The sequence below is a fragment of the Syngnathoides biaculeatus genome, chromosome 7 (assembly GCF_019802595.1).
Source record: "Syngnathoides biaculeatus isolate LvHL_M chromosome 7, ASM1980259v1, whole genome shotgun sequence".
NCBI lineage: Eukaryota > Metazoa > Chordata > Actinopteri > Syngnathiformes > Syngnathidae > Syngnathoides > Syngnathoides biaculeatus.
The window spans coordinates 16,311,395-16,429,303 of record NC_084646.1 but is presented as its reverse complement, the minus strand read 5'-3'; the positions used below and the strand labels follow the sequence as shown (position 1 = coordinate 16,429,303).

General features: G+C 42.7%; 5 protein-coding genes, 2 long non-coding RNA genes and 1 pseudogene across 14 annotated transcripts; 6 read left to right on the top strand and 2 right to left on the bottom strand.

The window, feature by feature from the left end:
• The first annotated feature begins 5,987 nt into the window (after positions 1–5,987).
• ptprc (protein tyrosine phosphatase receptor type C) lies at positions 5,988–31,504 on the top strand. Of its 2 annotated transcripts, none has more exons than XM_061825751.1 (31): positions 5,988–6,114; positions 6,216–6,423; positions 6,530–6,623; positions 12,935–13,051; positions 13,276–13,293; positions 13,376–13,645; positions 13,741–13,962; positions 14,038–14,163; positions 16,156–16,281; positions 16,372–16,530; positions 16,780–16,914; positions 17,793–17,998; positions 18,106–18,166; positions 18,252–18,360; positions 18,549–18,586; positions 20,541–20,632; positions 20,716–20,806; positions 20,895–20,971; positions 21,092–21,128; positions 21,206–21,303; positions 22,530–22,655; positions 22,743–22,897; positions 24,950–25,085; positions 25,872–26,018; positions 26,108–26,195; positions 26,692–26,831; positions 28,149–28,283; positions 28,354–28,464; positions 29,635–29,795; positions 29,919–30,054; positions 30,701–31,504. In XM_061825751.1, exons 3-31 carry the CDS (start codon positions 6,560–6,562, stop codon positions 31,001–31,003), a joined length of 3,684 nt encoding a protein of 1,227 aa, XP_061681735.1. In that variant the 5' UTR covers positions 5,988–6,114; positions 6,216–6,423; positions 6,530–6,559; the 3' UTR covers positions 31,004–31,504. The 2 variants fall into 2 exon arrangements, with proteins under 2 accessions (XP_061681735.1, XP_061681734.1); XM_061825750.1 differs by having other exon boundaries at positions 13,273–13,293.
• Positions 31,505–31,734: 230 nt separating this feature from the next.
• On the bottom strand, positions 31,735–40,755 carry abhd8b (abhydrolase domain containing 8b). 3 transcript variants are annotated; one of them, XM_061825752.1, is made up of 5 exons: positions 40,435–40,755; positions 35,936–36,728; positions 34,958–35,128; positions 33,710–33,926; positions 31,735–33,517 (listed from the first exon to the last, which is right to left on the bottom strand). In XM_061825752.1, the coding sequence occupies exons 2-5, from the start codon at positions 36,724–36,726 to the stop codon at positions 33,239–33,241; spliced, it is 1,458 nt and encodes a 485-aa protein (XP_061681736.1). In that variant the 5' UTR covers positions 36,727–36,728; positions 40,435–40,755; the 3' UTR covers positions 31,735–33,238. The 3 variants fall into 3 exon arrangements, with proteins under 3 accessions (XP_061681736.1, XP_061681738.1, XP_061681737.1); XM_061825754.1 differs by having other exon boundaries at positions 40,703–40,753; XM_061825753.1 differs by lacking the exon at positions 40,435–40,755 and adding an exon at positions 40,262–40,338.
• Positions 37,449–37,567, top strand: LOC133504172 (5S ribosomal RNA; annotated as a pseudogene).
• Positions 40,756–41,277: 522 nt separating the features above from the next.
• dda1 (DET1 and DDB1 associated 1) lies at positions 41,278–47,002 on the top strand. The gene is made up of 5 exons (XM_061826029.1): positions 41,278–41,694; positions 42,026–42,106; positions 42,200–42,251; positions 45,368–45,429; positions 45,515–47,002. The coding sequence occupies exons 1-5, from the start codon at positions 41,686–41,688 to the stop codon at positions 45,617–45,619; spliced, it is 309 nt and encodes a 102-aa protein (XP_061682013.1). The 5' UTR covers positions 41,278–41,685; the 3' UTR covers positions 45,620–47,002.
• Positions 47,003–47,880: 878 nt separating this feature from the next.
• On the bottom strand, positions 47,881–90,710 carry ano8b (anoctamin 8b). Its single transcript, XM_061826110.1, has 20 exons — positions 90,650–90,710; positions 83,851–84,274; positions 67,141–67,251; positions 65,719–65,851; positions 59,619–59,757; positions 59,464–59,560; positions 59,260–59,376; positions 59,060–59,187; positions 58,752–58,913; positions 58,508–58,660; positions 56,819–56,945; positions 56,610–56,665; positions 56,435–56,509; positions 56,062–56,309; positions 55,450–55,609; positions 54,751–55,140; positions 53,715–53,906; positions 53,507–53,638; positions 52,803–52,913; positions 47,881–51,351 (listed from the first exon to the last, which is right to left on the bottom strand). The coding sequence occupies exons 2-20, from the start codon at positions 84,053–84,055 to the stop codon at positions 50,635–50,637; spliced, it is 3,453 nt and encodes a 1,150-aa protein (XP_061682094.1). The 5' UTR covers positions 84,056–84,274; positions 90,650–90,710; the 3' UTR covers positions 47,881–50,634.
• Positions 59,923–83,982, top strand: LOC133504006 (uncharacterized). The gene is made up of 3 exons (XR_009795879.1): positions 59,923–60,039; positions 60,120–60,184; positions 83,703–83,982. It is a non-coding gene; the product is annotated as an uncharacterized LOC133504006 (long non-coding RNA).
• Positions 66,615–67,236, top strand: LOC133504007 (uncharacterized). The gene is made up of 3 exons (XR_009795880.1): positions 66,615–66,719; positions 66,816–66,901; positions 67,131–67,236. It is a non-coding gene; the product is annotated as an uncharacterized LOC133504007 (long non-coding RNA).
• Positions 90,711–90,750: 40 nt separating the features above from the next.
• gtpbp3 (GTP binding protein 3, mitochondrial) lies at positions 90,751–109,918 on the top strand. Of its 5 annotated transcripts, none has more exons than XM_061826078.1 (11): positions 90,751–90,883; positions 91,398–91,666; positions 92,523–92,609; positions 94,622–94,704; positions 96,460–96,579; positions 101,911–101,983; positions 102,839–102,982; positions 104,988–105,153; positions 106,724–106,854; positions 106,937–107,123; positions 108,623–109,918. In XM_061826078.1, the coding sequence occupies exons 2-11, from the start codon at positions 91,555–91,557 to the stop codon at positions 108,852–108,854; spliced, it is 1,335 nt and encodes a 444-aa protein (XP_061682062.1). In that variant the 5' UTR covers positions 90,751–90,883; positions 91,398–91,554; the 3' UTR covers positions 108,855–109,918. The 5 variants fall into 5 exon arrangements, with proteins under 5 accessions (XP_061682062.1, XP_061682063.1, XP_061682060.1 ...); XM_061826079.1 differs by having other exon boundaries at positions 90,822–90,883; positions 91,395–91,666; XM_061826076.1 differs by having other exon boundaries at positions 90,872–91,076.
• Positions 109,919–117,909: the final 7,991 nt, after the last annotated feature.

The window sequence follows — 117,909 nt, the reverse complement described above, 5'->3', positions numbered from 1 at the left end:
GAAACACAGCGAAAAGATAGCAGTGTTGTGTGGTCAACGGATGAGAAGCACTCCTCCGAGGCCTTGTTAGTGCTGGGTCACTCAACTGCCGTCCAGATTTCTAAATGGCCAATCAAATCCCAAAGTCTTGTCTGACTGTATAGTGTGTGCGTGTGTGTGTGAGTGGAAATGTCGGGTTGCGGATGTACACCGACCGGCCCGATGGGCTTCGTTGCACTGTATATGATAAAACATATCACGGTTATATCAGAGACGATCAAGTAGGCTCAAATGGCCGTGCACTTACACTTCCTTGACCCCGACACAGGCACCTGTGCTAGAATGTGCTCCGAGATTGACTGTCAGATTATCTGGCCTCCTGGCCTGTGTTTGTGTGTGCAGCATGGCCTCCTGGGAAGGTAGGAAGGAAGGAAAGAAGGAAGGAAGTGAGAAAACACACACAGGGAAGACAGTGCGGTGTCATGTTAAAAAAAAAAAAAAAAAAAAAAGGTCCACCTTCTCTTATATTCAATACCGGTCGGCTTGTCGCATAAAAAACTCATGCGGTTTATTTGAGCGTGCAGGGTTGAATCCGGGGTTGAGTTTGAATCCGACATTTGTCTTCATGTTGCTGTGCGAGTATATATTTTTTTGATATTATACATCAACATTTAATAGCAGCAAGAGGGCGGGAGCCGTCTCCTTTTTTTTTTCCCCACCTCCGTGTGAATGCACCAGATCTGTCACCAAGCAGGGGGTAGCGGGAATGTCATGGAGGAGGTATGTCTTTCTTCATCGTATCCATCCACATAGTATTTTAATTGGCTTTTCTCTCAGCGGAAGAAGAGAAGGAACAAAGGTGAGCGGAGGGATGAATCACGGAGGGATGGAGGGAACGCGCTGCCCCGGGTTGCTGTTTTTCGCCGGCCAGCTATGCGGCCTGGTCTATCGCGACGGTTGTAATAAGAGCACGCCGGCACATCACCTATCTTTGAGGTCTCTCCGTCGCCTAATGTTTGCACCCGAAGTGGACGATGACATTCTATGTTGTATCAGACGGCGTCATGGAAACCAACTCCCAGTGAGCGCCTATCATTGGACAAAATCTAACAGCCGTGAGTGACGAGATGTGTGTGAAATATGTGTATGTGCGTTGTATATTGATGGTTGATGTATAGGCCTGGAGGGCAAACGCTCCAGGCTGCTCTCGTTAAGATCCTGTCAGTCACTGGCAGAGAAGAACCGCAAGCGGTCTAAATTGCAGCATTGAGGGTGTGGGAATGTAAGTGCACATGTGTTTGTGTGTGCAAAAAAAAAAAAAAATACACACACACACACACACTCCTGGCTATTCCCCATTTAAAAAAAAAAAAAAAAAAAGGTGAAGGAAATGTAAGCAGCTGTGCAGGAACTGCTGTGGTTCAACATGATACCACACTGCCCTCCAGTGGTTTGAAAGTGTTTTGTCTCTCACACTCACACCCACACACACATACACTTAAGTTGAAGTTAACTTTTTGTTTGTCACCTAATCAAAAACACGTCTCTGCAAGAGGAAGTGAAAGGACGTGTAATTTTACCAGAAAGCAAGTGTCTGCTTTGGTGTAAATTGCTGCCTGCAGGTGATTTTAAGAATGTACAGATGAGACAAAAAGAAAAAGAGAGAATTAACGGGCTCCCTACCCCTTTATCAATACCCCTATGACACGTCTAAAAATCAAATGTATGTTTTGTTACGTACCCTGGCAATTTATTTATGTTTGCGTCCCCCACCCCCAATAACATGACTTGTTGCATTCATGCTAAGAGATAAATAATAATAATTGCTCCTCAAATTAAGAAATTATGAGAAAACCTGCTCGTCAAAGAATTTTTGCTTTAATTTTGAGCTGTGTTATGGAAATATTGCACCAAAATGTGTATTTGTATTCTATTGTCATTCATCATTTTGTAAATGCTTGATTGCCATCTTGATATAGGTTTTCTTCCAATATATTGCATAGTTGCTGTGTCATGATAATCATTGTTATTTATGTCATGGTGAAATTTTGTTTATTGCCATAATAAGAGGGTGAAAGAAAGTTCGTGCAGTTATTTGACTATATTTAATAATATTTGATAGACATGTTTAGTCAGAGGAAAACTCCATCATAAATGCCACACAATAGCAAATCAATTATTTATAAATTGTTTGATCCATTTTCACTCCAGCAACGCTCTTTACTCCCCACCTTATCCTCAAAAATATATTCGTTATTGAAAGGCACTGTAACAATAATAATCACAGTTTAAATATTAACACTGTTTAGATACAGGAAAATACATTTCTGTCCTAAAATAATGATTCAATTAAATTATCGCATCTAAAAGTTCATTCAAAATGCCCATCTCAGTGTTTCAAAACAAAGTTTTTAAAAAGTTAATCCAAATGTGCAGCACTTAAATGTAATACAACTGCACAGTACTTATAAATTGTACTGTACTTTAAAAGTAAAAAAAAAAAAAAATACTTTGAAAATTAATCATTACTGGATTTTGTCCGATTAGCTTCCTCATATATATATTTTTTGTTTGTTTGTTTTGTTTAGGTTTTAAACATAAATTGGGAGACGGATTAGCACATCTGCCTCACAGTTCTGAAGTCATGGGTTCAAATCCTGACACGTTCTCCTCGTGCCCGCTTGAGTTTTCTCCAGGTACATTTGTGTACGTATGTATACATGCCTCATAGAATAACGTGTGCAGAGTATGCAGATAAGAACAATGAGGAGTGCGGAACTTGTGACACAGTTTGTCAATCTTACAACACCGCTTTGACTTTAGCCCTGCAGAAATGTGAGGAGCTGCCAAAAGAATCCAGAAACACTCCCAGAGTATGTTTATTGTAACTTTAATAGCAGAAATCAATATAAACTCACCGGGCGCCGGTGACTTTTAAGAGATGCTTTTTAATGATTTACACTTCTGAAAGGGCGTATCCCACATATGTAAGTGTCCCAACACTCCCACCTTTCCTGCTGTTATCGATATGGCTTCCCCCAATGCAAAGCTGAACCCCCGCACCCCCCGGCCTTGAGCGTGACAGTGCAACCCGTCCCTCGTTCCTGACACCTTTGCCAGATTGCTCCGCCTCTTCCCCCGAGACACTAAAAAGGGACCGCCACCTTCCTACTTTCCCCACCTATTGCACACATTTGGTCCTCCAGAACAACCTGGTCCCTTTAGTACTTTAATGGACTTCATTTATGCAATTGCTTGCAAATGAGCACTTTTATTGTTAGATTTTGATCTTTGGTTGACGAGCTGTTTCAACAAGGGGAAGCTCTAACACAGGAAGTCCATATATATGCTCAATATGGAGAACTATTCATAAGAACCACAAAGTTTCTCATCTCTTTGGGCCTGAAATCCCCCAAATGGAAGCTAAAAAGACAAAAAGGTGGGGCCATGTTGTCAGTCCGCCGGCGCCTTCACCTCGCACCAAGATGTAACACCATGGCACTAAAAATACTGGCGCTATAAAAGAAGTCCAAAAAGCAACTGCGGTCACTTGTGGGAAACTTTCTTGAGCTGTATGTTGGATATATTTTAAAAACTGCTGAGATGAGCATACATAGTGCTTTAAAAGAGAGAGAGAGAGAGAGAGAGAGAGAAAACATCCTCTCCCATCTGGTTTCAGTAAATTAAACTAGACGCACAATAAAAGTCATTTGTGCAGGAAGAGAAAAGAACCTTCTCCAGACTGTCACTGTGGGCCCCCACCACTTTGATGCTCCACAATGAAAATACAGTAAATGAGGACTTTCGCAGGCCCCTGTCAGCCATGGGCACACTTTCCTTCATCACATCATTTTTCTCCCTCTGTCGGAGTGTCTTGGGGTTTTGGTCCAACTCCTGATTAATTAATTGTTTACTGAGCCTGTCTGAATATTCTGTGTCACTGTGTCTCACCGCGACTTTGAAACACCTCCCTCATAAAGTATAAAAATAAGTGTAAAAATGAGGATAATTTGTGGCCCCAGAGCTCCCACTACTGCTGGTAATTCTAATTGAATCCCACTTGTCAGCAATAAGTCGAATCTGGTACGCCCATAAGCTTGAACATCTGTCTAAATCTTTGTTAATGTTGATATTCCATACCACTTATGTCCTAAAATATATATGTAAAACACGATTTCAAATTTTTTTAACTTTTTTTTATGAAACACGCTAAAATCAATAAATTGAGCAATTATATTTAGTTTGGATACTATGATCGTTTTGAAAAACTTCCATGTTGCAGCTTTCTCTTCAAGGTGATAAGGTAAATAGTTTGGGATTTTTCAGGATTTTTTGGGGGGGTGGCTGGTGGCCCTTTACAGGAATAGAGCCCCCAATTGACAATCTGAGGAAGTGTTTACTTCATTAGTTAAAAGGGAATTCTGGTGGTTTGCGTTAACAATGTATCCAATAGGTCATGTAATCCGTACTCTATCTTGACAATGTGATGTTAAATCCTCTCTCATTTGGAGAAGATTTTTATCGACAATTACGAATTTTCAGGGGCGCTGCCATTTTCGCAAGTCACATGACCTACGTGTGCGGACGTGACGTGTTACGTGCCGTTCCAAATGCTCGATTACATGGGACACCATTACGCCCAGCGTTGATTTCTTGAATATATCCTCATCTGATGAAGAAATAGCAATATTGGTTGATTGGGAAGACGGACGAATATTTCCATACAGATTTGAACCCGTGGCTGTAAATAATGCCGCCGAGTGGCAGAGCTGTGAGCTGAGCTCCGCCGCTCGGCTGTAAATAATGTTGAATATTCGGATGATTCTTCGGGGGGAATGACGCGGAGCCTGACGAGCTCCCCAGCCGAGCTCCGGGGCTCGCCAGGGAGCGCGGGGAACGCTATTTTCCTCCCGTCTTCCCGTTCCACCGATACTGCTATTTCTTCATCAGATGAGGATAAATCCGAGAAATCAGCGCTGAGCATAACGGTGTCTCATGTAATTGAGCGTTTGGAACGGTACGTATCACGTCACATCCGCCCACGTAGGTCATGTGACTTGCAAAAATGGCAGCGCCCCTGAAAATTCTTAATTGTCGATAAAAATCTTCTCCAAAAAACACGATTAAATGAGAGAGGATTTAACATCACATTGTCAAGATACATTGTTCATGCAAACCACCGGAATTCCTCTTTAAGTTATTAGTTAAATATCTTTAATCATCAAACCTTTATCACTAGAAATTTCACTTAAGTTGTTAATAGTTTCCTCGAGTATCTACAAATGCTCTTTTAAAAACGTAATTCTTAGTAGTCGTTGTAGAAGTTGTCACGGACGTTGCCCTGACGTGAAAGTCTATAAAAAAATTACAGTTTCAATTTCAGTTTCAGAGAAACGGCGTCCTTGTATCAGGTTTTGAGTTTCCAGATGCAACAAACTTTTCTGTATTAATTTCTTGAACCACAAAAACATGGTGTGATTGTCAAAAATAAGATGATCGTCCCAAAGAGAGGAAACGTGTGTCGATGAGGAGAGAATAGATTTTGTGAGGCTGTTGGGAATGATTGATGTCCTTGTCACTGACTAGACCGTGCATTTCGGTGGCGGAGAGTGTCCATGGTCCACTGGCATCGTTCACGGCCGAATAAAAAAATTTTAGCCGCTGGTGGTCAAAAATCGGACGCTCATGAAAGCAAGTTGCCAAACTGCACACTGTAAGACACATTCGGTGCGTGGCAAGCCTAAGAAGTACAATGCTTGTCCATGGGCCGTTTTAAATATTGTTACTATATGCCGCCGGCTGCTAAAAAAAAAAAATGGATGGCGGGCTGCAACTGGCCCCTGCACCGTTGTTTGGTCAGCATTTGTCTTGATACCTGGAGAGCGTCTCTTTTACTTCTGTGACTTAAAGTGATTGTCTTGACTTGGGTGTCTAGAATGTAAAATAAAGTGTTTCCTTGATGCTACGTTGCGCTGGATTAGCGTACAGAAGTCCAGCCCGTCAGATATTGTCAGCCCGCGGACTGCGAAAGAGGGCGTCGGCGCCAAGAAGAGGACCTTGAAGATGTTTCACTTCTCTTTCATGTCTCTTTTGGAAAGCGCTACGCTAAAAGCTTTGATTTCCACCGTGCCACACGTGAGTGAACTTTTCCATCCCTGTGCAACTTTTGTGTCTCCAGCATAGAAAGAGTCCTTTTTGTTTCATAAAAATAAATGATCCCCTCCACCCCCCACCAGCACAGTCAGGTGGCTTTCATACATGGTACATGAGACGACTTCCTGTTCTTGGTGTCGCCGCTGAAATCAAGCTTCCTGTCACCCAACGTTAAGGTAAAGTCAGCCTCGTTCGGCGTGACATCACTCTCACTTGACTCGGGCAGAGGCGAGGTTTTTCGGCTTTGGGGAACAAATCCAGGAAGCTGCGTCAACAGATAAGACACCAAACGTAAGTGGCCTGAAGAATGTCTTCTTTCGCTCTTGATCTTGTTGAGAATTGTTTGCTGAGCACCTGAACGTGGATTATGAACATCTCCCTCGTGGGCTCCCACTAGGTGACTTGTGTATGGTGTTGGGTGGCACACATGGAGGGTCTGTGTGGTCTCTGGACCCTGCTGCTGTGGGCTACTATCAGGTCTTCGGCCTCCTGTGAGTAACAATCGTTTTGGCATCTCAAGAAGAGTGGAAGGATCGGTGGAGTTTGTATTTGTGACAAATGTCAACTTGTCGGGTTTTTTGTGCTCTTCGTCTGAAAAATGGAAAATGTTGTGAGAGCAGAGATGACGAGCTGTTCAGGATCCAGCAACGTGACAGGATTTTTACTTTTTTTTTTTTCGGTATGGCCCTGAAGCTATCAAACTTGTTCCATCAAAATCTACGAGTGAGAAAGAGAAACATTTAACACAATGTTTTTTCTGTTCTGCTTTATATGAAGTTGTGTGTGTGCGCATGTCTGTCTGTCCGTACATTGGCTGGATACAGTACGTCAGTGTTTCCCAAACTTTACACTGAAACTCAGGGCAAAATGTGGATACAAAGGTTAATTATGTATTTTCTCCCATGTGGGGTAGTCCACTTAGTTGTTCTGTTTGTCACTCGGTGTCATTAGAATAGATAAATGAACAAATATACTTTTTTTCTCAAAGTTGGTTTCGCTTGAAAACGCTAATCAAGATTAGATTACATACTTTTCATCAAGTATTTACTAATTGAGTTAATAAAGTAGATATGTGTATTATTTTACCTTTTAGACATTTTTAAATCATTAGAGCTCCATTGGGTCAAACTGATGCAGTGTTCCGGAGGGTGAAAAAAATAAAACGTTAATAGTGTTTTATATGATACAGACTTTTTTTTTTTTTTTTAATCTGGCCATCCTGTCCTGAGCAAACATGTCCTGCACTACCTTCATCCATTCAAATCCATCATGCATTCCACTTCCGGCTCTGTAGTTGTCGTCAGGGTTCTTGCCTTCAGCATCATCGGAAACTTTCTATGGTAGCATCACATAAAGATTTATTATTTTTATAAATTACAGTTAATACTTGAGATGTTTAATGAGTTGAAGTCTCAGGGGAGTGAAATCTTACAATGAAGTCTTGGGTGAGGATTTTTGTAAGACTTAAGAACCGTCAAACAAGAAGTTCCACAATATACTGTGTGTGTGTACATATACACACATATATATCCCTATCCTCTCTCCATCCATCCATTTTCTTAATTGCTTATCCTCACAAGTGTCATGGGAGTGCTTTAACCTATCCCAGCTATCTTTGGGCCGGAGGCGGGGTACACCCTTAATTGGTTGCCAGCCAATCGCAGGGCACATGGAGACAGACAACAGTCGCACTCACAATCACACCTAGGGGCAATTTAAAGTGTCCAATCAATGCATGTTTTGGGGATGTGGGAGGAATTTAGGCTTTACAAGATCAGGATTTTTGGGGCCAATCACCGAGTTTGGAAAAACAATCCGATCACAAGATGGAGGAATGACTTTACTTAAATGACCATTTAAATATTCATTCACTGTATATACTTGTGTACTTAATTTTCAAAAAATATATATTTACAATAATCTCTGTTCCTCTATTTATGACAGTGAGGCATAGTGACAGAACAACTGAATGGTCTTCTATTAGGTGCCAGTATGTACAGTTAATACAGCAATAATCTATGTACTTTTTGGACATTTTTGCTTGTTGGTGTGGTGTGAAATTTTTCAGTCGTAAAGTACCAACCGGTATGTGCCTTGCTCCAAAAAGGTTTGAATTCGCCGCTTTGGTTAGATCATGCGTTCAACAGAATGGCAGCATGTTTACACACATCCACGAGTGCTAGCACCAGCTTCCTAGGCTTTTGTTGCCAGCTTGCAAGCCATTTCGTATGAAAAGTACATGAGTATACCTCAAGTAAGCCTTACATGAAGTTTTCTCCTGCCCCGAGCAATACATTCGGCACAATCCCCTCGGGTTGTCATCCCCACGGTAACGAGTGTTTTCTGTCGCATTTGAGTTAAATAGATGAAGCCTGATGATCGTAAAAAAAAAAAACAGGACGTGGTGGTATCGGAATACAAGCTTTTTTTTTTTTGCAGTAATCTGACATATTGCAATCGTGAAAGCAAATTTGTCTTCCAGACTAATCTGCAGATTATGTGTCATTTTGTCTCAGGCATCTTCTCTCCAAGGGCGCCGACATACATGTTTTTTTTTTTTTAATAACTTGACTGGCTGTCAGATATTTACAGTAGTATGTCAAAAGACATGAAAAACTCTCTAACTACTACTACATACATACTACAATAAACTAGCTTTTGAACTTAGATATACTATGCATGACGGTGATGGGGAATAAATGTCTTTCTTGGCCATTAATCGGATTGGCAAATTATGACATCGAAACCGATTGTTCGATTAGTAAAAAAAAATGCCAATTATCAGCCAATCAAATCAGTGTAAAGTCTAGTGTACTGTATATATGTTTACACACACACATACAGTATATATATATATATATATATATGAACGTTTTTTTTTATACTCTACTTTTACTTCTTCACGTTTCATATTTTTCCATTATATCTTTGATGTATCATCAGGCAGTTTGTAAAACACCAGTAAATGATTTTAGGAGGTGGGTTATAATAATGCATATAATCAGAGTAATGCATCCAGTAAATGAATTTATACAGTGATTCCATGCCTGCTGTTGATAAATGTCTGTCACCCCCCGGACCTCACGTATCAATTTGATCACTTCACTTTCTTCAGATATTACAAGCATTTTTTTTTTTCACCAAATCAGTTTTGAATTGGATCATAATATTTAAATTCGGTTTTCAATATTTTTTGTTAAAAAAATAATCAAATGGAAGGGCTCTTAGGTATACCTAAAAATATAACAAGATGCTGATTATACTTTTAATATTTAGTGTACATACATTGTGATATTCACATAATGTCATGTATCCGAATAGCTGTCTGAGGTAAACCATAACTACAATGTGCCCCACGATGAAAATGGGTTGGACAGCCTTCGTAATCTAGCCTATCTAACTTTATTATATATAAAGTATACCTTTATTATGGGTCATTTGTAGCTAGAACATGTTGGCTGTATAAATAATAATAGTATTCATAATATTACGATGCAAAGTTGCACTTCAAGTTGCAGTGAAGTGAAATGCTACACCTTATCATTTTCATAGTATCGTTACTTAAGATGTTGTTGGGCTCTTAAATATTTTCCACGTCAGTAAGTGAACAGATGAAATTGAGGCTCTTAATAATTAAAGGTTTAATTCGTATCGAAATTATTTCTGCCTCCAAGTAATCCAAATACATAAAATGAAACACTCATGCCGTCATCATCCCACTTAAAAAATACTTTCAAAAAAAGTATGGCTATTTTTATCAAATAAAGGAATAAAAGGTAATCATGGGTTAATGTTTAAAAATATGAGTCAGTTGGAGTACACACGCAAATAAAGAAATTGAAGAACCCATGTTGATATAATTGGAAGCGATGTGACGGCGCATGTATAAACAAGTGGCCCGAACGGCATCGTGGCTTGAGGCGGTGAAAGCTCACATGGATGCAGAAACTGCATGGCAGATAATCGTTGATGTTTCGTCAACAAAACAAGATGAGGGATTCACAACCCATTAAGTTTGCGCTCCAGGAAATTGAGATCCGTAATGACGCATTTGAGCCGCAGACCTGGCATTCAATTTGTGGGAAGTAAAATGTTTAGAAAATATAATCATTTCATTTTCATTTTCCGGGTCGCTTATCCTCACAACAGTCGCGGGAGTGCTGGAGCCTATCCCAGCTGTCAATAGTTAGGAGGCGGGGTACACCCTGAACTAGTTGTCACCCAGTCAGAGTCCACATGGAGACAGACAACAGTCACACTCACAATCACACCTAGGGGCAATTTAGAGTGTCCAATTAATGTTTCATGTTTTTGGGATATGGGAGGAAACTGGAGTGCCCTGAGAAAACCTACGCAGGCACGGAAAAAACATGCAAACTCCATACATGGGGAGGCCGGGATTTGAACACCGGTCCTCACAACTGTGAGCCCAATGTTCTACACCTGAACCACCGTGCTGCCACAAAAATAAAAATTATTTAAAAAAAAAAAACGTGAATAAAGTTACTTAACTCCCCTAATAAGTCAGTATAGTCACATAAATAATCTAGTTTTTTTATTTAATGCGCGTTATACCGTACTGTAATGGCCATTGTTGTCGCATCTCAATGTTCATGTGAGTGCACAGTACAAAGTTGACCACTTCCGTGTTGCATTGTGAGTTGTCTCCATTTCCTGGCTGAGCAGAGCAACGTAGGCCAAAGACAAAAAGGAAAATCTTGAGAAAAGGGAAGCGCAAAATGAAGAAGCTTGGTCAGAAATGTCAGGCCTGCGGTACAATTTACGCAGTTTGGGAGACGTGTGCTGCAGTCAAGTCGACACGTTCGATGTGGAAAGCAAAAGTTTGATGGAGATAAGCCGGATGAAGTGGATTACTGTAGCTAGACAGTACATTTTGCTTGTGATCATTCAAAAAATGTTTTTCTAACATATTCTTGTTGTCCTGCAATACCATAAGCACCCTACGCTCTCTCACCATTGAATTGAATCTCCGAAACGTTCCACAGACACCGCCCACTTAACCATAAGACTCGGCTGTGTGTGCATGTGCGTTGTGTGAAATGTCAGCGCAGATAGCATGCATCACCCCCAACCCTCCAACTCCCCCACCCTACCCCGAGAAGCTAAACCACATCCTGCCTCGAAGCTCGTCAAATTGCTTTCATTCTGTTGTGCACTCAAAAAGCAGCAAATGGATTAGCCATGCAGCATAATAACCTTTGGTCATGGTGAATGACTCGGTTTGGACTTCATTGTCAAAAGCATTTTTGCAGCATGAAGAGATAAAAAAACATTTCAGTTCAGTCAAATTGAAAATTTTTTTTTTTTTTTTTTTTACAGCACATATTGCTCATTGTAATTCTTGTAACTAATTTATCGCAATCATTTATAAAAAAATTAGATTTCCCCCATTAATTGATCAACTGATTCTTTGTGAAGAATACTTCTTTCCAAAGCGAAACTAAATGTGGGAGTTGTGGCTTCTGTCAGTGCAGAGCAGGAAATGATGTTTTGCTTTCTGAGATGGTGATTTTATTGTCGGAGCAACACGTTTATGCTGAGCTTCTGGACAAAATCATAAAGTCACATTATTCTCTGTACTATTTAAACAAGCTCCTTAAAGGTCAAGTGTCATCCCTATAAACATTCTAAAATAGATGTTGAAATGAAAAATACATATAACATTATTCACTTCAGTGTCCATACGAAAAAATAAATATGAGCGAAGAGCGCATCATCCATATGCAAACTTGCGGAAGTGTCATTTGACATCCATGTGGTCGCCATATTGGCTGCATCTACTGTCCGTAACGTCACCCCGGTCATTCGCCATTGAAAACACGCTGTAGCCCCTACTATGGGACACGCCCCTTCAGACGAAGAAGAGAACATCTCACAATCGAGTGAAGTGTCCGGGGCAATGTTACCCTCTTGTTTCAAGCCATATTTAGATATGTGGATCCCTTCTCACTAACAACAGACTCCCTGACAGTATGAGTGAGCCAGGCCAGCCGAAGCCGTGCTCGTCCACGAGGCATGACGCGGAAGCCTTCGCCGGCGGGCTCAACGCTGAAGCTGTCCGACACGCACATTGACACATTTAGCACCCCTCTCATACGTACGCGGATCTTTTGTTACAATATGAGAGACGGATTACGTGGTCCCCCCCAAACTATTATTTTTTTCATTAGTAGCGGTATACACACCTACCTGTCATTTGGAACCCACGAAGCAAGCTCTCGTCTTTTGGACCCGTGCAATCCATTTTTCACGATGAACCGGGTCTCTTGGAAACTTCTGAAGGGTAAATCCATCCTCCCAAGTGTTCGAGCGATATCCATCTCTGGCTAACACGAAGGAACAACGAGCGATCTTCCCACAGGTAAAACTAATGGGAACAAAAGAGTCCGCTTGAGCAGGCACCTGCCTTCAAAGTCACTTCCTGCTCATTGTCGAAAACAAATCCCTCGAGAGGATTTTCATGGCGGGAGTTACAAAAAGCCATATATTTGTTTTGTGGTGAAAAAACGGACGGGTCCATGCCGGTTGCTGTTTTTTCATTAATAGCACACTAAAAAAATCATCCATTTCATGACACTTGACCTTTAATAACTTCTCGGGTTCTATTGATTTTTTTTTTTTTTTTTTTTGAGTTGTTAGCTGTGGTTGTGTGTCTATGCATATTACAGCCTAGTTATACAATTAAAAGAAAATGAGTCCAGTGTCACATATTCTGAATACAAACTTTCAATGTGTGCATTAAAAGGTATTAAATGACAACAGTGTGTTCTCTGTTCTCCAGTTACTACTCCCGTTCCTTCAAAGGAGGCCTCACGCACAACCTTTTCAAACAGCAACCCATTCATTTGGCCATCCCCAAACACCCTTCAGATCTCAAATGAAGTGCCAAATACGACTGGTGAGATATTTCTGAACGTTTGAATAATATTAAGAATGGATAAAACGCTGTAGGCTCTAGTAATTGCAAGAAATCCATTTTTTATGTACTTTACATGATCATTAATTTATATGCAGCCAACGATGTTATGGCATTACATGTATTTTACTAAGTTTGTGTCCTGGTGAAAAATAAATGAATTGATATTTTCCTTGTCCTTTTCCAAACACATTATTATCCAGCAGCCTCTCCACCAACCCAGTGTAAGTACCAATTTACGAATGAATCTAACATTTGAAGAAGACTTATCCTAGTCATTCAACATTCTTTGTTTGTGTTACGCAGGCTCCTACAATGTTACAAACATCAAGTATGGCTTCAGGTTTGACATTGCCAGCTCTCTCCCTGGCTCATACACAATCGTTTTGACTGAAAATGCCATGCCGGTGACCAGCTCGCTGGTGAATGCCTCCACCGAGACATCAGTCGAAATCCCAAATCTAAAGCCGTGCACTGCATATGAGCATGGAGTTGAATATCTTGCAGATGATGGCAAGAGAGAATCTTGTATCTTAAGCAACGGTGTTCCGAATCCATCCTTGACAGACCCAATAAGTAAGTAAAAAAGGACTTTTTTTCTCAGACTTTGTATTGAATTTAACTTCCAACACTTTTGTGAGACACTTATATGCAGTGCATCTAAATTTTAGGCGAAGAGGAAATCACTGTTTGCAATGTCTGTCATCCGGCCACTAATCAATGGGATCTCAGCACATCGCAATTACTTCCAAAAAATGCTCGTTTAGAGCCATGTGACGGGAAAGTGTGCATCAGACCGCCCTACAATGACATTTGCTCTCATCTCACAATGAAGTTCATTTGTGGAAGTGGACAACAAAATGTCCACAACCTAACGAGGTTCATCCATGCAGGTGTGTTGAACAGGGCTGGTTTTCTTCAAGGATCTTACTGCACCCTTTATTAATGGTTTTCATTTTCTTTTACAGGTGCCCTTTCTAGATTTGCAGAGGAAAATTCAATACCGCAGTATACTCCCTCTACACTTCCTGCAAACATCACAGCTGATTTACCTCCCAAATGCACCAATCTCTCTGTTGTTTACTCCTGTCAAGGTAAGTGGATCATTTCGGAGGACGAGCTCCAACATTATCGATGCATTTTAAGTTGTGAGTCGTTAATCGAGGAACGGCTCCAACGCCTATATTGGTTTTTACGTATCTTCGATTCCACTAAAAGTCCACCAAAGCAATATTTGCGTTTACAAAATCATGTACTGATGATTGTCTGATGTTATTGTGCTGCAGATTCTGGAAAAAAATCACTTCTTGCTGTGCTAGCTGATGACGGCTATCGCAATGCAAGATGTCATTTACTTCCTTGCTTTGTCGTGATTGGTCATGTGTTGATGTCAATCTAAAAATCTCCACTTTGATTGGCTGAATTTTTTATAGGGGGCGTAATTTCCTAAACTACTTAACACAGTGAAGAGTTGGCATGCTTGTGGTTATGGTCAACATGTTAAAACTGTAGAGGAAATGGTAGCTGATACACTAAAGTATACGTTGTACACATTTATGCCTACGGACGATTTAATCGTCAGTGAACCTACCATGCATGTTTTTGGAATGTGGGAGGAAGCCGGAGTACGGTGGAAGCCCGGGTTCAAACCCCAACCCCAACCTCAAACCTGTAAGGAATTCGTGCCAATCGCCCAACAACAGTGCCAGGCGTCATCGTTCTAGTGAATTTGGCTTTTGTTCGGTGTCAAATATCAATTGGAGCAATTTGGTTTCATAGAGTAAATAATTGGTACATCAAATTCTATTTCTCAGTCTCAGAATTCCTATCACTTCCTGTCTAAAATGGCCGTGACACGCATTTTTATTCTATTGCTGCCAACACATATTGTGAGCTAATGCTACATTAGCTGTTGACGTCTGCTGACTGAGGTGCAACGGATAGTTTACCTTGCAATTGCTCTGTTAACTTTGGGAAGTACCAAAATATGTGGCTTTAATTTGACATTGGACATCTTAGATGTTAACAGAAGCTCACATTTGGGGATGCACAGTTAACACCAGACGTTATCTGTTCTTGTTTTGGAAAGACATCAGCATGAGAATAAATACACTATGGGATGCCATACGGAAGAGATTCTACATTTAAGTTATAGAACTGCTGGGGAAACTTACCGTAGCTTCTGTGGACATATCTGTTGTCTAATCACTCACAAGCTGTTTGATATATTTAAAAAAAAATGACGTAACGACTCCAATACTGAGAAATGTACTGACTTTAAACTGGTAACGACGCTACTTGTAAAGCTGCCACCACTGACTGTACACTAGCAGTCATAAATCTAAACACACTTTCTCATGATATTCGGCACAGTGAAGAAATGAAAGATATATTTACTATATTTGTTAGCAGAGAGGTTAAGAGTGTTTTTACCAATGAAAGTTTCAACAGAGGATAATGAAATTGTCGTGGTGAACAGAAAATGGAGCAGCGGCGGGCATATTTCCTTTTCAACTAAATGATATTGGTCAGATATAGCTACCTTTTACTACTATTATATATTTTATTACACGGCGGCATGGTGGATCAGCTGGTAAGCGTTGGCCTTCTTGGTTGGGTTTTCTCCAGGCACTCCGATTTCCTCCCACATCCCAAAAACATGCAACATTAATTGGACACTCAGTGTGATTGTGAGTGCGACTGTTGTCTGTCTCTATGTGCCCTGCGATTGGCTGGCAACCAGTTCAGGGTGTACCCTGCCTCCTGCCCGTTGACAGCTGGGATAGGCTCCAGCACTCCCGCGACCCTCGTCAGCATAAGCGGCTAAGAAACTTGATGGATGGATTTTATTACACCACATATTGTGTTTGTTTCATTCATCCATTTAACTTTTTGACCACTAATAGAAGCAAATAATAAACAATAAAACAGTGCGACCCGAGTGAGGAAGGAAGGAAGGAACGAACGAACGAATTAATGAACACCAAAATGTCTTCGGGCTGTCTATCTTGGGACCCTGATGTGAAGAAGTGTTGTAAAAAAAAATGGATGATTGTTGTGAGAGGTTGACCACTGTATCTCCTCAGCTGGTGGAAAACTCAGGAATGTTTCGGATCTGGAACCCTTCACAAACTACAACTGCACCGGTCGGATCAATGAGGGTGATGTCATCAGAGTAACCCTGTCACCGATCTCTTTCGAGATTAATTGTGGTATGTTGAAATAGGTCACAGTGAATTCGTTCAATTTATTCCAAGCACATACACTGATCAGTGTTAACGCTGGCTTCTGTGTATCCACAGATCTTAAAATCACAACGATGACAAACACGACTAATACCACCATTTCACTGAAATGGACAACAGCAAGTGAGAAATGCAGTGATGTCATACCTCACCTCGATCGGCTCTCATATAAATGTATCTGTCAATCTCGAAAAGGAGGACCGATGCAAAGAATGGGTAAATAAGCAAGAAGCATTTCTGGTCTTTAGGCGAGGAACACACAGAGCGCTTGATGACAAACTCATCACTCATGCGCTTAGTCGTGACCATGTCATCAGAGATATGGAAAAAAATTATGTGGCCATAAGCTCCAAAGAATAGAGAACACAATGTTTCTCCTGCGTTGAAGTGTCTTATAGTGCCACAGTTAATGATGGATGATGATGTTGTTCTGTTGTGATGAAATCAGTTGTTTTGTTTTTGGAGTTTTTTCAGGTGTTTTTGGCTGTAAATTTGACGGCTTAGCTCCGTTTACTGATTATATCTGTGAAATCCAACCCATGTACGGGGATAAGACTGTTGGTCAAGCAAGTAAAAATGCCTTGACTACTGACGTTGGAGGTAAGTATGGATTGCTCTTTGTAGGGCAACAGCTAACAATTATTTTCATAATTTATTAGTCAATTTTTTGAGATACATGAATCACATAAGAAAACAAAATGTTTTTTTAATTTCCATTCCTTTTTTTTTTTTCAAACCTAGATCAATAGAGCAGAAAATGCACGAACATGAATTGATTATGATTCCATTATTTTTGGGGGGTAACTCTCAGAAAATAGAAAAATGTTGATCGTTGTTTTCCAAAATATTCTTTCTTTTTCCCCATTTTTTTTACTTCTTTTGCTTCCTTTCTGAACAAAAAAAGGAATCACATGGTTACCTCAATAAAAATTGTTGGTTTGAGATAAAAAGGCTATTTTAAGTAAAAGTCTTGCTTTTGATTCCATTGGATAGGAGTGATGTTTGAAACCACCATTTTCAAACTGAACAAGTCAAAACAGTCATTTCACTTTTTTCAGCGTACAATGTGTTCAGTATAATAGTGACGAGTATCCCGAGTTTCTGTACCTTCATTTAAAAAAAAAAAAAGCCAATGAAAAAAGTTTACCCCCAGAGTGAGATTCATGTTACGCACACATTATGACACCACTGCTTTTCCACGTCCTCCTCCTGCACACTCCTCCGAAAATTGTCCGTTTATGAGTCACCAATCTGATCATAATGTGAAGTGCTGTTACCCTAACCCTACACCCAGTAAACATCACCTTCATTAACTCCTACGAGTATCATGCCCACGGACTGCTTGCATGTGTTGTGTTAATGTCCACATTAATAAAAGCTGATCTCTAACTGGCATAACAATGCGTAATGCAAAGTATGTAAATGTCACAAATTATGCGAAGTGATCATACAGCACATATTTCTTTTTCCCCCACCAGTGCCAGAAGGCATCACTGCTCTCCAAGCAGTTGTTGTAGACAATAATAATATTCAAGTGACCTGTGGCCATTCAAATCGTTTTAATGGACGGATGAAGAAATTCAAAGCAAGACTTCATCAGGGGAGTACACCCGTGGAACAGACAAATACGGAATGTAAATTCTTTTTCAGAGACCTGAGCTATTCTACGACCTATATAGCAGAGGTGTGTGCATCCAATTTTCTTTAAAAAAAAAAATATCAAAAAGTATTCCTCGTACTTTCATTCATGACACACAGTAGTTGCTGTTAATTGATAATCTTCTCTTTCAGATATTTGTATCCAACGAGCTCTTCGACAGTAAAAGCTGGGAACAAAGTGTAGGAACTTCTTGTAGGTGCATTTTCTTCAACACAGAATGTCATTTTGACATTTGTGTATCTTCCGATATCTGAAATACTCGTCCTTTGTTTGGCAGACAATGACAGAGCCCTTACAGGGTTTCTTATCTTCCTCATCATTTTCACATCTGTGGCACTACTTGTGGTCGTCTACAGGATTTATGTTGTGAAATGCCGAAGGTTCCGGTAAGCACATTTTATGACTTTGTTGCATTCTCATCCTATTGTCATTGTGTTTGTTTCTTTTTTTTGGGAAAACACGACATTTCCAGGGACAGTATAGACAAGTGTGCATTTGAGTTGCAGTTGAAAGAAAAAGTGTGCAACTGCGGTCATGTGATCTTAAAGCGTCACAACTTTGTGTTTGTTTGCAGAGACATGAGTGAAGACATTCCTCTAATCGCCAGTGCAAGTGAGTCCACACAATATGAAAGAAATTTATTTTAGTGTCATGCAGCAGGTGCACTGCTCACATCAGCTGAGGACACTATAAATTAGTTTTATGGACATTATACAGTGGTGCCTTAAGATACAAGTTGAGCTTTTGCCACCTCCTCTGTCTCCTCTCAATGCCAAGGAGCAGCGGCTCAACTCTGAGCTTCTCACCCTATCTCTGGAGGGAGAGCCCGGACACCCTGCGGAGGAATATTGAATAATTAGTCCATCCAACCATCTATTTTCTTAGCCGCTTGTCCTCAAAAGGGTCACGGGAGTGCTGGAGCCTATCCCAGGTATCATCGGGCAGGAGGCGGGGTACACCCTTAACTGATTGCCAGGGCACAAACACCAGCTCTCAAAATCACACCTAGGGGCAATTTAGTCAGCTGTGATAGGCTCCCACATACCTGCAACCATAGTCAGCATAAGAGGTATGGAAAATGGATGGATGGATTAAAAAAAAAGAAAAAGTATGTATGCGCTTGTTTTATAAAAATCTTAAATACAGTGTATGATTTTTTTTAACAATTTATTTGTGTAATACAGCTGCAAATAACTATTTTAACACCTGTCTATCAGCTAGAATTCTGACCCTCAAAGACCTGTTAGTCCGCCTTTAAAAGTCCACCTCCACTCCATGTAATATCCTGAATCAGATGCACCTGTGCGAGGTCGTTACCTGCATAAAGACACCTGTCCACCCCGTACAATCAGTAAGACTCAAACTTATAACATGGCCAAGACCAAAGAGCTGTCCAAAGACACCAGGGAACAAAATTGTACAACTCCACACGGCTGGAAAGGGGTATGGAGAAATTGCCAAGCAGCTTGGTGAAAAAAGGAGCAATCATTAGAAAATGGAAGAAACTAAACATGACGGTCATTCTCATTCGGAGTGGAGCCCCATGCAAGATATCACCTCGTGGGGTCTCAATGATCCTTAGAAAGGTGAGGAAACAGCCCAAGGCTACACGACAGGACTTGGTCAATGACCTGAAAAGAACTGGGACCACCGTTTCCAAGGTGACTGGTGGTCATACACTAAGACGTCACGGTTTGAAATCACCCATGGCACGGAAGGTTCCCCTGCTAAAACCAGCACAAGGCAAGGCCTGTCTTGAATTTGCCAATGACCATTTGGATGATACAGAGGAGTCATGGGAGAAAGTTTTGTGGTCAGATGAGACCAAAATTGAACTTTTTGGTCATAATTCCACTAACCGTGTTTAGAGGAAGACGAATGATGAGTTCCATCCCAAGAACACCATCCCTACTGTGAAGCATGGGGGTGGTAGCATCATGCTTCGGGTGTGTTTTTCTGCACATGGGACAGGACGACTGCACTTTATTAAGGAGAGGATGACCGCGGCCATGTATTGTGAGTGACAGCCCAGAAACCTGTCCGATCTAGAGAAGTTCTGTGTGGATGAGTGGGCCAAATTCCCTCCTGCAGTGTGTGCGAACCTGGTGAACAACTACAGGAAATGCTTGACCTCTGTAATTGCAAACAAAGGCTACTGTACCAAATATTAACATTGGTTTTCTCAGGTGTTCAAATACTTATTTGCAGCAGTATCACACAAATAAATCGTTTAAAAAATGGATTTTAATTTTTTGATTATCTCTCACAGTGGACATGCACCTACGATGAAAATTTCAGACCCCTCCCTCCATGATTTTTAAGTGGGAGAACTTGCAATATAGCAGGATGTTCAAATACTTATTTTCTTCACTGTATCTATTTTGAAAAAGTAATTCTTCAAGTAACAGGAAAACAGAAATTGTACTATTTACAGTGCACCACCCTAACGCTCATCTACTTTTTATACTGGATGACTTCTAAATGTAAATTAAGAAAGTACAGACTTCCTGTTTTAAAGTGTTTCTCGTTTTCGCAACCCCATTTATTTATTTATTTTCGTTTGCAGCTTCTGTGGAGCCAATCGAAGCCAACATCTTGCTAGAAGCATACAAAAGGAAACTCGCTGATGAGGGACGCCTTTTTCTGGCTGAGTTTCAGGTGGTTTGCTTTTTGGGGGCGGGGTCATCCTTTGGTTTGTATGAGGTGATGCGTACAATGAAAAACAAACATTTTGTTTGCAGAGTATCCCCAAAATTTTTACCCGGTACACAGTGAGAGAGGCCAAGAAAAACTGCAACATCCTCAAGAACCGTTATGCGGACATCCTGCCATGTATGTAGCTGGTTGTTGCTGTACAGCCAAAAAAAAAAAAAAAAAGAAACTATATTATATAACATTTTCCTTTTTTTTTTTTTTGCAGACGACTACAGCCGAGTCCACCTGAGCACAGGAAACGGAGAGGCCGGATGCGACTACATCAACGCCAGCTTCATTGATGTACGTATGGGAAATAAGTCTCATACCGCACTACATAGCAAAGTGTTTTGGAGATGCTGACGCACGTTATGGGGAAAAAATAGTTGTAGCACATCTTATTGAATGTTTCGTCCTGTGCAGGGCTACAAGGAATCCAAGAAGTACATAGCAGCTCAAGGTACCACTGCGTTCCCTACCTTGCACTTGCCTTCTGATACCTGCCTGCGCATTTATGTGTGTGTTTGTGTTTTTCAGGCCCAAAGGAGGAGACTGTCTGTGACTTCTGGAGGATGATCTGGGAGCAGCAGTCTTCTGTCATCGTCATGGTGACGCGCTGTGAAGAGGGAAACAAGGCAAGAGCCCTAAAAGTTGAGCTTCATCCCTTTGGAGATGCTGGTCGACCTCACATTTATCTGGAGTTGAGCACATGCGTTCCCGTAGAAAGTTTTGCAAATGGTGACCTAGTGGTTAGCACAGGCCGGACAAATGAGGAAGAGAAGTGTAAAAAGAGCTCATGTGACGTACTGTATAGCGTGTGTCATAAACCGAGGGGTTGGGCTGCTGAATTCTGCAACCTTGGTTTGGTGTTTGTATTTCCGTTTGGACACAGACATAAAATATAAAGCAGTCCTGCACGGTCAGGGTCAGCAAGGTCTTCCCTGTTGTTACACACACACAAAAAAATACATTTCAGGATTTTATGCTTGCGAGATCCACCTGGGTCCCGAGCTGCCACCAATCCATACAGAGTATATACAGTACATTATGCATATATTGGGTTTTATAGCAATACAGTTCTGTACTTAACAGTATACACACAGTACAGTATATGTAGAATTTCATGTGTACCTGCGGATGAAATAACAAAGAATTATTCTGTTGCCCAAAAGCACTTGAGCGATTGATAGCTCCAGGCACCATGAATGTTCTCATTCTCTCTCTTACTCTTTCCTATTTCCTCAATTTTTAGCAACCTGTGTCCTCCTTGACCATCACTCTATGGTTGCATGTCAATAAAAGTGGTACAGTACAATATACTCACTCACTGTATGGGTGTGAGTTCCAATTCGTGCTATTTTTTTCAATGTGCTATTCTAGATGGGTTTGGTCACACATCTGCAGCGGGCCTTTGCCTTTTTTTCTGCTCCATGTCAATCCTATCCAACCGGGGCCTTCAGAATCATTAATGCTGGTACATGTAATTTCAATTAGCGTATATTAGCAAAGCTCGCTTGGTCCTGATTGGCTGGGCAAAGCGGAACTTGTTACATTCAGCTTCAACAAGCAAAACATGTCTGTGGCGATTCATTTACATGAATGCATTTATTAATCATTTTCTCGGGTGAGTCTGATGAATTTTATTTTAATGCTATGGTTACGTCTGGTTCAATTTAGCTCAGAACTACTCCAGATGAAGTACACTACGTGACACTCTTCTGTACTGTTGCATTTTTGTAACAATGTCTCTAATGACGATGTGATAGTGGCGTTATTAGTGGAGGAATGCACGTCCCGTTGCCAAAGTAATTATGAAGATGTTTTTCCAGTTGTTTTGATCAGCTGTCGTGTTGCATTGCAGAACAAGTGTGTGCAGTACTGGCCTTCTTTTGACCGCGAGACGGAGATATTTGAGGAGTTTGTTGTCAAGCTCAATTCGGAGGATCACTTCCCTGATTATTCTATCCGCCGTCTTAACCTAACTAATGTAAGTCTCCCGTGATAATATCTACAGTACTACTGCTGCGGTGAGTTCCCAGTTTGTTGTGTACTGCAAGTTGTTACGTGTGTCCAGAGGAAAGACAACTCCGAGCGAGAGGTGACCCACATCCAGTTCCTCAGTTGGCCCGACCACGGCGTACCGGAGGAGCCCTACCTCCTCCTGAAGCTCAGACGCCGCGTTAACGCCTTTAAAAATGTTTTCAGCGGGCCCATTGTCATCCACTGCAGGTAAACCCGTTTCTGTGGAGCTTTTCGATCGCTTAAACATCTTGATTATCATAAATTGCATTGATTGCCATTTAGGAATCTACAGTAAGAGGCAATAGATAAATCTGTAAATGCAACAATGTTGTTCACATTTTGGCATTAATACCTTACACATTTTACTGCTTTTTAGTGACCACAATGTAAACAGACAAATGATCCATACAATTGGTGTGACATATCAAGATGCAGATGTTGCACACATGTTGCAAACCACCATAAAAAAATATGTAAATGAATAGTCATGTTCAAGTAATCACAGCTATTTTCAACCACAATCATATATCAAAATTAAAACAATAAATCATTGGTATTACTGGTGTCATATCTTCACTATTGTAAATATATTAATAATGTTTACAAATAAGTCTTTAAAACGTATCGTGTTTATTAATTTGACAATCATCAGGAATGGCCAATAACAATCAGGATAAGATGCACATGCCAGCAGAATTTGTGACGATAACACAGGTTAATCAGAGACTTTGACACATTTGGGAACCACAATTAAGAGAACTGGCAGCACGGCGGGCTGCTGGTTAGCATATCCGCCTAACATTTCCGAGGACCAGGGGATCAAATCTCGGCCCTGCCTGTGTGGAGTTAGCATGTTTTCCCTGTACCTGTGTGGGTTTTCTCTGGGTACTTCAGTTTTCTCCCACGTCCCCCAAAACATAGGCTCCAGCCATCAATAAATGAGATCTGTAAGCAACATTTCATATTGAGTTTGCCATTTTGACCGCATTACTCACATCTTCGTGATGAGAAGCATCCATTCTGTCTCTGTACACTTCATCTCTTCTGCTCTCCTCCTCAGCTGAAACTAATTGCAGTGCTATTGCTGTCTTCAAAGAGACCATGTAGTCAAAATATGGGTTTGCAACAACTGAAAATAAATTAAGAAGGAAGAAGACACAGTGGTGCAGCTGTAAAGCGCTGGCCTCACACCTCTGAGGTCCAGGATTCAAATCTTTTACCCCCACCTGTGTGGAGTTTGCATGTTCTCCCCGTGCCTGTGTGGGTTTTCTCCAGGCACTCTGGTTTCTTCCCACATCCCAAAAACATGCAACATTCATTGGACACTCTAAATTGCCCCGAGGTCTGATTGTGAGTGCGGCTGTTTGTCTCCATGTGCCCTGCGATTGGCTGGCAACCAGTTGTGGGTGTACCCCGCCTCCTGCGCGTTGACAGCTGGGATAGGCTCCAGCACGTGGCCCTCGTGAGGATAAGCGGACAAGAAAATGGATGTATTAAAAAGGAGGCTTAACTTCATGGAATGTATTTCTTAACATCCTTACCCATTTTGATCTCTTAAAAAGAAATCTAAGATAACAAATTGGTCAACTAAAAATTGGTTGTTAGCGCTACACTGTTCCCTTGTTTACTTTTTACAAGTTTTGCTGGAGGTAAGTTGCTAGTTTGTTACTTTGGAAGTAGGCCTAATCAAGATACAGCTTTGTAGCAAGAGGTGCTGTGTGTCTGCGCACCCATATTGAGGTTCGTGGTTGCTTTGTTGTTTTTACCATCAGAAAAAGGTGGCTTGTCAGAAGAAAGAAAAAAAAAAAAAGAAGCAGTAAAGTACGGTTGCTTGTTTTAATCTTAAGGCTACTTTAAGGTTAGCATCAGCTTGATAAACGAAATTTGTAGTACTTATTATTGTTCATCCAGTATTGTGCATATTATATTATTGTATAAATCACTCTTTTTTCCCTTTTGGCATCAATGGTGCACATCTCTTGTGGCCAAAGAGAGCCCAAAAAAAAAAAAAATAAAAAAAAAATAAGCAAAGTAAATGTACACATCAAATTATTTCAAAGTTCATCTCATAAAACTTGATGAAGTCTGGCAAAATATTAAACATGATTTTTTGCAACTTTTGATAAATGTTTTTCTCGAAAATATAGAAATTCTTGTTGTATTCATAGTCAAGCTTCTCCTCCAGCCTTTTCCTCCCTCTGATTGTCTCTCTGAAGTAAGTGATTTTACTTCAAGCTCAACTGGTTTTCTCCTGTGTAGCGCCGGTGTGGGCAGGACGGGCACCTACATCTGCATTGACGCCATGATAGAGTGTTTGGAGGCTGAGAGAAAAGTGGACATCTACGGATACGTTTTCAATCTCCGCAAACACAGATGTCTCATGGTTCAAGTGGAGGTAATTAAAAGCGAGGAAAATTCCTGCAGATATTCGAATTGGCTCCGGTACCTGTTGCTAACCAGCGATCCAGCATTTGTGACCAATTACGGGCTTTAACACTGACCCCTCACAAATTGAACATTCTAACCGGATCCTGCATTTTACTAGCTAGTACACAAACATCCAGCAGGCCGACAAGCTGCTAATTCTGGTGCATTTTTTTACTTTTAGGCACAGGTGCTCCCGGGCCAACCAAGATAGGTCGAATTCTAACATGCTGATGTATGCTACCTTAGCAACAGTTAAGATTTTAGATTTTACAGTTGCCCTGGTTTTCATTGTACAAAAGACTCCATGCAACGCTTACTCACAACTACAATTTGAGTGCAGACTTGATTCTAAAACTCGATTTTAGATTATGTCCTGTAGTCTGGTATTATTTAAAATTAGAATTCATAAAACATGCTAACAGTTAATAAGCTAACATAGGAAGAGGGAAGCTCAATAAGGTCTTATCATGCCTTTGGGTCGGGTACTTCTTCAAAAGGCTAAAGACTGAGTAAAATTGGGATAGTTACAACAACGTCAATGGAGAAACTGAACTGTCAGGCACTGTTTCAAATGAGAATTATTTATATGCGAAAAGTTAATATACTCACAGAGTTAGAAACCTGACTACATAAACAGCTGAGGCAAATGCAGAAGTTTTGTTTTCACTCTCCTCTATCAAAAAGCTTTTTGGTGACATATTGAGGCTCAAGCGTACGTTTGCGTAACCTCAAGTCTATGTTTGTGTAATCACAGGCCCAGTACATCCTGATTCACCAGGCCTTGTTGGAGCACAACCAGTTTGGAGAGACTGAAATCTCACTGTCAGAACTCCACAGTGCAATCACCATACTTAAAGAGAGCTCTGCCGATGAACCAACATTACTGGAAGATGAGTTCCAAGTATGGATTTTAGTGTGTTACATTCAAATGAATTGGCCTGAATTTTTGTCCCCGCCGCCCCAAATAATTTGCGCTGCATTTCCAAAAAGAGACTTCCCATCTACAAGTGGAAGACATTCAACACCGGGATCACAGAGGAGAACAAAAACAAGAATCGCTGTTCATCGATCATCCCATGTAAACGTGACTTTAACACACAGCATGAACCAAAGTATTGGGACACGTTGAAAAGATTGTCGTTCCTTTTGTAGTTATATCAACTTCCGCTCTTCTATAAAAACATTTCTAAAAGATGTTGCTTGTTAGAGGTCGCTGATATCGGACCTGAGAGACGACCTCCTTACTCATCTTCTTCATCCCAAACATGTTTCTTGGGGTCCAGGTCAGGACTCTTGAGTGTCTCCACATCAGAGTCGTCTGGGCACCTCGTTTTGTTTACTAGATCCCGGTCATACTCGAGCAAAAAGAAAGATCTTCTCCAAATATTGTGGTTCCCCAAAATTTGGTGAAATGTGCTGCGTCCATCACATAAGTGATTTCATGCACACGTTCAGTGTCTCACTGCTTTTGTCCATGGAATGTACATTTGAATTGTCACAATCAAAGCAAAACAAAGAAGGTGTTGAAATCATTCATGTCTTGTGTGTCAACTTGGTCAACCTGCCATCCTCAGATGATTACAACAGAGTGTTGCTGAGGCTGGATGAAAAGCAGAATCAGGATAGCAGCCATGGTGAATGTCACGAGGAAGAGTCATCTGATAGCGAAGACGATGAGGAGTCCACAATATACATCAACGCCTCCAATATTCACGTGTGTATTTTTATCTGTCAAAAGTTGCAGCATTGACCGTTCCTGCCATCGCTGTGATGTTGTGAATGAATTCCTGTTTGACAGTCTAATATAGTACACTAAAACTAGCAGGCTATGGTTAAAACTTAGATACCTTCAAAAGACTAACTTGTGATTTAAAAAAAGAAAAACAAAGGACAATTTTGGGGTGTTCTTTATAACACAGTAGTAGTTTTTGGGCCAATGGTCCAATGCTACCTTTAATGCACACGTTTGAGTCAAGGCCAGTGCTTCAGCCCCCTGCCGCTGAATCTATCCGGTGCCGGTTCCAACCACGCTTAAATGGAAGTGTCACAAAGAGCATCCGGTGTCAAAGCTGCCAAACAAATCGTGTTAGTGAGTTGTTATGGTGAGCCCTGAGCAGTGCCCAAAATGCTTGTGTACAGGAAATATGCAGACTGATTGTTGACTCATCCAATCACCCAATTTACCCAGAGAAACTGGCGGCACCGTGGAAACTGCTTAAAGCGTCGGCCTCACAGTTCTGAGGGCCGGGATTCAAATCACGGCTCTGCCTGTGTGGAGTTTGCATTTTCTCCCCATGCCTGCTTGGGTTTTCTCCAGGAACTTTCATGTTTCCTCCCACATCCCCAAAACATGCATGGTAGGTTAATTGAAGATTCTAAATAGGTCTCAAAATGCAGCAACTCAAAATGTCCATTCATTCATTTTGTGTCCTGAAGGTTCCGGGAGAGTTAGAACCTAACCCAGGGTTTTGGGGGGAAAGGCACCTTGGAGTGGTGACCAACCAATTGCAGCGCTCATATCAACAAATATCCGTTCTCATTTATGCCGAGGGAAAATTTAGAGTATTCAGTTAATCTAATACCTCTTTTTGGAATGTGGGTAGAAGCTGGAGTACCTGGAGAACCCACAGAAAACCCACACAAGCATTGGGAGGCTACGTCACACAAGCCGAGATTCAAACGCCGCACCACATAATGTGAGGCAGATGTGTTAATCACTGCCTCACCATGCTACCCAACTCTAAAACTTTCTTATTTTTGTTTCTTTAATATTAACATGTTTTTTTTAAGACACTTAAGGACATTTAGGCTTACTAGAATTCATATTTAAATACAATTTAAGAAGTGTTTGACCTCTATTTTAACATGGAAATCGACCTTACAATTCACAACCCGATAAAATTTCATCTTTTATTTTGTTTGACAGTCGGTTGTTAACAAAATAGCTGGGACTGAATTAAAATGCATACTTCTATCAACTGGACTTTTTAAAAAAGCAACCCAGACATCTGTTGCTTTCTTGTGCACATAGGGCTACTGGGGCCCCCGCAACTTTATCGTAGCACAGACTCCTCTGGCCAACACCGTCGGTGACTTTTGGTTGATGGTTTACCAGAAGAAGATATCCACCATCGTCATGCTTTCAGGGGCGAGTCCTGATGAAAAGGTATTCAAATACTCATTCTCATAAAAATGTTTTGACCACAACAACTGAGTTTTCGCTTGCTCGTGTATAGGAATCGGCGTACTGGGATATGGAGAACACTGGCGATATTGAGGTTGAGGTGACATCTACAAACGCCTCTCCAAATGTCATCAAGCGTAACATGTTGATTCGTCACCTCAAGGTATCGCCGCCTTCCGCCACTCTGTCGTTTAAGGCTCCGTCACACCATGACGTTCTGGTCAACGTCCTCTAAACATTTCAATCGTTCTATTTTTCAGCATTCTCAAACGCGGATGACACATGTGGCGTGTGATTAAATTGTGTCTGACGCATGACTTAATGTGTGTCTAACGCACGAAAAGCGTGTAACAGCGACCAAATAAGATACCCCAAAAAACCACTAGCGTGTGCAAACCCGTCGTTGGGGCGTGACAAGCGATTTGTCAACGTAAGACGAGCGTGTTGAGCGTGTGACCAATGGGTGAATAACGACAGAAAAGCGTTTTGCTGGCGTGGAATTTTTACAGCGGAACCGGCACTAAAACGTTGGAAAGTTCATTGTCACTTCAGTTGTTGTCGTGAGTTAGAACAGTGAGCATCATGCCGCCGAGAAGAAAAAAAGTTAGGGCGCGGACTTCAGCAACTAGCGCTGCTAGTAAGAAAGCTAAGCCTCTAAGCATCACGAGCAATGTGTTTGGAGGAAAAACAACAGGAGGAGGAAGAGCACGTCCGCGAAGTCACACACCATGTGACACCCCCTGGGGACCCTAAACACCTTGCAAACTCCAATGAGGACGGTCCGACAAAGAGACAAAAGAAGCAGAGAAAGGATTGCAGGACCCTGGACCGGGTTGTTGAGGATAGTCTGGTGGAGTTTTTCCGAGAAAACGAACTGCTGCTTTCTGGATCTTCCATAGTAGGTGCTCTCTACTGTAGCTTAATATTAAATGGACCTTGCTTTTACAAAGCATCGGTTTATATACCCATATGCATGGAAGTTTGGGAAACGCTCAATGGACGCTCGGCGAACCTTAGTAAAACGTTCCACCGATGTTCTTGAACGTTCTGCAGAGTTTAAAATTAAACTTTGATGAACGCTGGTCTTGGTGAGAACTTTTGTGCATGTTCAAAAGTTTTTTTTCCGGACCGGCGTTCTCCGCCAATTCCCAGCGATCATTGACGTTCACTGGCGTGGAAACAACGCTACTCTGGAGCTATCCCGGCGACCATGGCCGACTACCAACGTTGCCTCAAATGCTTTAGGACGCTGGCCAGAATGTCATGGTGTGACGGGGCCATTACGTCCACTATCACTCAATATTTCATTTCTTCCTCATCCATTTGTCAACAGAGGAAAGAGAGTCGGGTGGTGAGGCACGTGCAGTTCCTGAAGTGGGACAATAGTTTGCTGCCGGAAAAACCTCAAGATCTGACTGACATGATTAAAGACATCAGGCAAACTTGTGACTGCGGCAGGAATCAAAAAGCCCCTCCAGTTGTGGTCCACTGCAGGTAAGATGGACTCTTGGTTAAAAAAAAAGTTACATTGCAAGACGTCATCAGGAAACAAATGGTTTGTAATGTAAAAGTGAAATGATGAGCAACCTTTGTGTGCATGTCGCAACTTCTCCTCAGTGACGGCTCATCACGTTGCGGTGTGTTCTGTGCTCTGTGGAACCTGCTCGACAGCGCTGAGACTGAAAAGGTCGTGGATGTTTTCTACGTGACCCGAACCTTGAAGAAGGAGCGCCAGGGCATGATCACAAGTCTGGTAAGAACGACCTCATCCTGCCTATTTATTTACTCGTACGCGTTTGGTCAACTCAAACTTCATCAACTACTTAATTCCTTCATAGCACGTCACCACTTTGACTCCTAAAATAATTATTGAAGGGACTTAGCCGAAGTTAAATCATCTGAAACAGGCTGCCAGCTGAAGACAAGCGGGATTGAAAACTTGAACTTGTATATACAATTGGAAAAATACCGTAATTCCCAGCGTAGAGAGCGCACCTGGTGACAAGCCTCACCGAGTACATTTGTAAAGGAAATACGATTTGGTACATAATTAAGCCGCATCAGTGTAAAAGCCGCAACTGCCCTCATTGAAACTCGAAAAATGCACGATTAACTGAATCACCGCATAAAATGCAGGCTTGAAAGCGTGTGAACAAAGTCGCGGCTTACGGTAAGTCTGTATATAGGCTGTATAATAAGACTGATTAAGCTAAAAATAAATGATCTGAGTCTCTTGACATATTGTAATTACTCAACATGGTCTCTCAGAGTAATGATCCCTAATGAGAGGAAGCGCTCTAGTATAAATATGCTTTTGACAAAAACATTTTAATACAGAATTATAGTCTGTATTTCTGTATTTGTGTGGCTCCTCTCAAACCCGTGTACACTTTCGACAGGACCAGTACCAGTTTTTGTACGATGCAATGGACGCGGCCTATCCTGTCCAGAACGGCGCAGTCAAAGCGCCCCGGACCTCTGAAATGGACTCTGTCCAGTTAGTGGATGAATGCACAACAACGGGGCAGAAGAGTGAAGAGGCTTCAGAAATAGCCTGCATTACCGAGGTGGGCCAGCAAGGGATGGCAGAGAGCGATAATGAGGCACTCCAGGTAAGGCAGGATGAGAAAAATGTGTACGAACATGTATCCAGCGTTCTCGCAGAGACCCCACTTGAGGACAGTGGCACTCAGGAGATGTGAGATTTGCAGCAATACGTGCTTCCGTGTGGGACAGTCATTGTGCCGGATTTCATTTTTTTAGAGGTCTTAGTCCAAACCTTCAGCTTTTTAGGGATCTGTCCAAGTTAGAAGTGAGTAATATGAGGAACCCGCCATCTTTTTAACAATTAACACATCTTTTCTTTTTGGAATGCTTTGAGGTTTAAGAATGATGACAAACACATCAATGGTAAACCTACCACTATTACGTCAGAATATCTCAAAATAATTGTCCATACTTGAGTACATCACTCCTTCGTTTTGAAATTTACTTTAAACGTTTGTATTTTTTTATGTTACTGCATTCATGACTATAGTATGTTCCTACAGATTTTTCAAACTGGTCCTCAATGTCCAATATTGTCTCTGCTATCATGCCTATTGTTTGATAGTCATATTGTAAAAAAAAAAAAAAAAAGATTAAGCTATTAAAATGTCGATATTGTTCTTAATTAAAAGAAAATACAAAAGCAAGTGAATGGTGCAATCATTTTGAAAGGCTTGACAAATTTAAAACTTACATAATGAAAACAACTTTCTTCACCATAAGCACAGGTGCAAACATATATGAAAACAATCGCTTAATCGGAGCTGCGTCTGTCGTTATTTGGGGAAATATATTTGAAACCTTTATGGATCAAATCTTGCAAGAAGTACAAAGCACTTTCACGAACAACTTCTCATTATGTATTCTTTTGCTCAAGAAGATTAATCTAGCAATCATTTCCAAGAATATCGATCCATTTTGGAGCAATCGGTAAATAACGAATTGCCCTGGGAGTAACAAAATCGATACACATCCCAAAAAGATGCAACATTAATTGGACACTCTAAATTGGGCCTAGGTGTGATTGCGAGTGCAACTGTTGTCTGTCTCTGTGTGCCCTGCGATTGGCGAGCAACCAGTTCAGGGTGTAGCCCGCAACCTGCCCGTTGACAGCTGGGATCGGCTCCAGCTCTCCTTGTGAGGATAAGTGGCTCAGAAATTGATGGATGAAAGTATTAATGGGGACATGAGAAACAATTCCATGCTGGCATTTTCCGTATCTCCCCTCAGCATGTGAGAAACGAATTCATGTAGTAATTGGGGGAAGGGGGAGAGCAATGACATTATGGGGAAAAAAATCTTCTGAAACCTTTTGAAGAGAAGTGGTGGAATCAATACGACAGTGAGCTGACTAAACAGGTGCAAAAAGGAATCTGCACACGCTTCCCTCATGTGGTTTCCTTCCTTCTGCAACAACCTATTACAGCAAGTGAGTTGAACAAAACAAGCCTACAATTAGCGCTGCATGGCTTGCTTCCACAAATTGAGGAAATTAGCGTTTCAGAACATTTCTCAGATATTTTATTTATTTATATTTATTTATGAGGTTCAAGAGCATATATACATTTGCTCTTGAATTATTTTCATATTTAAAACTGCTTGGAAATGGACTGGCCTTCTATCACCGACGTCAACAAAATCTTTCTGAAAACCAAATATGTAATCAAAAACAAGCCTAAAATTACTTATGAGTCTTTTTCTGCAGAAATCATTTTAATTCCACAACTATGAAATAAGTGCGAATGTTCACAGCATGTGAGCAGTCCTTTATTGAACTACAGTACATAGAAAGATGGTGTATTATGGTACAAAAATATTGTATGTGCATGTATTTACAAACTACAGACCACTCAAAAACATGTCATGTCCCATTTTTGGTTTCTGTGTACGGTCACAAGACTTGCCTATGACAATATTTCACATGTAAACAGTTGCATTTACTTACTTGAGTCTCTTTGCGTCAACATGGCAAGTCTCACATTTCCCATCCACAAAATGTTTTTGTTTGTTTGTTTTGCTACAAAGGACCAGAAATAACACAACTTGCACTTAGCGAGAAAGAAATGCTACTGGAACTGCGCTGACTGTTCTGGCTCATCTGGCAAAAATGTTAGTGTGATATTTTCATAACCCCCCCAAAAAGATGAGGATGCATGACTTGAAGGCACAACATCTCCCAGAGCGTCTTTCCCGTCACTTTGACTCGAGCTGCGTTTCCCCTGTCCTCGTGCTTGGTCTGAGTCGACACATCTCCTTGACTGTGTCCCGCCTTCCTGACTTCTGACCTTCAGCCGGACCCTTTCCTTGGACATTTTCAGCTCAAGCTGTCTCCGTTCACGTCTGATCACACTGAACTTTCTTCAAGCTTGATCACCATCGCCGTTAAAGCTTTATTTTTTGTCCCCTCTGTCAAACTTGCCCTCTGCTACACTGTTGAGTGAGGCCTGCAAGGCAGTCGCTGGTCGGACCTTGGCAGGGTCCGGCACAGTTTTGGTGTTGTCACTTTGGGCCTTGGCGGTCTCTGGACGAGCTTTGGACTTGGGTGGTGGGGGGGCTGCGGGTTCCCAGAGGAAGAACTCGTGCAGGAGTGTGTTGACAGCCTCTGGACATTCCATCATGACCATATGGCTGCCGTCCTCCAGAACCTTCAGGAAGCCGATAAGAAGGATCTAAAAGATTTAAAAAAAAATCTTTAATTGCTGGGGGGAGCACAAAAGTAATCAAATCTGTTATTGGATGTACTGTTGGTGTTTTCCAGGAAAGTGTGGAAGTTTCAACCTCTGAATCAAAAATACTGTCTTTGTATTCAAACAAAGGTACACTTTGACATGCGGGATCACGTTTCCAGGAGTTTAGTTTACCTCTGCCATACGCTGGTCCTCTTCAACGGGGACAAACTTGTCGTGTATTCCATGAACCAGCAGGATGGGCACTGTGAGCTCAGCGTGGTAGACCTCATCCCCCTCGGGCCAATACTGCCCGCTCATCATGGCACGCAGCACGAAAGCCGACACATTGAAGGCGTTGTTCTCTTTCAGCAACCGCTTCTCCCTCGCGCCCTGACGAGCAAAACCGGCCCTGTTGGGGGGGGAAGGTTGGCGGGGGGCACCAACGAGTAGGCACAGGCCAAATGGACAATTAGAAATGTCATTGCAGTGTTCTAACGGAGCATTGCGACTTTAGCTATTAGCCTTAGCATTTGGGGGGGGGGGGGTGAACCTGTCTTCTTCTTTTTGTTGAAATACATATTCATTGTTTCTATGCTCATGCCAAAACTAACATGAAAATAAAAGTATTGCTTTGGAGCATATTGTGGCATCTTCATCCAAAGGATCTATGTTGAAGTGAGTTGAAGGCTTCACTTAGACAGTATTCGTGCTCTGTCCACATTTATAGTCAAATAAACTTTTTAAGGGAGACATCAATTATGTGTTTTTTTTTTGTTTTTTTTTTTTTGGGGGGGGGGGCTGGGGAGAACACTGTAGTAATTCCAAACTAGATTCTTCTTGTCAGTGTAACAGCATGTGAAAATGACAGACTGCACCTCAATCAAAAATAATATGAATACCGAGAAACATTGTCAGCATCTCAACTTGAACACTCTCTGCCAAAGAGAAGAAAGAAACAAAACACCCCCCCTCAAAAAAAAAAAAACATTGTACACTGAAATGTTTTTTTTGTCGGGCAATAACCTGACCTCGTCCCCACACTATTGCACACCTTTAATCTTGTATTAGAAAAGTCCAATACTGTTTTGTTCAATTGTTCATTTTTTTTTTATAGCACGTGTTCTCAGAGTTGCTGGCAGGCTGAAGCCCATCACAGCTTATTTTGGGCAAGTAGTGGCCTTGGACTGGTCACCAGCCAATTGCATTTTTTTGTTTTCATGTTGTTTCCGTTAATGAGTGATGTAAACACGTGCTTTTCTTTGTGTTCAAGAATCACATTACTATGAATACTTGATTCTCTCAGCATTACACAAAACCGTACCTGTGTAGTGCATTGGTGAGGATGCTTGTTTCTCAGCATTCACACAATTCTGAAGGACTGTGCACGTGTACTTAGCCTACAATTTAGGATCCATCAACGTCTGTCCGGATGTGTCTTACTTGAGAAAACACCAGCTGAGCAATGGAGAGAGGCAGTCGAGCACACACGAAGGCAAGTTGAAGACGGAGAACAAGCTGGGCTCCAGAGCTGTGGGGCCACCTCCATTGATCATCACCATCTTGTGGATCTGCTCCGGGTACTCGTGGGCCAGGAACGTACAGAAAGACACGCTGGTGCAAAAAAGAGAACATCTCAATCATACATTTTTAATTTAACTCCATAAACAGCGAGCTCACTACATAGAGCACTACATCTTGAATAGGGAGTGGTTCTGCACACAGCTTAGCTCTTGTGTTGGTTTTATGCATAACTGTACGACACAATGTGTCGGCGACCTGTTTTAAATTTGACATCAAACTGGTGGATTTGAATTTGCTGCTGTTGTGCAAAATATGCATAAGCAAAGCATGTCTCAGCCAGGACAGATGAAAGTGATTCGAAATCAACAGAACCAGCCAGGGGGAACTTGGACGTCTCGCTTGCCACGGTTCCTCAAAATGCACCGCTGTGATAAGCAAGGTACGTGATATCGCCAAGGACCAAGCAGAGAAAAGCTATTTGTGTAGCCACAGCTGCTCTGGGGCAGTTTGACATCAGGGTGGCTGCAATTCTGCACCGACTGACCCTCCGACGACCACCAAACATTCAACCATTCAAACATTTATTCGTAGGCAATTTGGGTTAACCTAATTTGTCATGCATAATGCAAATGTTATACCGCCAAAAATGTCAAAAGTAAATTGTGAACAATATACAAAGGCATAGGGAAAAATGGGGGGGGGGGTGTCACATTTTATAAATGTTTGCCGTCATAAGGTTATGAAAAAGCTGTTCATTTTCATTCCAATACACCACTGCCACCTAGAGGTTATGAGAAAGGAGTACCAAAAGGACACACAGACAACACGCACTCAGTTGGGAATACAATCCGGCAACCCTGCCTGTCTGCAAATAAGTGTGATATGAACATTGTTTACCCATAAGAATGTCCAATGAGAATATTCCTTTTGCGTGCATATCTCTTAAAGATAAGTCTCATGTCTTCTGCAAGGGCATAGAAGGTGTACGCAGCAGGTATTGGAGGTGCCGAGCTGGACCCGTGGCCCGCCAGGTCTGGGGCAATCACCTCATAGCCCAGTCGAGAAAAAAAGTCCAACTGGCTCCTCCAGATATCGAGCGAGCCCCCGACACCGTGGATGAAGAACAGAGCAACATCCGGATGCGTCCCTTTACACGCTGATATTTTCCTCTCGCAGTCAATCACAACAGTGCGCTTGAGCTTCCGCTTGTGGTGGTTCTGTGACGTTTCGGCCTGCGGAGCGGCGGGTGCGTCCCCTCCTCGTCCCGGCTCAGATGGTACAACTTTTCCTCCTGTGACCGAGTCTGACTTGGTATCAGGGACTCCAGCGGGCAGGGTGGTGTTGCCACAGTCTGTCAGTTCGACCTCTACAGTGCTGCTCGGTTCTGTGTCACCATTCTGGCAGGTTTTTATCTCCGCACCTGCCCTGTCCCCCAGGTTCTCGATGAATAGCTGTCCATTGCAGAAGACTGATATCCTCCTCTTGCAGCTGACGCACCCACTCTCTCCTGTAGGTTGCTCCACCACCGACCGTTCGGGGACTAGATGTCGAACGCGGAGCACCCGGCCCGGTTTCACTTCGACAAACTCGTAACCGTCGGTAAGTTCGGACGTCTCGACAGGAACCACAACGTTGGTCGACTTTGAGGAGAAGCAGCAGAGCAGACCTTCCATGAAGCTGCCCAGCATGACTGCATGGAGGCACACAAGCAAAAAACATGAATAAAGAAGATAGAGATGATACAAACAATACATCGGTCATATTCATTGTTAGTTCATGTTTTAATGATCACAAGCAAGATGGTTGTGTGACCTACAGGTATCCACAAGACGATCAACGTGCAATTTATTGAAACCCTGAGGTCTGATAGTCCAGTTTCTGATGTATTATCCTATTTAAAGTGCCGAATGGACACAATAAGACGCTTGGTCACATGTTATGATCGATCAAATATTCAACCATGAAGTTATTCTAACACGACATCAAAACATTTGAATCTTCCCTCGCCAATCTGAACAACAACGTTCTGACAATAACACAAAGTCAGAGACCCACTCAGGCTTCTCTTCATTCTGCTTGCAATGTTTGCCTTATTTGCCTTCCTGCCATAGCAACATTCAAGTAATTGCCCGGTCATGGCTGCGGAAAACAAATGCGTGCTAATGTGTGGTAAATAGAAGTTGGTACAGTGTTCCAAAAATAGGACATGTTTTTTTTTTTGGGGGGGGGCGGGGACAATTACGCTGTACACCAATCAATGCATACACAAGCTATAAAACAGTGGAAGAACATATGCAAACTGAGCAATTAATTGAGAACTAATTCATCATCAAATGAATCTGTAACCCGTTTCGATAATCTTACTCACCCTATTAATAATTGTACTATTCTCATAATAATTGAAGAATAGGCTTACGGCCATGCTACCCTGAGAACGCCCGATCTTGTCAGATCTCGGAAGCTTAGCGGGTGTGGCCCTGGATAGTACAAGGATGGGAGACCACCTGGGAATACCAGGTGCTGTAAACTTCTCTCCCCGGCTAAAATGCAGAGGGGTTGCGTCAGGAAGGGCATCTGGCGTAAAACTGTGCCAAACAAATGTCCGTTCATCTGAGATGACACGCTGTGACGACCCCTAACGGGACAAGCCGGAAGGAAAAGAAGAAGATCAGAATAAGACATTTGCAAGCATCTTTTTGCTCTGGAAAACATTTTTTTTTTCCACTCTCGGAACCAAACCTGGAAGTGAATTGTAATTAGTTCATGTGCATTGTCTGCAGTGTCAATTTGAAATGATTTCTCGTTTGTTTTGTTTCGTTTTTTAACACGAGGATGGAATTTGAACCAATAGGGTTCAGCACTGAGTCCCTTCCTGTTTGCGGTAGTAATGGATAGGCTGACAGACGAGGTGAACTGGAATCCCCTTGGACTATGATGTTCGCAGATGATGATGTGATCTGCAGTGAAAGCAGGGAGCAGGCGGAAGAACAATTAGAAAGACGGAGGCACGCACTGGAAAGGAGAGGAATGAAGATTAGCCGAAGTAAAAGAGAATATATGTGCGTAAATGAGAGGGGTGGAGGGGGAAGAGTGAGACTACAGGGAGAAGAGACAGCATGGGTGCACGACTTCCAATACCTGAGGTTAACAATCCAGAGCAATGGTGAGTGTGGTAAGGAAGTGAAGAAATGAGTCCAACCGGGGTGGAACAGTTGGCGGAAGGTGTCTGATGTTCTATGTGGCAGAAGAGTATCCGCTAGGATGAAGGGCAAAGTTTATAAAACAGTGGTGAGGCCGGCCATGATGTACGGATTAGAAACGGTGGCTCTAAAGAAACAACAGGAAACAGAACTGGAGTTGGCAGAAATTAAGATGTTTAGGTTCTCGCTTAGAGGGACAGCCAAAGTTGGATGTTTTGGAGACAAGGTTATAGAGAGAGCAGACTTCGATGGTTTGGACATGTTCAGAAGCGAGAAAGTGAGTATATTGGCAGGAAGGTGCTGAGGATGGAGCTGCCAGGTAAAAGAGCGAGAGGAAGACCAAAGAAGAGGTTGATGGATGTTGTGAGGGAAGACATGAGGGCAGTGGGTGTTAGAGAGGAGGATGGACGAGATAGGCTTGGATGGAAAAAGATGAGACGCTGTGGTGACCCCTAACGGGACAAGCCAAAAGAAAAAGAAGATGGATGCACGAATGCTCTGTGGCTACGCTATGGACACAGATGTGATGTGGCTACACACTTGCGCATCCACAGTCATCTACTGTATTTGGCATCATGTCGTCGTAGTTCAGTATCTGGAGCACCCTCGTCCTCCTTCAGCCCATCCTGGCTTCTCTTGTGCTTGCTTGTGATAACGCTAAGACGCAGCAGCAGCGGCAGCAACAACAGTGTCAGGTGATTACTAGTCATGGCAACAACAGGGCACCATGCAGGGTCTGCAAGGCTGCGCCGGCGGCATTATCCTGCCTTCCTGTTACTTTCCTCCCAGGCTCCAAGGGATTACAGTTTGTGTCTTAAATCCACACAACAGAATCTGTCTGTGGCCTTTCCTGGTGGAAACTGCCGCACTCTTTGGCCCTCTTTGGAGTTGATGGAGCTTTTGCATTGCCTCCAGCCCATTCGCCGCCAGGATCAGCGGCGCATTTGCGGCGCGTTTCAGAGCACGCTTCCACTTGTACTGTACATTCATCCAACTGCAGTGTTGAACTGTTACGGGAATTTGAACAAAATGGGGATGGCATTCAGAATTCTGAATACCTCAAAAGTGAGTCACTGGATGAGGCTGGATGACTGCTACAAAAACATCATTACAGGACTAAAATGCTTGCTTTTCACAAAGTATTCATCTGACGATATGGTTATTACTGCATACAAACAATTGTAAAATGGTTGACTGAATTGGCCTAAAATAAAACAGTATTCCCTACTTGTCAACTTTAACCATCTGTAAAAGTGACATCAATTAACCTGCCAGTGTATACAAATGATTTAAAAAAAAAAACGACAATTTAAATTTATCCATCCATCCATTTCTGAGCCAGCCGCTTATCCTCACGAGGGTCCCGGGAGTGCTGGAGCCAATCCCAGCTATCATTTGGCAGGAGGCAGGGTACAACCTGAACTGGTTGGTAGCCATCCATTCATCCATATTCTTTGCCACATATTCTCACAAGGGTCGCGGAACGTGCTGGAGCCTATCCCAGCTGTCAACGGGCAGGAGGTGGGGTACACCGTGAACTGGTTGCCAGCCAATCGCAGGGCACATAGAGACAAACAGCCGCACCCACTATCACACCTAGGGGCAATTTAGAGTGTCCAATTAATGGGTGAAGAGTTGGGTTGCCAGCCGATTCATTTAAATTGAAATATTGTAAAATTATCCACCCATCCATTTTCCTTAAGAGTTCTGGGTGAGCTGGAGCTCATCCCGTCTGACTCGGGAGTACACCCCGGACAGGTCGCCAACCAATCGCAAGACAATTTAGTCTTCAAGGCACCAACGGCCATGTTTTGGCAAGGTGGGATTGAAAGCAAAATACCCATAGAAAACAAGCACAGGATTCACAGAGAAGAGATTTCAAACCAGAATCTCAGAACAGCAAGGCAGACGTGCTAACCCCTTGGTCACTTCCTGCATTATACACAATTAGTTACACAAATGACAGAGTGGGCTTGTGTGTGACTGATGAAACAACCAAGTCCAAATGATGTCAGGCCCATACCTGATCGTCCCCTCTAATTGTCCACTATAACCATCCATAAAAGTGACAGCTCCTTTTCATCTCTTTGGTTTCAACCTGCCCTATGATCAGACACATTCAATTGCAGTCCTGTCATGTACTTGTGAATTATTCTAGTCGTGTCCAAAAAGAAAAAAAGATGAAAGCTTTCATACCTTAAGTATTTCTGAACCCTGGTGTGGAATACGATTACTATTATTAGATTGGCGTGGTTTTCTCAAGAGGCATCGAGGAAATCGGAGCGCTATAATCTGTCAAAGTCAATCCAATAATCTAATTTATGACGAGCGCAGTCCTCGACGTCCACTCACGAGTTGCACGCATATTCTGTCTGCTCTTGTTCATTGGCTTCTAATATGCGCTCCACAGATCCGGTCTACATTATGATGGACGTTGGAAGAGTTTTGGAAGGGAAATGGACACCTTGAATTCATTTGCTGCTTCGAACGGGCTCTAATCTCCTGCTTGGATTCGTGGCTGGTTTGAGCTGCCCTCTACCGACGCAAAGAGCGCAAGATGACTTCACAGAGCTGCACTCTGCGCTCATTTGTCGACTGGAGAAAAGTTCAATTAAAAAGTACCAAAACGTTCATAAAACGTCGCTGTGTATTTTCTAAGATATAACATCAAATAGCGGGGCAGCCTGAACTGCACATTTTATGTTCCTTCCATTTAGTTTATTTGGATTTTTGTTTTCATTGTCACCAGCTATGTGTCACGTGGCACCCACCATCGGACCGAGATTAAAATCCAGTTGTTATGAATGTAATTTTTTTCTGAAACACGATGGGATTTTTGCCATCGTTTCGGGTCCCGTTCTGTGTGGTGCCTGTTTTTATTATTATTATTTACAGAAAAACATGAATTGGTATATGAAGAACAAAAAAAAAATCAAAGTGTTAATTCCAGCTAATTGTGCCGAATTTGCCCTGCATTTTACTGCTGATGAGACAGGAGTGCTTGTAATACGACCTCCAGCCGCTGGTCGACGCTAGTGCAACGTCAGCAGGTCCTGCCATGAGCCCTACGAGCGTTTCCGGGGCGCGGTCTAAAGGAGCAGCGACTGCTATCGTGCTAGCTCTGGAGCTCCTCATTAACTAGCAGTTCCGCTACTTGATGCAATGTCAACCTGGACTTCATTTAGGAGCGATATAGTTCTACGTACAAATTGTGTATTCTCTAATGAATGAAAATAGCGGTTTGAGTGGCAGCTTTGCGCTTGTGTGGCACGTGCCACCCGATTTAGAAGAGTCCTGTCTGTGTCTCGTTTCGTAAACTAGCTCGGCTATCGGTGACACAGTCGTAAACACTTTCGAGTGCCGGCCTGCTATCACGACGTGTGCTGCTGTACCCGAGACGAGCTCCACGGTCGTTCCAGCGACGTGTGATTTTCTTCGACTGTTGTCATGGAAAAGGTATAATATCTATATTACTACATACCGATTACAGAGCTGCTGTCATTAGGGCTGAGATCACGTTAAAAAAAACCATGAGCCGCTAGATGCCGGTAGGACTAGATTCACGTCATTATTCTCATCACTGAGGTCAATCCAGCATCATCCAGCACTCCGCAGTTGGAGTGTCAATAGATCAAATTCGTTGAAATTTATGTTTGTTTTTTTTTGGGCGGGGATGGGTCGGAGAGCGATGTGTGGTCACGATGACTTGGCGATACAACCCATTGGATAGTATTCAGGTTTAAAATAGTTCGGAAGATAATAATCCAACTCATGGCTCTATCCACAGGCAGATTTCCTAAAAGGGCTTCCCGTCTACAATAAAACAAACTTCAGTAGGTTTCACGCAGACTCTGTTTGTAAAGCATCTGTAAGTACGCTTCAGTCCTGGTTTCTGTTCTCACTTAACCTACCAAAATGTGATCGTATTCACATAACAAATTCATTTTTCTGTCCTCTGCAGAATCGGAGGCCCTCTGTCTATCTTCCAACACGTGAATACCCTTCTGAACAGAGTGAGTGCCAATCTCTGGGTGAAATATGTAGAATTAATCTAAATTCAGCGAACTCATTTTTTGTTAGGTACTCTACTATTCAATTTTTTTGTCCTCAAAAATGGAAGTTAATGTTATGTCTCAGGTTGGTGTTAGACTGGATGATTCAAGTGACACATTTCCAAAATTGTTTTGCTCGCAAGTGATTTTGTATATGTACTACGACAGTGGGAAAAGACTAAATAATGACCAGATATTCTTAGATATTCAGATCAGGCTTCTTCTAAACGTGGATAAAAATTATACACAGTTTATCTAAATGCGGGCTTCACTTTATCAAAAATTCTCGATGGATGACATACAAAGTGGCCACTCACCCTAACCCTGACTTAAACAGCACAAAATCCTTAAAAAAAAAAAAACTAAAACTTTTGCAAGTAGCAACAAAAGTCAAATATGAAATGCTTAAAATGGCCACTTCAACCTGAGTATAGTGCCAAAGAAGGTTGAAAATTGGAAAATGGCTTCTGGGGAATTTGAGTTTTGTGTGGGTGTGTTTGTGTGATATCAACAATTGAATCTTAATCTTTTTTCAGTTGACTAACACCAGATTACATTATTGTTTGTCAACATGTATCCTGGACCTGTTTGTTTCATCTGTTACTAAGCGAATGGCTTCTCCAGTTGAGTGACACATTTTAGTTAAAAAGATCCAGCTGTAAAATGGTGTGTCTCACAAATTACAGGAGTTTCAAGCAGTTTACTTGCCTTAAAAAAAAAAGGAAAAAAAAACACACACAAAAACATGACTGACATTGTACAAATGGAACATTTATAATCAGAAAAGTTGAATGGATGGCAGAGTTGCATTTCATACACAAGGTCACTCAATATGATTAAATGCTTAAAATGATTTTAATTCAAAGAGATAAAACATTTAAAGTGGGTGTAGAAAAAGAATAAAAATGACAACAAAATATATTGTTAAAAAAATAAAAGTACAGTTTAAAATAGCATACCGTGAAAGTATTAATTATTTTTTTTTCTCTCTCTTGCACTAAAGAAGAATTTCTAGAGGTGTTTGAAGGGCTCATTTCATGATTTGTAGAAAATTCCACAGAGGTGGTGGCCATGTGTCACATTGTTACTCCAACAACTAAACTGGAGTGAAAGCTTAGTAAATATGATTGAAATGAGCAGTGCGCTTATCATAATGAAAATAATTGCAGATGGCCACGAGTGGGATCATGTAGAGGTTACCCTCATTTAAGTTGGGGGGGGGGGGTGTTATCTACTCTAATTTGGGTGTTTCTTCCATGGATGGACCAATAACTTTTGTGGCTCAATTATAAATGCATTTCTAAGGTCATACTCACATTTACATCATAAGACCAAGACGTCCCTCGCCCCAGCGAGGCTTCAAACGGGATATTTGAAGAGGGTTGTTGCCAGTGATCTTCCAGTGTCGTCAGCGTATTACTACAAAGTCACGGGAAGGTGAAGAAGTGGACGTGTTTCGAGGTTTTTTTGGTCAATTTGTGGAAATGAAAGTTTACCTACAGATGTTTTGGCTCATCTTGAAATTTCACCGTAATCCCAATAATTTGAGTGGTGCATCTGATTTAAGTCAGTCACCCAATTGGTGGAAGATGCTGACTTCAAGAGAGCAAATCAATGGCCGTCTTCCAATCGCAGATTTCAACCCATCTTATAAAGAATTCAACGATTTTTATTGCACCCGAGAAAACCCACTTTAAAGAATTTACTTTAGGTCAGTGATTCCCAAACAGTGTGGCGGGGTACATTATTGTGCCATGAGCGCTCTTCAGGTGTGCCGTGGGAAGTTATCCAATTTTATGTAATTGCTAAAAAAAAAAAGTTGATTTCCAAGAAATAATGCATCTTTATTCATCTATTTATGGCAGTGAGGCACAATGACAGACAAAAAATCCTCTTCTATTAGATGGCAGGAAGTTCATACAGTAATTAATTGATAAATCTTTGCTGACATTTTACTTTTGTTGGTATGTCATGGAATTTTTCAATTGTAAAATGGCTCTATAGAGGTTGGAAATCACTGCTTTAGGTAGTCTTTTTTTTTTTTTTTTTTAAGAAGTGGCATTCAAAGGAATATCTTTCCATTCTTGAACTCAAATGCTTATTTGTCACTATTATCAAAAAATGCTTCCATCATACAATGCATACAATGGTCAAAATGTATGCGACCTGGTTTGTTAGACACTTAGGCAGTTCATCAATTGAATGTGAAAGGGAATAAACAGCAAAAGACTATCAAAACGCGTGCATTTAATATTGCATTCGCATTGACGTACTTTTGGTCAATTAATATTTGAGTGACTGCTCACTTGGTGGTTGGTACAAGCCCACTCACATCCGGGAAGATGGCTGAGTGAGGAATAAATGCCTTCAATTTATTTGGGGCATTTTAAAACCCGACTTGTGTTTCTCAAGTTTTTTAAAAATGTGTACTTTTAAACGCAGCAGAGTCTGAGGCGCCAAGCCGAACAAAAAGCAAGCCTGCTGTAATGATACAAAGTAGCTCAAGCCTATTGGTTTTTCTTGTGCATTGTGAGCCGTATTGCAACATCAACACCACTGTCTGGGAGTGGGATTTATTCAGGAACTCACTTCCCATCTTTGGGAGCCATGTGTGTTGCACCAAGATTCCTACAAGATACCGTAATTCCCGGCCTACAGAGCACACCTGCTTACAAGCCTCACCAAGTACATTTTTAAGGGAAATACCATTTGGTACATGCATACGAAACATGAGATATTTACAAAGAAAGATGGTACACAGAAAGTTTAACGCTAGCGTGGTGTTAACACTAGTGCTAACGCTAGCGCTGCTCTAAAGCTAGCGCCAACGCTAGCTAACAGGGCCGGAAAAAGTCACATAAACCGCAGGGTTGAAAGTGTGTGAAAAAAGTCGCGACTTGTAGGCCAGAAATTACCGTATTTGAACTATCTGCCGTCAGATCTCATTTTATTTCCTACACTGACCAGCTGTACAGCAGTTTTCCCCACTTCAATTTTGTGATGTTTGCGAGTGCTGTACCCTGTTGCATGTATGTGATTGGTTTTTTTGTCTCCCCCCCCCCCCCCTTGCGCCTCAGTTATCGTCACAGAGAAAACCAACATCCTTCTGCGCTACCTCCATCATCAGTGGGACAAAGAGGTGAGCCTGTTTAGATGGGCGGAGCTGGTTTCTTGAAGTTGATGCTCAGCCTCGCGGATTAGTAACCCTCCCTTTTGATGTGCAGAATGCAGCAAAGAAACGGGAACAGGAGCAAGGGGAGGGCGACAGCCCTGCGCCCCCAAGAAAGATTGCCAGGACAGACAGCCAAGAAATGAATGAAGACTCATAAATGTGTGTAGTTTTGTGTTGTATGTGTCTGTGTGTGCAGGGCATAGCCAATCAAAACGAAAAAAAAAAAAAAATTATTCCCACCTCAGTGACAGCGTGCGGCCACTCTGTTTCGGGCAAGGGGCCGCGCGTCTCATAGGCCGGGATATTCGGTGGGTAAACTAAGAGGGCTTCACTGTGAAGTAAAAGAAATCCACACTTTTAAACGGACTCTTTGAGAACTGAAGAAAAAAAACCCTCCTTGGGCCCGGTTGCATATGCCTTTTGTTGTGATAGGATCCGTGTACTGTGTCATGTATGTTTGTATGCATGCTGAGCTGTGTGTGTATCGTGCTGTACATGTGTGGTAGCCGATGTGTCGAAAAGGCAGTTTTAAACTTGACGAGTGGCTTGCCGAGTCGAGTCTTAAAACGGTCCCAATTGGACTTCTTGTTTATTGTTGAAGTACGGCAATGCGCTTCCTGCCTGCCAAAGTGCCCCCCCCCCCCCCTTCTCACTTTCACTGCCCCACTCTGTAACAATGGCGACGTTTTTCCCCGCTGGTTTGAGTCCACTCAACCGAGAACGGAATGCGAAGAACAGCACAAAAGTAGAAACACCGCTCCATTTGGTTCTTGGTTTTTGGTCGGACTTCACAAAAAATCTCCCCACATGCATCTTGCACCTATCATCTAAGTGAGGCTAATATGTCAAAGGACGTGCATATTCTACAACTTAATGTTGGATTTCCTAGTTTGAGCAAACATTTTTTTTGTAAATAAATGTCAATTCCATAATTTAATTTAAAATGCACTTGTTAAATATGTGTATTTAGGTACATTATAAAAGAGGTGTACAATGTAAGAGTGGAGCCTCAGTGCAGAGTAGATGTGATCCTGGCCTTGCCTTTTTATTTCCCCCTCCAGACCCCCTCCCTTGGCATTTCTGGATTGTTAGCCTTAGAGGCCTTACGACTGGTCACCGCTGTTTGGATTCATCACCTTCGTTTTGGTGACTTTGATAGTTCCGTGGTGCGGCGTTAAAAGAGGTTGTTTTTAGCATGCAGCCAAATGCAGTTCACATCTCTGCTTGGTCCTTTAGTTGTCCATTACAATACTGAGTAAAGATATATGTATATGTGTATATATATATATATATATATATATATATATATACACACACACACACACATATGTACAAATATATGTGATGGAGATTACAACAAATGAGGTCCATCAACTCCCGCTACCCGTTGTGTAAATATCCAGTCAGTTTCAGCCATATGATGCTTCTGCTAAGACTGTTCTACGACACATGAAGCCTTTTCCCAATCTTGTGTTAGATGATTTTTTTTTTGTTTGTTTTGTTTTTTCTAGCTTTGCTGAAATAAAACTGGACTGACATATTTGTTGTCATGTGGTGCTTTAGAGCAGTGATACTCCATTGGTGGATCGGCACCCAAAAGTGGGTTGCAGGGTGATTTTGCGTGGGTCGTAAAAAAACTGATAGTAAAATAATCCTGAAGAACAAACTATGGAGTGATCAATGGGAAGATGTACAGTGCAGTAAAAATAAGTAAGTTTCTTTCGGCTTGTCCCTTTCGGGGTCGCCACAGCGTGTCATCTCAGATGAACGCACATATGTTTGGCACAATTTTTACGCCGGATGCCCTTCCTGACGCAACCCTTCTCAGGGAGTAAAAATAAATACAGTTATTCCCGGCCTACTGAGCGCACCTGGTTATAAGCCTCACCTTGTACTTTTGTAAAGGAAATACCATTTTGTACATACATACGCTCCAGCTGTGTAAAAGATGCAAGTGCCCACATTGAAACAAGATATTTACAAAAAGACAGTACACAGAAAGAGTTTAATGCTAATGCTAGCACGGGGCTGACAGGGCTGGTTAAAAAAATAAATAAATGAAAAAAAAAAAAAAAAAAATTACCGGTAAAAATTAGAGACACGCCAGTAACACAGCAGCAACACGCTAGCACAGTGCTAATATGGCTGGTAAAAGTCACTTCCTCGGCACCTATATTCTCTCTTACCTATTCAGCTCGAGTGCCCCCTTGAGGCCTTTAGAAAAATGCACAAATTAGCCGCATATACCGCAGGGTTGAAAGCGTGTGGGGGGGAGTCACGACTTGTAGGCCGGAAATTACGGTAATGTTGGTCACAATCACAACCCGTGAGATCCATTTGAAATCGTTTTATTAACTATCAACTTCAGATCTTACAAAAATATGACAAAATTAATTAAAACAAATAAATAGTCCCAGTTCCCGGTTAGTCTTCAAGAGTTTTTGTTCGGTGTTACATTGGAAGAGCCTGATGGTGATCTGTAAATGAGGCATTAATGGATGATGATTGTGATATTTGTGGTGTTGCAGACAAGCAAATGTTCACGTCCAACAATTACAGGGAAACCTCAAAATTCTTCAGCTCCGGAATGCTCCCAAAAATTATTTTTTTAATCTGCTCCCCCAACAGGTGGGTGCATTTGTGAAGCAGGAAACAGACCCTCTGGCATATTTCTACGTTTATTTTCAAACAAAGTCGATATATAAACAGTATTATGATGCGTTGATGTTGCTGCAGCAAAAACAAAACAAAAAGGCTAGTTTGAATCCACAAGTGGTCAACGTGATCAATATCTGGAGTCTGAACTTGTGGTTTCCCTGAAAAGTATCTAGTGAGTCAAAATCTTGTTCCACGAGTCCTTGCGCCTTCTTTTAATCGTTCAAGTGGACCATTTGAGTCGTGGAGGCATTCGTTGATGGAAAATTTTGAGTTTTTGAGCTTAAGCCCAGCTACACATTATTGATTTTTTTCCTTTGCTCCTCTGGAAAATCATACCCAAGCACTTAATGTATTTCTCCCACCTCCAAATATTTGAAAACAATCCATAACTTTATCATCTAGTCTATTCCCTTATTGCATGTGATGTCTTTTTTACAAAGTTGTCATTAATGCAGAGGCGATAAAGTTGATGGACCGATCACGTCCATGTTAATGCAGAAGAGAGTTAATTGGCGTTAAAATGAATCAAATGAGGTTAGCGCTGGATAAGGAGAGGCGCACTCACCTCTACGGATACAGATAATGACATTGGCAACATGACGCACAACGCAAACAGCCATGTGACAAGTGGACAGAGTGATTCTTACAGGTCAGTGTCGTCTGTTATTGCCAAAATCCTCATCAGTGACAGTGTTGTGGAAATGCATAGATCATGTCTCTCAAACTAGATTGTGAAATTTGCTGTGAAGCTGCGCTAGTCCACCGAATCCCAGCCGCAGCTGCTGCGCATTCTTCTGCCCTGTGAGCTGGTCAAGTGTGCCGTGAGATATGCAATTTCACATTATGGATCTAGATTTATCTATGATTGGCAGTGGAAGCCAGAAAAATAAAATGATCTTCCACTGGATGGCGTGTCTGCAAACCTGTGGATCCGCTTGTTGCCATCCATCCATTAATCCATCTTCTTTTGCCGCTTATCCTCATGAGAGTCGCGGGGAGTGGCGGAGCCTATTTCAACTGTCAACGGGCAGGAGGCGGAGTACACCCTGAACCGGTCGACAGCCAATCGCAGGGCACATCGACACCAACAGTCGCACTCACAATCACACCTAGGGGCAATTTAGAGTGTCCAATTTATGTTGCATGTTTTGGGGATGTGGGAGGAAACCGGAGGCAGGCATGGGGAGAACATGCAAATTCCACACAGGCAGGGCCGGGATCGAACCCAGCTCCTCACAACTGTGAGGCCAACACTTTACCAGCTGATCCACCATGCCACCTTTCTGCCATACAACAGAGTAATATTTACTGCACAGGCCAGTAGTCCATCTGTGAGTAAATTCAGATCAAATCAGATCGTTATTTCAGTGTGTTATTAACGTTTTGTGGCATACATGTTGATTGGTGTACTGTGAGATTGCTGTGATGCAAAAGAAAAGGTTGGGAAACAACCGCTCTGTCTGTAAAAGATCCGTTTAGCACATCTGTTGGCTAAAGTGCAGAAACTGGGGGGTGGAACAAAGCATCCATTTTGGTCAAAACTAAAATGAATAGTACTAATAAAGCAATCCTGTCATGGAGCTCTTCAGAAATAAGAGCACCTTGCAAAAATAAATCCATTTTTTGGGTCTTTCTGCTTGTATAGCGTGTACAGTGAAAAGAGGAAAACTATCCAGTCCCGTTTGCATAATAATGTGAGGCAGGCTGCGCTCTCCTGCGGCGAATGCGGCGTCGCTTTTGATTGCCGCTCACTCGCCAAGCGTGTTTCGACAGCATGAAATGGAGAACCATCTGTCCTGTGAGGGGTGGGCTACGGTCCAGCAGCAGGACTTGCGTTGCGTCTACCTTTTGCTCAAAGTTTCTTCTTTTCATGACCTTTTTTTTTTTGCGCGCCTCTTTGACTCTCTGAGAAACAACGACAGCAGGACTGTCTAATCTGTTGACTGTAGTTTCAAATCATTCCCATCTTGCCACAGATGGGAAGATGTGTACAAAGCTTAGACGTCACCTCAGCTTTGAAAATAAAGCTGGTGATTCATCAAGAGGGAGGGGGGGGTGTCACAAGAAAAACTGCAGCATTACACAAAATTAAGAGATTGATTAATATTGCTTTTCGCCCCCCCCCCCCACATAAAAAAAGAAGGGCCAATTATTTCTATTAAAAACAATAGTATTGATTTTAGATGACTGAGAAACACTCTTTTTTTTCCCCTTCCTAGTTTTTGGAAGTTGCTCACATTGGGCCACAGAGGAAATTATGAATCACAGCTTTTTGCTTTGAAGGCTTAAAAATCAAAGAAATGCAGCTCATGCATTTCTTTATGTATTGCAGACATGATTGTGTGTGTGTGTGTATGTGTGTCCTGTGTGTACGTTGTGACGCGTATCTTGTTGTTCAGGACAACCAAAAACAACAGGAATGAATTTCAACTTCAAGTAGTCCAACAGAGCGCGGCCTGCTGTTGCCACAACTCTCACGTCAGTTCTTCAGTTCAGGTGAAACCGAAGGCGCGACTAGACTTTTGGGCCGGAAGCGTCCAGATCACTCGAGTGTCCGTTCTCAAAGCCATCTCCTCCCGGTGAGGGGATCTCATCCGGGACGCCGTTCAAGTCGGACCTGGAAGCCGGTCTCTCTGACGTCTGTGACGATGACGATCCCTCCCCAGGTCTGGGCAGGGCCGCCCCGTTCGCGCACGCCCCCGCTTCGGATTTTCCGAAATTAAACAATTTGCCGGGGTTGAAGGCTTTGCTGGGTGACTGAGAACGCTCCTGTGAGCTGCTACCTGATGAAGAAGAAGAAGAAGACGATGCCGTATTCCCGTTGGCGGCGGCCGCCGCGGACTCCTTTTTATTCTCGGGTGATTTGAGGAACTTGAAGCTGAGGAAGCCCGGAAGCTTGGCTTCCGTGGGCGACTGAGGGGAGCGGGCTCCACCTGAGGAGAACTTGCTCTGCAGCGGAATGATCTGCTTCAGCTTCATGACGTTGTTGTTGGCCAGCAGTGAACTGGGCCTCTTGGGCTTGTCCGAGCCGCCCCCGCCCCCGCCGCCGCCAGAGCGCGATTTTCCGCCGTGGCTTTTGTCGTGGTGGTGCTCGGCGGAGGCGTCGCCCTTGCCGTCATCCCGGTCCCTTTCTCTACGGGCCATGTGCTCCGCTTGCCTCTGCCGCTCCTCCTCCTCCCTCTTCTTCCTCTGCAGCTGCTGGTAGTGCTGCTGGGCCTGACGCTCGTGCTTCTGCAGAGCGAGGGAAACACAGTCCTCCATCACGTTTGCGCACAGAAAGCAAATGCAGTCACCCCCTTTCCTGTGATCGGTTAGCTCTGTGTGGAGGACCCACTTGTGAGAGTGCACATTTTTGATGTTGATAGCGCTGGCCCAGGGGCAGAGTGGTAGGCCAGATCTAATGACGCAGATAAGCTCGAGAAATTTGAATGTGCTGATTTCAGGCCTCTCGGCGGAAAAACGTCAGTAACTTGGGCATGTGAGGATGATTTTAATTCATATTTGTCCTGTTTAGTAAGGCATCATAGAGAAAATAGTATATCCCAAATCCTAAATAAAGTTAATTCACCCATCCATCGATTTTCTTCACTACTTATCCTCCCGACGGTTGCAAGGTGTGCATGCGCCTATCCAAGCTATCTTTGGGCGAGATAAACCCTGAACTTGCTGCCAGCCAATTGCATGGCACATGGAAATAACGAAGCATTTGCACTCACATTCACACTTATGGGAAATTTAGTCTTCAATTAAGCTAGGGTGCATATTTTTTGCGATGTTAGGGGAAACCACATTCCCCAGAGGAAACCCACGCAGGCAGGCGGAGCACATGCAAACTCCACAAACATGACGCCGGGATTTGAACTGCGAAGCAGACGTCCAAACTAGTCGGGTGCACCGTGCGGCCTGAAATTCATTAAAAAGAAATGTTTGGGATGAATTGTGGAAGAGTCAACTCGGCAATGTGCAACTGCAGAAGTCATTGGGGGTGAGTGACTGGCCACATCTTCTGACATTATTTACGGCATCCCACGGAGTATTTTACATCGGTTGTTTTTTTAGGCGGGTGACAAGCAGAGAGTACCCGACTGCTTCCAGTATCGCCTCTAAAAGTTCAAACGTTTGACTGATTGCAACTCAGCTTGAGATGGGTCTCTACCCAGCCATCCATCCATCCATCCATCCATCCATTTTCTTTCCCGCTTATCCTCACAAGGGTCACGGGGAGTGCTGGAGCCTATCCCAGCTGTCAAAGGGCAGGAGGCTGGGTACACCCTGAACTGGTTGCCAGCCAATCACAGGCCACATAGAGACAAACAGTCACACTCACAATCACACCTAGAGGCAATTTAGTGTGTCCAGTTAACATATTTTTGGGATGTGTGAGGAAACCGGAGTGTGCGGAGGAAACCCACGCAGGCACGGGGAGAACATGCAAACTTAACACAGGGAGGTCCAGGATTAAAGCCAGGACCTCAGAACTGTGAGGCCTACGCTTTACCAGCTGATCCACCGTGCCGCACACAAACACCTTCATTTTCACCCTACCCTCACCAACATGTGAGCAACGGTGAACTGTGGATAGAAACTCTTGTAGTCTGTTCCCATCGTAAGTACATGGGATTCCACCAATTTGTCCATATAAAAGTAAAAGCCCCATTTATGTATACTTTCTAATAATTCACCTTAAAGGCCTCCCTGCGCTGATAATCCAGTTTAGCCATCTCCTCTCTGACCCATGCCGGAATGTCGGGAATGGCCACATGGATGACGTACTTCAAGAGGATGGCGAAGTGCTGCGGGTAGACAGACAGACAGGCAGGAGGATGAGGTCATCACAAGTAACATTCAAATGAAATATGGGACAAAATAAATGAGCCGGTCTACATATTAATGGAAGGGACTTGACTTTCCGGTGTATCACTGGGGCTGTTTCATTCTCCTTGAGATAAGGCTGACTTCTTTATCAGGCCAAGGAAGTGCTAAAGGGCTGTTTACCTTATCTTATTCTAGGCAGCTGCAGCGCTCTGGGCTCACAGAGACGGAACACAAATATGTTACGGGAAGTTGAGGACAAAGGAAACGACTCGCAACAGTCCTCTGCTTTCTGAGGATGTGTCTTCTCTAAGGTGTGCTTTTAGCTACATTATAAACACAACTGCGCTAAAGAGAAGACCACTGGGGTCCAAATAAGAAGCACTTAACGTTGGCACAAATCACATTTAAAGTTGGCTCAGATCGGGTGCACGGCAGGCAAAATGACTGCAACCACCGGCAGGGGAAACACAAGTGTAGCTCGGATTTTGAAAAAGAGGGCAAAAGGGTGTAGTACAAAAAAAAGCTCGATATTGTTGGGGGTGGTCAATAAAAAAGAAAAGCGTTGTAGTACCTCAAGGATGACAATTGAGATGATGGCCATCTCGGGGCTTAGCCAGGGGAAGAGGCGCTGCAGCTGACCACACTGACCAATCAGATAGCAGTTCACAATGATGGCGATCACACCCACGGCTTCCATTGCAGACTGCAAGCAGGAGGAGAGGGGAAAAAAATTCCAGTCGCGCTCATCCACAACAGAATCATTTTGCGTCTGTTCCGACCTGCCACTGGCCAATGCTCTCCACCCGGAGACCAAAGGGCCTCTGCAGACCCGTGCAAAGCTTGAAGGCGTCACTGCGGATCTCGATGATGTTGTTGATGAGTGCGCACATGGCGGCCAGAGGGAAGGCCGAGGAGAACAGCACCACGTAGCCAAACTGGACAAACATCTCCTGGTAGTCCTGGAAGGTGTCCTAAGAGATGATTAGCTACTTTAACTCCACATAAGCGCAGTACTTTTGAGGACCACATGTACATTGTCCACAGCACAAGGACACAAAATGTGAGAAGAAGAGAATATATCAATACAGCAAGTAAATGCATTTTCTTTCATTTTGTCAGTATTCTGGCAACTGGCAAATATGAGAATTAATGCTGGTTTAAAGGTTGATAACTACCATGATATCAATATGACTTCTTTTAGCCCATCTATGGCCTTTCCCATTATCTGTTAGCATAAAACTAGTAGAGTTTTCATGAGGAAAAATTACCGTAATTCCCGGCCTACAGAGTGCACCTGGTTATAAGCCTTACCGAGTACATTTGTAAACGAAATACCATTTGGTACATAGATACGCCGCAGCTGTGCAAAAGCCGCAAGTGCCCACGTTGAACCCCACATTCAAACACGAGATATTTACAAAGAACGGTATACAGACAGTTTAACACTAGCGCAGCGCTAGCGTTAGCTAACAGGCCGGTAAAAGTCATTTCCTCGGCACATATATTCCACCGGTCTCATTCTTACCTTTTCCGCTCGAGTGCCTCCTTGCGGCCGTTAGAAAAAAAATGCACAAATGAGCTGCATCACCACATAAACCGCAGAGGTGAAAGCGAGTGAAAAAAGTCACGGCTTGAAGGCCGAAAATGACGGGATGTGGCTTGGTTGTGAAATCTGCTTCCATAAAAATCTTTGCTCGTAAAGTCAGCAAAATATTGGCCTTGTATCTCAAAAAACTCAAAGTCAGTTTAGTCCTAGGTCGAGGCACCACTATAGAGTAATTGTAAAACAAATGTATACCTACTGGTCCCCTTTACCTCATAAGTCTGCATGCAGCTCTCCATCTCCGCCTGAGTGAGCGTAGTGCTCTCTTTCACTTCCGGAGGGTCAATCCACGACTCCCTCTTAGTTCTGTGCTGGCCCCGCTCGGTGCTCCGGCCTCTTCTCCGATTTCGCAAGGATGCGCTGCGCTCACCCCTGACGGCAGGCAGTGCGCCGCTGGCGGCAGCGACGTAGCTGATTCCTTCAGCTGCGCACGCCACACCTCCGCCTGTCTCCTTCACGTCGTGGATGCCATTATCAACATCCTCATCGCACACTGAAAAGACAGAGTTGGGCTCCATTCCTTTTTCCACTATCATCGGACTCCCCTCTTCCATAAAACTGCTGTCCACGAGATGGTCGCCACATGCTTGCCTCCTCTCCATCTAAACAACAAAGCACAACAGAAGCTCTTTGAAGCATTATGATGACTTTGAGCCACATATTATTTTCTACAACTCTAAATAATGTACATTTGTCCACATTCTATGCCAGTGAAAGGCGGAGCAATGCAAATTATTTTTCACTAGATGCCAGAATGTACATAACCAGTGTATCTGCTGTTTGGGACATTTTTGTTTTGTGGTGTACTGAAGATTTCTTCTCATCTAAAATCTGTGCCTTGTGCCCAAATGCTGGTTTTGACCTTTCATTACAATGAGCAGAGAAAAGCAAGTTGACGCACAGCGGCGTACCTTTTCTATAAAGGTGACTTTCCTCAGTTTCAAACCGCAGTCGATCAGATTTTCCTCGTCGGTTTCTCCTTCGCTGAACCTCCCGCTGTCAGCCTCGTCTCTCTTGCCACTCTCCTCCTCATCAGGCACGCCGCACCCTCCATTTAAACACTTCTTTTCCCTGAATGCAAATAAAGACAAGCTGATGTGACACAGGTTCATCTCGGTGAATTACAAATCCATCCATTTTCTTAGGCGCTTATCCTCACAAGTGCTGCGGGAATGCTGGAGCCTAGCCTAGCTATCTTTGGGTAGGAGGAACACCCTGAACTGGTTGCCAGCCAATCGCAGGACACAAACAACCATATGTACTCACAATCATACCTAGGGGCAATTAATGCTGTTTTTTGGGATGTGAGAGGTAAACCGGACCACCGGGAGAAAGCCCCTGTAAACTCCACAGAGGCGGGGCCAGGATTTGAACCCCGGCCCTCAGAACTGTGAGGCAGATGCTCTGACCAATCGCTCCACTGTTCCGCCAAATTTCAACATAGAATTGTTCATTTGTTTAAGTAGTTCAAATGTAACATGATGATCTTCACACAAATAATATCTTAATGTTTATAATCTGACCTTTTGTCTGTATGCCCCACGCCAGGCCTCGTGCCCCGCAGACCGGGCCCTGGCATGGCCGGGTCAGCGGGCGAGGCCTGCGCTTTCCCGGCCGCCAGCCTGGCGTATTTTAGCAGCAAGGAGAGCAGCAGGTCCCACAGAGCTCGCAAAGTGAGCTCGCCCAGCTTGTGGCGCTCATACACGTAAGGCTGCAGCACCTCCTTCACATTTTGAAGGAACTGACGGATGATGAGCAGAGTGGCCAGCATCTGACAAAGGGGAAAAACACTCTTCAATATTGAATGGAGAAGAAAATACATCTGGGACAAGTTAATTACTTAATAGATACATTCAAAGAATACATTTTACATTTTCACACTCGTTTGGATTTTACCTCTTTGAGCCGCTCCATGTCTTTGAGGTAGAATCCAATGTAAAAAAGGCTGAGATATGAATTCACAAACTGAAACTGTAGGAAAGATAAAATCTCTTCAAAGTGGGGAAACAAAAACCATTCTAAAATAGAGCATGTTGGGGTGATAGACTTCAAAGAATCATAGATCACTCACAAGAACCATTTTGATGATGAGATTTTTCTCATAGGCACTCTGGAGTCGATAGTTTTCTATGAAAACGAGACATGAGGCAAATTAGTGTGATACTGGAATTGAAATCATTCATATTCCTTTTCACCAGCTCTTATAGCAATCAATACTTTTTTTTTTTTGGTGAAAGGCATACTGTACTTAAAGCTCCAACCAATTAAATAAACTCTTACCCATGTCATTGAGCCAGCAGGCAATTTTCCTGTACACCTCATCGCATGCAGTCACAGTGATAGCGAGCATTATTTTAGGGATGAAGCGAGCCAGCCGAGGCATTTCCTTGATCCCCATTACAAACTCCTGCGTAGACACAAAGGTTTTTTTGGTTTTTATCTATCGCGCTTGGGTCAACAGCATCCAAGTACTCGGGCTTCTTCCCACAAGACTCAACATTTTCCATAGGCGTGTGAATGGGAGTGGCTCTCTGCGATTGGCTGGTGGTGTTCACCTTTTGCACAAAGTTGGCTGGGATAAGTTCAGGTTTCCGTGTGACCCAAATGAAGACAACTACAGAAAATGGACTTTCTTCACCAAGAAAATACTGTATAATATTAAATGGAAGTATTTTGAATCCAGTCAGTGACACGGGAAAGGCTTTTATGGCATACAGTCCGCGTCGTGTGTTTTTCGAGCGGGATCAAACAAATTCAAAAAGAAGATTTCAACGAGCTTCAATTTTCTGCGAGTGGGAAGCCTAGAGAGCAGTATCGAGCTCGTGCACGTGACGTCACCATTTTCACGGCACCATATTGCCGGTCAAACAGAGCTGCTCGACATTGTGGGAGACATTGAACCGGAGGAGAATATTTACAATATCCGAGACCTGTTGTGCTGCTGGTTGTCACAACAGATGAAATGGATATTCAAAGAGATCATTCGATTGAATAGCAGCTGAAAAGACCAGAAAATATCAATGGATTTAGGCAATCAAACATGAAGGATGGTGCCCAACCAAAATACACACACGCCTGTGTAGCGATCGCTTCATTTCAGGTAGGAATTATTCTTCTCAATCTCAAATTCCCAAGATGTATTTATAATGCCAAGTTGACTCATTTGAGAACAATGCATTTAAAAAAAAAAACAAATGTCTGTCGCAGAGGGGTTTAGAGGTGTGTGTGTGCATGTGGCCGCAATACGCTTCCGTGTACGAGGAGCCGAGTCGCTGTCTCCCCCCTCCACCCCCCAATCATAGTTAATGAATGCAAGTTTGTGTAAAACCAGGGGTCATTTATTTAAATATTGGTATTTGTATTGAAAAAATCTGAGTGTCACCATCACTACGTGGGACTTATTCTTTATTGAGAACAGACCCAGCAACGAAGTATTTGTATGCGTCCAGAATTTTCTATGCTTTCATACTCTTCTGTGTAAATCTCGACGACTTACTCACCAGATCCATGTGTAGATCCAGTTGTCCAAGACAAGCGGAAGCGAGTTAACGATTTCTTCGGCGAAAACATCGACTTCAGCATTAAATATGGGTCCTCTATGCCAAGTGTCTCTAATTTTTCCACGTACCTTTGTTTATTATCACCTTCTGAATGTTTAACGGTAAACAAAACTCTGGGCGTCGCGCTATAAGACACATTTTCGTTTCGTCTCAACGGACTTAGCATTGAACAATGCTTTGTTTGACCGGCAATATGGCCAGTCACGTTATTTTGGTGACGTAGGTGCACGAGTTCTATAGTTCATTTATGTGGACAGCACATACACATTGCCTGTCACAAGGCTTGCTGTCCTGTTAGCACATCTCAAAACGTGTGCATTGACCGAAGTTTTAATTCGGTGGCATCCAAAAGGTGCGACACAAAGTAGATACGGATTGGTACAAGCAAATGTAATAGTGACTGACTGACCTGTAGCTCAAAGCAGATGAGCATGACCAGGAAGACAAAACAGAGACAGAGAAGACAGATGGGCAAGCTGACCAGCCACCGGAACACACGTCTCCGCCACGGCGGATAGTAGAACTCCTCACATCCTGTGACAGGACTACAGCGCTTGACTCCCTGGGCCGGACATAAAGAAAGGTGTGAAAGGCAGGGAAAAAGAAGAGAACCGAAGGAAGATGAAGTCATGACGAGTTGGAATACTTCAGACCCGGAACTGTGGACGTGGTTCCTCCAGGGGCTCAGCAGGCGTGTCCAGAGTTCCCCACTTATAGCCGAGCTCGGCACCTCTCCTCTTCCAACGTTCCAGAAACAAAGTGGCCCACACCACGTTGAAGAGTGCAAAAACCACGCAGCAGATGTCACGGCTCGTCTAAACGGCAAAATAAACCACAGTCAAACCTTTGGCGCCATCTCGACGCATCATGTGGCAAATCAACTAAGGTGAAGTGATGCAAGGACGAGAGGAGTGTATTCTACCACCTGACAGTTAATCAAGTCGACAAGGAAATCCCTCACCTGATCAGATTCGGTGAGCATCCACAGTACAAATCCGATCACAGCAGGATACAACATAGAAGTGGTGTAAAAACCCAACCAGGCAAAATACATGGCTATCTTTACACCAAAGTAGTCACAGATATCATCTGGAAATAATGCAAAGAATACAGGTAAGGCTCATCATATCGTGGAAATATTGTCCATGGCCTTGGACTCACCTAAGGGCTGCTTCTCACAAACCGCCTGGACCCAGGACTTCATTAGATGACTCAGGACGCGCTGTTCGTGTAGGGGAAACATTTGCTGGATCACGCCTCGTGCACTCAGCTCTGGGACTACGTTGGTTTGGGACAATGATGAAAAAAACTCAACTCCGCTGTTTCTTCACACGTATTCACAGTAATGGCCACGATGCAGCTTACTGATTGGTTGCCCTTCCAGGAAGTTGATATTATGAAGCACCTCCCCATTTTTGGCACGTAGATTATCCAGCCAGTATTTAATGATGCTCTGCCGCTCCTGAAGACGCAACAAAGTCACGTGTTGCAGGCTCGCGTGGGCACATGTGTGAGCTGACCTGCGAGGTGAAGAAGCACAGCTCGCTCTCGATGTTCTCATAGATGTAGTCCTCCTCGCAGGAGAAGTTCCGTGTTCCCCCTCCGAACTCGGGCTTCACCGCCTTCCGCAGGCCGATCTCTTCGGCGCCTCGCAACAAGCTGCGGGAAAACACAGCGTGGGTTTCAAACTAAACATCTTTGTCGATGCGTCTTCAGTCTGTCACGATAAAAACAGAGAAGCTGATCAATCAAGTTTCACGCAAACAGTGTTCCCTCGCTATAAATAGAGCTCATGCACCTACGTCACTGAAGTCACGTGACTGGCTATATTGCCAGTCTCACAGAGCATTCTTCAGTGCTAAGTCGGTTAGAGACGACACGAAAATATGTCTTATAGCACGACGCCCAAAGTTTTGTCCGATACCGTTTAACATTTAGAAGGTGATAATAAATGAAGATACGTGGAAAAATGAGAGACACTTGGCATAGAGGACCCATATTTAATGCCGATGTTTTCACAGATAAGGAAGTGGACTGTTAACCCGCTTCCACTTGTCTTGGACAACTGGATCTACACGGGTTTCTGGTAAGTAAGTTGTCGAGATTTACACGGAAGAGTTTGAAAGTGTAGGAAAGTCTGGACACATACAAATACTTCGTTGCTGGATTTGTTCTCAATCAAGAATAAATAACACATAGTGATTGAGCGACTCAGATTTTTCCAATACAAATAACAATATTTAAATAAATGACCACTGGTTTTCCACAAACTCGCATTCATTAACTATGATTGGGAAAAAAAAGACGGGTTGACGGCTCGTGAACGCGGAAGCATGTTGCAGCCACACGTTAAACTTCGGTAAACCTCTCCGTGACAGACCTCTTTTTTTTAAATACGCGATTGGACTCATTTGAGAACAATGTATATTAAAAAAACAAACAAAAAAACGTCTGTCAGGGAGAGGTTTACAGAAGTTTAACGTGTGGCCCCAACACGCTTCTGTCTACGATGGAGGCGACTTCCTGTCATTTTTTGTTTGTTTCTTTTTAAACACATTGTTCTCAAATGAGCCAACTTGGCATTATAAATACTTGGGAATTTGAGATTGAGAATAATAATAATAATAAGAAGAAGAATTCCTACCTGAAGTGAAGTGATCACTACATAGTCGTGTGTATTTTGTTGGGCCCCATCCATAATGTTTAATTGCCGAATTCCATCGATCTTTTCTCATCTTTTCATATGGTATTCCTTAGAATGATGTCTTTGAATATCTGTCTCGTCTGTTGTAACAACCAACAGCACAACAAGTCTCGGGCATTATGAATATTCTGCTCCGGTTCAATGTCCCCCACACTGTCAAGCAGCTCTTTTTGACCAGCAATATGGCGCCGTGAAAATGGTGACGTCACGTACACGAGCTCTATTGCCGTTCACCTATTCTGGATTTGGTGTATTGCATATTTTTGTACCACATCATACCACATCGCTGGATTTTGATTGTATGCTATTTTAAACACTTCCTAATCCCAAAAAATTAAACCTGTCAAATAAAAAGAGTAAAATTCATCAAAATACATATCACAATGAATACAATATACATAGTGAAGAGTACTATTGTGCATTAGTGTATGTCTAAGAGTTTAAAAGGTGTTTAAGCATCGAAAAAGAGCAAGAGTATCAGTGGAGGATAGCAGAAGTGTGAGGGAGATGAATGAAAATTTGGGAATGTTTATAAAGCTTTATTTAATATGCATAAATGTGGTCACGATTTTGTGGATTTCATCGTTCGTAGGGATGGTCGTGAATCAAATGGCTGTAATAAAAAATGTGGTAAATGAGGTGTTAGTGCTTTTTAATTATTTTTAAATAATTTTTCATTCAATGTATTTATTATTGCTTTTGTCATTCAGCCATTTTTTGATTGTTTTTCCTGAACCTCTTTGGGTCGAGAGGCAGATCCTACAACTTCTCTGATCACAAGTCAAGCAGTTTTTTTTTCTAGTCGTCCATTTTCTATCAGTCACTTTGAATTGTGGGACACCCGCCAAGTCTAATCCTGCTGACTTTGGCTGAGCAATGGGGTACATCCTAAATTGGTCCCAAGAAAACCGCAAGGCATATTCAAACAACATAGCGCACTCACCTTCACACCTATGAGCAATGTACAGTCTCTAATTAACTTGGAAAATCTGAAAAGTTGGGAGTCAAAGCAAATTATCGTGTAAAAAAAGCTTGGTGATACTTGATCTAGTTCAAACACGAATGCAGTAAGAATAATACAACTTTTTTTTTTTCAATCAAGCCTGTCAAAAACTATTTATTGTACTGTATAAAAATATTGTACATATGTCTGAGGATGTCTAGTGAGCTACATTTTCTTTTCTTTCATCTTTTACCATTCTTTTCCAGTTTGAATGTATTTTTTTTTCCACACACATTGTCACTTGCATTTGGAATGCAGTTTCAATAGTAATCATAATGATTTTCTTGTTATTGTTAAATGTGTGTGCAAGAAATGTTTGCAGTGCAGTCACACTTTGTGCTTGTGTTGCCTTATGAACTGTGATGTATCGTCTTTTGTCGTCTTACCAGCTCTCCTGCGCTTCATCCTCATCTCCCTGTCCCCTCATCTAATTTCCCTTCAACCTCCCCCCCCTCCCCCTCTATACTTCTATTTCCCATTACCCTCATCCTCCATGGCTCTTAGTCCTTTTTATATCTCCTTCCCCCCCTTTTTATCCTCTCATCGTTCCCTTTTCGTGCTCTGTCCTTCCCAGAGGCTGACGTCCTCTGTTCCCTGCATGTTGTCAGCTCAACTCTCCTCTTCACATTTTTGTCCATACATATGAACACACGATCGGGGGGTAAAGCCTTCCAGTGCCTGCAACCATCACGCACCTCCAGGCTCTTTGAGGTACAATAATAGTGTTGCACGTCCAACACTGTGATGGTTTAAAGAACTGCAATAACAACAAAAAGCTGTAAGCTTGTTGTCACCACAATCCAGGCCCTCAGAAAAGGAATCGGGCATGCGGATCCAAGCTATAAATGGAGGCCTCTGAAAAGAGGGCTTCTTACTTGGAAAAAAAAAGTCCCCAAAAATTGTATAATACCACTGGTACCTTTACTTAGGAGTTTAATTCATTCGGTGACCAAATGCAAAACACATTTTCTGAAATGAATTTTTATGCCATTAGATAAACCATTCCAGACACCCCCTGAAAAAGGTATATTTTTTCATCAAGAAAATTAACACCATATTATATAGAAACGCAATGAGGTAATAAAAGAGAATGTTATGAATGTAATTCCCGTATTTTCCACACTATAAGGCACACCCAAAAGCCTTTAACTTTCTCAAAAGCAGACAGTGCGCCTTATAATCCGGTGCGCCTTATATATGGATCAATATTGAGCCTTTAGTGCAGCTTCATCTAATGGAATCATAACGTAACCCCGGCCTCTACTGTAGCGTGTATTCTATGCGCCTTATAATAAGGTGCGCCTTATATTTAAAAAAAAAAAAAAAAAAAAGAGTCTTAAAATAGGCCATTCATTGAAGGTGAGCCTTATAATGGAGTGCACCTTGTAGTGCGGAAAATGTATTTTGGAACAAGTTTACAACAAAAACTGTAGTGTTGTATGCGTGCCTTCAAGGGGTGGGCTGGGTGCACATAAGTGACATCCAGAGCTGAAGTCAGATTGACCAACGTTAGCCAGTCAAACTTGGGTTACGCTTGCCGTATCCGCAAGGTATGCACAACATTTCACCAACGACCATCCTTCATGTGAAGTCCAAATGCGCACGTTTTCTGCACTGAGCACCTCCAAAAATTTGTAATTATACTGAAATGGTAGACTAGCAAGAGCTCTGACCAGCGGCTATTATGATGTACGTAGTGTTGGTCATAAGCCATATATGCACCAGACTGCCCCCTGCAGTCTGGGAGAATATCGAGGAACAGCAGGGACAAGATGTAAGACATTATGTAAGTATAAATGCTGCAAAAGTTGTGTTGGGGGTGATTCTGCGGACCTCATTACTGTGTGGAACGTGTATGTGTCAAGCAGAAACTAACCTTTAGTCTGCTCTTGGGCATGACTTTCAGTAGCGTATCCTGCCATTAGGAGTTTTCACAGTTGGTTCGTTAGCTGGAGACACACACGCTGGCACTGTGTATTATGCACGTGCTAATGAAAATGTTCCTTCAGAAAAGGTGAATGGTCAAGGTGAATTGGAAAGGACACAATGGTTTCTGGGTTAAATTCTCTGACAGAATGTAGGTCAATCTCACTAGCAGCAGGTTTGTAAGTGCTCACCTTTTTCTGTGTGTCTGCGTGTGTGCATGTGTACGTGTGGAATCTTTCTGCTCTAGCATGTCATCCAAAGCCTCCTGGTACTCTTTAAGAAAGTGGTCCTTCTACCCTCCTAGTGCATTACCTCACTTGCTGTCTTCATTTTCCATTATCTTCATCGTTACCTGAACCTGCAGCCCTAGTACACTTTTACCCCACTTCATTCTTTTTTCAACCACTTCTCATTCAATTTTCACCTAAAGGTTAGCAGAGACAACTAAATGGAACAGCGCGTGGCACCCTGACCTTTTGGGTTGTACTTTCAATATGCACTTACAGTAAATCCACACTGACAGAAAAATGTTCCTGTGCTCATTTGGTGATTATCTTGAAAAGAAGAGAACGGAGTTCCACCTGGATGCTGTGACGGAGGGAGCCTTTAAATAACCTGCAGTCAGCAGGAGAGCTGTGGAGTGCTGAGACATCAATGATGATTTGCTACGTAAGGGCCGTGCTAACAAGTGCTGCAGCTAAATATAACAGCATGATAAAGCATGCCTATAATTTACCACAAAAATAACCCAGTAAGACTTCTGACCAGCATCAAAATACATCTCAGGTCTGTTGAAATAGTCTTCTAAGGCAAAAAAGAACTGAGCCAATAAAAAACAAACCGCAAACTGAGCTGGAGGCTGTCCCTAATATTCACTTAACCCAACATGATTGTTTTTAAAATGTGGGAATGGGTGCCAAACCAATCCAAAACACGAGGAAACATACTAAGTCCGCAAAGGACACCCGGAGCCGGAGATTCAAACCGGGACCTCAAAAAGCCGTGTTGCCTCGTTTGTGAAATTCCACCATACAAAAAGTGCAACGATTTTAAGTACGGGTTTGGAAATAAAAGTTCAGTTAAAAGTTATGGAACTTGCTGCATACATTTGTGGTTAAATTAGTTGGTGGAGAAATAGTGTGAACATAATTTCTTTCATTAAAATACTATATGGACAATCCACATATTACCGTAAACTGAATGATAAAAGTGTTATGTATTCGTGAATATTAATGATATCGTTTCTCTAAATAATTGTCTGCTACAGGTCAGGTTAAACAGGACTGACTAAATCTCCCGTGAGGTTTTTTTAAGCTGTAATTAAATTTTGGAGTGTGACGATTCATTTGTACTGTCTGGTCAATAACTAAATTCTCTAAAGAAAAAAAATCACTTCTTACCAATAATTTAAATAGAGGAATGTTTTGTTTTTGGCGGCACGGTGGATCAGCTGTAAATGCGTTGGCCTCACAGTTCTGAGGACCCGGGTTCAATCCCAGACCCACCTGTGTGGAGTTTGCATGTTCTCCTTGTGCCTGCGTGGGTTTCCTCCGGGATAGGGTCCAGCACTCCCGCGACCCTTGTGAGGATAAGCGGCTGAATGGATGGCTGGATGTTTTGTTTCAGTATCATGTACAAATGGAATTTTAAGGACTTATAACTGCGATATCCCAGTTTCAAATAATTGCTGACATCTTTGCGGCGGGAGGATGGCTCGCGAGTCTGCCTCATTGACCAAACCTGTGTGTCGAAAGCTTAGCAGAAGTTTGCGGTACCTCATCTTGCCAGAATTCAGCTGGGTAAGATCGACTCATAACCCCAAACACTATAAGCGGTAGAAAACTGCTGGAGGGATGAATTTGTGGATTGACTCTGAGGAATCACACTGCGTTGCCTCATTTTGAAACGCCCACTTATGTTGACCAATATGGTCGCTTGTCCACCAAAGGGTTAAGAAAAGACGCAGTCAGTCTGAGCGTGTTCTTACTTCTCATAGGTGGCGGTGACGAAGAACGCGTAGATGCGCGTATGCTTATGATGACGGATTTGGATGATGAGCTCTGGGATTCCCAGCCGGATGTGGTTTAGCAGCCATAGCAACGTGTGGTCATCTGTGGTATCTGTGATGCAGATGGAAGACAATTAAAAAAAAACATTTTTAACTCGCCCCTTGCACACACCTTTGTGCTGCTGAACACTCCGTCAGTCTGTCCTTGTGTGCTCAAGGAGCAGCTGAGGGTTAAGAGATGTACAAACAAACCACTCTGCTCTACTTAAGTGCTCTTTGGGATTTTGGCTCGTATGAAACGTTCAGTTTATTTATTTATTCATAAATCCAATAAGTAATCTTATTTTCCAGTGGGCCTGTACATGAATGGCTGAGACTGCACGTGAATCACATTATGGTAAAAATAAATAAAAATTCCCCCTGCACATTTTTTTGTACAACTACATCAAACCACAGTATGCTAAAATGCACACCATTTAAACGTGGTAGAGTATTGCTAAAGGAAAAGTATGAAATACAGTGGAACCTCTACTTGCGAACCTCTCTAGTAACAAAAAATTCAGGTTACGAAACGGCTCCCCTGAAAAATATCATCTCTAGTTATGAAGGAAATTCGGGATATGAAAGGGAAAAAAAGGTGCCGAATTCCTCAAATTCCACCAAACGTAAACATCCTGTTTCTTGGTTTGTGTGATGCTTTAGAGCTACTCTCCCACTGGCTGTCACCATAGCATCTTCCTGGCCTCCCATTGGCTAGGAGGGACGTCAATCTTTACCCATTATGTACTTCCTGTATCTTGGTTTGTGTGGCGCACTAGTGCTGCTCTCCCATTGGCTATCACTGTATAATCTTCCTGGTATCCCATTGGCTAGGAGGAACATCAATCTTTACCCATGATGCTTTTCGTTTGCCTTGGACACTCGACTGTCACCGAATCATGCTAGCGCTGTCACATGCTGTCACAAGCTACCACACATTGGTAAAGCACAACTTTTCCGTTTGTGTTTTTTGCAAGTTTATTCATCTTTCTTCACCGTGGGCCCAAAGAAACGTTCGTACGTATGTTTTGTTTTAGCTGTCAAACATTTGCCCCTTCCGTCTCCCACGATGCCTTTTGGTTGTCACTCATCGTTCTCTTCGCATAGTCGCCCTACGCCAAAGGTAAATGAACAAAATTTTTTTGTTATTCTTTACTTTATGTGCTTTGAATGCTTATTTTTGGTGGGGGGCTTGGAACAGATTACACTATTTACATGTAAAATGCGCTTCTGCTTATGAAAAATTCACATTATGAAATGACTTCCAGAACGGATTAATTTTGTAAGTAGAGGTGTCACTGTACTATAACAAATATTGACTTGTTTTCATGTTTTGGAAAAACACTTGTTAGTGTGTTTGACCTGCAAATGTCATGAGGACATCACAGTTCTCTGTGGGCACCGTCTTCATCCAAGACTTATGAGACATGACGTGTCTCCCAGCCTGCAGCAGCTTCTTTCCAAACAACTTATCTGTGTGGGTGAGAAAAGCAGAAATGGGGGGACAAGCACAAGAAAGTGGCTCAGCTTTTCACAGTGACAGAGCGGAAGGAGCAAGGATTTAAAAATGGCAAACCCCTTTCAACTGGACGTTTACGTAAATATCAGAGCAATTTAATATGTCAAATATGAGAGTGACAGAAACCATCAGACATGGATGACATTCACATCGTATTCATGGTAATTACTAGTTTGAACAGAACAAAAATGGGACATCTTTATCTTGGCTTGGACACTCAATTGAGGAATCACCGTGGATCTTTTTTTTTTCTTTGCATAGAATATCCATAAATCCAGCAATCAGATAAAAATGAACGATATTTCCCTGGTCCTAAATAACAATGCAGACTAAAGGTTAGAGAATTCTACATACAGTAAAGCCAGGAATCGCTTACTGCTTTAAAGGAATGTAATTTATTCTCCAAAGCAAAAGTGTAGTTTGGGTGTTTGATGCAAAAAAACCTCACAAAGAGAGAAAAAGAGGTGAGCATTACCCATTGGTGCACTTTTACTTGGTTACTTCCAGCATTACAGCAGTTTAATAACTCGTGAGAAGGACGCTAGCAAGCAGTGAAAAGCTGTCACTAGTGTAAGAAACGCTGCTGCTTGCGACAAGGCCAGGCTTATTGTTTTGTAAATTAGGTCCTCTTATTGGTGGATGCAATGCCACTCTTGACATCGTTGCTTTCCTGCAGCTTTCGACGCCCGAGCTCCACAACATTAGCGATAAAGTACAGCTACCTCTGCCAAAGATAGCAAAACAACTGTATTCTGTGATTTTTAACAGTGGGATCAAGAGGGAGCTGCCACTTTGGAGCGGCCTGTCCAAAGCGAGACAAGAAACTAATTAGCACATTTAAAAATTTGTGAAAAACAAAGCTCCATAATAAGCATTGGGACAGCTTGTCTAGTTGACTTACCGAAAAGACAAACACAGCAAAAAAACAATATTCATGGTTTGTGTGCAGGATAATACTTTTACTTGTGACCATAATGTCTATACGATATACTATCTTTGTATTGTTTAATTATTCCTAACTTTTACCATTTTATCCATCACTGTTGTACCAAAAAATCTCAGACACTCAGTTAATTACATTAGAAGATGGAAATATAATTTTCATTCAGCTGTATGTCATGTTTTGCATACATTACATGCCAAACCATGCAAAACTTAGAGAGGCTATTTGGGCTTCTTTATTAAGATTATAATGCAAGTATAAATAAACTCATTATCTAGTATTCTTTCAACTTTTAGTATACATTTTTTACACCAACCTAACTTTGCAGATTTACATTAAAAGACTGCCAAAAACATTTTGTCCTGAGAATCAAAAGGAAAAAAAAGGAATTGAACTTGGACATGGAGTCAAAAGATCATTGGTATTAAAATAATTGCTTCTGTACTTACAAAAGATTTTATTACAACCTTATCTGCTTTGCCGCTGCTATTCCTCTATGAAGGTCGTATTCAAACTCTGCAACAGTGAGTTGGGAAGAAAGACTAAGGGTGGTATTTAACTTTGTAATCCTGACAAGTACCCACAGAAGATCCTGAAATGTGACTGGCCACACTGTGCATGGGCTCAAGTGCTGCAGACAGCGCGGTGGCATGACTGCCATTCTAATGACTCCTCTATTCATTGCTGTGGGCAACGCGCAGACCAGTTAGGGCAATCGGGATACTTTAAATGGGTTCATGGTGCTTCATTTTATCAGCGCTGTCTTGAGCTGAGCGACAATTTTTCATGAAGGACCCATCTAGATGTGATGGACTAGGTCGAACTACAACTCAAATTCCAATGAAGCTGGGATGTTAAACGTAAATAAAAACGGAAAGAATGCAATGAGTTACAATTCATCGCCAACCTATATTTAATTGAATACTCTACAAAGACAAGATATTTAATGCTCAAACTGATCAACTTTACTGTTTTTAGTAAATAATCATTAACTTGGAACCACAACACCTTGTAAGTGTAAAATGAGCAAGAGGGTTAACATAACTAAGGTGATCGATGTTGTTTATGGGTGAAGAATTTCTTAGAATCCAAACAGGTTATTCAATTCTGTCTAAAGGAGACTCTCAACGCTCAACCAGTCAGTTTAAAGTTTCAATTTAACGGTACACAGAATGCTTGCGTCATGCTGAAGTCACGCAGGAGCCAAAAATCAACAAAAGCCATAAAGGTCAAATCTCAAAGTACAAGTAAATGTTCAGGGGAGAGAAGATGCAACCTCATCTGTTTGCAAATAGTTCTAACATTGATGAGTTTTTCACGACTTATTGTTAAACCCTTTGTACTGATTTGACAAGTGTAATCAAATTAAGTTTATTAGTTGCCGGCATCATTTTTTTATCAAAGCGAACAGGGTTGAGGAAGTCTGTCGCAGCCACGCCGCGAAGCATCCCCAGATAAATGAAAGCGGAGGGATGGAGGGTATATTAAATTTTAACACGTTTTGTTGTGGTTACTGAAGATTTATTGTATGTCCAAGGTCATTAGTTTTATAAGATAGCCGCATACTTTTTCTTTGACGTAAATATGGCTTAAAGTTTAACAGCTACACCATGTATTTGAAATGTAAATACCACATCTGGTACCAAAACACCCCTTTGTACCTCCGGAGATGCTTATATCTAACAACACAGCCTGTGGGGAAAAAAATCTTGAATTAACTGTCAAATTCCACACACACAAAAAAAAATTATGTAGCCATCCATGCAACTCGACAATGTCTCGTGTCCAGGTACTTTGCTTTATTGATAATAATATGTCGGCAATATTCACAAGTGCTCATATAGCGTGCCATTGTTTGTGAATAGAGGTCAACTCGCCCCTTAATTGTATGAATCTTTATGAGGCAAGAGATTACAAAATCCCTGATGAGCAGGAGGATTTACAGGATAGGACGTGCAGCAATTACAGAAAATATCTATACAGCTCCCAGCCAAGAGACATGCATTCAGGGGGAAATTCATATCGGAGATTCTCCAGGTGACCTGAGTACAGTATTTCTCAATCACCTGAACTGGTCTTTGATATAATAATCCTATAATTTCAATTGTGGGATTTATAAAGGTTAATTAATCTTATCTTGAACTATTTCTGGTGTCATATATATCCAAAATTTAGTGCTTCTACCTTGAAGCCAGTTTAGAACTGAAATGCGGTATATTTCCTGCATGTGACGGCATCCCTCATTTGCAACGTAGGAGAAATCATTAAGCAGAATCGTAAGGCAAGCAAACAAACGATTACAAGGAACGGAGTCGCTGGGAAAGACCCCGATTCCATCGCTAGTCTCCGTACAAGTGCAGTATGTGAGCACGGCCGTGAGCCTGAGCTGGAAAGTGACAGATAATGAGGTAAAGTCACAGATGAAACGGTAAAATTAGGGTCACAGACCCTTGAAATCATTGCCTGCTGTGTGATGCTCCTTGATAAGTGGCTGCTCTCTATGGGCGAGTGCAGCAATTTTGTTTCATCTTCCACACTGGTTGAATCTACGTATTAGTATGTACTGCAGTCTTAATTTGAAAAAATACAATACTAAACCAAGGTACACAAATACGGTCTTCCCCCGCTATTCATGTGGGTTACAGTCCTTACACCCCTGCGAAAAATGAAAATTATGGATGCACTATGAATACACATTGGTTAGACTGTCAGCATGCATGCCAGCACATGTTTTAGTGTGTATGTTAGCTACCGGCGGCACAGTGGATCAGCTGGTAAAGCGTTGGCCTCACAGTTCTGAGATCCCGGGTTCAATCCTGGACCCGTCCGTGTGGAGTTTGCATGTTGTCCCTGTGCTTGCGTGGGTTTCCTCCCACATCCCAAAAACATGCAACATTAATTGGATACTCTAAATTGCCCCTAGGTGTGATTGTGAGTGCGGATTTTTGTCTCTATGTGCCCTACGATTGGCTGGCAACCAGTTCAGGGTGTACCCCGCCTCCTGCCACTTGACAGCTGGGATAAGCTCCAGCACTCCCTGCAACCCTCATGAGGATAAGCGGCGAAGAAAATGGATGGATGGATGTTAGCTACCATGAGATGGCACTCACAAGGCAGTGAGGAACAATTGCATTTCACATCTGAAAGCAGAAGAAGCTTACATTGCCCCACACACTACCTGTGTAGGCAGGTAATTACTGACGATGTCGTACACACTCACTGTGTCACATCGAAACTAAAATTATCACACCACAGCAAACAGAAAAGCGCAACTTGCAAATAATAAAACTAGTAAACAAATTACTCACAAAATAACTGACACAGAACATGCACTTTAAACGCTTTTTACATCCTCCCAGCGTGCTTTGCGGCTCTCGGCTGTGGTGTGTGTCTGTATTTATTCAGGTGAGAAACACCAGGAAGGTGGTGAATCCATTTCTTGCCAATCTGAACCATGAACACTACTCCTTTCAGTAGAATGGGATATTGTCATGTGAAGATTACACATTATGAATAAGCGTAAACGGGGTGATGATGAAGACAGTAGGATGAATAGCTGCCTTTGTGCAGCAAACAAAGCTCCTCCTTGCACAATGGGAAAATGCCAGACTTGCAGAGAAAAGGATTTCAAATGAACTCACAAAAACACCAAAATGTATATTACACTCATACCATTGTCCTGTGAACCCTCCAATTGGTACCCACTTCTGTCTTTCAAGGTTAGTTCCATTTTCAATTCCTGTAGCTGTAGTTTAGTGTCCCAGTAGTTTTACCTATGTAGAGTCTATGAAAAACTCAACTAAATTGAGTTTTGCCAATTAATTTCATAATACAGTGATGCCTCGGTTCTTGACCACAATCCGTTCCAGAAAACGGTCCGAAAAGTGAATTGTTCAAAAACTGAATCGATGTTTCACATTACAATAAATGGAAAAAGAAATAATGCGTTCCAAGCCTAAAAAAATAGGCTTTTTAAAGCATTTTTTTTACATTTTCCTGGTAATAAACGTGTAGTTTAAATACTTTATGTAATAAAATAATTTAAGAAATACATTTATTTTTTGCTTGAAATGTATGCTTTAGTAGTAGACTACATCTGGCTGGGAGTGCATTGACGAGTCTGTAGCGACTCGGCCCCCAGCCTTTTTTTTTTTTTTTTTTTACAAAAGTGCAGAATAACTTTAAACAAGCAACTTGCCTTCTTTGGAGCCATGAGTAGGGGCTAATATGATGGTCTTCGATAAGAAGAAAATCAACAGTCACTACCAGGACACGTCTGTGTACAGAGGCTGCGTTATACAGAATAACAAAAGTGCGCTGGTTGCGCCGCGCGCGTTATGTCATTTCTGGATTTTTTTTGGGGGGGTGGCGTTCGAATCAACAATAACAAAATGCATCACAGGTGGGTCAACTGCTTTCGCCGCGGCAATGTTATTTCTGGGTTTTTGGGGGGGCGTTCGAAAAGACAATAACAAAATGCGTTGTGGGTGGGTCAGCTGCTTGCGCCGCGCGCATTATTTCCGTTTTTTTTTTCAGGGGGCGTTCGACTTGACAATAACAAAGCGCGGAGTGGGTCAGCTGGTCTGGCTGCGCCCAATATGTTATTTCCGGGTTTTGTCTGGGGCGTTCGAGTAACGATTTTCGTTCGAAAACAGAAGCAATAAAATCTCGAAATTTTCGTTCGAAAACCAATTTGTTCAAAAACAGGGCCGTTTGGAAACCGAGGCTTTACTGGACTATGTCGTCAAATGATTACCCTGAGCCAGTGACTGGACTGTTCATATCCATCCAACCATTTTCTGTACCAGAGTCGCGGGCACGCTGGAACCTATCCCAGCTATCTACGCCCTGAACTGGTTGCCAATCGTTCATAGGGCACAACCATTTGCACACACATCAGACTTACGGGGAATTTAGAGTCTTCAGTCAACCTACGATGCCTGTTTTGGGGATGTGGGAGGAAACCGGAGAACTTTGAGGAAGGTGTGCTACCAGTCATCCACCATGTCATCAGACTGTCTTAGAAAAATGACTAAAAAGGACAGTGTGAGTTTTGAAATCCATTCCATTTCCAGTTCATGCTACAAAAATGAAGTATTGACAATCATGTACCTTATGAAGGGCACAGACAACCTCAAGTATCCAGTGTGTCATATAGTACTAAAACGAAATCAGAATGAGTGACCCAAACTACGAAATACCACCCATCAGTTTTCCAAGCCGCTTATCCATACAAGGGTCGCGGGAGAGCTGAAGCCCATCCCAGCTAACTTCAGGCAAAAGGCAAACTAAACTCTGAACTGGTTGCCAGTCAGTCACATGGCAGATATTGACACCATCATTGGGCAGGAATTGATCAAACGCTGCCTGCACAACAGTCACTCGTGTGTACAACTACACTGTCAGTGACTGTGAAATACCATAAAATAGGAAGTGATATGGTGTAAAATCAACTTCAAGGAGTTACTGACAGTATCAGCGTCCCACCTATTTAGGTCTTCGTTATGTTTTTGTGAGTTGAAATTACGAGTGAGATTGCCTTTGTATAGAGCCAGTGCCTCGGGGGGTTTAGATGATAATTATAATGATTATATAATCAGAGCCTCTGCTAAAGTGAGACCATCAGAAACGATCCAGGGCACAATAGCAACAAAATCAAATCAATTCAGCGACTCGGGCACAATTTGACGGCTGTGACCTCACCAATCTGTGTGATTACATGATCCTCTTTGGATGGAAAAGGGAGTGAGCTCAATGAGCAGAGGAGCCAGTAATTATTATGCATTAGTGCATCATTCCATTTCCATCCAGCCGCAACGGCAGGCAGAGGAAGACGCCATTGATGGCTGAGGCAGCTTTGATTCCCGGTGCTTTCAGAAAAGAAGCTTAAATCCGATCAATGCAATTTTTCCTCACGACTCCTTTAGCTCAGTCGGTTTCAGGGAAAAAAAAAATATACTGACTGAAAATGAAAAGAGAAAACAAGATTTCTTTTAGAAGAATACAATTAGCAAGGACAGGTGTGAAGTACTGTAGTAAGTTGTGAGTGACTTGAAACAAATGATGTAACAGTTTTTGATTGACGTGGTCACGTTGTGATGTAAAAATAGGTGAGGTAGGTGAATTTCAAACGCAAATGTGGACTTCTAGTTTATTTTCATGTCAACATCTACGTACACTGACCCTTTCAATTCGATTGAAACGTTGCAAGGAGATGAACGTTGAAGCCAATATTGCCGTTTTTAACCTGACAGATACAGATAGTATTTTATACATGCAGTATATTTGTCTGCTTTTTTTTTTTTTTTTTTTACAAATCAAACCCCAATATGCGATATATGATTTAACAAAAAACATGGTAACTGCCTTTTTGATTCACTAGGTTTTACAAGAATATGTGTTGCTATTGATGATGGACTTCAAGAGACCACTATGGACATTTATTTTCTTACATTATATATTATATTAAGAGGCGATTATAACATTATAAAATTCCCACTCTCGTGTTGCTAATTAGAACAATCCCTCCATCCATCCATCCATTTTCTACCGCTTCAATTTGAACAAGTATAGTAATAATAATCATCCACCCATCCAGTTTCCTAGCCGCTTATCCTCACAAGGGTCACGGGAGTGCTGGAGCCTATCCCAGCTGTCAGCGGGCAGGAGGCCAAAAACACTGAACTGGTTCCAAGCCAATCGTAGGGCAGATTGAGACAAACAGCCGCACTCGCAATCACACATAGGGGCAATTTAGAGTGTCCAATCAATGTTGCATGTTTTTGGGATGTGGGAGGAAACCGGAGAAAACCCACACAGCCACTGGGAATCCATGCAAACTCTGGGATCGATCCCTGGATCTCAAAACTGTGAGGCCAACGCTTTACCAGCTGATCCACCGTGCCACCTTATAATAATAATCAGTAGTGGAGCAAACCAAAATGAAACATTATCATCATAACATTGCTAAGATAAATGAAAATCAGAGCTACACACCTGAGACTGTTTACACATTTGTTTCGTTGTAATTATGACTATTATTAAAAAAAGCAACCACTGAAATTAATTTTCATGCATATATAAAACCCCACCCTAAGTTACTTATATTTACTGAACAAGTGATATAAAGTAATAGAAAAGCTGCCTTGGTGTGCAATTTAGTGATGATCACACAGCTGAAGCATAAATATGAATGTACTAAATATTGCAGTTTTTATGCATCATTGACACTCGAGGGAAATGCCCAACTTATACCATATACCATTGCAGGCGTGGCCATTTGTTAAGCTTAAATCCTGTGGCCTTATGGGATCTCAACAAGGACAAACTGTCATGATCCTGCCGCTCCAGCCCGGGCTGTGCGGGTGTCCGCGGGTGCTCTGATGGGGAGGTGCACACCTGTGCCTCATGCAGCCTGATTATGCTTGTGTATTTATATGACCCCGATGACGACTGGCCGGCGCCAGTTTCGTTGAGCTTCATGTCCCGTTCCAGCACTCTCGTATCCCTGATCGACAACCCGGGTGTACCGACCTTCGCCTGTTCTCCGACCAAGCTTGTAAGCCTGATTCCTTTGATACTTCTGCCCGCTTTGATTGTTCTCCTGTGTACCGACTCCTTCCTGCCCGCTCACCTGCTCTCTTCGCCCGTCGTCCCAACTACCGCTGCTGCACCGGACTGCCTGCCCGATCCCCGACCTCGGCATATAATAAACGTTTCTCCCTGAACTACCTGGCATCGTCCGAGTCCTGCATTTGGGTCCTACTCTCGTTCCGATGGGACGGGACAGAAGCTCAACGAACTGACGCCGGCCAGTCGTCATCGGGGTCATATAAATACGCAGCATAATCAGGCTGCATGAGGCGCAGGTGTGCACCTCCCCATCAGAGCAACCGCGGACACCCGCACAGCCCGGGCTGGAGCGGCAGGATCATGACACAAAATAAATTAAGGGACCTAGTGACTCATATTTCCAACCTTTGAGCTTCCACATCAACAAGGGAAATTAGTTTTCATAGAAATGATTTTGGGGGCGACTCAGAGGAGAAACCCGAGTGAAGATCGTATCTCTCATCTCCAGCAGCGGGCTCTATTGTGTATGTTAATGCGTTGTTTATCCCATTGCAAAGCTGCATATGAATCGCTTGCTAGACACACTTCAGTCAGCAATAAATCCCCAGAGGCTGGCGAGTACTGATTTCGATTCTACAACGACCAGCGTGATCCCATCAAACAGCTATCAGCTGCAACTAGTACGACAAATGGGCGGAAAATGAGTTGAGTGAAAGAGACGTACTGAGGTGAATTTTGAGGAATCTACTCCATAAATACTGTAAACGAATTGGCCAGCCTAAGTGAAGGAAGAAAAGAAAAAGAGAGCTGATGCAGGATAAGAGTTTATACATGCTCAGAAAATAGTTTGCCAATCACTCTTGCGATCCAAATCCAAGGGATGTATAATATTACCTTTACACAGGTAATGACGTCATGTCATTGTCCAAGCCGCTCATCCTCACAAGGGTTGCAGGAAAGCTGGAGCCTATCTCAGCTAGCTTCGGGCATTTTATGCCGACGATTTGGATTAGTGCTAAGTAAATGCGCAATGGCACGCAAGAGAAATGTCTATTTCCCTATTTGTATCACATCGGACACTTAAGACAGAAAACTGTGTTCCATTACGAGCCAAGTCAAATGAATACACTCACTCACTTATAAAGACTACAATGATATTACTCGTGATCTTTCCAAATAAAAAGTACTCACCCTGCTGTACATGCCACTATTTTATCCTGTTGGATTTCAATATGAAGTTTGTGAGGCATCAAACTTTCTTGCATCGATCGCCAACATTTCGCTGTAACTCTGACATTGCATCCTGCTCCGTCCAAAAATCTTAATTCCGTGTACATATCCTTGCTTGAAATAGTTGAGACCTCTTTGTCGAACTCTCTTGGACAAGTCCGACGCATTTGGCAAAAAACATAACCCAATGTTATCTGGAATACGCGATAGAGGATCCAGTTCATACCTGTTATGTTCAGTCGCCATTTTGGAAGAATGTGGGGCGTGGCAACTGTAGCTAAGGGGGGCGGAGCAGAAGATCACCAGTTGGAAATGTCCAATGGTCACCACTCAGTCGCAGGGCAGATATCTACACCATCACTGAGCGGGAATCAATCCCACGTTGACCCCACCAAAGGCAGGAGTGTGTACCACTACACCATCAGTGACTCTAATGCTCAATGGTAATTCACTAAAAGTAATACTAAAGCATAAAATCTTTGTTTACTCTAAGCATCATTATTATTATTGTGAAGGCACAATTTTTTTGGCTTGCATTGCCCTGCGAGTGGCGGGCAACCAATCCAGGGTGCAAAATGGCCCTTGCTTGAAGTCAGCTGGGAGATGCTCCAGCTCACCCACCAATCCGAGTGAGAAGAAGAGGTACAGAGAATTTATGCATTTATCTTATAGAAGATTCCAGTGCTTTCCTCATTCATCACTGTCTCTGTTTTTGTTCGCATCCCTTCTTCTGTTCTGAGCTGTTTGCCTCATTTTCATTCTCTCAAGTCTCTTCTGGAGGCTGTCGAGTGGCTAATGTGAAACGCCACGACGCGCTCCTCGGCCTGGTCTTTGGATCGCTCTGGGCTTTGCTTAGCAACTACAAAATATGTCACCGGATAAACAAATCACAGGCCTAGCCAGAGCATATTTCCCCACAGTATCAATGAGACATAGAAGGGGGAGGACGATGGTTAGTGACTCTGCGTTCATTACGTTGAATGAAGTTTAAATAAACAGATGCAATCTATGCGACATGGTAGAAATTTTACACAAAGCAGCGTGCCATCTGTGCCTCCAGTATAGTATTAAGCTGCAGGGAGTGCAACATCATTTTCTGCTTAAGTTTGATCAACTTAATGGCGAGAAAACAGAAATGGTGATTTAGAAGTTGGACGGCTCGAAGCAATGATCCATTATCTGTGCTCATAGAACCGTGAAAAGTGAGAATCCCGGGCAAGTTAATCGCCACCGGGCAGAACATATGCTTTATCGCTTCTTAAAGAAGTAACATTCATCGTAATTTATGTCACAAGTGTGCTATCATCGCTGTGTGGATTTTTAGAAATAAGAAAGATGTAAAAAAATGTTTTAACATGTCTATTGTTGGCACACCAAATTACATCTTCGATTAATGAAAAAAAAAAAAAATAATACCACAAGTTGTTTTGGATTGACACTTTAAGGCAGTAATGGATTGATTCATTTTATAGTGTTGATAAAATATTTGTCACTACATTGGCAAATTTTTCTGACACCATTAGTAGAAGTATTTGACCCGGGGCACAGAAATATATTTAGGATTTGCCGGAGAAAGGTCAGGTGGCATTAACAGTTTCTGCTGTCAATAAGTTAAAAGTACGCTTTACAAGATCAGATTTAACTTTAAAAAGAAGATCCCAGATCCAACAAGATGGAGGAATAAGTCTAAACCTGACCTGTTCATTTACTGTATACACGTGTACTTATTTGGTCGAAAGTATATTTACTATATATGATGTCTTTGTTTATCTACAGTATTTATGGCGGTGAGGAATAGTGACATAGAAATTCACGGTCTTCTGTTAGATGGCAGTAAGAACATATATTAATTAATGTATGTTATGTTAATCTATTTTTTGGGACATTTTTGTATGTTGGTGTGCTGTGAGATTTTTAATAGTAAAATATGTACCTTGGCTCCATAAAGGTTGGAAATCACTGCTCTGGTCAAATCATGTATTCTAATCAGTCTGATAAAATCAACATGACATCATGACAGGAATAACGGGCGATAACTTACTGGAATTAAATTACTTTACCCACACTGAAACTTTAGAGCATGATTTGACAGAACGGCAGCATGTTTACATGCAATTGTCAGCGGTCCAATGACAACAGTGAGTCTATTTATTTACTGGCATGCCAACTTTGACATCATCATTAATTCAGGATTCACAATTTAGAATGGAAAAGCAATGTAAAAAAATTTCTGCTAAATAAAAGTGTTTATGAAAATGAAGCATTTAGAAATAAATATGGGTATTTTATTTCCCACCCTTCATAATATGGCCGGTAAAATACATTGAGGCAAATTCTATTAAATTGACTGCAGCACCAACAATGTTTACCACATATTGAACAACTCCCACTGTACTCTTTTATAGCCTCAGTAGGTGTGTAATAAACATAAACGTGATCCCACTGACACGTTAGTTTCCACATCAGCTTCATGACCTGCCTCAAATATTCCCTCAGTTCAAAGGGAAGGAACAGGATATAACATTGTCTGTGGTGCGTATGATAGATACAATATGAGATCCATAGCGAGATAGAGAGAGACTCTAGGGTAGAAGTCATTAAGTGTACAACACAACGTTGGCACATAACATCAGCCCGTTCATTTGAGAGCTGTGGGAGGATGCAAAACCAATGGCTTACGATGACTGCTGCAGGGCGAAAAAAAAAACCCACAATTCAATACGCTGGTTCTGCCCCGCACTGCTGTACTGCGTGAACAAGAACCCAAATCAAAGTGTCAGAAACAAAGGGAAGGCAGAAAAGGAGAAGAAATTCTCTGCTTGACACATTGTTCTAATGCATAAAGTGCATCTAAAAACATAAGCGCTTGAGCTCATAAATAAGTTTGCGATTTGAATCACCCCACTGCCCCCGACTGGACCTTCCAAATACAAATTGAAAAAGTTCCATCATCCTGGAATGATCGATAAAAGGGCTTCAAATATCTGAACTCATTCCATTGAATGAATTTAAGTTGATTTTAAGGCAAAGCTCCAAACTCTCTTGATGAATGTTCAGCTCACAGGAGCTGAACATGAGTTGAATCTTGGTAGTTGGTTCTTACATTTCAATATTTTCTTCAGTTTTGTTTTACATCTCTGACAGGTAACTTAATTACAGTAATACTCTTACTTGTTTTCTGTAGTAAATTACATCTTTCATTCAACTGAACTAACAGCACCCCTGCTGTTACAGGCTCGTAGTCAACTCATTTTCTCTTTTTAGTTGCTTTAAAACATGATGATTTGACAAATAATGTCACACAATCGACAAAAACAGCTAACCTGTTACAACATTTATTATGCAGGCTATTGTCATGATTACATACATAACCAATAGAATCCCAGAGCAGAGACCATGGTGGTTTCCAAGCTACTGCACAGATCAAATTCTCTGTTTAGCAGACAAATTAAATAAATCGAGATTCTTTCCCATGACAAATTAGCTATATAAGATAAAACACAGGCAGTTAGATGGATATGTCATTGGAGAAGTAGCATAAGCCTCACTCACTTGTCACGAATCATTAAAATAATTAGTACTGGGCCTGGCCAACAAATATTTTCAACGTTTAAATATGAAAACTATTTTGGTGCAGTGTCAAGGTGCATCTGAACATTTGCCAAAGAATTATGAACACAACTAGTGTCAACTTTTCTTTTCAACACCACAGAAGCTCAAAGTGTGCAAAGTGTGCATCCTCAGGATCGACAAGGTCATAACCGGATTTAACTTACAAGAATGAACAGCGAGATCCATATTTCCATCTGAAACATGACCTGATTGCACTTTTCCTTCATTGTATTTATCTCTCTGAATCTCGGCTGGCTAATTGGACATCCATAAATGACATGACCTGATTTCCACTGCACAGAATCTCTCTATCAACAGTGGCCCCCGAGGAAGGCCCGACTAATTGTGGAGATTTTTGTGTTCCTCTTTCTCATGATGGCCGCTTAATTCATCTTTGAAGGAAAGAAAACTGGGCTTTGTGTGTTGGAAGTAGAAAGACAGGATCAAAGTCATCCCAGTCAACTGTGATGGGAGTAGGAAAACGAGGTGGGGGCAAGAGCTGATGATTCAAGCCTTTGCTGCGTAAAATCCTTGCAAGCAGAACCCCAAAAATCTCAGTTGGGAGAAATTACCCGGCTTTTGGTGCAGTACGGGATGACTGACGCTGATACACATCACATCTGAGATGCGATATCATGATGGTAATCCCACTGTGTCTTAACTGATACAGAACAAGAAGTGTGAACAAATTTCCACTAGTGCATTCACTACCTCCAGATTCAGTGGCGAAGATAAAAACACTGTACGTTAGTGACACTGCAAAGTACAATAACCAAGTGTATCAGTTTTATATATACTCTTTGCATGTTGTATTGTTCCATAGAGAGCACAATACCTGCGCGTCCTTGTAATGGTCACAGGACTGTTTTGTCTACTCCCATTTTTTCTTTCTTGCTCATCCTTTGCATGCACCCTTTCCCATGAAGATAAATTTGAGTGCAGCTGGACAAAGCTAATTGTGTGAGAATGTTGCGTGAACGAGAGGGGTATATTTCTTTTTCTTTTTCTCCCCCTTTTCTTTTCTCTCTCTCACTTCTGTATAGCGAAGGGGTTCTTGGCTTGCGCTTCAGTAAGGCATTGCAACTCCTGACAACTTGTACCTTTTCCTTTCCTTGCAAAGATTGGTCTGACTTCCTTGTAAAAAAAAAAAAAACAAAAAAAAAAACACAAAGACAAGACTGCTTTGTTACTTTGTCAGAAAAAGATTTGCCAAAACAGTTTTAAAAGTTTCTGTACTAGCATACATGTGATCACAACATGAAAAGCATGGCGTTTCCTTCAATGTTAGAAAATGTGGTAGTTTATTTTTTAATAGTTTTTGTCAAGGTGTTAACTGGTTGATAATATCTGTTTGTATCCACTTGTCAAAAAGATGTAAGATGCACGATTGTGATTTGCTACAACGACCACGCATTTCAAGTTGTCTTGGTAAAAACAGCATTTGTGCTCCATACTTGTATCTGATTATGAGTGTGGCTGGTGTGTATTTTGTATGAGTATCAAAATTAAAAGCATAGGTTGGATTTGATTGTCTCGCTAAATTTGGCAACATTGAATATAATGGAGAATCAACAAACATTAATCTTTGTATTTTTCTATTTGCTAAGTCAAACCAGAAATTTGGAGGATGGACCTAAAGGGGGCGGCACGGTGCCTCAGCTGGTAAAGCGTTGGCCTCACAGTTCTGAGGATCCGGGTTCGATCCCGGCCCCGCCTGTGTGGAGTTTTCATGTTCCCCCCGTGCCTGCGTGGGTTTTCTCCGGGCACTCCCGTTTCCTTCCAAATCCCAAAAACATGCAACATTTATTGGACACTCGAAATTGCCCGTAGGTATGATTGTGAGTGCAAATGGTTGTTCGTCTGTATGTGCCTTGCGATTGGCTGGCAACCAGTTCAGGGTGTACCCTGCCTCCTGCCCGTTGACAGCTAGGATAGGCTCCAGCACTCCCCGTGACCCTTGTGAGGATAAGCGTCAAAAGAACATTGATGGGTGGATGGACCTAAAGGGAACTTATTTGTGGGTGAATTAAAAAGAAACTTAACCATTGGGAAAAAATGTGAAAACCTCACTACTCTATATATACTCCAATAAGCTGTCAACCTTTCTATCGGATAGAGTACTGAGGTACATTTAACATCTTTTGTATTGTCTTGTCTGCGGATTTGAGCCCTGGATTTTAAATTCGACCTATACGTGGGATTTACGCTCGGGGTCATTTTGATCACATGCTGCGTTCTTAACTACAAGGCCACAGCTGCCCCTCGGAACAAAGTTGTCTCAGCTTGACGCTATTGTATACTGGAAACCGCTGGGTGCCAGCACCTCCAGCAGATGACATCAGTCTTCTCTTCCAGTCAGCAGCAGTCTTCTCAGGTTACCTCCAGCAGGCAGTCACTTTGCCTGAAAGTCTACTGCATCACTCTGCAGCAGCACTTGGAGGCTGCAACCCGCACACAGGAAAACAAACCTGGCTCCATATCTGAAATTAGACCCTGTCTAGTAAGTGGTCTGTTCAGAAAATATTCTGCTAGACAGCTACATGATGTAATTTCATATTCCGTGCTGTCGCCTATCAGACAAACCTAGTTTAATGCGGTGAGGTGTATAGAACATACAGAGTTGCACCTACACCGTTTGTGGATGTATTATGCATAATACTTGCACTGCTAACAAATAGCATAACAACTTGCAACTGGGGCAATAACAGTCAGCGAAGGAGACCACAGCCACTCAGTGCATAGTTTCGAAATCCCTGGATGACATCATGAAGTTGTTAAACATTTGGTTACTAGGTGGGAAGGAAGCGCTCACATTTACCACACAGAGACAAATCCCTACTAAAATAAAACCCAACTGGCTCGGATATACTGCTTCCAAGCTCATATGTGGAGTGGAAGTACACTACGGTATGATCCACCACAATAACAAGACACCAGAAGGTCAAAGGCAGATTAGGTTCAGAAATGGCCATTTTCCATCTTTTGTGAGTTACAGTACATCGCTGATATATGGGATAAAAACGGCTGAAAAGTAATTTTTCTTTACAGACCTCCGGTGTAATCTGGAGCTAATTTACGGCGGCACGGAGCAGACAAAAGAAGGCTGCCTCGAGGTGTCTGACGCTCGTCTCGTTTCCAGCCATCCCACAATCCACCTGCCCGCACTCCTCCCATCTTCCCGGCCGGCCAAACTCACCCAGTACCCCGGAGCCGGAGCTTAGCGGCGGGGTAGCGGCCGTCTCCGGCCTCTCCGCATCTGCCTGCTGCGTTCGGTGTCGGTGGCGGCCGCTCTCGGGTCCGTCGCCGGCCGCTGTCGCACCACCGCCGCTGCCGCCACCACCACCACCACCGGCGGCGGCCGCCACCGAGGCTGCGGCGCCTTGCGTGCCCGCGTCGGGCATACTCTCTATCCGCGAGGAGCAACGCGTTCTGAGGGGATTCTCCTGGCGATGGAGCAGGGCTGTCGCATCTCAGAGTGAGGGCACAGCATGGGAACGGCGCGGTGGTGGAGTTCGGGGTTCGATGAGTGTGAAAGTGGCGTGAAGGTTGTCTGTGACGCCGGAGCGGTGAGACTGTGGAGCAAGATGCGAGGCTCCATATGGAGAGCCACCCCGAGATGACTACAGGGGCGGGACAAAGAGGGGGGGGGGAGGGTGAGGGGGGGGGGGGGGTTGCAAGAGGGCAGGCCACACGCACCTTTTGGACGATTCACCACATGAGCCGTATTAGACGAGAAGAGGAGCATTTTGATGATGCCTAATAGTGGAATTTGCCACAATCAAAAATTAAAGGTCATCGACTGAGTATATGCAATCATCGAATCCCGAAAGGCAAGGGCAGTTAACAATTCTGTGAATAAATGCATAGAGCAAAGGGGTGCAAATATGAAGTTATCATGAAAAAAAAAGATAGATTAAGTCACAGTAAAATGTTGATGGTTGCAATTGCAAGTTACCAAGTTGAGAATGTAATAGTACTGGAACTGTTCCAATTGTTTTCTCAAAGTAATATAACTAATTGGGCGGCACGGTGGACCAATTCGAGTGATGAGACTAAAATTTGAAATTGAGGGTGTTATGTATAATGTGGTTAGCGGCTATGCACCACAGGTAGGATGTGACCTAGAGTTGAAAGAGAAATTCTGGAAGGAACTAGATGAAGTAGTTCTGAGCATCCCAGACAGCGAGAGAGTTGTGATTGGTGCAGATTGTAATGGACATATTGGTAAAGGAAACAGGGGCGATGAAGAAGTGATGGGTAAGTACGGCATCCAGGAAAGGAACTTTGAAGGGCAGATGGTGGTGGACTTTGCAAAAAGGATGGAGATGGCTGTAGTGAACACTTATTCCAAAAGAGGGAGGAACATATAGTGACCTACAAGAGCGGCGGTAGAACCACGCAGGTAGATTATATTTTGTGCAGACGATGTAATCTGAAGGAGGTTACTGACTGTAAAGTAGTGGTAGGGGAGAGTGTAGCTCGACAGCATAGGATGGTAGTATGTAGGATGATTCTGGTGGTGGGTAGGAAGATTAAGAAGACCAAGGTAGAGCAGAGAACCAGGTGTGGAAGCTGAGAAAGGAAGAATGTTGTGCGGCCTTCCGGAAAGAGGTGAGACAGGCTCTCGATGGACAACCGAAGCTCCCGGAAGACTGGACGACGACAGCCAAGGTGATCAGAGAGACAGGCAGGAGAGTACTTGGTGTGTCATCTGGTAGGAAAGGGGAGAAGGAGACTTGGTGGTGGAACCCCATAATACAGGGAGTCATACAAGGAAAGGATTAGCGAAGAAGAGTGGGATACTGAGAGGACTGAGGAGAGGCGAAGGAAGGAGTACATCGAGATGCGACGTAGGGCAAAGGTAGAGGTGGCAAAGGCTAAACAAGAGGCATATGAAGACATGTACACCAGGTTGGACACGAAAGAAGGAGAAAAGGATCTCTACAGGTTGGCCAGACAGAGGGATAGAGATGGGAAGGATGTGCAGAAGGTTAGGGTGATTAAGGATAGAGATGGAAATGTGTTGACTGGTGCCGGTAGTGTGCTAAATAGATGGAAAGAATACTTTGAGAAGTTGATGAATGAAGAAAATGAGAGAGAAGGAAGAGTTGAAAGGGCAAGAGTGAAGGACAGGAAGTGGAAATGATTACTAAGGGGGAAGTCAGAAAGGCATTACAAAGGATGAAAAATGGGAAGGCAGTTGGTCCTGATGACATACCGGTAGAGGTATGGAAGCAATTTGGAGAGATGGCTGTGGAGTTTTTGACCACTTATTCAACAGAATACTAGCGGTCGAAAAGATGCCTGAAGAATGGAGGAAAAAGTGTTCTAGTTCCCATTTTTAAGAACAAAGGGGATGTTCAGAGCTGTGGGAACTATAGAGGAATAAAGTTGATGAGCCACACAATGAAGTTATGGGAAAGAGTAGTGGAGGCTAGACTCAGGACAGAAGTAAGTATCTGCGAGCAACAGTATGGTTTCATGCCTAGAAAGAGTACCACAGATGCCATTTGCCTTGAGGATGCTCGTGGAAAAGTACAGAGAAGGTCAGAAGGAGCTACATTGTGTCTTTGTGGATCTAGAGAAAGCCTATGACAGAGTACCAAGAGAGGAGGAACTGTGGTACTGCATGCGTAAGTCTGGTGTGGCAGAGAAGTATGTTAAAATAGTACAGGACATGTATGATGGCAGCAGAACAATGGTGAGGTGTGCCTTAGGTGTGACAGAGGAATTTAAGGTGGAGGTGGGACTGCATCAGGGATCAGCTCTGAGCCCCTTCCTGTTTGCAGTGGTAATGGATAGGCTGACAGATGAGGTTAGACTGGAATCCCCTTGGACCATGATGTTCGCAGATGATATTGTCATATGCAGTGAAAGCAGGGAGCATGCAGAGGAACAATTGGAAAGATGGAGACATGCACTGGAAAGTAGAGGAATGAAGATTAGCCGAAGTAAAACAGAATATGTGTGTGAATGAGAGGGGCGGAGGAGCAAGAGTGAAGCTCCAGGGAGACGAGTTAGCAAGGGTGGACGACTTCAAATACTCGGGGTCAACAATACAGAGCAATGGTGAGTGTGGTAAGGAAGTGGAGAAACGAGTCCAAGCGGGATGGAACATTTGGCGGAAGGTGTCTGGTGTTCAATGTGACAGAAGAGTATCTGCAAGGATGAAGGGCAAAATTTATAAAACAGTGGTGAGGCCGGCCATAATGTACGGATTAGAGACGGTGGGCCTGAAGAAACAACAGGAAGTAGAACTTGAGGTCACAGAAATGAAGATGTTGAGGTTCTCGCTCGGCGTGAGCAGGTTGGATAGGATTAGAAATGAGCTCATTAGAGGGACAGCCAAAGCTGGATGTTTTGGAGACAAGATTCGAGAGAGCAGACTTCGATGGTTTGGACATGTTCAGAGGCGAGAGAGAGTGAGTATATTGGTAGAAGGATGCTGAGGATGGAGCTGCCAGGCAAAAGAGCGAGAGGAAGACCAAAGAGAAGGTTTATGGATGTGGTGAGGGAAGACATGAGGGCAGTTGGGGTTAGAGAGGAAGATGCAGGAGATAGGCTAAGATGGCAAAAGATGACACGCTGTGGCGACCCCTAACGGGACAAGCCGAAAGGAAAAGAAGAAGAAGAAGAAGACGGTGGACCAATTACTTAGAGTGCTGGCCTCACAATTCTGAGGCCTTGGGTTCAAAACCCGGCCCCTTCTGTTTTCTCTGGGGACTCCAGTTTCCTCCCACATCCCCAAAAACATCCAACATTAATTGGACCCTCTAAACTGCCCCGAGGTGTGATTGTGAGTGCGTCTATTTTCTGTCTCCATGTGCCCTGCGATTGGCTGGCAACCAGTTCAGGGTGTACCCCAGCTCCAGCCCGATGATAGCTGGGATAGGCTCCATGGGGATAAGCGGCTCAGAAAATGGATGGGTGGTTGTAACTAATTATATATTATTACAGTTTGAATACTTTGTCGTGATTGTGAATGACTGCAACATCAACCTTTGATGTTTATTCTTATATTCTTAACAAAAAAAAAGTGGATTAAACCTTTTGATAGCTATTTTGAAATTGGGCACATCTTTATTTTTACACTAATAATAAACTGATAACAAAATGTGATAACTAAATAAATGGTTTTGAAAAAGGTGTTGATTGCATTATATCTGTATCGCATATAGGAAACCACTCTATTTGGGTTTGTGTTTAAAAGTTTAACAATGGATTATGTGTCCAACCTTTTCTTCTTCTTCTTCTTCTTTTCCTTTCCCCTTTTTAAAATCTCAAATAAACTAACTTCGAGGTCATATTTGAGACTACAGCCGAATGACACATGAACAGAAAGTGGCAACCACAATAGGTGATGCATCACCTTTAGAATGAAGAAGCAATATGAAACAAAACAAAAAAAAAGTTGCTTTCTTGGCAATTTTGAAATGTAACTATTGTAATTAATAATACTGTACATTTCCAAAAGCAACCGTTACATTTCTGTAACACTGTTAAATTATATAGTTTGTCCCAGGAATATAATACATTAAAAATACATGCATCCATTTTCTGAACCGCTTAACCTCACAAGGGTCACGGGGAGTGCTGTAGCCTATCCCAGCTGTCATCGGGTAGGAGGCGAGGTACAGCCTGAACTGGTTGCCAGCCAATCGCAGGGCACATCAAGACAAACAGCCACATTCACAATCACACCGAGGGGCAATGTAGAATGTCCCAATTAATGTTGCATGTTTTTGGGATGTGGGAGGAAACCGGAGTACCTGAAGAAAACCCACGCAGGCACAGGGAGAACATGCAAACTCCACATAGGCGGGGCCGGGATTGAACGCGGGACCTCAGAACCGTGAGCCCAACACTTTCCAGCTGAGCCACCTTACAAATACATATGTTTTGTAATTTAATTACATAACATTGTTACATGTAATTAGTTACTCCCAACAGTGCAGCGTGTCATTTAGTGAGATGGCCTTTAATATTCATTTTGAGAATGCAGTTTGTTACTGTACAGGTATGTATGTTTGTATCTATGTATGCAGGCACTCTCTCTCTCTCTCTCTCTCTCTCTGTATATATATATATATAAATATATATATATATATACCTGGAAAATAGGGTCCTGACTATTTTCAGTTCAAAGTGTTGAGTAGATGGTCGCTAGAGGTGAATCAATAATAATAAACGTGCACATTCCTATAGATCGTTTCTAAAGTGAAGTGCACTTTGTCACAGAGGTCTTTATTATCAATTTCTTGCCATGGTTCTATTCATTTACACAACTCAGTATGATTTTCTCAAATATAACCTGCCTTATCTATGACAACACAATCAAAAGAAGAACTCTATTGGGGTTCAGTTTGTCACTGAATGGCTACAGAGTGAATATGGACTGGCTGCATCCAAGTCAGGCAAATATACTACTACACGTCAGTGACTCTAATGTAAACTTTCATCCATACATGACCTGTGCAGCTAATTCTCACAAGGGTTGTGGGAGTGCTCCAGCCTATCTCACCTATCTTCAGGCAGTCATTGGTAATCGTTTACCAGCCAGTCGCAGAGCACATAGAAACAAACAAGCATGAACACTCCCAATCACACCTACGGGCGATTTACAGTCTCCAATTAATGCATGTTTTTGGGATGTGGGAGGAAACCGGAGTGCCCTGTGGAAACCCACACAAGCACAGAGAGAACTTGCAAACTCCACATCGGCAAGGCCCGGATTCGAACCCCATTCCTGAGAACTGTGAAGCAGACGCTCTAACCAGTTTTACACCGTGCCGCCGTTATCTAAACTTGTATCCTTCAAAACAAACAGTACTGGGCGGAATGGTGGACAGCTGGTTAGCACAGTTCTGAGGACCCGGGTTCAAATCCGGTGTCCCCTGTGTGGGGTTTCCATGTTCTGGCCATGCCTGCGTGTGTTTTCTCCGAGTACATCCTGAAAACATGCGCAGTGTGAAAGGATGTTATTTGTCTATTTGTGCCCTGTTATTGCCTGATGACCAAGTAATGTTGTACCACACAACTGATTACGTGGCAGTAAACTGATACTTGACGTCTTCTGTTACACTGTCTATGTTAGATTATGATAAAATATTGGTTGGAGATAAGGATGTTTATCCAGTGGTGATCAACATCTGTTGGGTGAGAGCTGTCCAGACTCCTGCTCTTGACACACAATGGAAAAGCTGTTAGTGATCCAGATCCAGGGTAAAGATATATCTTTACCTTATCTTACAGCAATAGCATATCATGGCTTGAACATCAAAAGTATAAATAAACCTTTGCAGGCTGCCACAATCGAAACATGAATTCTGTGTTCATATTTAATAGGAGCTAAGTGCTAATGAAATAACATCAAGTATGGCAAGTTCAGTGTGTGTGTGCATGTGTGTGTGTATATATATATATATATATATATATATATATATATATATATATATATATGTATATATATATATGCGGGCGGCATGGTGACACAGATGGAAAGGGTTGGCTCACATTTCTGAGGTCCCGGGTTCAATTCCGGACATGGAGTTTGTACGTTCTCCCTGTGCCTGCGTGGGTTTTCTCCGGACACTCCGGTATCCTCCCACATCCCAAAAACACACAACATCAATTGGACTCTCTAAATTGCCTCCATGTGCCCTGCGATTGGTTGGCAACCAGTTCAGGGTGTACCCCACCTCCTGCCCGTTGACAGCTGAGATAAGCACCAGCACTCTCCGTGACCCTTGTGAGGATAAGTGGCAAAGAAAATGGATGGATGTATATGCGTGCATATTGTGTATTTGATAACTACGTCAATCCATAATGACTGTACACCCAATACAAATACACAGCCACTTTTGAAAATAACTAGAATAATAACTAGTTATCTGAATAATTTATGGATTTTATCTCACAAATAACAAGAAACACGCTAGTAAACCAAATAACCAATTAGTAACAAGAAACTTGTAGAAACTAATAACCATATTCACAAATGTTTCGTTTGTCTTTCCAGATGTCAACGTCGTTCACCTTTGGATGAGAACTCCTCACTACCGTGGCTGTAAAATGCACGGAATGATTTTTAAGACGCACAGTAGGCGGGATGAGATTTCGATCGACAGATTTTTAAACAAATAAAACTTCGTTCTTGCCACGCGGGATGAAAATCAACCAATCAAAATCGACAAGGAAGGAGCAATCCTCACAACTCTTTAGAGTTAGCGGTGGGTCGTGTCTGTCCTTCAGTGTTCCGTAATTGTTATTTAAAAAAAAAGTAATACATATATGCTGTAGTACTCACATGTCAACATATCAGGAAATAAGCGTATGTTGTTCGGTTTCGTTCCCTTGAAAAAACACAATGCTACTAACGCCTATCCATGGAGTAAGGAGTACTGTCCACTTCTTTAAGACTAGGTTTGTCGTTCATGCCATTTCTGTTTGTTAATTGATTTTGCCAGAGGATGCTAAATTATGTCAGCAATAAAAAATAATTAATAAATAAAGCCTTTAAAACGAATTTGTAAGGTCTTTTATTTAGAACCGTTGTTAGCAAACCCAGATTTACAAAAGCAACAATAAGGTGAATGGTACAGTTTACTATCTCGCTTCCCATTTAGTCCTTCCTGAATTGTAACAAGTATACTGGCATATTAATAATTTCAATGTGATGTATTTGATCTCTCATCTATCGTGTGGAATCCTAATACAATGTCTCTATTATTCCCTGTATAGCAGATGGACTCCACTTTTAAGGCAGCTGAGCTCCTGCGATGGAGTACCTCCTGCATTGGTTGATGCTGAAACTATCTTTGCGTTGTCATCAGGCCACGGCAAGTGCGGTGTTGCTGTGGTACGGATCAGTGGACCCGCATCCGCTACCGCCCTCAGGTGTATGGCGGGCCTCACTCGTAACCTGCCAGTTCCTCGCAGCGCATTGTTAAGGAGCATCACACATCCCCAGTCGAGAGAGGTGCTGGACCGTGGGCTTGTCCTTTGGTTTCCAGGTGTTTAAAACTCACACATTTGATTGGGAAATTGAGTCCTCTTCTCCCTTTTACTGTAATGTTTTTGTATCCAACAAGACATATCCATCCGTTTTCGATAGTGCTTGGCCTCATTAGGGTCATGGAGCCTATCCTAACTGAGTTTAGGTGTCAGACGCGGTTACCCTTGGACTGACACTGGCTCACTACATTCACTGTCTCACCGACGGGCAATCTAGAGTCTTAATTTAAGTTGTTGTGCCGCACGTCGTTGTAATGTGAGAGTACCCGGAAAATGCCTAAAACAATACCAATGGTTAACCATGACTCCTCTGTACTGCCCTGTAATTGTATGCACACGAATAACCAAATGTTGTCAGGAATATTATTTTTTATGTAATTGTTGCCTTCTCTGGCGTCACTGCGCAGCAATGATTGGCACATCTGCCTCATGGCCAAGAGATCACTGGTTGGTATCTTGGCTCACCCCCTCCTGTTTAGACTTTGTATGATCATCCATGCTTTTTTATGTTTAATTTGGGGACCCTGTCCTTCTCCCTCATCTCAAAAACATGCACGTTTGGTTAATTGCAGACTCTAAATTCCCCATGAATATGGATATTTTTGTGTATATGTGCCATGTGATTGGCTGATGACCGTGTCCTGTTCGAAACCCAAAGTCAGACGGTAAATGCTTAAGATCATGTCCTACCCTACTGAGGAAATGCGTGATAACAGACGGATGTTGCTGTGTCATATTTCAAAAGCATTAAAAAAAAAAAGTTTGTTTTGAATTTCACTTGTCTTAGTGCTTCTATCCATTTGAGTGAATGATTGATTAGTTTTGTAACTTCTGTGCCTTTTGTGTTCATGATAGCTCCCCACAGTTTCACAGGAGAGGACAGTGTTGAGTTCCACATCCATGGAGGTCCTGCTGTTACTGCTGCTGTCCTTCAGGCCCTTGGTAGTATTCTATTTACACTCTTTACTGTTCGTCCCACGTCGAGTATTGACAACATTCGGTCCAAATTCAGCAGGATTTATTTATAATTGAGTTTGCTAGCGCCTGGTCGTATTCGCTGCCACCAGGGAGACGTTCAGAACGATGGAAACTACAGAGGAATAAAGATGATGAGCCACACAATGAAGTTATGAGAAAGAGTAGTGGAGGCTAGACTCAGGTCAGAAGTAAGTATATGCGAGCAAAAGTAAGGTTATATGCCAAGAAAAAGTACCACAGATCCATTATTTGCCTTGAGGATGCTTGTGGAAAGGTACAGAGAAGGTCAGCAGGAGCTACATTATGTCTTTGTAGACCTAGAGAAACCCTATGACAGAGTACCAAGAGAGGAACTGTGGTACTTCATCCGCAAATCCGGTGTGGCAGAGAAATATGTCAGAATAGTACAGGACATGTATGAGGACAGCAGAACAGCGGTGAGATGTGCCATAGGTGTGTCAGAAGAATTTAAGGTGGAGGTGGGACTGCATCAGGGATCTGCCCTGAGCCCCTTCCTGTTTGCAGTAGTAATGGATAGGCTGACAGATGAGGTTAGACTGGATTCCCCTTGCACCATAATGTTTGCAGATGATATTATGATCTGCAGTGAAAGCAGGGAGCAGGTTGAGGAACAATTAGAAAGATGGAGACACGCACTGGAAAGGAGAGGAATGAAGATTAGCCGAAGTAAAACAATGTTTGCGATTGGCTGGCAACCAGTATACCCCGCCTCCTGCCCGTTGACAGCTGGGATAGGCACGAGCACTCCCCGCGACCCTCATGAGGATAAGCGGCGAAGAAAATGGATGGATGGAAAACAGAATATATGTGCATGAATGAGAGGGACGCTGCGGGAAGAGTGAAGCTCCAGGGAGACGAGTTAGCAAAGGTGGACGACTTCAAATACTCGGGGTCAACAATACAGAGCAATGGAGAGTGTGGCAAGGAAGTGAAGAAACGGGTCAGAGTGGGGTGGAACAGTTGGGGGAAGGTGTCTGGTGTTCTATGTGACAGAAGAATCTCCGCTAGGATGAAGGGCAAAGTCTATAAAACAGTGGTGAGGCCGGCCATGATGTACAGGTTAGATACGGTGGCACTGAAGAGACAACAGGAAGCAAAAATGAAGATGTTGAGGTTCTCGCTAGGACTGAGCAGGTTGGATAGGATTAGATATGAGCTCATTAGAGGGACATCCAAAGTTGGATGTTTTAGAGACACGGTTCGAGATCGCAGACTTCAAAGGTTTGGACATGTCCAGAGGCGAGAGAGTGAGTATATTGGTAGAAGGGTGCTGAGGATGGAGCTGCCAGCCAAAAGAGCGAGAGGAAGACTAAAAGAAAAGGTTGATGGATGTGGTGAGGGAGGACATGAAAACTGTGGGTGTTATTGAGGAAGATGCACGAGATGGAAAAAGATGACACACTGTGGTAACCCCTAATTGGGACAAGCTGAAAGGAAAAGAAGAAGATACAGCTTGAATACATGGATGTAATGATGTACAATGGCGTTCACAAAATGATAATATAATGCGTTCTATAGTCATATTTTCCATCCTTAAGATTGCCCAAAAAAAAAAAAAAACACGTGTTGTAAAGCAGAATGGTTTCGCTGTAGTTGCGCCTTTGTGCCTCTCGAGAGCAGTATTGTATCAATTCAAATGGTGATCAACTGTTGCCAGTCGGAATAAAAATGGAATGCTTTCTGCAAGTTACTCAACATTTCAATAGTGTTTTTAGTGGAACAAAACAAATTTTAAGGAAAATATGCGCTTTATAATATTTGGCACTATTTAAAGGCTGTATTTTTTTTGGCAGTTTTGCTGTCCCTTGATGATGTAAATATTGAATCTTTGAATAGATAAATTCTTATTTGCAGTTTCACGTGGACCTTATTTGATCTGTGAGCGCGCGGATGTATTTTTTTCATGTTTAGTGCTTATGTCATGTTTGCATGCTGTTTGTGTGTTTGTTTCTCAGGAAGTTTATCTGGCATGAGGCCTGCTGAGTCTGGGGAGTTCACGCGAAGAGCCTTTCAAGCAGGGAAACTTGACCTAACAGAGGTACTGCAGGTTGAATAAAACAAGTCTTTTGGGGGTTATTTCATTTCTTGTCAAATCAATTCACTTACTTGAGTGACTTGTCGTGTCAAAAAAAAAAAAAAAAAAAGAAAATTAAATATGACAAGTCATTGTTCAGTCAATCAATGCTTATTACAAATAGGCAGATCTATTTCTGGGTGCTCATTTTTTCCAAACTCTGTGAGATCACGTTAAAGTAGGCATGTTTTCAATTTTAAAATTTTGTTTTACATGGGACCAGCATTATCAGACAAATCTTTTTAAAGACACCTCCAGTGATGTATCATTTTCCTGTGATAAATGTGGAAAAAAATGTTCAATCCATAAAACTGGTGCCAATGCACCAATTTCTTCAATTCAAGTCAATAGGTGTGACCTTTTCATTGAATTTAAGTTTTAAACTTTCATAACTTTCTTAATCTTTATCCTATTTTTAAGTTTGGTAACAGAAATGGACAACATATAATTTGGTTTTGGATTATTTTCTTAATTTCAAAGTTAAATTTAAAGTTTAAAACTTCATAAATGTATAAAATACATAGTGGGGAATCAATATAGCACAGCAAAGAGCCATTTGTAGTTGTAGTTATGAATATTGATAAATAGTCGTAAGGGAAATAACTCAAAGACTGTGAAACATTGACTATCGAGGTTTGATCACTATTAAGTGCTCACGCTCCGGCATGGAGCTTGTTGAAGGACCACTGTGGACAGCTTGCCAGCACAGGATACATACTTAAAGAATTACAGCATCGTTAAGTACCCATACTCTGGAAGCACACTCACAAGACTTCCCAAGGGGAGTGGTCAAATGCCTTCTCCAAGTCAAAAAAATACATGTAGACCTGTGGGCTAGACCCCATGTACCCTCGAGGACCTGCCAATGGTGTACATCTACTCAGCTGTTCCACGGCCAGGACAAAAACCACACTGCTCCTCTTGAATCTGAGACTTGACTTCCCGATGGACGCTTCTCTTCGCCTCCCCTGAATAGACCTGACCAAGGAGACTGAGGAGTGTGATCCCCCTGTTTGTTGGAACATGGTCCTCGATCCCCCTGCCTTTAAAAGGGGGACCAAAACCCCAATCCCATAGCCCATGGGTGCTGGTCCGACACCAGGCGCTCTCCTTCAAGCCCCGCCTCCAGGCCTGGTGATTGACCAAAACTGGAAAAGTTTAATGTGATTTCATCTCAGACATTGAAGAGAAACAAAGGGATGTATATCTTTTTATATAGTGTATGTAATGATCTGGTTTCAGCTGTACTTCTTAGACTGCACATTTTCAGGAATTGTCTTCAAACGTGTAATACATTCAGTAACCATCCTATAATACATTCAGTAACCGTCCTTACATCCATCTTCTGTACTGCTTTATCTTCACAAGGGTCGTGGAAGCGATTGGAGCTATCTTCAGGCAAGAGGCAGGGTACACCCTTAAGTGGTCGCCAGCCAATCACAGGGCACACATAAACAACCATTCGCACACATATTCAGACCTACGAGGAATTTAAAGTTTTCAATCAACCTACAATCCGTGTTCTAGGAATGTGGGAGGAAACCTGAGTGCCTGAAGATAACCCACACAGGCACGGGGAGAACATTCAAACTCCACACAGGCTAATTTGAACCCCGGTTTTCAGAACTGTGAGGCAGATGTGCCAATTGTGCCGCCTCGTGGAAGATGTACTACTATATTTTTAACTGGTTCACTGTCAGTTTTTAATTCTCCTTGAAGGTGGAAGGGCTTGGGGATCTCATCCATGCTGAGACTGAGGCCCAGAGGAGACAGGCGCTCAGGCAAATGTCAGGAGAACTTGCTCGTCTATATCAAGGCTGGACACACAACCTGAAACGGGTACGTTTAGATTTATTCACCTCAGCATCTTTAATCTCTATTGGATCATCTGTGTTAGATATGCCTTCATCAGTTAACCTTATTGTATACTTTGCTTGCCAACAAAGAAAGTAGAACAAATAAGTTAAAAAATAAATAATAATAATACTATGAAATGACACACGGAACAAGTATTGAACACCTACGAAGGGAGGTGCAAAAAGGCATGGAAAGTCAAGACAATAGCTAAAATCTATCAATAATCACACAACAGGCCACCTCTGTGTCAGTGCAAATGATAACAGTTGGTTCAGTCCTAATTGATGGTCAACAAAAAGGTCTCATTGCCAAGGTGTGAGTAAAGACACATCGGATGATAGGTAAGGGGCAAAGAGCTGTCTCAAAACCATTGCAAACTCAACGTGGCAAAAGATAACTATTACATTGGTTACAGCCACATAGCTTAGATCCTGAATGTTCCGGTGAGCACGGTTGGAGCCATTAATATGTAAGTGGAAAGCCAATCATACTACCATAGAGTTCCTTTGATCAGGTACTTCTCACAAGATTTCTGACAGGAGTGCAAAGAATAATCAGAAGAGTTGTCCACGACTGAAGGACAACCTGTGGAGACCATCAGAAACACCTGGAATTAGAAGGTACTGTTGTCACAAGGAAAAGAGTGAGTAATGCACTCTACCGCCGTGTCCTGTATGTACGCTCACTACTCAAGACCCCATTGGTGAAAAAAACGCTTGTCAAAACTTGTTAAAAGTTTACTGAGCAACATTTGGACCAGCCAGTTAATTACTGGGAGAGGATAGTCTGGCTTCAATGAGAGCAAAATAGAACTGGTTTGATGCCAGAATGCACACCATGTTTGGAGGAGAAATGCCACTCCACATCATCCTAGAAACATCATACCACAACAGTAAAGTTCAGAGGGGGGAACATGATGGCGTGAGCCTGCTTTTCAACAAATGGGAATGGTAAACTTCACCTTATTGAAGGAAAGAGATGGAGACATGGAGACAGACAACAGCGGCACTCACAATCACACCTATGGGCAATTTAGAGTGTCCAATTAATGCATGATTTTGGGACGTGGGAGGAAACGGGAGTGCCCTGAGAAAATCCATGCAGGCACGGGGAGAACATGCAAACTCCACACAGGCGGGCTGGGATTGAACGCGGATCCTCAGAACTGTGAGGTCAATGCTTTACAGCTGCTCCGCCGTTCCACTAGTATTAAATAAATATCAGTTGGGGTTTTCAATACTTTTTTACCCGTCATTTCATATTATTAGACGTAAGTTCTGCTCTTGCTTGTTCTTTTTATATGTACGTATTACTTGGGTTTTTCCCAACATCTGGTAAATTTTCACGTCAATAGCACCATTGGAATTACAGTATATTTAGTGAGGAAAAATTGTGACGTGTTAAATACTTATTTCTGCTAGAATGTCTTTTCAATGTTGAGATCACAAATTTACTGTAGTTTGTTTGTAGAATGCTGCACATTCCTGTGAATATCCTGTTATGTCACATCCCAAAAGCATTATTTTGGAAAGAGAACAAGTGATAATGAAATCATTTTAGTACACTGATTTTTAATAAATCAGTTTTGAGACGGTTTGAACTTTGTAACATGTTTCATTATATTTGTGGAAATAGCCATCGGAAGGTGGTATACTGCGCTCATAAAAAGATGAATGTGGTCATTAAATATGTTATTGGATGCTCAAGTGGTGCTTAAAGTATCCCAAGTAAATATCCACAGAGAATTTCACCCTCGGTCTGAGCTGCTGATCCAAGTCTGGATCTATACTTTATGTTGTTTTTGCCAAATCCTGACCCCGCCATCCGAAAGTTGCAGCAACAGAGGAAACATTTCAGGTCAGGCAGCTTCCTCAGTTGTGACTTAACGTCGTTAACTTTCTATCACCTCAAACCTTTCTGGTAATTCGCCCAAAGTATTGTTTTGCACAATGATTCACTGCTTACATGGATAGTTTCTCCTTTCTGACATCCTTTGCAAACTCGACAGATGATTGTGTGTGAAAATTCCTGCACATCATCATATTTCAAACAGTAGTCAGGTGGTAAGTACAATTAAAGGGGATTTACTATGGATATCTGACTTTTTAATCGCTTAAATGTTTGTTCCAAGAATTCTCATCCCACACATTAAGTGTGAAACTACAAAACCAAGTAAATACGTCGAAGAAAATAACTATTTGAACACCCAGCTATATTGCAAGTTCTCCCACTTTGAAATCATGGAGGGGTCTGAAATTTTCATCGTAGGTGCATGTCCACTGTGAGACAGATAATCTAAATAGAAAAATCCAGAAATCACAATGTGTGATTTTTTTTTTTTTTTTTTAAACGATTTATTTGTGTGATACAGCTGAAAATAAGTATTTGAACACCTGAGGAAACCAATGTTAATATTTGGTACAGTAGCCTCTGTTTGCAATTACAGAGGTCAATTGTTTCGTGTAGTTCTTCACCAGGTCTGCACACACTGAAGGAGGGATTTTGGCCCACTTCTCCACACAGACCTTCTCTAGATCAGACAGGTTTCTGGGCTGTTGCTGAGAAACGCAGAGTTTCAGCTCCCTCCAAAGATTTTCTATTGGGTTTAGGTCTGGACACTGGCTAGGCCACACCAGAATCTTGATGTGTTTTTTACGGAGCCACTTCTTTGTTTTCCTGGCTGTGCGCTGCGGGTAATTGTCATGTTTAAAGACCCAGCCACGACCCATCTTTAATGCTCTGACTGAGGGGGAAAGATTGTTCCCCAACATCTCTCAATACATGGCCGTGCTCGTCCTCTCCTTAATACACTTAGTCGTCCTGTCACATGTGCAGAAAAACACCCCGAAAGCATGATGCTGCCACCCTCATGCTTCACAGAAGGGATGGTGTTCTTGGGATGTAACTCATCATTTGTCTTCCTCCAAACACCGTTAGTGGAATTATGACCAAAAAGTTCCATTTTGGTCTCATCTGACCACAAAACTTTCTCCCATGACTCCTCTGTATCATCCAAATGGTCATTGGAAAACTTAAGACGGGCCTTGACATGCTGGTTCAAGCAGGGGAACCTTCCGTGCCATGCGTGATTTCAAACCATGACGTCTTAGTGTATGACCAACAGTCACCTTGGAAACGGGGGTACCAGGTCTTTTCAGGTCATTGACCAAGTCCTGTCGTGTAGCCCTGGGCTGATTCCTCACCATTCAAAGGATCATTGAGACCCCACGAGGTGATAACTTGCATGAGGCTCCACTTCGATTGAGATTGACCGTCATGTTTAGCTTCTTCCATTTTCTAATGATTGCTCCAACAGTGGAATTTTCTTTCACCAAGCTGCTTGGCAATTTCTCGGTAGCCCTTTCCAGCCGTGTGGAGTTGTACAATTTTGTCTGGTGTCTTTGGACAGCTCTTTGGTCTTGGCCATGTTACAAGTTTGAGTCTTACTGATTGTACGGGGTGGACAGGTGTCTTTATGCGGATAACGACCTCACACAGGTGCATCTGTTTGAGGATAATAAATGGAGTGGAGGTGGACTTTTAAAGGCGGACTAACAGGTCTTTGAGGGTCAGAATTCTAGCTGATAGGCAGGTGTTCAAATACTTATTTGCAGCTGTATCACACAAACAAATCATTAAAAAAAATCACACATTGTGATTTCTGGATTTTTCTTTTTAGATTATCTCTCTCAGTGGACATGCACCTACGATGAAAATTTCAGATCCCTCCATCATTTCTTAGTGGGAGCGCTTGCAATATAGCAGGGTGTTCAAATACTTATTTTTTTCACTGTATTTCGTAAGCTTCCCATTTCCAAAAATATGTGTGAATTTGAGCTTGACCTTAAAAGCTTACCTTAAAAGCTTAACCTAATTGGGTGTCCTTGGAGAGATTTGTTCTACATGGAATTCTCAGTGTTTGTGAAAGTCATTCTACACGTGTGTCTTCAGTGGGCTGTATGGCCCCCAACCCTGATGGACAATTTTGGAAGATGTGTGGCCGTTTCGCAACTCTGTACTTCTGAGAAAGCCACTGTCAAGCCACATGAAAGAACTTAATGGACACTGGCCAAGCCCTAGCCCACCCCACGACCCCGTTGCACCAGTTGGGAGCAAGCGGGCCAGGTGTTCTTCCTTGAGGAACTTCCTGAGATGTTTTTCTATAGGTTTCTTAATAGAATCTTTATTTTTGGTTCCAACCTCTGGGAATGTGATAAATCAGGGCTACACGGTCCATGTGAAACTTTGCGTGAAACCTTATTTTGAAAAACAATGCAAGTTTTTTTAACTACTATTGCATGTGTGTATGGATCTGAGTATGGGAATATCAGGCTTCCTGTTTTTCTGCAGCTATACTACTATTGTGTGTGTGTTCCGCAATGTCAATCATGTGACTGATTTATGGTGTGGCGGAAGTATGGAGGCTTTCCTTCAGCTGGCTTTGGCTTCCAAAACACCTTGGAAGCTGTTCAATTTTATATTTTGATTTCCTTTATAAATCAAGTGCATGCTATGCATACATCAAATGCTCAGTTACCGCAACTGCTGTTGACTTTTTTTTTTTTTTTTTTTTTTTTTTGATGAGAGAAAAATTAAGAATAATCTTGAGTGTTGTTGTATTATAAAATTGTAACTTATCACAGCAGGAGCTGGTAGGCAATTAGGTAGCACACAGTTGTGTATTTATTTCATAAAGAATTGGGGTAATGCAAAATGATGGACGCCCAGGTAACGTCTTGAATTCTGAACTCCTGGTCTCCAAGCCAGGTTTTAACAATAATCCACCACCTTCTAAAATATACTGTAATGGTTTGAACTATGGGGCGGCATCACTTTGGCCTCACAGTTCTGAGGACCCGGGTTTGATCCCGGCCCGTCCTGTCTGGAGTTTGCATGTTCTCCCCATGCCTGTGTGGGTTTTCTCCAGGCACTCCGGTCTCCTCCCACATCCCAAAAACATGCAACATTAATTATGCACTCTAAATTGCCCCTATGTGTGTTTGTGAGTGCGGCTGTTTGTCTCTATGTGCCCGGCGATTGGTTGGCAACCATTTCAGGGTGTACCCCTCCTCTTGCCCATTGACAGGTGGGATAGGCTCCAGCACTCCCCGCGACCCTCGTGCGGATAAGCGGCAAAGAAAATGGATGGATGGATGGATGGTTTGAACTATTGAAGCAGATATCAATGTTGTGTTTTTAAAACTTCAATAAAATGTTTAGCAAGAATTTTGATGAAAACTGTTTTGATTGCATTTATTAAGGTTAGTGGCTTACGCAGATGTTAAGTGATGCTTGTTTCTCCTTCTGTTTCAGTGTCTTGCCCATGTGGAGGCCGTCATAGACTTCGGTGAGGATGAGCTTATTGAGGATGGAGTCGTAACCCAAGGTACGTATAAAAACAAAAACAGTACACTCCTCTGATCTAAAGGGCTGCCAATGAAGGTGCGGGGGCGTGAAGGCTCCGTGACTCCTAAAGGAGACAGGAGTCAGGCTTGCTTTCCTGTTTGAATAATTAACTGGCCATCGTGTGCTTTTTCTGCGCTGCAGAAAGAAGTCGTAGGCATCAAACTTCCTTTTAGGAAGTGTGAAAAGAGAGAAGCGGGACAGTGGCCGCTTTCGTCTTGCCTTCAAAGCCAACCTGCCGCTGTGCTCACAGGAATAGTGCTGTCAGCATCGCCGTCCCTCTCTAGACTGGTTTCCCATGAGGGCGCGTTGGTGTGTGAGGAATGTTTCCCGAGAGTCTGTCGCCTGGTGTCTGGAATTGGCAGAACTTTTTCAAGTTCAGTTTTCGACACAATATAGCCTGGGAACTGTTGTTTGTTTTGATGGCACGGAATCTAGGCTCACGCCTCAGAGGTGCAAATAATAATAGACTTGTTTAAAAATAGTAAGCCTTGCTGGCACGTTGTCCTTCCACTGGCACATGCAAATATGTCCCAAAGGACGTGGACAAAATGTTTCCCTTTTTGTACTGCACATATATAAATGCTTGTAGTCTTATAGGTTGAACTGATATGTCTTGGTTTCCAATAAACTGATGAATCTTAAACACAAAATTCCTTATTTATCCATTTTTACTTTTAGTCGTGGAAAAAAAAGTGGGACCGTGACCCAATTTATGTCTAGACAAATATTGTTGGAAAGCGGAAGTCTTTCCTTCAAAGCGCTGAAATTCTATGAACAAAGACAAGGTGAAGTCCAGCGCGATAATCTCCGTTATGTCCCGTTCCTGTGTTTCCAGTTGATGGAATGGTGCGTGACCTGCAGGTGGAGATGGCAGGACACCTACGGGATGAGAGGAGGGGTGAGCGGCTACGTAGTGGTGTGCAGGTGGTCATCGCGGGTGCCACCAACGCGGGGAAAAGCAGCCTCCTCAACACGCTCTGTAAGACAACCATGGAATAATCTACCACGTAATGGGATTACAGTGTGATTAAATGTTAAACACAAGTTAAATCTTTCAACTACGGTATTACTTAGAACAAAGGAGTGCATTTGTAGCATGTAAAACTGTGGTGAACACAGCAAATACACAACATTCGTGTCGCAGAAGTTGTCAGCTATTCAGATAAGTGAAATCCATCCATTTTCTTCACCGCTTATCCTCACAAGGGTCCCGGGGGGTGCTGGAGCCTATCCCAGCTCTCATCGGGCAGCAGGCGGGGGACACCCTGAACTGCTTGCCAGCCAATCGCAGGGCACATGGAGACAAACTGCCGCACTCACAATCACACCTAGGGGCAATTTAGAATATCCATTTGATGTTGCATGTTTTTGGGATGTGGGAGGAAACGAGAGTGCCCGGAGAAAACGCACGCAGGCATGGGGAGAACACGCAGACTCCACACAGGCGGGGCCGGGATTGAACCAGTCCTCAGAACTGTGAGCCCAATGCTTTCCGGTGTGACAGTCTGAGTGCTCCCGGTGCTGAAAAGTCTCCTTGTGATTAATGCACATGCATGTATATTTTGTAAACTTCCAGCCAGTCTGAAACATCCCCATCCATGCTTCAACATGTGCCATTCGACAACTTGTCACCAAGTGTTCATGTTCACTATGGACGTCTCAGAAAGACGAACACAGCAAACGTACAGATACTGTGTGTATATCTTTTTATCAACTTTTGTTTTAAGGTTAGGTTAGGGTTAGGATATAACGTACGTTAGCTCCCTCTAGGTAGAAGAAGGGGAACTATGAGACCGGGGGATTTCCCAGTAAGCGTCTGCTACGTACCCAGAGTTCCCCTGTTCGTAATGCGTGCGCATTAATCACAAGGAGACTTTTCAGGACGGGGGAGCGCTCAGACCGTGACACCGGAACATTGAAATACCCTATTTAAATATATCATAGGCATCATTTTATCAGCCCTAACACTGAATGTTTTTAAATCCAGGTTAAAAACTTTTTTTCTCCATGCATTTTAGAGTAGTTACACTTTTTTTTCCAGTATAAAAAAGGTAACTGTAGGAACAAAAATAAATGTGATATTACAGGACCGCAAAAAATAATATATGATTATTGTATTTAGAATTTATTATTATAATATCATTATTATTTAATTATTGTGTTTAGAATTTCTTTAATCAAGATGTTTAAGTTCCCAATATTTCAGTGTGGTCCAGCTGCCACATTTGCGAGATGTTTTGCATGAATCCATCATGTATTCCAAAGTTAAGGATATAAAAAAGTTGAATATTTGAACATCAATTCATATGAGTTTGGTTCAACTGCTTGTCTTTTCCAGACTTGTTTGGCCACGTCATTTCCCAAGTTGTGTCTAGCTAATCAAACACGTTGTTTATAGGCTTAGGACACATTTGTGTACCATATTGTATCCTGAAATCATTTAGAATAACATTACATAAACTTTCTTGAGTGGAGACTTGGACAGTCTCCTCACCGCTTCCTGTTCTGATAATAGCTCAATTTGTAAAAAGATGTAATAATTTCCTATTCTGATTAGTCTTCTGATAGACATGTCGTCAGTAGTAGTGAAAAAGTTCCTGTAAAATATTCATAACTGCTTCAGGACCATATAAAACATGAAGTACAAGTCAAGAAGTCTGAATCCTGTCATTAAAGAATATCTGCCTTAATGAAATTTTAATTATTCATGTTGGTCTCTTGGTATTTTAACTAGGTCTACTTCTGTATGAGGCACAATTGAACCACTTTAATTTTAAGGTTTCAGCTTTTTCAACAACTACCGTTGATATAAATGCATCACTACAAATCTCAAAAGTCGAGGCAGTCTTTGCTCATTTCTTCCTTCTCCTTGGCTGGATTTTGTCCCGTTCCTGTCTGTAGAGCATCACTCTGATACATAAGTGTGTATTATTTCTGATGAATTACAAATAGCAAATGTTTTATTCCGATGTGTTCAAATCCAGGCCAGAGACCCGCAGCCATTGTGTCCCCCATCGCCGGAACCACCAGAGATGTGGTGGAGACGGCTCTCGACATTGGTGGCTTTCCTGTTCTCTTGAGTGACACGGCGGGCCTCAGAGACAGCTGGGATCTGGTGGAGAAGGAGGGGGTCCGTCGAGCTCGTGAAAGGTACTACGGTGTTCATATTAGCGTTGACATAATGGTCTTTTATCGATCATTTGCGGTGACATGGATTAGCTCTGTGACCAATGCCAGATCTGTCTTAAAACTATGGTCACATACTCTGTTGTGAAGTTTTAACCAGGGGTGAAGCACTTGGCAGGAAAAGGCTTTTCAGTATTTTGGGTTCTGGGGAGTTTGTGTATCTGTTGTATGAACAAAGTGCAATTTTGAACTACTTGTTCCAGGGGTGAGCTGCTGTGTAGGAAGGGTGTGCTGTTCATGTTGTATAAAGAACTCTGTGTCCATGAAGCAGGTCAGACACTTGTGACCTGGGTCACTACAGGAAGGAGGCGGTAAGTACAAGCATCCGCTGCTGCTGCTACTCGCTCCTGTCGTGAGAGGTATGTGCACCCGGGTTTGGTGCTGGCAGTTGCTAAAGCAAGCAACCTGACATAGCTCCAGTATTTTATTGTCAAAGGAAATACTCATACTGTATAGCTCTACACCCTCGGCAGGATCCTCGAGGGTGCATGGGAGTTCGCCCAACTAGTCTACATGTGTTTTGTGGACTTGGAGAAGGCGTTTGACCGTGTCCCTCGGGGAGTCCTTTGGGGGGTTCTTCTGGAGTATGGGGTACCGAAACACCTGATATGAGCTGTTCGGTTCCTGTACGGCCATTGCTAGAGTTTGGTCCGCATTGACGGCAATAAGTCGGGACTCGTTTCCCGTGAGAGTTAGACTCCGCCAAGGTTGCCCTTTGTCACCGATTTTGTTCGTAACTTTTATGGACAGAATCTCTCCGCGCAGCCGAGGGATAAAGTGTGTCTGGTTTGGTGGCCTCAGCATCGCATCTCTGCTCTTTGCAGATGATGTGGTTCTGTGGACTACATCAAGTTGTGATCTCCAACTCTCACTGGAGCGGTTCGCAGCTGAGTGTGAAGCAGCTTGGATGAGAATCAGCACCTCCAAATCTGAGACCATGGTCCTCAGTTGGAAAAGGGTGGCATGCCGTCTTCCGGGTCGGGGTTGAGATCCTATCCCAAGTGGAGGACTTCAAGTATCTTGGGGTCTTGTTCATGAGTGAGGGAAGAATAGAGCGGGAGATGGACAGATGGATCGATGCTGCGTCTGCAGTGATACGGACTTTGTATCTGTCCGTTGTGGTAAAGAGGGAGCTATGTCGAAAGGCAAAGCTCTCAATTTATCAGTTGATCTACGTTCCTACCCTAACCTATGAGCATGAGCTGTGGGTTGTGACCAAAAGAACAAGATCCTGGATACAAGCAGGCGAAATGAGTTTCCTCCGCAGGGTGTCTGGGCTCTCCCCTAGAGACGGGGTGAGAAACTCCGTCATCTGGAAGGGGCTCAGTGTCGAGATGCTGCTCCTCCGCATTGACATGAGCCAGATGAGGTGGCTGGGGCATCTGATTCGGAGGCCTCCCTGGTGAGGTGTTCCGGGCACGTCCCACTGGAATGAGTCTGCGGGGACGACCCAGGACACGATGGAGAGACTATGGCTAGGCTACGTATTTATCCAACTGAATTGTTCATGTACTTTTTTAAATTTTTCCTCCAGAGTTCAGCAAGCAGATCTGACTCTGGTGGTTGTGGACTGTTCTCATCTCCCCACTGACATCCAGCAAGCTGCAGCCTTCCTTCAGGATCACCTCCGAAGTGTCCTGCTCACTCAGGAGCAGGTCAACACAGGTACCTGTGAAATATGCTTGTACACACATGTTATTACACCTTATCGGTATGTACAATAAAAATGTTTACTATTTTATCTCAGCATTACAGTCTGACAAATACCTTGTGGTCCTGAACAAGGCGGACTTGCTGCCTGAGGAACAGAGACAAATCCTGAAAATGAAGTTTGGGTGCATAGGTGGGCTCCCACCAGTTTGTGTGCTGTCCTGTCACACTAATGAGGGACTTCAAGATTTCCTCACGACACTCCACGGCAGAGTCAAGACTTTGTGAGTTTTAGTTTTAGTTTAAATAACATGAATAATAATTATGAAAGAAGAATTCCAAGCTATTTGCAGTTGCTGTAGAGGTAATATTTAGTGTATGCTGAGATAACTTAATGTTTTGAGCACTAAATCAGGGCCGTATTATCATGGCCCCTCCATGTTTTGATTTCCTAAAACTGTCATGAGGAAGGCTTGGCCACTGCTAAGATGGGCGTGGCCACGCCACTGCTCTGGGCGGTGACACCTGTCACCTGTCCCCGCTCACAGCTGTTTCACATTGGAACTGTAATTAGATGGGCATTGAAGTTGGAGTTTTTGTCATTGGCATTTGCCAGTTTGTTGCCTTGCATTAATGAGTTGCATTCCCTAGACCCTAGTCACAGCGATTCTGTGCCTTTTAGTTTGATCATGTCCTGTTGAGTTGTTAATTTGCCTCATAGTCATTGGACCTTGCTGCATATCTTTTGGATCCCGCCTAAGGTTTCTGTACCTCTGCCTCGTCGGACTTTTTTTTTTTTTTAACTACATACTGTTAATTGAAGCGCAGCATATTCGTAGGGTCATAATTACAGCAAATAGTTGAAGGCACAAAAAAAACTTCTGGGCCGTAAATCCTATATAATGTAAAGAAATGGGAAAACATTCAGGACAGCACAACTGAGCCTTCCTTTGGCGCGGACTCTTCATACCCACAAGATGATGTACAAGGCCATCGTATACCAAGGACAAATCCATGTTCATGGGTTGTAAAATATATACGGCTGTCTGTTTGGGTGATGGAGAATTGTCACTTTTGGGGCAAAGCTATTCATACAGTGATTAAATGAGGAACAAGGTTTACTGTCAGCCTACCGTAATTCCCAGTTTACAGAGCGTACCTGATTATAAACCTCACCCAGTACATTTGTAAAGGTAATACCCATTGGTACATACAGATGCCGCAGCTGTGTAAAAGCTGCAAGTGCCCACATTGAAACACAAAATATTTACAAAAGACAGTACACAGAGAGTTTAACGCTAGCGCCGCTACACTAACGCTAACGCTAGCACCACACTAACAGGGCTGGTTAAAAAATAAACATACCGGTAAAAATCACTGAAACATGGCAGTAACACGCTAGCGCAGCGCTAACAGGGCTGGGACGATAAAAGTCACTTCCTCTGCACATATATTCCACTGGTCTCACTCTTACCTTTTCCGCTCGAGTGACCCCTTGCAGCCTTGTAGAAAAAATGCACAAATTAGCCGCATCACCGCATAAACCGTACGGTTGAAAGTGTGTAAAAAAAGTCACGGCTTATAGGCCGGAAATTATGGTATAGTACCATTTATGACTGCTATTTGACTATAGAAGGTGAGCTTTGCTTAAGTGTCTTCTTCACAGGGGTTGACTAAGTAAGGAAAAGGGAATATAATACAAAGGAATGACTGTGCTAAAATTAGATGACTAAAAAAAAAAGTCCATATTTCACCATTTCATTATATGAAACTTCCCGTCTAGGTGTGGCGACCCTCTGTCTGGTGCCCCTACCCTGACCCAAGCACGCCACAGGGCCCACCTGCAGCAATGTGTCGCAGCCCTGGATCAGTACCAGCGATACCGTGACCTCGACCTCGCCCTGGCGGCCGAGGGCGTTCGCTTGGCTCTCACCGGCCTGGGCCGGATCACTGGAAAGGTCGGACCAGAGGAGATACTTGATATAATCTTCAAAGACTTCTGCATTGGGAAATAGTTGGGCAGGTCATGTAATAATAATGATAATAGTGCAATGATAATAATAAATAGCACAGAGAAGCTGAGCTGCATTCTTGCATGCCCCCGGAGGACGGGCAGAGGAAGGTGAAAGGCTCGAACTTCAGCACCGTGCCACTTTGTGTCTCATCAAAAGAACACATTGCGTTCCTGGCTCCGATCGGCTCTCAAGACACCCAAATGTTTTGGGGGGGGTTTGTTTTTTGTTCACTGAGTGAGGATTTGACATGATGCCACACACACATGCTGCACAATCTGTACGAGCGTTTGGCCAGTCTGGAGTCGTGTTTATAAACAAAGTGTCAATCCTTTGTTGAGTGAATATTTGGCACGTGGGTCCAATAAAGGCACGTTTCTGTTGTGTAATTGATTGGCAGTCACAAATCTCAATTTGGATGTTTGAATGCACACTGACCTGGAAGAAGTTGTGATTTCAGCTGCATCCACATATTTTGCTGTTTTTGTTGGACTGCGAGTCACTGATGGTGTAGTGGTACATTTGCCTGCCTTTAGTGTGGGCAGCGTGGCTTCAGTTCCCACTAAGTGACCGGGTGAATGCGAATATTGTGTTTATACACGTACGTACCTTATGACTGAATGATGACCAGTTGACCGCGTATTCCAGCGTTTACCCCCACGACCCTGAACACAATAAGCGATATAGAGAAAGGATGGATCTTTCAGTCTGAAAGCTGGCATTCAATTTGAGTTTTCAAGTGAAATGCATTCGGCTTTAATTGGCTGTGTGATTGATACATAAGCATAAGCCAACAGAGTAGATGCAGCAACTGCATCCTGTATTATTGTATCTTCCGCGTTCAAGTCAGTGAATGAGTTGTCTTTAATCTCTTCAAATCATGTAATACCACTTTTAGATTTGTCATGTTCTTTCATTATTTTAATTTCCATATTGAGATGAATGAAGTATTTATAAGGAGCACATAAAGTAAAAACATTTGTGTCTGGTAGAGTTTTTTTATTTTGATGTAATCTATTGTTGCATGTTAATTTGTAACGAATTAATTCATTGTTGTTTTTTTTTAACTATTGCCTTTGAGTCTTCCTTTGAGCTTCAAGTCCACCCCGCTTGAGCGTTGGCCCCAGCAAGAGTTCTCTTGTGGCATCTGCATACACGTACAGCGAAAAATGTACTCTAAGTATTTGAAACCCTGCTCTATTGAAAGTTCTCCCACTTAGAAATCATGGAGGGGTCTGAAATTTTCATCGTAGGTATATGTCCACTGTGAGAGAGGTGATCAAAAAAGAAAAATCCAGAAATCACAATGTATGATTTTTTTTAACGATTTATTTGTGTGATGCAGCTGCAAATAAGTATTTGAACACCTGAGAAAACCAATGTTATTTGGTACAGTTGCTGAGGTTCTCGCTTGGAGTGAACAGGTTGGATAGGATTAGAAACGAGCTCATTAGAGGGACAGCATGGTGTTCAAATAATTATTTTCTTCACTGTATGGCAAATCTGTATTTGCCAACTTCAAGCTTGTGTTCTCCAAAGTAAAACTGCGACATTGCTAGAAGTGAGCTCTCGTAGCATCTCTAAATTGAAAAAAAAAAAGGAAATTTCAGATAACAGTCATGTCAGAGACAAGCTACAAGGTGGGAGTCCCAAGAAAAGTGTTTCATCACCATGTCGGTGATGAAACACAACACTTAGCTTCTCAAAACCAGGGGTTCCAAATTCATTTTAGTTCGCAGGCCACATTCACTCCAACTTGATATCAACTCGGCTACAGCAGTATATTTGTGGCCTTATACACTATAAATACGTAACAATTACATTGTTTCCGGTGCACAAAAGTACAAGTTCATTTGGGAAAATATAAACAATTTCAAATAATAGGAGCAATAACTCATGAAAATGGTGCACTTTCAACAATATGAATCTGTTTTCATTTACACATGCAACTTAGAGATCACAGTGTATCCATAAACATTATTTAGTAAAGTTGAAAGGCTCAACTCACTAAACACAAGTTACAGATTTTCAAAATAAAAGGTCAGCCATCTCTCTGCTTCGTAAGTGACAATGAAATAATAAAAGAAGACAAATCGTTGTAGGAGCAATGTCTTTGACATATCAATAGCAAGTGTAAAATAGAAACTTAAATTAGCTGCTTATTTTTTTAGTATTTTTTACACCCCTTCTCCAGGCCGTCTTCTCCAGATCCGCACAATGATAATGGCTGACGACTGTACCAATAGTGCATGCCGACAGTGTTCAGTATGGGAGGGCTGCCGTGACTGCCTTCACCATCACGTGCACTGCGACCTGAACCTGTGGAGGAACATTTTGTTTTCTCGGGTCAAATTGTGTGGAAGTCGTGAAGAACTCCATCTGATTGCTGCGCTGATACAATAACATCTCGGTGGAGGCAACGTGATGGCCGGGGGCTGAAACTCCCTTATTGAGAAGAAAAAAAAAAAAAAAAAACTCATCACAGAAGAAATTTCAACGCAGGCATATCGAGATGAGCTCGTCCAACGGGTGGGAATCTGAAATGGGTGCAGGCTGGGATGGATCTCTCGCCTCCAAGATGAGAGAGCGCAGTTTATCAGACACGACCTCCAGAATTTGGGAGTGGAGAGGATGGAATGTTCTGAACTCGGCCCCATTGAACTCTTGTGGGATCTGCTCGGGCTTGCTCCTCCCGGCACGAAGGAAGCCTGTGTTGGAGGTCTGAGGCTCAGTTGGCAGAGCAAGTTGTCCAGCGACCGAAGGGTCGGCAGTTCGAATCTTGGCTCTGACTGTCCTCTTTCCTTGGGCAAGACCCTGAAACCTCAATTTCTCCCAGTCGGTGTCATGATCCTGCCTCTCCAGCACGAGCTGTGCGGGTGCCCGGGTGCGTGCCCGCGCGGGTGCGCTGATTGAGGCGCACACCTGCGTCTCATGCGGGCTGATTAGTCCGTGTATTTCTATCACCCCGATGACGAGTGGTGGGCGCCAGTTCGTTGAGCTTCATGTCCCGTTCCAGCACTCTCGTATCCCTGATCGACAACCCGTGTGTACCGACCTTCGCCTGTTCTCCGACCAACCTTGTAAACCTGACTCCTTTGATACTTCTGCCCGCTTTGATCGTTCTCCTGTGTACCGACTCCTGCCTGCCCGCTCACCTGCTCTCTTCGCACGACGTCCCAACTACCGATGCTGCACCGGACTGTCTGCTCGATCCCCGACCTCGGCATATGATAAACGTTTCTCCCTGAACTACCTGGCATCGTCCGGGTCCTACTCTCGTTCCGATGGTACGTGACAGTTGGGCTCGCAGCGTCGTGCACAGCAGCAGGAAGCCCCGCAGTCCGTAAATGTGCATCAATGGGTGAATGTGAGCCTCTCTAAAGCGCTTTGGGTCCTGTGATGGTGGAGATAAACTGCTCTAAAAGTCCACCTCATTTACTGCGAATATCGTGAGGAGGAGATGCAAGGGTGTTCTTCCACACACTGCTGAGCCTCCGGTTTCGGCAAAGCCCCTGAAGTGCAAGCTAACGGGTCAGCGAATGGCTGAAGGCATGTTGCCGGTGTGACGATCTGAGCGCTCCCTCGTCGTGAAAAGTCTCTTTGTGAGTCATGCACATGCGCTTATATTTTGTAAACTTCCGGCCATTCTGAAACATCCCCATCAATCCTACAACATGTGTACGTGTATATCTTTTTATCAACTTTTGTTTTAAGGTTAGGGTTAGGATATATTGTATGTTAGCTCCCTCTGTGTAGAAGAAGGGGAACTCTGAGCCCAGGAGATTTCTCAGTAAGCGTCTGCTACGTACCCAGAGTTCCCCCGTTAGTAACGCATGCGCATTCATCACAAGGAGACTTTTCAGCACGGGAGAGCACTTAGACCGTCACACATAAGAAACAATTGACTCATCATCAGTTGTACCTTTTTTCTGTTATTTTCCAGCAAATAAAATTAAAGGCATAAATGGGACCAGAGAGGAATGATATGTATTTTTTTTTCCCGTCATTTTACAGTAGTCATGTAGGCGATGGGGCGAACAACTGCTTAACACAACACAGTTCTGAGGACCCGAGGTCAAATCCTGTCGTCCTGTGTGGCGTTTGCATGTTCTTCCTGGACCTACGTAGGTTTTTTTCCAGGGGTGACACGCTGTGGTGAGACAAGGGTCACAATTGTCAGTTGACACTGAGTATAAACAAATGCCCTGTAGTTGGACTCAAAACCAGAATCCCAAGTCTCACTTCACCGACGGGAGTTTTCTGGTTGTGCCTTTGAATGTAGCCGAAACGTTCAGAAAGCGAGTGACCCAGGTCTCTTCCAGGCTGTGAGAAAGGAACACTGTCGAGGCGACAAATGCTGTGGCTTTTGTTCCCCTGTCAATCTGGCCTTGATCAAATATTTATGTTTCTTTGTTGAAGTCGTCACCCTTCTTCCCCATTCGGTGGTTGCTGACGACATCTGCTCCCCTTCTGCGTCTTTTTTGTCTTTCCCCGGCGTGACACTGCGCTCAGACCTTTCCTCTTCCCGCTGTACTTTGTCAGCCTTTTCATGTTCTTTTTGATTAATTACAACACGAGAAGGGGGGGGGGGGGCATGTTCAGCTAAATGTGAGACTTGCTGTCCAGCACATCAAAAGTCAGACGTTTTTGAGTGAGGATAAGCGACTCGGAAAACGAATGAATGAATCAAGACAAAGTTCAGTAAAAATATGTTGCTTAAAATCACTTTTGGGGTCCATTGAGGCAGACCGGAAAAAACTCTCCTACTTGAAATGTAATCGGTGGTTTTTCAAAATACTTGAAAGCGACTGAATAATATAGATCAAGCAAATGCAGTACATCATGATGTAATTAAAAATGCTTTATGTCACATTCGAATGATTAAATTAAAAATATTCTGGAGGTCAAAAATGGGGCCATGAGAGGCTGTCGATAGACAGTGTGGGTGGGATTTTGTGGAGGGGGAACAAGAATAAAAGCCAGGGACTCAGAAGATAGAACCATCAGAACCAGTTTGAGGAGTCTTTAGACTCAGAACTGGACTACTTCCAGGGAAGGATGCAGCATTGCTCCCTCCGTTTTCTTTCTTCGCCGCATCGCTTTTTGGGACATCTGCTGCATCGTTTCCCTGGGAGCAAACACAGATCTCTCTCTTACGCATTTCCCCAGATTCTTCTGAAAAAAAAAAGGGGGGGGGGGGCACGCTTATATCATCGCCGTCAACTTTGTAACGGAACATTATGGAGCAAACAATCCCGTGTTGAGTTGGAAAAGTGACCATGACAAAGTCAACCCGTGGACACACGTGTGTTTCCTGCTTGGCTAACTTCATCCTCGGCGCTCTCTTTGGTACATCATCAAGTGCAACATAGACATCACTCTGGCCGGTGGTGGGGGAGAGCTCCTTTCTCCTCCCCGAACGAGGCCAATCCACCTCCCCGCCCGATCCACCTCCCCATCAGGGATAACGCTGCAGCTGCCAGTGAATGACAACAACGCCGGGCTACACACATCAACACATTTAGCACCCCTGACTGACATACTGTGATACGGACCCGTAGCTCAGTGGTTAGAGCACTGGTTTGGTAAACCAGGGGTTGTAGGGTCATATCCCACTGGGGCCTCCACTCCCTGAGAAGGCTTAGTCAGGGGAAAAAAAATTGTGCCAAATATATATGCGCGTTCCTCTGAGATGACACGCTGCGGCGACCCCGAAAGGGACAAGCCGAAAAAAAACTTACTTACATACTTTGATACGACGCTGACGCTCATCTTATGTTACCTTCTGAGAGAAGGATTACATCGTCGGATGACGGACGGAGCTTTTTCTTATTGCGGCTTTCGGAGAAATTTTTCAAGTATGGTGACTAGTTAGCTAGTTAGCTCGTGTTACACGCTACAAAACTGTTTTGTATTTCTATTTTGTTATTGTTTTGTGTTGTATTGTCTGTGATTATATTGTCTTAAACGCAATCCAAGTTTTGTTATATGTTGCCGGTGTGACGGACTGAGCGCTCACAGTGCTGAAAAGTCTTCTTGTGATTAACGCGCATGCGCGTATATTTTGTAAAATTCTGGCAAGTCTGAAACATCCCCATCCACGCTTCAACGTGTGCCATTCGACAACTTGTCGCCAAGTGTTCATGTTCACCATGGACGTCTCAGAAAGGCGAACACAGCGAACGTACATATACTGTGTGTGTATCTTTTTATCAACTTTTGTTTTAAGGTTAGGTTAGGGTTAGGTTATAACGTATGTTAGCTCCCTCTATGTAGAAGAAGGGGAACCCAGTTAGCGTCTGCTACGTACCCAGAGTTCCCCTGTTAGTAACGCATGCGCATTAATCACAAAGAGACTTTTCAGCACGGGGGAGCGCTGAGGCTGTCACACCGGTTTGACCGAGGGGACTTATTCAAAATTCACACGTAACATATGCTATAAACTGTGAGACAAATTAGTCCCACACAAGTATTATTTTTTTTAATAACATGTGAAGAGTGAATGCATCCTCTCGAGTGTTCGAGCAATATACAGCAACACAACGAGTTGGCATTTTGGTTAACGCAGAAAAAAACAGCTACTTTCCTGCCGGTAAAATACACAAACCCGCCAGTGTGGGCATATGCAAAAAATGTCACTTCCTGGTTCTTCTCCAACACAAATGCCTTGAGAGGATTTTCATGGCGGGAGATGCAAAAATCCATATACGACAACATCCTGACGTGGTGAAAAAACGGATGGGTCCATTCCAACTGACTTTTTTAAAAATTAAAAACATACTAAAAATGATGTTTTATGTGCCAGTGGACCTTTAACATTTTAGGCTAATCTTCTGCTAGATTATTATATTAATGTTAATAATTATACACTGGTCATTGATGTATGATGGACGTTTTTCTACCAGAATTGATGAGCTTTGTTACAACCGTTGAAGAAACTAATTTAGAAGCCAAAAATACATTTTTGTGCCGCAAACAAGCTCTTCACAGCACTTTGAGGCCATTGTCTTCATGGCTAAGGTGAAATGTGGGGCCGGGGGGGGCCTTAAAAAACATGATCACATGACTACAAATGTACTCTGGGTTGGCTACTTGACAGTGTGTGTCTCACACTACGGTAATCAATGTCTTACACTGCTTGAATATAGAATGAGCCCACCACTCAAAATCCCAAGATGTTGAGCTTAATACATTTCTCGTTTGTTTTTAGTTGTCCTGATTTAAAAATGGCTTCCCTTTTAACGCTTGAGAGATAACTATTCGTAAGAATGTTTAGCTTCTTGGATGCCAGCTTTTATAGGCTCTTAATAATATGAAAGTAGTCTTTGGCTTGTAGCGTGTGTGTGTGTGTGTGTGGTGTGTGTGTGTGTGCCCATGTGTGAGCGTGTGTGTTAGATTCCACAGGGCACCGAAAACTGCTAAACAGGATTTCCCGTGCGTGGACCAATCCAGTCACCTGCAGCCCTTCCATCATCAGTGCAGTGTCTCTTGTCCTGTGTCTCGTAAATCCTCCTCTGTCTTAGTCGTGAAATTTTGGATAAAGTGCATTCTACTCACATAATTGGAATCGCAAGAATGAGAAGGTCAATAAAAAGCCATTCGTGTAATTCGAAGGTGTCAAACTTAAGGCATGGGGGCCACATGAGGCCCGCCACATCAATTTATGAGGCCTGAGAAGGGCAATCGTGTATTCTTGCTGAAAGTTAAAATTTGTATAAGAATTGGAACCTTGAGATAGTTATATAATACTTTTTACAGTAATTTGAACAAACTAATTCTTCAATTTGTTATGTTACACTAATGAGCCAAAAACATTGTAAAATAGATATTGTAATGAAAAATACATATAACATTATTAACTTCAATGTCTATGCGAAAAAATAAATGAGTGGTGAGCGTGTCATCCATGCGCATTGTTGCAGAAGTCTCACTCGACATTTTGCCTGCAACGTCATCAGCAGATGTCACACTGGGACAGTAGTCATTGAGAAGACGCTGTGCCACCTGCTATGGGAGACGAACAACAGAGATTTTCTGATTTTTCCAACGCCCCTTCTGAGACTGAAGCTCATTTCGAAGAAGAGAACATCTCACAATCGAGTGAAGTGACCGGGGCAATATTAACCTACCGTTTCGAGCCGTATTTAGATGATATGCGGATCACTTCTAACTAACAGCAGACTCCTCGACAGTGTGACAGTATGTAGCATACTCAGGAGGACCCATGCCGGGCGAAACACCGGTGGCCGGTTGGGGGAGTTCCTTTCTCCTCCTGCACGCGCCAAACAACCTCCCCGCCCGATTCACCTCCGCACACATGTACACCTACCTGTCATTTAGAACTGACGAAGCTCTCGTCCTTTGCACCCGTGCAATCCATTTTTCATGACGAAGCAGGCCTTTTAGAAAGAGTGAAGAGTGAATCCATCCTCCCGAGTGTTCGAGCAATATCCAGCAATTACAATGAGCCAGGATTTTGGCTAACACGACGGAACAAAGAGCTACCTTCCCGCAGGTAAAACTAGTATAACCACACCAACCTGCCCGAGTGGGCGTCTGCAAATACCGTCACTTCCTGCTTCGTCTCCAAAACAAATCCCTCGAGAGGATTTTCTCAGCGAGAGTTACAAAAAACCATAAATGTCAAAATCCTGTTGTGTGGTGAAAAAATGGATGGGTCCATTCCAGTTGGCTTTTTTTTTTTTTTTTTTTTATTAAAAACATGGTAAAAATCATGCTTTTCGTGTCAGTAGACCTTTAAAAGTAGTCACGGTTTCACCCTCTGAGGGAAACCTGAACTACAACGTGGCCTCCTGACAAAAATTATATTGTTAAATGAATACAGTACGCTTGTCAGTCATTGAGCATAATATTGCATTTGTGAAATGGCTGTATTTGGACACCTTTTGGGAGATATTAATGATTTTGATAACACATACCTGCAAATGGGATGAACTCCATTGTACATAGTACTATAGGACGTATGTGTTGGTACACGCGTGTGTTTGCTAGTCTTAATTGTTCCCCGGTGTCACATTGAACCACGGTTCACATTAAC

Excerpts from the sequence above, each read along its gene's own strand:
- ptprc (XM_061825750.1), top strand. The coding sequence starts at position 6,560 with ATGGAGGGTCTGTGTGGTCTCTGGACCCTGCTGCTGTGGGCTACTATC. Across the intron at positions 14,164-16,155 it reads TGTTGTTTACTCCTGTCAAG|CTGGTGGAAAACTCAGGAAT; the intron begins GTAAGTGGATCA and ends GTATCTCCTCAG. Across the intron at positions 22,656-22,742 it reads GCCGTCTTAACCTAACTAAT|AGGAAAGACAACTCCGAGCG; the intron begins GTAAGTCTCCCG and ends ACGTGTGTCCAG.
- abhd8b (XM_061825752.1), bottom strand. The coding sequence starts at position 36,726 with ATGCTGGGCAGCTTCATGGAAGGTCTGCTCTGCTGCTTCTCCTCAAAG. Across the intron at positions 35,129-35,935 it reads CTCATTGGACATTCTTATGG|CGTGTCTTTCTGTACGTTCC; the intron begins GTAAACAATGTT and ends TTTTTGCACCAG. Across the intron at positions 33,927-34,957 it reads CTCAGCTGGTGTTTTCTCAA|GGCCGGTTTTGCTCGTCAGG; the intron begins GTAAGACACATC and ends CCCCCCCAACAG.
- dda1 (XM_061826029.1), top strand. Across the intron at positions 42,107-42,199 it reads ACTCTGTTTGTAAAGCATCT|AATCGGAGGCCCTCTGTCTA; the intron begins GTAAGTACGCTT and ends TGTCCTCTGCAG. Across the intron at positions 42,252-45,367 it reads TGAATACCCTTCTGAACAGA|TTATCGTCACAGAGAAAACC; the intron begins GTGAGTGCCAAT and ends CTTGCGCCTCAG.
- ano8b (XM_061826110.1), bottom strand. The coding sequence starts at position 84,055 with ATGCCCGACGCGGGCACGCAAGGCGCCGCAGCCTCGGTGGCGGCCGCC. Across the intron at positions 59,758-65,718 it reads GTCACCGCCACCTATGAGAA|CTTGTTGCGAGGCGCCGAAG; the intron begins GTAAGAACACGC and ends GTTTTCCCGCAG. Across the intron at positions 59,377-59,463 it reads CCTGGAAGGGCAACCAATCA|TCCCAGAGCTGAGTGCACGA; the intron begins GTAAGCTGCATC and ends AAACCAACGTAG.
- gtpbp3 (XM_061826075.1), top strand. The coding sequence starts at position 91,021 with ATGCTACTAACGCCTATCCATGGAGTAAGGAGTACTGTCCACTTCTTT. Across the intron at positions 91,667-92,522 it reads GCTTGTCCTTTGGTTTCCAG|CTCCCCACAGTTTCACAGGA; the intron begins GTGTTTAAAACT and ends TGTTCATGATAG. Across the intron at positions 102,983-104,987 it reads CAGCCTCCTCAACACGCTCT|GCCAGAGACCCGCAGCCATT; the intron begins GTAAGACAACCA and ends GTTCAAATCCAG.